General features: G+C 45.4%; 1 protein-coding gene across 3 annotated transcripts; it reads right to left on the reverse strand.

Annotated features, from left to right (window-relative positions):
• Positions 1-45,124: 45,124 nt before the first annotated feature.
• ntn2 (netrin 2) lies at positions 45,125-107,883 on the reverse strand. 3 transcript variants are annotated; one of them, XM_055923792.1, is made up of 7 exons: positions 106,766-107,883; positions 85,934-87,106; positions 64,573-64,761; positions 58,505-58,654; positions 53,919-53,975; positions 49,793-49,870; positions 45,125-49,533 (listed from the first exon to the last, which is right to left on the reverse strand). In XM_055923792.1, exons 2-7 carry the CDS (start codon positions 87,000-87,002, stop codon positions 49,151-49,153), a joined length of 1,926 nt encoding a protein of 641 aa, XP_055779767.1. In that variant the 5' UTR covers positions 87,003-87,106; positions 106,766-107,883; the 3' UTR covers positions 45,125-49,150. The 3 variants fall into 3 exon arrangements, with proteins under 3 accessions (XP_055779767.1, XP_055779776.1, XP_055779757.1); XM_055923801.1 differs by lacking the exon at positions 106,766-107,883 and adding an exon at positions 97,693-98,530 and having other exon boundaries at positions 49,793-49,867; XM_055923782.1 differs by lacking the exon at positions 106,766-107,883 and adding an exon at positions 97,693-98,528.
• Between the last annotated feature and the right edge of the window lie 36,296 nt (positions 107,884-144,179).

A 144,179-nucleotide genomic window follows, 5' to 3' on the forward strand; every position in this document is an offset into this window, starting at 1 on the left:
CGTTCAAGCGTGTTAACCCTCGCAGGGCTGCCGGCCCAGTAGGTATCCCTAGCCGCGCCCTCAGAGCATGTATAGACCAGCTAGCTGTTCTGTTTTCTGACAGCTCAGGCTGTGATCCCCACCCATTTCAAGATGTCCACTATCATACACATGCCCCAGAAAAGGACAGTAACTGAACAAAATGACTACTGATCAGTAGCTCTCACTTTCGTCATCATGAAGGGAATTGAGTGGCTAGTCAAAGACCACATCACCTCCTCCCTCCCGACACACCCAACACTCTCCAATTCGCCTACCACCCTGACAGATCCACGGACGATGCAATCGCCATTCCAATGCACTCTGCCCTCACCCATCTGTACAAAAGGAATGCATATGTCAGGATGCTGTTCATTGACTACAGCTCGGCCTTCAATACCATAGTGCCCTCTAAGCTCATCACAAAGCTCATGACCCTGGGACTGAACGTCTATCTATGCAACTTGGCCCTGGACTTCCTGACGGGCCGTGTCCATGTGGTGAAGGTAGGCAACATTACCTCCTCCACACTGACCCTCAACACGGGGGCCCATAAGGGTGTGTCATCAAATCCCTCCTGTACTCCCTGTATACCCACGACTGCGTGGCCTCACACAGTTTCAACTCCATCATCAAGTTTGCTGACAATACGACAGTCATAGGCCTGATTACCAACAACAACGAGACGGCCTACAGAGATGAGGTAGGCACTCCAACCTCTCCCTCAATGTCAGCAAAACAAAGGAGCTGATTGTGGACTTCAGGAAGAACCAGTTTGGGCACGCCCCCATCCTCATCAACGGGGCCAACGGTCAAAACCTTCAAGTTCCTTGGTGGACACATCTCAGATGAGCTGAAATGGTCAAACCACACAGACACCGTGGCAAAGAAGGCACTGCAGCGATTCTTCAATTTCAGGAGCCCGGAAGAAATTTGGCCTGTTCCTGAGAGCCCTCACAGTGTTCTACAGAAGCAACACGAGAACATACAGTCGGGCATTATGGCATTATGGCCTGGTACTGCAACTCCACCGCCGCTGACCGCAAGGCTATACAGAGTGCGATACGCTCAACCCAACGCATCATTGGGTGTACACTGCCTACCCTCCAGGACACCTACAACACCAGGTGTCGCAGGAAGGCCAAGAAGATCATCAAAGACCTCAGCTCCCCAAGCCACAGCCTGTTCTCTCTGCTACCATCACTCAGACACGGGCGGTATAGGAGCATCATGGCAAAAACTGTACGACTGGCCAATAGTTTCGACCCCCAGACCATCAGGCTGCTGCATAGCCGCTAGTCAGTCCCCCTGTCCCCCTTCTGCCCCTCTGACTTCCCCCCCCCTTGCTGCTACCCTATGGATATTCTACACCCCAACGAACATTACCCTGCCCCCACCCCCCAAATGGACATTTATCATTGTTACAACTGTAAATATGTATTATTATTTTTTATTAGTGTTTCATTACCTTCTCACTTCCCCCCCTGCTGCTCCTCCTATGGACATTCACTCATATTTATGCAATAATTCTAAAATCTGCATAAAACAATATGCCATTTACCCCACCAGAGATGTGTTTACATTAAACAGACTTTTTGCGGAATAAAGGCTGTGTGTGATGACGTCGTCCACATAAAAATACATTTTCCGGTTAAATTCCCATGTACTATATGAAAAATACAAGTTAAATGGTGTTTCCATTGCATTTTCAACGCTACTGATGGTTTTGCCACTGAAACCGTTGAGTTATATAGCAAATGTGCCCACTCCGGTCTTGGTACATGCGCTCTAACCAACAGCTTGCAGATACAGTGCAGCTAGTTATCTACATTATGAGATTACTATGGATAAGAACGATATCATTTGCATTTGTCAAACGGCAGCCAATCACCAATCATCATGTCGACTTGCATCACTCTATGGTATGTACGACTTGCATCACTCTATGGTATGTACGACTTGCATCACTCTATGGTATGTACGACTTGCATCACGCTATGGTATGTACGACTTGCATCACTCTATGGTATGTACGACTTGCATCACTCTATGGTATGTACGACTTGCATCACTCTATGGTATGTACGACTTGCATCACTCTATGGTATGTACGACTTGCATCACTCTATGGTATGTACGACTTGCACTCTCTGGGGGACGTGAAATCAATTGGGAAAGCTGAGAGGGAACAGTGTGATGACCGTATTATAGTTGAAGAGATAATTTGTTCTATTGAACACCTTAAAATAATAAGTGTCCTGGGACGGATGGTATATCTGCTGAGTTTTACAAAACTTTTTCTCAACAGTTATCCCCATTTCTGTTGGAGTTCTTTTCTGAAAGCATTACAAATAATGCTTTCTCTCCCAGTTTGACTCAAGGTCTGATTACATTAATACCTAAGACCAAGAAAGACTTGCTTCTCCTCGATAATTGGCATCCAATCTGTTTGTTCAATAACGACTACAAAATACTAGCCTCTATATTTGCAAAAAGAATGAAGGCAGTATTGGACTAAATTATAGAAGAGACCCAATCTGGTCTCATGAGGAGTAGACATACAATATATCTAATAATATCTGACTGGTGTTAGACCTTATTGACGATTCTGATCTAATCTTCGAAGATAGTTTTATTGTCTTCTTAGACTTTTATAAAGCCTTCGATACAGTGGAACATGAATTTCTATTTCTCTCCCTTGAGAGATTTGGTTTTGGGGAATTCTTTTGTAGTACTATTAAAACTCTTTATATGAATGGGAACAGTTCCATTAAGTTAAAGCATGGCACTTGATTTGAAAAGAGGAATTAGGCAAGGTTGCCCAATTTCACCTTATCTCTTCCTGCTTGCAACCCAGCTTCTTACAAGTTTTGTTAAATCCAGCAATATAAAAGGGATCTCTATTGCTGACAGAGATATTATCATAAGTCAGCTTGCAGATGACATCACCCTCTTTTTTGAAAGATGCTGACCAGATTCCTAGAGCAGTCGATGTGATAAATATTTTTTCCAAAGCATCTGGTCTTTGCCTAAACCTTAATAAGTGTGAATTGTTTACTGTTAAAGACTGTGTGATACCCTCTATCTGCAATATTCCAGTCAATGAAAAAGTAACATTCCTTGGGATTACCATATCTAAGGATCAACAGGAAAGATGCTCATTACATTTCATACCTATTATTGAAAAAATCAAAAAGAAGTTGAACCATTGGTTGCAGAGGGATTTAACCTTGAAAGATAGAATATTGTTTTCTAAAGCTGAAGGTTTCTCCAGACTTACTTATGCAGCCAAGTCCCTACATCTTGACAACAAAACAGGTAAAGCGGTTGACCAGATGCTTTTCAACTTCATCTGGAAAAATCGTACACGTTATATTAGGAAATCTGTCGTTATGCACACATACGAATATGGTGGTCTCAATCTTTGAATAATACTTTTAAGATAAATTGGGCTAAACATTTCTTAAAGAATCCAACTTCAATTTGGAATTTCATCCCTCATTAGATCTTCTCCCGTTTTGGTGGCTTCAATTTTATGTTACTTTGTAACTATAACATTGATAAGATTCCTACAAAATTATCTGCTTTTCATAGACAAGTATTCTTAGTGTGATGTGAAAAAAAAAACGTAAACAGGTCAACATTCACAAAGACGCTGGGCCAGACGGACTACCAGGACGTGTACTCAAAGCGTGCTGGCAAGTGTCAACTGGCAAGTGTCTTCAATGACATTTTCAACCTCTCCCTGACCGAGTCTGTAATACCTACATATTTCAAGCAGACTACCATAGTCTCTGTGCACAAGGGAGCAAAGGTAACCTACATAAATGATTACGGCCCCGTGGCACTCACGTCGGAGTGCTTTGAAAGGCTGGTCATGGCTGGTCACATCAACAGCATCCTCACGGACACCCTAGACCCACTCCAATTCGTATACCACCCCAACAGATCCACAGATGATGCAATCTCAATCGCACTCCACACTGTCCTTTCTCACCTGGACAAAAGGAACACCTATGTGAGAATGTTGTTCATTGACTACAGCTCAGCATTCAACACCACAGTGCCCACGAATCTCATCACTAAGCTAAGGACTCTGGGACTAAACACCTCCCTCTGCAACTGGATCCTGGACTTTCTGATGGGCCGCCCCCAGGTGGTAAGAGTAGGCAACAACACGTCTGCCACACTGATTCTCAACACTGGGGCCCCTCAGGGGTGTGTATTTAGTCCCCTCTTGTATTCCCTGTTCACCTATGACTGCGTGGCCAAACACGACTCCAACACCATCATTAAGTTTGGTAGGCCTGATCACCGAAAACAATGAGACGGCCTATAGGGAGGAGGTCAGAGAACTGGCAGTGTGGTGCCAGGACAACAACCTCTCCCTTAATGTGAGCAAGACAAAGGAGCTGATGGTGGACTACAGGAAAAGGCGGGCCAAACAGGTCCCATTAACGTTGACGGGGCTGTAGTGGAGCGGGTAGAGAGTTTCAAGTGCCTTGGTGTCCACATCTCCAACAAACTATCATGGTCCAAACATACCAAAAATGTTGTGAAGAGGGCATGACAAAACCCTTTCCCCCTCAGGAGACTGAAAAGATTTGCATGGGTCCTCAGATCCTCAAAAGGTTCTACAGCTGTACCATCGAGAGCATCCTGACCTTATGCATCACCGCCTGGTATGGCAACTGCTCGGCATCTGACTCTAAAGCACTACAGAGGATAGTGCGAACGGCTCAGTACATCACTGGGGCCAAGCTTCCTGCTACCCAGGACCTATATAATAGACGGTGTCAGAGGAAAGCCCATAAAATTGTCAGAGACTCCAGTCACCCAAGTTATAGACTGTTTTCTCTGCTACCACACGGCAAGCAGTACTGGAGCACCAGGTCTAGGACCAAAGGCTCCTCAACAGCTTCTACCCCCAAGCCATAAGACTGCTGAACAATTAATAATATCGCCACCGGACAAATTACATTGACCACCCTCACTTTTGTACACTGCTGCTACTTGCTGTTTATTATCTATGAATAGTCACTTTTTATTTTTTTTATATATATACATTTTTTAAATTCACCTTTATTTAACCAGGTAGGCTAGTTGAGAACAAGTTCTCATTTGCAACTGTGACCTGGCCAAGATAAAGCATAGCAATTCGACACATACAACAACACAGAGTTACACATGGAATAAACAAAACATTCAGTCAATAATACAGTAGAAAAATAAGTCTATATACAATGTGAGCAAATGAGGTGAGATAGGGCAAAAAAGGCCATGGTGGCGAGGTAAATACAATATAGCAAGTAAAACACTGGAATTGTAGATTTGCAGTGGAAGAATGTGCAAAGTAGAAATAGAAATAATGGGGTGCAAAGGAGCAAAATAAACAAATAAATACAGTAGGGGAAGAGGTAGTTGTTTGGGCTAAATTATAGATGGGCTATGTACAGGTGCAGTAATCTATGAGCTGCTCTGACAGCTGGTGCTTAAAGCTAGTGAGGGAGATAAGTGTTTCCAGCTTCAGAGATTTTTGCAGTTCATTACAGTCATTGGCAGCAGAGAACTGGAAGGAAAGACGACCAAAGGAGGAATTGGCTTTGGGGGTGACCAGTGAGATATACCTGCTGGAGCGCGTGCTACGAGTGGGTGCTGCTTTGGTGACCAGTGAGCTGAGATAAGGCGGGGCTTTACCTAGCAGAGACTTGTAGATAACCTGTAGCCAGTGGGTTTGGCGACGAGTATGAAGCGAGGGCCAACCAACAAGAGCGTACAGGTCGCAATGGTGGGTAGTGTATGGGGCTTTGGTGACAAAACGGATGGCACTGTGATAGACTGCATCCAGTTTGTTGTGTAGAGTGTTGGAGGCTATTTTATAGATGACATCACCGATGTCGAGGATTGGTAGGATGGTCAGTTTTACGAGGGTATATTTGGCAGCATGAGTGAAGGATGCTTTGTTGCGAAATATGAAGCCGATTCTAGATTCAATTTTCAGTCATTAGATTCAGTCATTAGCCATCAGTCATCAGTCATTAGATTTAACTCCACCCCCACCTACATGTACAAATGACCTCAACTAACCTGTACCTCCGCACACTGACTCGGTACCGGTGCCCCCTGTGCATGGCCTCTTATTGTTATTGTGTTACTTTTTATTTTAGTCTACTTGGTAAATATTTTCTTAACTCTTGTTGATCTGCAATGCTGGTTAAGGGCTCGTAAGTAAGCATTTCACAGTAAAGTCTACACTTGTTGTATTCGGCGCATGTAACAAATAGTTTGATTTAAATTGATTTGTGTATATAAACATAATTTTTCCCTGCATAGGTATTTCATTTGGAACAATAAGGATATTTTGAAGAACTGGTTCAATAATCATATCCTGCTGGTGAGTCAACTTCTTAATGCAGAAGGATTGTTACTCAATTATGAGAAATTTTATCTTGGTACAATATCCCTGTTACACCTAGAAAGTTCGCCATAGTCTTTGATGCTATTCCATCTGGAACGCTCATGTTGTTTAGAGGTGTAACCAGACCTCACCTTCTTGACCTACCCTCGCTTAATCCAGTTGACTCACCAATAGGAAAAATTTGTTTCTCCTTGCTCCCTCAGAACAACAGATCTATACGTGCTGTATTTCAAAGGGATATTGTATCCGTTCCTTATGTCACAACTTACTGGAATACGTTTGTCAATAAAATCTGTTGGAAACAAGTCTGGTTATTACCACACAAATACCTGCTTGTTAACAAGGTCAAAGAGGTCTCTTTCAGAATGATCCATAAGTATTACCCTGCGAATCATTACCTGAAGAAACTCAACAAAGACATGAACATTAACTGTACTTTTTGTGTTGAGCATCCAGAAACAGTTTTGCATTTATTTTGGCATTGTCTACATGTAAAACCACTATGGAAAGATATTCATAGTTTTATAATTGTTCATTTTCTTGATGACTTTTGTTTTTTTATGGGAGAATGTGCTGCTCGGTTTCCTTAAAACAATTTTATCTCAGAAATCTAATTGTGCTAATGGCAAAATGTAATATTCATAAATGTAAATTCACAAATAAAAAAACACTCTTCTGTGTTTTCTATAAGGAATTCGAGCAGCACGTTAAGACCATTCAACATTATTCTAATAAGAAAGCTGTTAAAACAATCCGTGTGTGTGTTTCTTGTAAGGTCTTTGTATAATCTGTGATTTATTGTACCCCCTAGCATATGCTATCATTGTCTGTTTGTATACTTCTTGTATGTACACATACAGGTTTTCTGCAATAAAAAAATTATAAAATAACATTGGATGGTGGTAAAAATGCAATAAAGAAGAATCGTCTGTTCTCCTCGCGCCCAATGTTTATGTTTACAATGAAATGTATTACGTCAGAAAGCCCAATGTTAGAATGTTTCCCATCAAATGTATGAATTAAGTAAGACTGTTTTCTAATCAGTCTAATTTGCATAAACATTGTGATTGGACGATAGCTGTGAGGGTTATCGAATCAGGATCAAATCTTCTGATCTCCTCAGGCTCACTAATGATACTGTCACGCCAACTCAAAATCAAATCAAATGTTATTGGTCAAATACAGATGTTATTGCGGGTGTAGCGAAATGCTTGTGTTTCTAGCTCCAACAGTGCAGTAATATCTAACATGTAATATCTAACAATTTCACAACATATACCAAATACACACAAATCTGAGTAAAGGAATGAAATTAAGAATATATAAATATATGGACAAGCAATGCTCCCTCCCTCCAGCGCTCGACATCGCTGGTCTATTAACACAACCGTCATTTTGCAAACCTGGACTTCATCATCACCTTGATTACTCCCCCTTTATTTAGCCCTCAGTTGACATCAGTCATTAGGTCGTATTGTTTTATCTGCATTGATTCATTATTAAACTCATCTTCTGCACCTGCTTCCTGACTCCCGGCGTATTATCTTACAGAATACTACGTCAGGAAACAGCAGAGGATAACACCATCTCCAGATGTTCAAGGAACAGGGTCACCTACTCCACCAACACCACGACAAGCTGGCACAACTGAGTACGGCCATGGATGAGGTCCTTCGCGTTCTCCACCGCCTCAGCACCACCGGCGAGGCTCTCCATACCCCTAACAGAGGGCCTCCTTCCACAGGTCATCACAGTGAGCCAGTCTCCCAGCCGTCTGCCCGTGTCAGCGATGCCCGTCGGTCCCTTCCGGAGAAGTATGGCAGTACTCCATCGAAATGCCGTGGCTTCCTACTTCACTGCTACCTTTATTTTGCCTATCAGATGGGAGACTCCCAACACGGAGAAGTCCAAGGTTGCCACGGTCATTTCCCTGCTGGCCATGCAGGCGTTGGATTGGGCTACGGCCAGCTGGGAGAGAGGAGTGGAGGAGCTGGATTCCTATGAGAGCTTCATGGCTCTGTTCAGGGCGGTCTTCGACACCCCCTCCATCCCCCCCAGAGGGCAGAGAGGGAGGTGTGCAACTTTTCACCGCTGAGGAGTACGTCCTCACCTTTCGGACTGTGCCAGCCTCCAATGGATGGAATGAGCCGGGGCTTCGCACTCTATTTAAGAGAGGGCTACGTGAGGAGTGTCGGGGTGACAACCTATCCTTGGACGCACTCATCGCGATGGCCATCCGTTCGGATAACCTTCTTCAGGTTGTGCCGTGGCGGAGATCTTTGTGGGCTATACTCGGCCTCGTCTCAGGATGGTAAGTTGGTGGTTGAAGGTATCCCTCTAGTGGTGTGGGGGCTGTGCTTTGGCAAAGTGGGTGGGGTTATATCCTTCCTGTTTGGCCCTGTCCGGGGATATCATCGGATGGGGCCACAGTGTCTCCTGACCCCTCCTGTCTCAGCCTCCAGTATTTATGCTGCAGTAGTTTGTGTCGGGGGGCTAATATCTGGAGTACTTCTCCTATCTTATCCGGTGTCCTGTGTGAATTTAAGTATGCTCTCTCTAATTCTTTCCTTCTCTCTTTCTTTCTCTCTCTCGGAGGACCTGAGCCCTAGGACCATGCCTCAGGACTACCTGGCATGATGACTCCTTACTGTCCCCAGTCCACCTGGCCGTGCTGCTGCTCCAGTTTCAACTGTTCTGCCTGCGACTATGGAACCCTAACCTGTTCACCGGACGTGCTACCTGTCCCAGACCTGCTGTTTTCAACTCTCTAGAGACTGCAGGAGCGGTAGAGATACTCTTAATGATCGGCTATGAAAAGCCAACTGACATTTACTCCTGAGGTGGTGACTTGCTGCACCCTCGACAACTACTGTGATTATTATTATTTGACCATGCTGGTAATTTATGAACATTTGAACATCTTGGCCATGTTCTGTTATAATCTCCACCCGGCACAGACAGAAGAGGACTGGCCACCCCTCATAGCCTGGTTCCTCTCTAGGTTTCTTCCTAGGTTTTGGCCTTTCTAGGGAGTTTTTCCTAGCCACTTGCTTCTACTTCTGCATTGCTTGCTGTTTGGGGTTTTAGGCTGGGTTTCTGTACAGCACTTTGAGATATCAGCTGATGTAAGAAGGGCTATATAAATAAATTTGATTTGATTTGATTCAGGACCGCCGGTGCCCACCTCGACACTCGCCTCCCTCCTTTAGCTGTCCTGAGGCAGAGCATGAACCCATGGAGGTAGGGGCCACACACCTCTCCACGGCAGAGCGGCGTCGCCCTTCCTGGATCCCATTACACTGGCCGGCAGGCCTGCTCCCTCAGGTGTTTCCTCTACAGCTTTAGTGGACTCCGGTGCCGCAGGGAATTTCATCAATCAGGCCCTCGCCTCCTCCTTGAACATAGCTTCCTATCCGCTCTCCTCTCCTTTCCTGTCCAAGCCCTGGATTCGCGACCATTGGGATCTGGCACAATTACACACATCACAGTACCACTCACCCTCACCGTGGGACCCATGCACCAGGAAAGCCTTCCCTTCTCATCATCACCGTACACAAAGTCGTCCTCAGCCTCCCGTGGCTCCAACTTCATAACACCACCATCTCCTGGTCGAGGATGAGAATCACCGGATGCCGGGCTCACCGGATGCCGGGCTCACATCCGCCAGGCTCTGGAGAGGGAACCCTCTCCTGCTACCTTTCCCCCAGAGCGCATCTACGCCCCCACAGGGGTGAGAGATTGGCTGTTGACCTGGGCACACACATCCCTCGCCGCTGAACACCCAGGTATCATCCGCACCATCCAATCCCTCTCCGATAAGTACTGGTGGCCCACCTTTGCGCAGGACGTTGTCAACTCATGTTCCGTATGTACCCAATCCAAATCTCCACAGCACGTTCCAGCAGGGAAACTACTTCCCCTTCCCGTGCCTCAGCGGCCTTGGTCCATGGACTTTGTAACTGATCTCCCCCTTTCCGATGGTTTTACCACTATTATGGTTGTTTTGACAGATTCTCTAAATCCTGCCATTGTATCCCTCTCTCTGGTCTACCTACCGCTCTCCTGTTCACTAAGGCACTATTCCAGCAGGTCTTTCAGCGAACATCGTTTCCAACCGTGGTTCTCAATTCATGTTGCGGGTCTGGAAAGCCTTTATGGAGAAGCTGGGGGCCACGTTCAGCCTCACATCCGGGTACCAGCCTCAGTCCAACGGGCAGGTGGAGAGGACCAACCAGGAGCTGGGGAGGTTCCCAATGAGTCACTGCCAGGACCGGCAGGGGGAGTGGGCCCGGTTCCTTCCCTGGGTGGAATACGCCCAGAACTCACTTTGTCACTCCTCCACCGGGCTGACTCCCTTCCAGTGCGTCCTGGGATATCAGCCAGCCCTGGCTCTTTGGACTCTGAGCCAGAGTAAGGCTCTTGCAGTGAATGAGTGGTTCCGGTGAGCAGAGGAGGTGTGGAACGCCACCACAGTGAGGCTCTCGTGTTCCATCATGGTGATCGCATCTGGCTCTCTACCAGGAACCTCCCGCTCCACCTGCCCTGCCAGAAACTTAGCCCCCGGTTTGTGGGGCCCTTCAAGGTACTCCGGAGGGTCAATGAGGTAACCTATCGTCTAAAACTCCCCACCAACTACCAGATCTCACCCGCCTTTCATGTTTCCCTCCTCAAGCTGGTGGTTCCTGGTCCCCTGGATGATGCCGTCCTGCGCGACACCCCTCCGCCTCCCCTGGACATCGAAGAGACCCCCGCCTATGCTGTTAAGTTCCTCCTGGACTCCCGACGTCGTGGGGGTCGGTTCCAGTACCTGGTGGACTGGGAGGGGTACGGTCCTGAGGGACGCTATTGGGTCCCGGTGTCGGACATCCTTTATTTAGCCCTTAGTTGACATCAGTCATTAGGTAGTATTGTTTTCTCTCACGTTTCTGTACGCTTCTCATGTTTGTTCATCTGTATCGTTTCATTATTAAACTCACCTTCTGCACCTCCTTCCTGACTCCCGGCATATTAAGTTACAGATACAATGTTGATATTTGAAGATTGCCAAAAGGCCAGTCTCTTTGTCAAATGACAGGAGTGGAACGTAATAGCTGACCAGAGACGGCAACTAGAATCGCTCTGAAATGCTCTCTCTTTACAAGACCGCCATAAATGTGTGTGCTGTCACTATAGGACGTATTCAGTAACATGGTCCACCATCCCACCACTTTGAGAAACCTTTGCCAAAAACATATCTAATTCAGGAGTGACATTTTACATAATGATTCCTCAACCCTTTATGAGCACCTGCTGGGCACAGACATCAATTCAACATCTATTCCACGTTGGTTCAACGCTTTGTCATAAACAGAGCTGAATCCGGACCACGCATACATTCCAACTGCGTGGAATCGAATCCCATGTCCGTCACTTTTAAAGCTGTCTATTCAATCCTATAGACCTTTCACGCACATTTTCGACTGTCTAAATACATGTTGAATTACATAGTTAAATGTAAAAAATTCAAATTAAGCGTCTGGATCTTCAATTAGGATTTGGGCCAAACAGGGTACAATATCACATCCGCTGCCACACTCCCAGTCCTATTCCTTGTGAAGTGGAGCGGCGAGCGGAAGAGGAGCTTGTCAGGTTCTGGTTCCCAGCCGTAGTTCTGTGTCCCAGCTGTGAGGGGTTTGATGGTTGGCTTAGTTTGGTCCACAATAACAACCTCTCCCCTTCGCTGCTGGGCCAGAGGTACTATGTACTGGGGGTCAAAGGGGGAGCACAGCCAATGTGGAGAGAACAGGGGACTAGTGTGTATCCACCAATGTGAGATCTGAGATGTGGAGATGCTATGACAGTGGGACACTGGGGTGCGGAGGATTTCAATGTACACAGCCTACTTGTTATGATCTATTGAGGGAAACATGTTCCACTCCTCACATCCCCTTGATTGTTTTGTCAGCCTGCACCCTATGCCCTGCACCCTATGCCCTAATATAGTGTCCTATTGTTGATTTTCTGTCAGAGTCGAACCCAAACCAGGGGGAATGAAGATGGAAGTGTCCGTGTCTCAGCTGTACTGTATTTGCCTCCCTCTCCTCATTAATCCAAACCATTCTTCCAAACAAAGGGGTATTCTGCTGGATACCACATGCTGTGGCGCCCATGCCTAGCTTCAGCGGAGGTGGGTGGTTGAAATAAGTTTCTTAAGGCAGACGGGTGGAAGAAGACATCTCCCTCTCAGCGACGTGTTTTTACTCATGTTCAGTGTCTGTGCCAGAACACTCCTCTGTGTCTGGAGTGAGGACATGATGATTCACATAAATCCCCCACAAACCTACGCCAACACTCGGCTCATCTGCCCCACATCCGGAATCATTTTTTGCTTTTTTTTTAAGCGTGCGCATCTGAAGTTAAAGTCCAGCCCTTTGAAAGAAAGGTCATCAATGAGAAAATATATTGGTACATTTCGGTGATAGAACCAACGTGAAACACCATCAGAGTTCAGAGTGTCACAATTTTGTTACGTGCAGACAGTCAATAATTGTGAAAAACAAGAATACATTAAACGAGGAAATGATTTGGAATCATTGGGGAAACCACAAAACAAATCTTCACTCCAAGCTCTTCATCGGCGGCTTTGTTATTCATTTATTTATTTGGTTTCCAAAGGAGATACGCTGCCACTTTAAAAACCGTTGATTAGCGCTCCAAAGCGTGCGTGAAATCACAGTATATTTTGTGTTGCAGCCGTGCAGGCGAGAGCGCTGTCTCCCTGGCCTGTTACTGGGGGAGCAATAACAAGCCTAGAGGCTGCAGTTGTACCGAGACATCAGAGCCCTGCTGCCCCGACTACCCAGACCCCCCCTCTTTCTTCCTCTTCGTCCCACTGTTTATTTAAGCTCAGACATAAAGTGGAGAGAGAGAGAGAGAGCGCGAGAAAGAGGGAAAGGGAGAGAGAGTAGGGGATTTGACAGCAGTGGTTTTGATGGCCGGGGGCTGGAAACGATTTGGAACAACGAATTTAATACAAATTCCTCCCAGCACAGCCATCTGCCCCAACCGACCCTTTATACCTCCCCCCACGACCCTCCAACACCACCGCCCCTCCAATCCACACAGCACCACCCAGTCTCCCAGCATGCCCGGCTGTCCATCAGTGCTGTCCGTCAAAATCTTGTAGCAGTTGATGCCCAGGGTCTGTGTACATAAGAGATGTGGGTTTTGATTTTTTAGACATTCGAGGAGTCAATCAACCCACCACTGTGAATGACAGCAAATATCCCCGCCTCAAGAATCTTGTTCCACTGAATTGTAGTGTGGATGTGGCCTGTACCTCCCTGAAGCGCTCAAATACTGTATGAGTCTTGCCACAGCGCTATTCAACTCGATGTAATTAGATGTATTAGACGTAAGAGGATACATTGCATTTAAAATCATTGAGGATGACAAAAAAAGGTTTTGTAACTTCTTTATTTTGTGGTCCTCTCGTTTTGATTGTTCCTCATAAGTCCCACCGCTGCTATTCAACTGCCTCAAAGAGACTGTGCGGGATGTTTCGATGATCATTGATTTACCAGTTGAATCTTACCAGTTGAATTGGCTAGAAGTCCACACACCTGGTTACCTGATGAGCAACGGATTAAGAGGACCAGGATGAGAGGTAGCAGACCATAGAAATAGATTCAGATTATATTTCAGCAGACAAAGTGACCCTTAGAGAAAAGCTGCATATGTCCCCTGGCTTACTGCTTCAACCTGTCTGCCATTAGGCCATTACTCATGCTGATTTGATCAAATAAGTAATTTGTGGTTAGGATTAGGTTTAGATCATACTTAGCAGTCATTATATGAAAGCAGCGCAGAGTGCTTTAAGCCCGACATCGACTCTCCTTGGAAAGAGATACCCTATACTTTTCTGCACCATTGGCTTGCATGAATGGCCGCAGTTCGGACAATTACAGACAATTTTAATTACTTGAACAAATTGATTCGTTTTATATTAGCAGCTGTCCTCATTTTGATCTTATTGATCCTCATCAGACAAGATGCCACCGTCAGAGTACGGAGATATGTGTGTGGATGACGGGGTGAGGGTGGGGAAATGATGCTAGGGAGGGATATGTGTGTGTGTGTCATAGTATGTCAGAGTGTGTGTGCGTGTGTGTGCGGGTCATTGTATGTTAGAGAGAGAGAGAGAGAGAGAGTGTGTGTGTGTCTGTGTGTGTCTATGTGTGTCTGAGGGTGTTGAGTCACATCCAGCGTTCGTCCGTAATCACCGGTGCTGCAGGTGTCCTCGTTCCCCCTGTGATTCTGAGCCGCCTTTCTTTTCCCACGAAAATGCTTTCAACCGGCGTAGGGTTACTCCAAAGAAGCTCAGACATCTGAGAGATGCCAGGAATGTCTCTCTCCCATCAAAGCTCATGCAGCAATCAGCCACTTTTTTTAAAATCAGCAATTAAAACAGAACAATAAAGAAGAGGAAGAGCGAGAGAGAGAGAGAGAAAGAGAGAGAAAGAAAGAGAAAAGAAACAAAGGAGGTAAGAAGAAAATGAAAATGTTGAGAGAGAGAGAGAGAGAGAGAGAGAGAGAGAGAGAGAGAGAGAGAGAGTGAGAGAGAGAGAGAGATGGTGTCAGCACCTGCTAAGGGTCCGTTGGCTGCCAGTGAAACAGAAAGAAAGATGGAGTATGATTTGCTACCCCCCTACTCTTTTTAATAAAGCCTCTTTAATAAGAGACTGACCCCCTCTGAACCACTCCCTGCATCTGGATGTGGTTGTGGCGTGTAGCACCTTGCCAAGGCTGGAGGGAGAGACGTAAATGCATGCTGATCTCTCGCCATGCTTTCTCTCAGTGCTAACAGAAGCCCAGGCCATGATGGGAACAAGTGGACCAGTACCTCTTCACACCTTTTCGCCCTGCTTAATAGATACACACATGTACACTGAACGGAAATATAAACACAACATGTAAAGTGTTGGTTCCATGTTTCATGAGATGAAATAAAAGATTCCAGAAATGTTCCATACGCACAAAAAGCTTATTTCTCTCAAATTGTGTGCACACATTTGTTTACATCCCTGTTAGTGAGCATTTCACCTTAGCCAAGAAAATCAATCCAATTGATAGGCGTGGCATATCAAAAAGCTGATTAAACAGCATGATCATTACACCTTGTGCTGGGGACAATGGCCTCTCTAAAATGTGCAGTTTTGTCACACAACACAATACCACAGATGTCTCAAGTTTTGAAGGAGGGTGCAATTGGCATGCTGACTGCAGGAATGTCCACCAGAGCTGTTGCCAGAGAATTGAATGTTAATTTCTCTACCATAAGCCGCCTCCAACGTCGTTTTAGAGAATTTGGCAGGACGTCCAACCGGCCTCACAACCGCAGACCATGTGTAACCCCGCCAGCGCTGGGGAAGTGTGCTCTTCACGGATGAATCCCGATTTCAACTGTACCGGGCAGTGTGGCGTTTTGTGGGTGAGCGATTTGCTGATGTCAACGTTGTGAACAGAGTGCCCCCTGGTGGAGGTAGGGTTATGGTATGGGCAGGCATATGCTACAGACAACAAGCACAATAGCCTTTTATCGATGGCAATTTGAATGCCCAAAGATACTGTGACAAGATCCTGAGGCCCGTTGTCGTGCCATTCATCCACTGCCATGCACGACACCATGTCACAAGGATCTGTACACAATTGTCCTAGTTCTTTCATGTCCTTCACACTCACCAGACATGTCACCCGTTGAGCATGTTTGGGATGCTCTGAATCGACAATTACGATGGCGTGTTCCAGTTCCCGCCAATATCCAGCAACTTCAACACAGCCATTGAAGAGGAGTGGGACAACATTCCACAGGTCACAATCAACAGCCTGATCAACTCTATGTGAAGGAGATGTCATGCTGCATAAGGCAAATGGTGGTCACACCAGATACTGAATGGTTTTCTGATCCACGCCCCTACTTTTTTTTATTTTTATTATTTGTGACCAACAGATGCATATCTGTATTCCTAGTCATGTGAAATCCATAGAGGAGGGCCTAATGCATGTATTTCAATTGATAGATGTCCTTCTATGAAGTGTAACTCAGTAAAATCATTGAAATTGTTGCATGTTGCGTTTATATTTTTTCCCAGTGTATATTCACATCTATTTAGAAGAATACAAATGTAAAAATGTTTTGTGATGCACTAGATCCATGCAGGTGATGACATAATGGTGGTTATATGGGCCGGAAGAGATGGAAATTCAAATCCTGTTTGAAGTATATCTTATTTTTGTAGATGATGAAGAAGATTTAAAACAATCTGAGCTTAGTGTCAGTCAGATGCATTTTTGAGCTAAATTCAAACTCAATCACAAGTAATGGTAACCATTAAAGAACACAAGGACAATGAGACCAAAAAGAGCGTAGACATTTTTATTAAATCAATATAATAATATAGCCTACAAAAATGATAGTAACATATTTAGTAAATGGAGTTTCATGCAGTCAGAAAAATTATAATACATATATATTAATAAATAACAACGTGCAATGAAATGGTGCTCGCCCACCATGATTACAGTACATGAAACGTTATTTAAGATTGGTTGAGTCGAGTCGCTATCCTCAGCAGACGGACCTCCCTCTCTTCCCATTGGTTCCCTCAAAGTCTGAACTTCCTGGGCCAAGGGCTGATTCCCGTGTCCTCTTCTGGGTGACCCTTGTCACACTGTCACTGTCCGAATCTGACCTGATAATTAGAATACATGTAATTTTCAATGATTTTCAAGTCTTCCAAGGAAAACGTAAAAGCACAAAAGCAAAAAAACAAAAACAAGGCAAAAGACAGAATACCTCTTCCCTTTCAACCAGGATGTGCTGCTAGGGTCACACTCCTTATTTCTCTTGCAGGGGACCCATGGTGGCACCACAGGGCTAAGGAAACGGTTTGAGTTCTCTGATCCTCTCTTCCTCTTGGAGGGCTGACCCTCTGGCTGAAAGTCTCCTGGACAACTAGAAGAGACTGATTCTCTGTCCCTCTGGCTGAAAGTCTCCTGGACAACTAGAAGAGGCCGATTATCTGACCCTCTGGCTGAAAGTCTCCTGGACAACTAGAAGAGGCCGATTATCTGACCCTCTGGCTGAAAGTCTCCTGGACAACTAGAAGAGGCCGATTATCTGACCCTCTGGCTGAAAGTCTCCTGGACAACTAGAAGAGGCTGATTCTCTGGCCCTGTGGCTGAAAGTCTCCTGGACAACTAGAAGAGGCTGATTCTCTGACCTTGTGGCTGAAAGTCTCCTGGACAACTAGAAGAGACTGATTCTCTGACCCTGTGGCTGAAAGTCTCCTGGACAACTAGAAGAGGCTGATTCTCTGTCCCTCTGGCTGAAAGTCTCCTGGACAACTAGAAGAGGCCGATTATCTGACCCTCTGGCTGAAAGTCTCCTGGACAACTAGAAGAGGCTGATTCTCTGGCCCTGTGGCTGAAAGTCGCCTGGACAACTAGAAGAGGCTGATTCTCTGTCCCTCTGGCTGAAAGTCTCCTGGACAACTAGAAGAGGCTGATTCTCTGGCCCTGTGGCTGAAAGTCTCCTGGACAACTAGAAGAGGCCGATTCTCTGACCCTGTGGCTGAAAGTCTCCTGGACAACTAGAAGAGGCTGATTCTCTGGCCCTCAGGCTGAAAGTCTCCTGGACAACTAGACAAGGCTGATTCTCTGGCCCTCTCATGAGAGACTCTCCACACCATTGTGGCATCTTCAGCTGATCTCTCCTAGAAGGTTCGGTCCTCTGGCTGGAAACCGCAAGTCAATGCTTTGTATGCCTCCCTGCTTCTTATCCAGGCAACCCATGATGGCACCACCACAGGCCCTCTGGTGATCTCAAGGCTGGAGTTCTGGGGCTCCACATGGTGCTTGCCCACCATGACCCCCATGACCTTCAGGCCCACATGGGCCATAGTCTGGTCCACTGGCTGTTCCAGCTCAGCCCAGTTCAGGGCATCGTTCCTGGCCACTGGGGCTCCACGGCCCTGGGTCTTTGGCGAGAGGCACCAGCAGAGGATGGCTGGGAGGGCGTGGGTTCTATGATGAGGCTCACCTCTCTGGACTCCTCTGACTTGTCTTCTGACCCAACTTTACAGTCAGAGACGAAGCCACACTCGTAGTCCGAGTCAAAGTCAGAATCATTGTCTTCCTTTTCAGACTGATAGTTGGAGTCAGACTCCTTATCAAAGTCATTGTAGCTCACCTCCCCGGAAAACTTCTGACTGCTCATCTGACTCAGTCACCTTCAGACACATATCCATAGTTGACCAAGTCAGAGACGTAGTCAGACTCTTCCTTGTCAGACTGAGAGTCAGACTCGTAGCCAAAGTCATAGTGACGTGACATTTTAGCAATGCAAATTTATTCAGTGTTTCAAAACGACGTGTCTTCCCAGAAGGCGTGGTTGTTTATGAGGAGACTCTTGAATATGTCTGTAGAACGTCGGGATGTACAATGGCATAGATGGATTCCATGGCAAACCAAGCTGATTTCCTTGCGATGCACTAGATCCATGCTGGTGATGTCATAATGGTGGTTATGTGGCCAAGGAGAGATGGAGTTTCAAAACCCCCAAAAAACTTTACATTCCAAATCAAATGTGTTTTTTTTGTCCCGAGAGGTAACTTCTTGTGTGGAGTTGTTCATACAACAACAAAAACACCACAGGCAGTAAAGGACAGGATATATATTACAAAACAAAACTTCAAAAACGTAGAACTCACACCCGGTACATAGTAATACGGACTTTTTCAATCAACATCCCCCTCATTTTCAAGTGTGCATAGTGATATTCTACTCATACGAGTAAGATGTTTGATTCCCATCCCCCATCAACAGAACATTTCACATCTTTCAGTGCCATGCATGGTGATTTTGCACATTGTAACAAACATATGGAGCAAATAAATGGCATTTTACTGTGAAGCTCGAGGAGTATTATTGGCAGCCTGGAAGTTTTATTCTCCCAAAAGACAAATCCCAAGTAATGTCCATAAAACCCTTTAACCGTGTTAGATTTACAACCAGACGCTTCAAACTGATAACAACATTCATAAAGATTGATGTGTGTTTGAAGAGTGAAATGTTTGCTTGGCATATTGTTGTCAATGGGTCAGTTGTAATATTGATTCATAGTACACTCATGGACAAAAAATGTAGTCAAATGTTTTTTATTCACACTGATGAATGTATCTCAGACTGCTCCCAAAGACACACACACACACACACACACACACACACACACACACACACACACACACACACACACACACACACACACACACACACACACACACACACACACACACACACACACACACACACACACACACACACACACACACACACACACACACACCCATCACTCTGTAAAGGAGGCAGAAATAAAGAGGAAAGCCCAAATGGTTCTCACGAGGTATAGAGGAGAGACCACCACATGTTTCCAGGGGTCTCTTTTTGGAGAGAGCCTGGTCGAGAGCTCTTTGAGAACACTCGCTGCCCTCGTCATTATTTCTCAATCTGTGCCTATTTATAGTGTAAGAACGTGGTACTTTACACAAGCCAGGATGGGGTGTAGCGTACACCTTGGCGTTTTTGTGGCTTGTAAAAACGTGGTCCTCGGTACTGTGCCACCTGTGCACGCTGCTTTTTCCTCCAGTCTGACTTTGTTCAGTTTACCATTCAGCTGATGGTATTATTGTGGTGCCAAATGGATCGTTAAGTTTGAGCATGACGCGAATCACATCAACATCAGTGCTCATATTACATGTATTTATTTAGTGTCGAAGTATCTGCCAAATGACCGTGTTATTATTTCTAACTGACCAATGATGGCAATATAATTAGAGGTTAAATTAGGACTTCAACTTGGTCCTGATCTTGGTTCTTTGGTTTGTTTTCAATGCAAATCTATCATAGGACCATTGATGGCAGGTGTTGATCCTATGCTCCATTGGGTTGGGTGTGACCTTGCTTGACAGAGCCAGGAACTTTTATGTTGGGCTTTTCCCACTCACTACCACTCTCTTTCTATCCCTCATTCCCTTTCTCCCTCCCTCTGTTGGCCTCCTCTCTTTCTCTGTGACTTGGGGAGCTCCCGATCGAAACATTGCGTGCGACCATGGTGCTACAGGCTATGGTGAAGCAGTCCAATAGCAATTACACGGCTGGCTCAGTGTGTGTGTCATTGCATGTTAGAGTGTGTGTGTGCGCGTGCGTGTGTGCGTGTGTGTGGGTGTGTGTGTGAGAATGGGCATGCATGCGTGTGTGTGGGTGATTTTATGTTAGTGGTTGTGCGTTTGCGTGTGTGTGACTGATTGTGTGTCTACTTTAATGTGGCTTAAAGCACTTTACCATCTGGCAGTGCCACTTTACCCAGCAGCTTCAACGTTGCTGTTGGTGATATGGCTATCCCTCTCCAGCAGCAGCTTTGTCCTGACGGCCTATAAACAGAATTCCTGCCTGATTTTACAGTTCTTTCCTTCTCTCGACGTTCCTCAACAGAATTTGAATAAGGAGGGGCGGGAGGATATTTGGGATCTGGGCTGAAAAGTGGAATGCGCCCCTACTCCGTTATGACTGGCTGATACTGATCTCGACAGCACAACCACAACAAGAAGAACCCTGGCCCAACAGGACTTCCTAATATGGATGCCGCACACCAGTCATTCTATCAGAATCGGTCCATTTCTTTGAAGTACATTTAGCACAGGGACTAATGGAAATCCTGTAATACCCAATACTTAGCGTATATCATCGGAAACGGCATATAAACAGAAAGCCACCCAAACTTTAGGTAAACAGCAGATGGCAAGAGAGTGTGGATGTTTTAAAGAACAGAGGGGTATGGATCAGTCTGCCAATTCCCCTCTCATCCCTCACCAACCATTTCACTGTAACAATCATTAGGAATTCCCTGCTGGTACATCCATCTATTCATCTTCTAGATATAAAAGGACACCGCATACATATTGAATGGTGCTCCCAATTCCATATGGTCACATTGTTGGCCTTGGGATTCCGTGAGAGCAAGGGAATGGGTTTGATTGGCCGGTGCCCTGCTGCGATCCTGCAGAGATGGCTTTTTATTGGAGGGTTTTTGAGGGGAAGCAGGAAGTCCCTGTGGATGCTATAAAGGCTGCTCATATAAAAGGGTAATCCCTAGATAATTACAGGTGGGGTGCTGGGTACAGAGACTCAGACTGAGGGGGAGGACCCTAAACCCAGCCTCGCCCCTCCTCAAAGGACGCATGGTAAAATGCTAATTGGCGAGAGCAGTGATGTAGCTGTAAAAAAATAGGTGGGTAAACGCTGGCAGCCATTCATGCTGATTAAAGTAATGCTCCTTCTAATTTCAATGCATTTTCCCCCAATAGGTGGGTAAGTGCTTGCGCCCAAAAAAAGGTGCATAAAAGGCGTGCATTTACCCTCCCCGCTGGGCGAGAGATAAGCTAACGCGCTACGGTATGGCTAGCTGAATCAAGCTATGGCTGGCTAACACATATTATGTCTAGCTAATGCATGCTATAGCTAGCTAACACGCTAGCTAAGTAGAGACGGATCCCACATTCAGCTTAAAGTTAAAACGTTAAAATGCTCATGTTTGACTGATTTATCATCTAGTCTACCTCCTCAAAGGATAGATTTAGCCGTTTTAGTTGATGGTTTGGCTTTTTCGGTTGATGTTTTCAATCCCAGCGTAGCTGACATGAGTCGGTCATGGTCACGTGTTGAAGTAGCCCTGCCTGCAAACGTCAAAACCAGTGTCTAGCCATCTGCCCAATAGGGAATTTCCTAACGGCCTAAGACGTTAGTTGCTCCCGTGGGAGATCAGAGTTCGTATCCTGCGTGTTACGCCAGTCTATGATTTGATTTGATGCTAATGTCCCTCCAGTTGGTGGTTTCACTCATTTTGCCATTAATAGTGTTTCTCTCTGTACTTTTCAGACTAGACATGTTGATATGGTCAGGCCCACTCCTCCTTTGTGATCAACACGCCGTGCATTTCTCAGTTGTGGTGAGCAAGGGAAGTTCCCCACCATACCACACAGTAACATAATAGGAGAGGAAACACCCCCCATCTTCCACACACACACACACACACACACACACACACACACACACACACACACACACACACACACACACACACACACACACACACACACACACACACACACACACACACACACACACACACACACACACACACACACACACCACAGGAGGCTGGTGAGGGGAGGACTGCTTATAATAATGGCTGGAATGGAGGGAATGGAATGGAATCAAACATGTGATGTGTTTGAAACCATTCCATTTATACCGTTTCCATCCATTGCTATGAGCCCGTCCTCAATTAAGGTGCCACCAGCCTCCTGTGACACACACACACACACACACACACACACACACACACACACACACACACACACACACACACACACACACACACACACACACACACACACACACACACACACACACACACACACACACACACATCCCCCACTCCCTAGAAACTATAGAGGGTGAATTGTAATACCGTATGCACAGGTGCAGAGGAGGGGTATGGGACTGAGGGGGCTGGGACAATGGGGACAGGTATTGAGGTATGTAGCTATGGTACACAGGCTGGTGTGAGGGGTTTCCGGTGCACAAGCCATTTACAGGGGGGTTGGTGTGTGGGCACAGGGGTAAACGTCTGGGGCTGAAGAGGGGGTCGCGGTGTGTCACACATGGTAAGGGTCTGGGTTGGCTGTGACACTTGTGGCAGGTGTCAAGCAGGGGGGTATGAGTTGTGAGACTTTATGTAGGGCAGCTGTGTGTTTGCGTGTGTGTTTGCGTGTGTGCGTGTGTGCGTGTGTGTGTGTGTGTGTGTGTGTGTGTGTGTGTGTGTGTGTGTGTGTGTGTGTGTGTGTGTGTGTGTGTGTGTGTGTGTGTGTGTGTGTGTGTGTGTTTAACTATTCTTGTGGGGACCAGTAAACAAACAAAAAGTTGGTCCCCACAAGGTCAAATTCTATTTCTAGGGGGTTTAGGGTTAAGGTTAGAATTAGTTTTAGGGTTAGGGTTTGGAGATAGGGTTAGGTTTAGGGTTAAGGTCAGGTTTTTGGGTTAAGGTTAGGGTTAAGGTTAAGGTTAGGGTTAGGCTTAGGGGTTAGGAAAAATAGGATTTTGAATGGGACTGAATTGTTTGTGTCCACAAGGTTAGTTAAACAAGACTGTGTGTATGTGTGTGTATGTGTGTGAAAGAGAGATATATAGTGTGTGTGTGTCGTGTTGACAAGCTGGTGAATGTGCTCTCACACCAGACAGGCTCAGCCCTGTGTCTCAGAGATGATTTACTGAGGACAGTGGTGTACGATTGTCCCTGCGGTTGGAACAACTGGGATCATCCTTCATAAAACCACGATTCTAACGTAACACATGTTTTAGGTACTGGGATGTGGTTGGGTATGGTACTATATATACAGTATCTGTGGACATTTCTCTTTCCACCCAAAATCACAGTCATACCACACCCTTATTCACAGTGTCTGAGAGTAGGAGAGATCTAGGATGTTTGCCTTTTAAATGATAATGAATAAGAGGCGAGATCTGATTCTAGACCAGCACTCCTACTCTGGCTCCGCTTAGACAGGCAGCCCAATTCTGATATTTTTTACACTAATTGGTCTTTTGACCTGTCACATTTTCCAGAGCTGATCGGATTGGTCAAAAGACCATTTATTGAAAAAATATCTGAATTGGTCTGCCTGTCTAAACACAGCCTCTGAGACGCTTTATGAATACAGGCCTGGTATCTAATCTTAAGTGCTCTGACCATGTCATCTAAATTGCCCTGAGGGGACCAATAAAGTTGTATTTAATTGAGTTGAAAAGGATCTGAAAATATTGGGGAAATAACTGAATGCTAGACTGGTTCCATGTTGGGGGGAAAGTAGATTCCGATAGATAGGAGAGTACATTTTCTGTCCAAGTATTCCCAAAAAGTACTGGAGGCCAAGTGAAATCGACTCTAATTCCCTGGAATGCCGCTTCCGCCTGAATATGCTGAAAAAGAGAGCTTAATTGTGATAGTGGGAGATTGGCCTGGTGGTCTTAGGTAGGAATAATTAAAAGAAAACTGGGAGAGTTCCCAAAGGACAGGCTCGCCTCCCACCAACCACCCACAGTTCATTACCACTGACTGAAACAGTCTATGTCCCACATGGCACCCTAGTCCCTTTAAAGTGTACTACATTTGTCCAGGGCCCATAGGGCTAGTGCACTATACAAGCTTAAGGGTTAGATTTAGAGTTAGGGTTAGAATTAGGGTTCGTGGTTTGTGGTTACAGTTAGGGTAAAGGCTAGGTTAAGGGTTATGGTTATGGTTATGGTTAGGGGTAAGGGAAAATAGGATTTTGAATGGGAATAAATTGTTTGGTCCCCACAAGAATAGTAAAACAAACGTGTGTGTGTGTGTGTGTGTGTGTGTGTGTGTGTGTGTGTGTGTGTGTGTGTGTGTGTGTGTGTGTGTGTGTGTGTGTGTGTGTGTGTGTGTGTGTGTGTGTGTGTGTGTGTGATTGTGTATATACATCTAGGTGGGCAGAGAGGAATATTTAGACAGATACAAGTGGAAATGCAGGGGAAGGGGAAGGCGTAGATAATGAAGGGTTGGGAAGAGAGAAAGACAACGTGGTGTGTGTCTGGGTTGGGAAGGGGGCGGGTGACCTACAGACAACCAAAGTCAAAGGTCACGAAGGGGGGACACATAACGGAGTGGCGCGGCGGATAGTAGGATGTATGTACATGACGGACACAGGGTCATAGACACGGGATCATAGATATAGAGAGAGACAGTGAGAGAAACTGAGGTGGACTTGGGAAGATGGGGAGTGAGGTGGGGTCGGAGTGAGGTGGTGGTGGTGGTGGTGGGGGGGGGGTGATCGTAGAGGGGCAGGAGGGTAACTAGGAGAGGAAGGAGAAAAGCCAGCCTGTAATAAGGACTGAAGCGGCTGCAGACAGAAAGGCAGCTGCACGAGCCCTTTCCTACCGGGGTTTTTTACGAACCGGCTCAGGTGTGCCTCTCTTAAGGGTCTTTACAGGCCTGAAGATGCATTAAATGAGTCCGGCTGGGGCCCCCCCCACCCCTTCCTCCATTTGGGTTGAGGAGGCGGGGAGGTAGAGGTTCTGGGAGATAAAGAGAGCAGTATCATTGCAAGAAGGGCCAGAAATATCTAAAGATCAACAGGAAAGAAAACGACAGATGTTAAACTGTCTCCTTCACTAGATGTGGTCATAGCCTCTGTACTCAACAGAGCATAGCTCTACAAGTCATTGACTTACTACATGGATGAGAAATCTTCAGTCTTCCTGTTTTAATAAAGTCATGAATATAATGTTATCATGTTACTGTGGCCAATTTACCCAGGACTTTCATCTGAATATATACTTAGAGAAGATTGTCCACATGGAGATATCAATTTGATTCATATTCATCTGTTACTAGTGGGAAGCTTCGGGGTGAATGTGGAGGTTGTGTGAGCTCATGCATGCGTATAGATCTTCTGGGAATGTCATAGAGTATAGAGCAGTGGGTGAAGGACCCTGGGTGACTTTCACTGCCTCTCTGAGTTGCCACCTGGGCTGCAGCTGTCCGGGGGCTGGAGCAACGCTGTGGTAGCGTTGTGTTCGCGATCGCGTTCCTGCATTCGACGGGTGAGGAAAGGCAGGCAGGTGGTGGCGGCAACAGCAGCAGGAGAAGAAGGAATGTAGTCTCTATCTCTCCCTCTCTCTGTATTTGTGATCCCGGTGCTGGGTAGCCCACAGGTATGTGTGCGGCTGTGGGGCTGATATCTCCCTCCCACTGTCGTGGGAGAAAGGCTCTGAGACAGAGACAGCAGCAACCCTTGTGGTACATGATATTACAGACAAATAAACGTGGGCAAGACGGAACCCATCTAACAATTATAGGGAGAGGTAACATTTTTGTAACGTTACCCATAATGTTCCCCGGGTGTTTGAGCGTCCAGTTTTCTGTTAGTTAGGGAAACATTGTATGTACACTATATATACAAAAGTATGTGGACACCCGTTCAAATGAGTGGCTTCGGCTATTGCAGTCACACCTGTTGCTGACAGGTGTATAAAATTGAGCACGCAGCCATGCAATCTCCATAGACAAACATTGGCAGTAGAATGGCCTTACTGAAGAGCTCAGTGACTTTCAACATGGCACCGTCGTAGAATTTCCAACAAGTCAGTTTGCCAAATCTCTGCCCTGCTAGAGCTGCCCTGGTCCACTGGTGCTGTTATTGTGAAGTGGAAACGTCTAGAAGCAACAACGGCTCAGCCGCGAAGTTGTTTCATGAAATGAGTTTCCATGGCCAAGCAGCCATAGGAAGCCTAAGATCACCATACGCATTGCCAAGCGTCGGCTGGAGTGGTGTATAGCTTGCCACCATTGGACTCTGGAGCAGTGGAAACGCGTTCTCTGGAGTGATAAATCACGCCTCACCATCTGACAGTCCAACGGACTAATCTGGGTTTGACGGATGCCTGGAGAACGCTTCCTGCCCCAATGCATAGTGCCAACTGTAAAGTTTGGTGGAGGAGAAATAATGGTCTGTGGCTGTTTTTTATGGTTCGGGCTAGGCCCCTTAGTTCCAGTGAAGGGAAATCTTAACGCTACAGCATACAGTGACGTTCTAGACAATTCTGTGCTTCCAACTTTGTGGCAACAGTTTGGGGAAGGCCCTTTCATGTTTCAGCATGACAATGCCCCTGTGCACAAAGCGAGGTCCATACAGAAATGGTTTGTCGAGATCGGGGGGGAAGAACTTGAATGACCTGCACAGAGCCCTAACCTCAACCCAATCAAACAACTTTGGGATGTATTGGAACGCCGACTGCGAGCCAGGCCTAATCGCCCAACATCACTGCCCGACCTCACTAATGCTCTTGTGGCTGAATCAACCAAGTCCCCTCAGCAATGTTCCAACATCTAGTGGAAGATTGGAGGCAGTTATAGCAGCAAAGGGGGGACCAACTCCATATTAATTCCCATGATTTTGGAATGAGATGTTCGACGAGCAGGTGTCCACATACTTTTGATTGTGTAGTGTATGTTAGAATGTTTTGTTCCGTTAAAGGACAAATCCACCCAAAACCACTCATTCCTATAATTTACAGTGTTACATAACACTAGTATGTGAGAACAATATTTTGGGGGATTTTTTTCCCCATTTTGTCGTTATAATAAGGTTGGTAGCAAAATGTGAAAATGGTGGAAATCTCTTGCAGCTCAAGTTGACTACAAACCCCACAATGCAATGCTCCCTCTATGGGCTGGCTGCCTACCTCACAACTGTAGCTAGGTAGCTAGCTAGCAAACGTAGTTACACACAATAACACCAAAGTCAATGTCAGCACGTGAAGTAGCTAGTTAGCTGTACAATCGCCTAAACAAACTGCACAATCAATTTAGGAGTCTACAATCTCACCATGTTCAACCTGCAGATCAATGTGCCTCGTAGAGCGGAGTATGATATTCGCAATGGCACCATGCAATGCACCCTGGACTGAAGAGGCAGACAAATAGGAGAAATGTGTTAGACCCTATGTTAAATAAAAAACTTCTCGAGATAGGAATATCGCAAAAATATGATCAAAGACTCATTCGAGAGAAGACAACTTACTGCGTTTTGACATCAGCCAGTATTGAAATCTGACATATGTGATAAACATTTTCGCGATCTTAAAGAAGTATTCCTAGTAGCCTTTTCACATTAACATTCATATTTTATATTCTGAGAACAAGGCAACCATGTTCTGTGTATGTTTGGCGTGACGTTGATGGCAAAATTCTCCTAACCCTCAGAAAACTGGACACATGGACGTTCTTGCAACGTCCCATGAAATGTGTCTATAAAGTTAATATCTTTCTGTATATGTTTAGAACATGGCAATCATGTTCTTTGTATGTTTGGTGTGAGTCGGTGATGTCGATGGAATATATTCCTAACCCTCAGAAAAATGGACACCAGAATATTCTTGCAACGTTCCAATGAAACGTGCCTAGAACATTAATATTGAATATTTTGAGAACGTGTTAACCACGTTCTGGGTACGTTTGTTCGACATTAAGGGAATGGTCTCTTGGAAACAGTCCTTCCACATCACTAGAACGTTCCTATGAAGACATTAGGCAATGACCTAATGAGACTTCACGGAGCATTGTCTAAAGTTGTGGGAATGTTTGTTGTTAGCTGGGAAGGGACTGTACAAAGGGTGAGGTGAGAATGTTGTTGAGCTAGGTACTGAGGATTTATAATGGTGTTGTTCGGTGTCCAACTCAAACGTCAATTGATTGAACATATCGCAGACCAATAATAATGTAATCAATGGTAATATTACATTTGAGGTGATGCTACATTTTTTTTTACGAAACTGTTTCCGTTGCATGAGACAGCAAGAAGTATGTTCCTGTGCTGAACATATAACCTTTTTTAGTACTCAAATTCATCGTCTCTGTCATCTAAAGTTTCGTAATGGTGTCTAACCGTTCCAAGTCAAACAAAATCACTCCAAGCAAATCACTTTCCATCTCTCTCTCTCTCTCTATTTTTCTCCCACTCTTTCTCTCCACCTCTCTCTCGCTCTCTGTCTCTCTCTCTCCTTCCCTTCAAGTCTCTCTCGCTCTCTCTCTCTCTGGAGGCCCAGGCTCCATCAAATGTCTGTCCTCCTTAGGGAGAGGTTACCTCTCAGGTATAAAACCGTGGGTGTGCACGCTCTTGTAACTTTCCATCTTTTTGGGTCCGTCGGCGGAGAACCAGATGGCTCCGTAATTGAAAGCATGTGTCGGCAGTTAAAGACGATGAGAAAAATGAGAGAACGCATGCATTACGCCGAGAAGAAATGTAAAAATAGTCTGCCGACAAAGGCATGTGATTATACTTGGCTAATCTCTTGTTTTCGGGACATTAGCAATACACATCCATAATGGCAAGAGTATACACTCACAGGAACAGTTGATGGGGAAATGGTCGGAATCCACGTTTTTTTGGGCCCCTGAGATGTCACACTGATTTGTGTTATTGGCAACGGGATGTAATGTAGTAAAATAATAACGGGTCATTAAAAGACAGGAATAAGGGTGGAGGAACGGGATTTTTTCTTGATTTGCAATAAATGCACACTCATTGCTAGTAGATAAGGTAAGAGATAAATGACTGCTTACTAATAATGTAGCCAAAGGGCCTAATCTGAATGATAAATGCCTGCATGTAATAGTCGTACCATTCATTCTTTGAGAACTGCTAATTTACAATACAAGAAAGCAGCAGAATTTGAGATAAAAACACAATTTTTGAATGTGAAATACAAGGCTGCTATGTGATCATAGCAGTTGAAACATTTCAAATGCTATTCAAATGCTGTTGCTAAATAATTATTGAATTAAATCCCATGTACCTCCGCCTCCCATCCGACACGCTGTAGGTTTTCCTAGCAACTGATGAAAGGTGCTAACCACCGGGGTTATTGAAGCCCTGGCGTTAGCTATGTTGTAGCTCAACACCTTCCCCTTGCCATCGGCTTGTTCTACCCCACCCTCAATGTAATACTACAGTATACTCCTGTGTCCGCACCACAAACGAATAGGTCTTTGGGGAAGTCTGAAATGTGTCCTTTCGCTGATTTTAGTTAGGCAGACTCACCTGACCCCAGTGCAAGACAGATAAGGAGGGTAGAAGAGGTCCTAGTTTAGATGAAAAGACAGACTACCAGGCCAGAGAAACTACAGTCTGTTCACAGAGGCAGAGGACTCTAACAGATCTGATAGGCTAAGAGCGAAGTTGAGCACGGCCCTCGGTTCAGTAGATCTGTTTTTGCGTGCAACGATCATTCTCAAGAGGTGAAGTACAGTTGTGACCTTTAAAGAAAGCGAGTAAACAATCATGAATTTCTTTCTCCTCTTTCTCTCTCTTTTCCATCTTTCTAATCTCTTGTTTTTAAGAATCGGTCACATTCCACGGGGCTTACGAAGCTCTTCTCACCTGGTTGTTATTACGCACACACACACGCACACACACACACACACACACACACACACACACACACACACACACACACACACACACACACACACACACACACACACACACACACACACACACACACACACACACACACACACACACACACACACACACATCTCCCCTCTCTTCACCTCTCCCCTGAAACAATAAACATAACTTATTCACGGCACCATGGCACACATTCCTAATGCCTGAGCCAGGCCAGGAGGGCTGGGGGTGATTGGGAGATTGACCTCCTAAGGTAACCATCATTTGTAGAGGTATTTTGGCAAAATGGCGGCTGGATAGTTGTTGAATGGCTAAGTTAAGTGTTTCGTCATGTTGGTATAGTATACCGGTGAAAGTTGGAGTCATTTTGATTACCTATAAGACTGCCTCATCTCTTTGACAAGTGACTTTCTTGCGTCAATGGGATATGTAAACATCTGAGACGGGGTGTGAGTATGTTACCATGAAGTAGGTGTCCTAACCTCAAGGCAAGTGTCCCGGAGAACCTTAAGGTACCAGCCCTTAACACTGCTGGCATTCTGAAGTAGCACATGTAAACACTCCCAAGCCATCAAATTCTCCTTATTCTGAAGAATAATCTATGGTTCTTTCTTTCTTTCTATCTTTCTTTCTTTCTGTCCTTCTTTCTTTCTTTCTGTCCTTCTTTCCTTCTATCTTTCTTTCTTTCTCACTCTCTATCTTTCTCTCTTTCTGTCCTTCTTTCTTTCTGTTCTTCTTTCTTTCTTTTTTTCTGTCCTCTCTCTCTTTCTCCCTCTTTGATGATACAAAGACTTCTCCTCACACCCTCTCTCTCAGCCACCTGGGCGAGAGAAGCCCCCCCCCCCCCCCCCCCCATCCCTGAGTCTGGTATAGCCGGTACAGGTGTGCTGTGCTCTGCTGGGGCAGCCATTCACAGATTCACTTGATTGCTTCTTACTGACAGTCCCATGGCTCAGATAGGAATATTATTTGTGTTGTATTGTGAGGATTTTTTCTTTTTGTGCCTGCATTTTTATCATTTCTGCTTTTTTTCCTCCAATGTGTGAAGTCCACGGGTCATCTGGCCAGACACATCAAAGCAAATAGTTTAGGCTGAAGAATCCATTGCGGTCGTAAGTGACTCGGGGGAACTGCCCTCTTGTTCACAGGCCCAGCAGACTCCAACAGAACCCAAGCCGAATGAAAGCACCCCAAACTAGCTAATCGCTTGGTGTAATGAGAATAATTAGCAATGGTTAGTGAAGCTAGTGTCATCGATTCCCAGTACGCCGTAACAAAACTCACAACAAAAACCCACAACCCTCATTCATTACCTAAGTCGGGCTTCGCTTCCGACGTGCAAAAGAAACCTGAGCAGATTCATTAAGTTACTATGGAAACAATGTCCTGGTGTGGAATAAAGTAGGATCAAACTTCCCGAGCACTGGGCCCAAACCTCAGCATTAAAAAGAGGAAAAGCTTTAAAAGTCTGGTTACGAGTGCTGGCCGCGCCGAGGTCTCTGGGTATTGATCGTTCAACCAGTCGCGCGTGTTTTCACAATGAGGTACCTGTTTCCCTGTCGCTTTAGGTCCTCAAAAGTAACGATTTACCGGCACAGCGCACCGGTCCAAAACTCATCAACCTTTTAGCCTGCAGGAATTTCTCATTATGGCCACTCAATGGGAGAGAGGGAAAAGGGCACGGGCCGCGCCAAGGACGTTCAGGCTGCCAGTCTGGCTCGGTCTCTGGTTTCGAGCAGCTGGCGGTCGCAGCTGCCACAGCTGGCGATGTCTTGGTGTGGCGGTCGGAGGCTTGGGGTGCCAAGCTAAACCTGAGGCCTTCCTTCCTCTGTGCTCTGGGCCTAGGGGTTGTAGAATCTAAAGCCGCGCCCCTTAATGTGGCCTGGCCTGAGGGAGACACAAGCCAAACAGGGAGGAAAAGAGGAAAAGGGAAGGGGAGGAGGAGGAAACGGGCTTTCCGCTATTCCACTGCAGCGTGTCGAACAGTGTGTCCACCATGCTCCAGCTGCTGGAAATTACACACTGTACACAAGTTACAACAGTCTGCAAACCACCCTTAAACAAGTGAGCTATTATGTCATGAAGTCAATGTTAGCTCAAATCAATGCTATCATTCACACTAAGTTGGGGTTGAATGACGAATGACTGAACGGTCACGTTAGCGGTGTGTGAAGAGCTTTGTTAATGGTGACACGTGAATCAGCTAAGCTACAACTAGCATTAGCCTAAATGTAGCATCTGTGTGTGGAGAGACGGAATGCTCGGACGCTACGGTGTGAAAAAAATAAAAATAGCATTAGAGTCGCTAGCACTCGCCACCTCCCATCCTGCCAGCGCTGTATATCCTGGTTTATTGGCCTCGGGCGCGACCAGCGAGTGGCATCTGTCATCAAAGTGCCCCCCCACGCTCTGCGCCAAGGTGGGTTTATTTGGTTTGATACGTTGGTGCGCCGTCTGTATTTTCACAGGTGCCCATGTTGTTGAGCCTAGAGCCTGACTCCTGCTTTCCCTGGCACACACAAGGCCCACAGTTGTCCAGGACTTCCTCTGTTGAAAGGGGGCATGCTTCTGGTCCCCCATGGGAAACATTCCCTTTAAAAATGTTCCTCTCTCACTCTCATCAGGCCTGCATCTGGTCCACCGTTGATTGTTTGGATTAATTATTGCGTTTATAAATCCAGGACTGAACGTGTTTGTTGTCACTGTCGGTGCGAGATGTATTTGATGTCGATTTTGACTTCCTCTTCCCCAGTACTTCTGTTTTGACTCACTTTCGGTTGACTTACAGTACTCTCACAGTGTCAGTCAGGGTTTGAACGATTAAGTCCATCACGTGCCATAAAAGAAAAAAAGAAAAACGCTCCCACTACCTGGACATGCGAACTGGCTTTTTTAAACATTACATCGGCATATTTGTGTACCACAGTCCCATGTCCGATCTTGGCTCGGTGGAAGAGTAATGGGGTGGCAGCTCTCATTAGTAATGATGGGACCCTGGGTATACTGTAGTGGTATAGGGCTGGATAAACTGACAGGCCTGGAGCAACAGGCCCCAAGCCAAGCCATGTCTGCTGTTCAGGCCCAAGCGGTTTGGGTTGGCGTGGGTTAGCCGAGAAGAGTCTTACTGCTTGACGTGGAGCTCTGACTAAATGCAGTGGTCTTCCTATGGTGGTGAAGGGACGAGAGAGGAAGCTGCCCTGAGCCACTGATCTCAGGACAGTTTAGCCATTTTCTAACCCTAATGGTTTAGGTTAGGATTTAGGGAGGGTAAGCTGATCCTAGGTCTGTGCTTAAGGGTATCTTCCGCATCTTCCTGGTTTTTCGGGGCGAGTCTGTACAGTGTTTCACAGGAAGAGAGGCTTTACTGAGTAGAGTGCAGCACACACCATAGGATTCCTCCACAAAGAAGGAACTACCCCCCCCTGAGCTTCTTTATCCACGCGGGCCTCCGTCCGTATGAGCGCCACCCCATTCCCCGTCTCGCCCGCATGTCGCATGGACCAAGCTCATCATCCGGATCCTCCCCTGTGGTGCGCACTGTATGGGAGAGTCTCCTGGTCTTTGACTCGTTAAAGGATAGAGGGACGGGGAATCTGGGGATTTGGGTATCTCAGAGGCTTGAAGTCAGAGATAGTGTATTGTTCCCATCTGTGTGGTCGTCCATGATCCCAGCCTGCTTCTAGACTCCCAGACAGACAGACACGTGACTGAGATGGTCTCAGAGGAGCGCCAGATGAGATATCAGTCTGCTCTCATCTCTCTGTCTCAGCTATAGCTGGGAGATTAAGCTCAGTCCCTTAACAAGGAACCTGAAACGGCACAGGGCATGTTCTACTCTCTTTTATGAGTCTCTGTCTCTCTCTCGGCCTCTATCTCTTTCTCCTTTTTCTTTCATGTCATCTGTCTTTTTTCTTATTCTCTCCACCTTTCTTTCTAGCCCTCTTTCACTCTACAGATATGTAGGCATCCCTCACCTTTCACAGGACATCACATGGTAGCAATCAGAGTGGGCTTTGGCAGACAAATTAGCCTGGTTAATGTGGACCGGAGATCAGTTCGGGGGCGGGAGAGCTGCCGGTAAACGCCAACAGATGGGCCTGATGCATGGACCAGCATAGCAAAGCAAAGCATAGCATAGCATAGCATAGCATAGCATAGCATAGCATAGCATAGCATAGCGTAGTGTAGTGTAGTGTAGCAGATGGAGATCTGTGAAAGATGCTTCAGCAGCTGCGATCACGTGTGTTTGTGAGGCAGAGGTCGTGGGTTTGAACCTCTGTATGAGCTGAATTAGGAGGAAGTGGTGTGATGTCCTTATCAATGGTGCCCTGACCCAGATCTGGGGGGGGGGGGGGGGGGGGGGGGGGTGAATGTAGCAGATGGAAATCTGGGACACTCACTCCTCAGCGTGAAGTGTTCCTGGGTTCGAGCCTCGATATGAACTGAAGCAGGAGAAAGTGGTACTCGCTAAGCAAGCAACGTGATGTTCTTTACAATAGCATAGAACAGTCAAGGAGGGATAAAAACAGAGGAAGCACTTAAGTCAATGTTTTTATTATAAGTAGGGGGGTGAATAGTTTAAGAGAGAGCAAGAGAGAGAGAGGGAGGGAAAGAGAGAAAGAAAGACAGCCAGACAGAGAGAGAGAGAGATGGAAAGAGAGAGAGAGAGAAAGAAAGACAGACAGAGACACAGTGAGAGAGAGAGAGAGAGAGAGAGAGAGAGAGAGAGAGAGAGAGAGAGAGAGAGAGAGAGAGAGAGAGAGAGAGAGAGAGAGAGAGAGAGAGAGAGAGAGAGAGAGAGAGAGAGATGGAAAGTGAGTTGCTTAGAGTGATTTTGTTTGACTTGGAACTGAAAGAGTCAAAGAGTCAAGTCAGACACGACGAATTGATTAGAAACTTTAGATGACAGAGATATAGTGCATTTGAGCACTGAAGGAGATGTTTGGCAGAATTTTGGGAATTGGACAGAAATGTTTTTAGCCTAACTCAACTGCATGGTTCTGATCTAAGATGAGATGAGGCACCACTTTAGAGTTGGATTCCTTTCCCGTGCAGTCATCATGCAAAAGAGGTATTGTCAACACAATTCATCTCTGGCTCTTCCTTACGGAACACCACGCTGTCCTTGAGAGCAGAGAAACACGCACGCACTTGAACATCGCTCTAGATGTTGCCAAGATGTTCGTCGGATAGACGACGTCCTGCAGATGAGAGAATAAAGTGTTCGCTCCTACTATCAGTTCTACAGTGAGTCAGATTTAGTTAAAAATGGCCTGTCAGATGACCACGTCTAGTTATTCACTGTTAAATTACACATATGTATCTAAAAGTCCTGGCTCCCAATGGAAATGAACCTCCTCCAAATTATATCATTTATTCTTGTAGTCCACCATTTTGTCTTTCGTGGTATTTCAAGTATTTGAATAAAACATGGATTCCGGAGTTGAAGCTAACATATTATCTAAAGCTGTTACGTGACGGTTTTTCCATCCTTTCTTTTTGGGTTTCCTCCGTATTTCATATTTTTTTTAAAGTTCCAAGTCACTTTTAACCCTTGGCACCTGATCTGATGGTCAGCTTCGCAGCGGAAAAAGTCACAGATCGATTATTTCTCTTTTTCTCTCTCCTTCTCTCTTCTGGTCCAAACCACCTTATGTTTTAGAGAGTGTGAGTGAGTGCAGTCTGTTTGGCTTTGTTTGTGTCTCTCTCTATCCAGAGGCTGGTAGAAACGAAGCCAGGTCCACTCTCTGATCCGGACCCAAATCTTTACCCAAAACAAGATGGCTCTCAACCCTGGATGACCGCTCTCTGCCAAAGCAAACACCCAAAAGTGTTAGAGGGATTAATATCAGGAGAGGTAGAAGTGTGCCCTCATGTACCAAACATGGAAGACCAGTAATTGCACATTTTCTCCAAGCCAAGTTGAGAATTCTCTAACTAGAGCAATTTGTGGATCACAGTTCCGAATAGGCTGTGATAGGTCAAGTAATAGAAATATGACCAGCACAAGTCAACCAGTCTGAAAAACCACAGGCATGCACACACACACACACACACACACACACACACACACACACACACACACACACACACACACACACACACACACACACACACACACACACACACACACACACACACACACACACACACACACACACACACACACACACACACACACACACACACACACACACACACACACACACACAAACCTCTAATGTTACAGGCTTTGAAGAGGCAGACTCATCCCCATTTTCAACAGTACCCAATCAAACACAAAGCTGAGGACAGGATTAGGACAGAGCTAGCCTCTGGTATACAATGCGCTTATCGAAACCCTCATAGGACCACACCGGTTTTAAATTACTCACATTTCTCCTCACTTTCACTCACTCAATAGCTCAATAACATTTGTTTCTCTATTAAAAGAGGCCCAACAAAGGAACACAGAATCGAGTTATGTACCCAGAGTCACCTTAATGCCACAGACATTGTTCGGTTGTGTAGGGAAAGCTGTCGAAGAGCGATGCCATTATTAGCGTGGCTCGCAGGCCCGTGAGGATTGCGTTGGTTTCGCTGGGTGGAATGACAGGGTTTGTAGGGGTGCCTCTGAGAGAGAGAGAGAGAGAAAAAATGCACAGAACATTTTTCAAGGTTTCTGAAATGGAAAGACGGAAAATTGAAGGAGGACAGATGTGTGAACAGAGGCGTGGTCATCGCCGCGCATCTTGTCAGCTGCAGAGAGAACAAGGGCGTCTTGAGTGGACAGCAGCTGCTTCTACTCAGGGAAGAACGGAAGAGACGTGGACCATGAGAGAGAACGAGAGAGTGATAGAGACACTGCATATTTATGACTTGGGTGTCCGTACGGACTTCTCACCGCATTTCTGCGGCTTCCAGGGGTCTATAATATTCCGTGACCCACAAATACACTTGAATACATACATGCATGTATGTATGCTGCTAACGCACACGAAGACACGAGTGCAAGGACGCACGCACACTTTGGACACACACACAGCCCAAGGACACTGAGAGGGAGACAAAATAGAAGGAAGATAGGGAGAAGAGAAAAGGTGAGGGGGTAGAGGGAAAGGGGAAGAGAAAGTGGGAGACTGAAAAACAGAGTGAAAAAGAGGTATAAGGTATAAGCGAAACACACACAGGCACCATGCTGAAAAAGACCATTGTTTGGCTTTGAAGCCGAGTGGTAATGAGGTCCCATTTAAGCCCAATGAAGCTGGTTTGGCAGGTTATGAAAGCGTGATAGGTTAACCCCCCCCTCTATGGCCCCCAAGCAGTTTGTGTGTGTGTGTGTGTGTGTGTGTGTGTGTGTGTGTGTGTGTGTGTGTGTGTGTGTGTGTGTGTGTGTGTGTGTGTGTGTGTGTGTGTGTGTGTGTGTGTGTGTGTGTGTGTGTGTGTGTGTGTGTGTGTGTGTGTGTGTGTGTGTGAGTGAGCAGGGCGAGATTTGGCATGAATCCGCCTAGCACCGTTCCCCCCTCTAAGAAGCAGCAACCCTCTCCTGCACCAGAGTGTCTGGCCTTACCATGCAGTCACCCACTTAACGTGGGTTTTTCCCATGAGACCCCTCTCTCCTCCAGCCTACCTCCTAACCTGGCGAACAGTAAGGTGGTCTTCCAACATGGAACACCAAGGTGGTCTTCCAACATGGCGTAAGAGTGTGTTCACTGTTTCTCACTTAAAGGGGGACTGCCTTTAAAACGCATGAATCCCTTTGAAGACTGTCTATGTGGCATTGATATAAGTCAGAAACAGTTATTCTAGTGTCAAAATTGACTACAAAGTGTAAATAGAACAATTTTGTCTCATCTAAAATGGAGTTTGGCACATCTGTGCGTCACACCGGGTAAATGAAGGTTGCGGTTTTGATTTGACAACGTCCATTTGCCCACTAACATGGGGTGAACATTTGGGGTGATTGCTCTCTATCCAATAGCAGAGACAGTGGACAGCAGCTCAAATCAAATCAAAGTTTATTTGTCACGTGCGCCGACTACAACAGTATTATAGACCTTACAGTGAAATGCTTACTTACAGGCTCTAACCAATAGTGCAAAAAAAAGGTATGTGTGTGTGTGTGTGTGTGTGTGTGTGTGTGTGTGTGTGTGTGTGTGTGTGTGTGTGTGTGTGTGTGTGTGTGTGTGTGTGTGTGTGTGTGTGTGTGTGTGTGTGTGTGTGTGTGTGTGTGTGTGTGTGTGTGCAAGTAAAGAAATAAAACAACAGTAAAAAGACATTTGAAAATAACAGTAGCAAGGCTATATACAGACACCGGTTAGTCAGGCTTATTGAGGTAGTATGTACATGTAGGTATGGCTAAAGTGACTATGCATATGATGAACAGAGAGTAGCAGTAGCGTAAAAAGAGGGGTTGGCGGGTGGTGGGACACAATGCAGATAGCCCAGTTAGCCAATGTGCGGGAGCACGGGTTGGTCGGGCCAATTGAGGTAGTATGTACATGAATGTATAGTTAAAGTGACTAAGCATATATGATAAACAGAGAGTAGTAGCAGCGTAAAAGAGGGGTTGGGGGGGGGGGGGGGGTACACAATGCAAATAGTCCGGGTAGCCATTTGGTTACCTGTACAGGAGTCTTATGGCTTGGGGGTAAAAACTGTTGAGAAGCCCTTTTGTCCTAGACTTGGCACTCCGGTACCGCTTGCCATGCGATAGTAGAGAGAACAGTCTATGACTGGGGTGGCTGGGGTCTTTGACAATTTTTAGGGCCTTCCTCTGACACCGCCTGATGTACTGGGCCGTACGCACTACCCTCTGTAGTGCCTTGTGGTCGGAGGCCGAGCAATTGCCGTACCAGGCAGTGATGCAACAAGTCAGGATGCTCTCGATGTTGCAGCTGTAGAACCTTTTGAGGATCTCAGGACCCATGCCAAATCTTTGTAGATTCCTGAGGGGGAATAGGCTTTGTCGTGCCCTCTTCACGACTGTCTTGGTGTGTTTGGACCATTCTAGTTTGTTGTTGATGTGGACACCAAGGAACTTGAAGCTCTCAACCTGCTCCACTACAGCCCCGTCAATGAGAATGGGGGCGTGCTCGGTGCTCCTTTTCCTGTAGTCCACAATCATCTCCTTAGTCTTGGTTACGTTGAGGGATAGGTTGTTATTCTGGAACCACCCGGCCAGGTCTCTGACCTCCTCCCTATAGGCTGTCTCGTCGTTGTTGGTGATCAGGCCTACCACTGTTGTGTCGTCTGCAAACTTAATGATGGTGTTGGAGTCGTGCCTGGCCATGCAGTCGTCGGTGAACATGGAGTACTGGAGCGGACTGAGCATGCACCGCTGGGGAGCTCCAGTGTTGAGGATCAGCGTGGCAGATGTGTTGCTACCTACCCTCACCACCTGGGGGCGGCCCGTCAGGAAGTCCAGGATCCAGTTGCAGAGGGAGGTGTTTAGTCCCAGGGCCCTTAGCTTAGTGATGAGCTTCGAGGGTACTATGGTGTTGAACGCTGAGCTGTAGTCGATGAATAGCATTCTCACATAGGTGTTCCTTTTGTCCAGGTAGGAAAGAGCAGTGTGGAGTGCAATAGAGGGTGCATCATCTGTGGATCTGTTTGGGCTGTATGCAAATTGGAGTGGGTCTAGGCTTTCTGGGATAATGGTGTTGATGTGAGCCATTACCAGCCTTTCAAAGCACTTCATGGCTACGGACGTGAGTGCTACAGGTCTGTAGTCATTTAGGCAGGTTGCCTTTGTGTTCTTGGGCACAGGGACTATGGTGGTCTGCTTGAAACATGTTGGTATTACAGACTCAATCAGGGACATGTTGAAAATGTCAGTGAAGACACCTGCCAGTTGGTCAGCACAGCACATGCCCGGAGCACACGTCCTGGTAATCTGTCTGGCCCCGCAGCCTTGTGTATGTTGACCTGTTTAAAGGTCTTACTCACATCGGCTACGGAGAGCGTGATCACAGTCGTCCTGAACATCTGATGCTCTCGTTCATGCCTCAGTGTTGCTTGCCTCGAAGCGAGCATAGAAGTGATTTAGCTCGTCTGGTAGGCTCGTGTCACTGGGCAGCTCACGGCTGTGCTTCCCTTTGCAGTCTGTAATAGTTTGCAAGCCCAACGAGTGTCGGAGCCGGTGTAGTATGATTCAATCTTAGCCCTGTATTGACGCTTTGCCTGTTTGATGGTTCGTCGCAGGGCATAGCGGGATTTCTTGTAACCTTCCGGGTTAGAGTCCCGCAGCTCTACCTTTTAGCTCAGTGCGAATGTTTCCTGTAATCCATTGCTTCTGGTTGGGGTATGTACGTACAGTCACTGTGGGGACGACGTCCTCGATGCACTTATTGATAAAGCCAGTGACTGATGTGGTGTATTCCTCAATGTCATCGGAAGAATCCCGGAACATGTTCCTGTCTGTGATAGCAAAACAGTCCTGTAGTTTAGCATCTGCTTCATCTGACCACTTTTTTATAGACCGAGTCACTGGTGCTTCCTGCTTTAATTTTTTCTTGTAAGCAGGAATCAGGAGGATAGAATTGTGGTCGGATTTACCAAATGGAGGGCGAGGGAGAGCTTTGTACGCGTCTCTGTGTATGGAGTACGGGTGATCTAGAATTTTTTCCCCTCTGGTTGCATGTTGATAGAGATTTGGTAGAACTGATTTAAGTTTCCCTGCATTAAAGTCTCTGGCCACTAGGAGCGCCGCCTCTGGGTGAGTGGTTTCCTGTTTGCTTATTTCCTTATACAGCTGACTGAGTGCGGTCTTAGTGCCAGCATCTGTTTGTGGTGGTAAATAAACAGCCACGAAAAGTATAGCTGAGAACTCTCTAGGCAAGTAGTGTGGCCTGCAATTTATCACAATATACTCTACTTCAGGCGAGCAAAATCTAGAGACTTCCTTAGATTTCATGCACCAGCTGTTGCTTACAAATATGCACAGACCGCCCCCCCTGGTCTTACCGGAGTATGCTGTTCTATCCTGCCGGTGCAGCGTATATCTCGCTAGCTGAATATCCATGTCGTCATTCAGCCACGATTCCGTGAAATATAGGATATTACAGTTTTTGACTGTTTACATAAGACAACACTGTTTTTTTTTTTAAATACTTGAGAAATACTGCACCAAACACCTTAGTTAGATGTATAATTGCACAACTAAAACTAAAACATCCTCGGCCAAAACGTCAACATTTATTACAGATTTCTTAGATTCATTCTGGGGATTTTGAGGAAGTGAAATAGGCGTCTACAGTGCCTCATGGGGGACAAACAGTAACCAAATGCGAAGCAACAGAAAAACACACGTGCCAATGTTCGGTGTCTCTTTAAATGCTTTACTGCCCAAGATCGCCAAAGATACATTTTAAGAAGAATCAAGCGAAGGTTCTACCTGTCAATGAAGTCGTCATAGCCAAAGTGTTAGTGTCAGGTTGTCAGTGAAAACAAAACAAACATTTCCTGGGTCGTGTTCATAATGTCACACTGTTTCAAAATGCTTTGCAATGGAAAACTAAAACAAACTTTTATTATTGGACAGGTTCAGATAGTACATCCCAATTTCACTCGCTTTTGGACTGCTTTCTTATTTTTCGTGCCTACTGAATATGACCCTGGGTTCAATCTCTGAACAGAATCAAACAGCCAAGGTAAACCTGGGAAATGTTCGAACGCACATACATCCTCCCAACCAACATGACATCATTAACGGAAAGGAAAATAAAAAAATCCCATGTTTTTCTAGCACCTCCATAACTCTCCATTTAACCAACCCCCACACAGGGTTGAGCTCCCCAAATCATAATGACTCCCCTATTCGTAACATTATTAAATTGAGGGGAAAAGAGTAACAGCCCTATTTTTAATCATGTTGCGGGAGCGTTTGCCAAAGTAAGCCAGGTGAACGGCCCTGATGGGGGTCTTGTCAACACTGCTGCTGTCGAGGGCAGCGGTTTGGACTCCGGGAGCTATTGGGGCTTTTAGCCCTCGACCAATCATGGGCTGCGATTAAGTATCCCAAAGGTCCGGCCTCAAGAAGTCATGTCAGAGCTGAGAGATGATATAGGATTGAAATGGCTGGAGTCTGTAATGATATTAGTGATGGATATAGGATAACCTGTTATTCAACGCTTATTCACTAGTACTTACCAGTTAATAAGCCATAGACTAAGCATATATTACAATTTCTATTAATAAGGGTTGCTTCTGGTGAATGTCTAAATAGAAAACAGTTTCTGGAAGAAAAAGAAAAAATCAATCAATACACTGAACAAAAATATAAACGCAACATGCAGCAATTTCAAAGATTTAACTGAGTTACACTTCATAGAAGGAAGTCAACTGAAAAAAATTCCTTGGATCCTAATCTATAGATTTCACATGACTGGGCAGTGGCGCATCCATAGGTGGGCCTGGGAGGGCATACAGTAGGCCCACCTACTTGGGAGCCAGGCCCACCCACTGGGGAGCCAGGCCCAGCAAAATCATGAGTTTTTCCCCACAAAAGGGATTTTTACAGACCTAAATACTCCTCAGAGCCTCCCCTCCCCCTCCTTAGACGATCCCGCAGGTGAAGAAGCCGAATGTGGAGGTCCTGGGCTGGTGTGGTTACACTTGGTCTGTGGTTGTCAGTCTCTAAAACGACGTTGGAGGCAGCTTATGGTAGAGAAATTAACATTAAATTATCTGGCAAAAGCTCTGGTGGACATTCCTGCAGTCAGCATGCCAATTGCACCCTCCATCAAAACTTGAGCCATCTGTGGCATTGTGTTGTGTGACAAAACTGCACATTTTAGAGTGGTCTTTTATTGTCCCCAGCACAAGGTGCACCTGTGTAATGATTATGCTGTTTAAATCAGCTCATTGATATGCCAAACCTGTCCAGGTGGATGGATTATCTTGGAAAGGAGAAACTCACTAACAGGGCTGTAAACAAATTTGTGCAAAACATTTGAGAGAAATAAGCTTTTTGTGCGTATGAAACATTTCTGGGATCTTTTATTTCAGCTCATGAAAAATGGGACCAACACTTTACATGTTGAGTTTGTATTTTTGTTCAGTATATTTGGGGTACTGTACTTTATGAGGATGTTTTGATGGACCCCCAGTCTCCCTGTGAGAGTGAGAGCAGTGCTCCCTGGGCCCACGCCTTCAGCCCGGCCTCTGGCTCTGTTTTCAGTCAGGGGATTGGCCGGCTGGCCCGCCGGTAGCCAGAGAGGCCAACCAGGGCCCACTGGCGCGTGTCTGAGATGTCATGTCAGGCAAGTACTTCCTGTATGGCTGAGCGAGGTTTCAGCACATCATTTGTCACCCCTATGGAGGTGGAGAAAGACTGCGCATGAGTCCAAGTCTAGCCAGTCTACCAGCCCTTGGGAAAGCAGCAACAGAGGGGAGTGGGGTTCCTATACCCTTGAAGAGAAGGAGTTCCAGGTAACTCCTTTTTGGAAAACCACAAGTCCAACTTCTCTTGGAGTGGGAAAGCACAGGGGAGGTGAGTTGAAAAGAGAGGGGAGAGCAGGGGAGGAAAGGAGAAGATAGACAAGAAGACAGGAGAGGAGAGCAGCCCAAATACACCTCCAAGTAATACCTCCTGCATTCCCTACTTCCTTCTTCACCTCTTGAAGGACTGTCTGATCTCAGCCCTATCCCAGAGGGCCGTGCCTTCTGCGAGTAACAGGAGCTGGAGACTGATGGGGCGGCCGCAGGGTAAGGTGGGATGGACATCTGTCACAAATGGAGACGTGCCGCAGTGTGGCTGGACCTAGAACCACTCTTTCCACGCTACAATACAGCTATGACTGGAAGTCACTTTTCCGTAGCAGGCTAGAACTTACGCAGCAGGTTAGGAGTATTAACGTAACAAGTTAAAAGAATTTGGGTTAAGTTTAGGAAAATGGTTTCCTAACCTCCTGAGAAAATCACTTCCAGTCCTAGCTGTATCGAAGTGGCGTGAAAATGAGTCTGTCCCGTCCGGACCGTCACAGCGTCAGTCTGTCTTCATCTCAGCTCTGGCCCTATTTCTGGTCCAGTGAGAGAGAGTAATGATAAATTACTGCTTTCCTGTAATTAACTAAAAGGATGGCTGTGGCCTGTTTGGTTAGAGGGTGGAGAGAGGAGAGGAGGCTGGGGGAAGAGGAGAGAGGAGGGGGGGGGGGGAGGAGTTTCCTGCAATGTCCCAGGCAATGGTGTTGGGTTTCCTCTGAGGTGTGGTGGAGGTGGGGGGACTGAGATGGAGGTGAGGGTTGGCGGGGAGCGGGTGCTGCCCCACTGTTTATTTTCAGAGCTTCAGCTCCTGCTCTGCCCTGGGTGGGGAACCACCCAGCCTCCCTCCTAGTCTCCCCACCTACTGTAGTCGAACCCGTCTTCAGTTGGACTAAAAACCCCAGAGCAGTGTCAGACTCTCACACTCACGGCCAGCCCAGTGCAGCACCCAAAATCAGAAAGGTTACAATACAGGCCACTTGACTAGCCACGTAGTCATCAGTATAAGAGCACATGCACCAAACACATGGAAACGCACACACACGGACAGTTGGGTCTGGGCCCCGATGGCAGCATAGCAGCCGTTGATCTAGATCTAGGATCTGCATGATCCTCAAAATGACAAACGATACACATATTTCATTAACTAATAATTTATTTGTCATTTACGATTAAAAAGTCAGTGGTCATTGCATCAGAGGAAAATGTACAAGGAAGACTTCATAATAACACGAGTGATGAAGGAAGGGGGGGGGGGGGTGCGTGGGGCGGAAGGCAACACCCAATCGGCCCTCAGAAGGCAGGTGGACATCGTCTGTGTGAGTGGTGCTCTATAGTGTAACTCTGTGACCAGAATGTCATGAGGACAGGAGAGGGGGCTTCTGGCAAATGGGGAGACATGTCATAGAATTTTGCCCTTTCAATGCTTTCTTGAGCAAGATTTCACATATTTCATAACACCTGGCAGCAGTAGGTCTACAGTCATTGTTACAATCATTTTGGGCTTTGATATATATTTCAAATGTTCTACATATAATAATTTAGCTTGTCTCTCTGGCTTGTTACTTACTGGCTTTACGAAGACAATGACAGAAAAAGTTTTGGCACTTCAGTCCATATTATACCCAATGGGCAGACTCTCTCCTTCAACTCCCTTAACCTTAACTCACTTTTCCTCACCGTCCATTTGTGTATATCTCATTATGTTTTTACTTTATAAGGTACTTTAATGATCTCTCTCTCTCTCTCTCTCACTCACCTGTGGACGTTATAAATACTGCGGGAGGGGAACAAAGAGAGCAAGTTACGACCCTGGTTCCACTGCCAAGCTGTGGGGCTTGTTAAGTAAAACAACAGGGTGGCTCGCCCTAGGAAGACTACAAAATGCTTTCGAGGGGTACGTTTCAATTTCTAAATAACATCTGCAGGGTTTAGTAAAGCTTGTTATCTGTAGTCCAATATTCAGGGTGGCACAGATAAAAGAGGAAGAAAATAGAGACTGAGGTAAAGGGAGAAAAAGTATAGTGATTTTTGTCTTGCTGGATATTATTCATAGCCTGGTCCCAGATCGGTTTGTGCTGTCTGGCCAACTCCTCTGGAAAATTACCATAGGAGTTGTAGGAGTTGCCAAGACAGCACAAACAGATCTGGGACCAGGCTATACAGTATTATGAAGTGTTGAGGTTCACACTTGAGCTACTAGGCACTGTAGACAGTGCAGTATAACCCTGTGAGGAAGCGGGTCGGTTCTGGGTTGAGTCTGAGAAAGGGGTTCTGGACACGTAACTTCGACATCCATCAAACCTGCCCATGCTTTCCCCACATACCAGGCCAAGAAATGGTGGCTACTGTAAGACCACCTGTTTGACAGCTTGTCATGGACGGAAATACATAAATAATCAGACGATTTGGTTCTGCATTTTTGTGAAATTCCATCTCTGGGAATTCCTCTAAGGAAACGCTACTTTTACTCGGAAATGTTAGTGGTTCCGTCTGACCTCTTTGCTGTTCTAAGAAATAACATTATATATTACACCAAAATGTATGGAAAACAACCTAGTTCACTTTGGTCATGGATTGGTTTTGGATTGGTTTTCAGAGCACTGTGCTACGCGACATGTTGAATGAATACTGTATGATGCAAACATTGACGCATATGAGGGAGGACCCACAACTGTTACACATAAAACCTACAATCTAACCAGACAGACCTTCATGTGAACAACTTCTAAATCCATTCAGCGTTTTTTTTTTTTTAGAATGACAACGCTCGGTCTACATTCTCAGCTTTAACGACATAATCTCATAAGAAAGTACAATCATACCATGTGTCTTTAAGCGGTTTTTACATTTGACATTTTCTCATTTATATACATTCTTTCAGCAAATGAAAACAAGACCTACACCACTGAAGGACTTTGGTTGGCTGCCTTTGTCCCACTACTGTCACGTACACTACATATACAAAAGTATGTGGACGCCCCTTCAAATTAGTGTCCACATACTTTTGGACATACAGTGTATCTAAGACACAGAAACGCACATGTTGCAGAACAGAAAGGAACTGGGGCCTGACAAGAGAGGGAGAGACACTCTTCTGAGGGGCTTGGAAATGTGACAAACCAAACATAGCACTGCAGCCAACCAACCGCTAGCATGACATTATTGTCAGCATGCTAACAGCTAGCTAGCATGACCCCTTCACAATGTGTTTACGTTTTCTATTTTTGAAATCAATCGTAATACGCTTATAAAATGACCTAAGGACAAAGACAAAACAGCAACTTTGAGAGCAAACATACGTTCCCTTGTGGTTTCGTTTTTGTCCTGATTTTCTCATTTTCTTGATTCAATTTAGAAACAGGCTGATGCATTATTGGCCAACGAAGAGAGGGAAATGTCGGCAAGGCCAATGAGGGGAGATGACTAAGGAGGTTTCCTCTGGATTTGTGATGTTAACATTTGTTAATTCCATGCTCTGCTTACTGTAAATTTTTCGCTTCGCATCGGACGGACCAGCCAAACCACAAACATGCAAACATACAAAGACATGAGGATTGAAATAGACTATCGCATCATAATACAATCAGGCAGTGTGTACGTAGCCTAGAACGTTCCGGACTCTTTCAGTTTGTCAATAAGCTACAGTTGAAAAGGTAGAGCTTAATCCAACCTTTGTCTGTTCTTCGTGAAATGGCACTCTTTATTTTGAGCTCTTCTTTCGGCAAGCGATCACTAGCCCGTCATTGGACACTTCGTCGAAAGTGGCAAACATTTAAAAGACAAGAGAAATAATAGAATTGAACCAACAAACGATATCGGTCACACAATGACACCCGCAGGACCTTCTATCAACAAACAGTGGAAGACATGACACAAAATATCCCCCCAAAAGTTTCCCTAGTATCAAGGGCATTGTTCTGTTCTGAAGCTGGCTACTTTCCACTCTGCTGGAGTCCCGCTCAAGATTATTTTTCTTCACATGAGTCAGATAGTAATGCATGATTCCATTTCCTGCTCGTGGTGAGAAGGCTTGTGTGGGGGGGGGGGTCTTCACTTAGATAGTGAGACAGTGGGGTCTGTAGAAGTATAGGAATCTGAGAGCAGAAGTACATGAATATAGAATAAAAGAGAAACATTATTAGGGTTTAGTGTTTGCCAGTGTCCAAACAGTGCCACTGTCTGTCTATGACTGGAGCAGTAGAACCAGTGAGTGAGCGGTGGGGTCACTGTCAACAGCTGTATAGTCTAGACTAGAGTAGCAGATGCCTCAGTCTGAAGTTGTATATATATTGTAATGGCAGTGGTGGTAGAAGTGACGTTTTGCATTGGAGAAGGCCCCTGTGGGGACAGCCTTTGTTGTGGTTAGAAGGATCCTCTGAGGACGAAGATGCAGCCGTTGTAGGTTCTGGTCAAGAGATACTACTGCAGAGAGTTCATGTCTACATATCTTACATACGGAATAGGAGTACAAGACAAAATGGCCGCTCTAGGCCAGTAATCTCAGTTGCGTAGAGAAAGGTGGGGGTTTAGAGACAGTGAAACAGTGGGTGGAGGAGGCAGACGAACTGAGGTTGTGCAGTTTGTCTTCTCCCCTGCGTGGGGCACTTTGCTACAACACTAAAAAATCAGTTTCTCTCTCTGATTATCTGAGCTCCATGGATACTCCTGGTAATAGAATGGGAAATGTGAGCTTCGATAGTTTCAAAACACTAAAACATGGTGGCAGGAGGGGGGACTGAAGCAGTCTGAATGGGGAAGGGGAATGGGAGAGGGCAGGGGTGTGGGGGAGTGTGGACATTTTCGCTGTCGTTGTCGAGAAAGGGAATGGTATCCACTCGTCTACACTTCGTACCCTTTTTAATGGTCCCTTTTTAAGGCAGACCAACAGAAAAAAGACAGTCACAGTCCCATGATTAAAACAGAAAATAAAAAGGAAATAATTATACAATATACACAAAGTGGTCCTTAAACAGGCAATATACATGCAGTCTCTGTAATGTGCAGTGTACCCCGTTTTGGGGGGGGGGTCAGGGTTTTTATGGGGTTAGGGGGGTCGTGTTCTATCCTGCGAACTAGCCGAGAGCTAGGAAGGGGTCGTGGGGAGGTAGGAGTAGGGGTGGGGTCATGGAGGGGTTGGCTGAGGATGCGCTGCTCTCCCCCATCATGCTTTGCTGCACTTGCCCTTCTTCTCTTTGCGCTGGAACTTCCGGAGGCGCCGCGTCCATACGTCTCTCCACTGGATGACCAGGCTGTTCTTATCGGCCAGGAGCCCTACGCGCTCTGCTCCTGCAGCAGCCCCAGGTCCAGCCCCGGGCCCCCCGGCCCCAGGGCCCCCCGGCCCGGTCTCGCTGGTGCCCATCACCAGGAAGCGCTTGCTCATCTGGATTTTGGGACACTTGCAGGCCAGGTCCTTCATATGGATCCATAGCACGTTGTCGCCCCGTTTGAGCGGCTCGCCACGGCTCTTGTAGACCGAGACCACGTTGACCGAGAACTTGGCCCAGTCGCCCACCGTCTCCATGTCCAGCACGTTGACTTGCACCGCTGATAAGGCACACAGACAAACCAACCATTACAACTGATGCAGGTACAGTCCTAACACAACTGTAAACTAACTGAAAATACTATTTAGCAAAAAAAGCCTGGAACATATAGTATAATAACATATAATACCATATAGCTACTAACAATCACGTTTCGGACTGATGGGCTGGCAATTTACTGTTATAATTCACTGTTCTAGTACGGGTACTACTTATTCATGCTTTATAAATAAATTGGATGCATTCAGTTGTTCGCTCACCATAGTCTTTCTTGCAGTATTTCTTCATGTTGATCTTCAGATTCCCTTTCACTGGTTTGCAATAGGATTCACAATCTGCTGAAAAAAGAAGAACACATTTTAAACACCGGATACATTTTTAGTCTATGCACCACAATTACATGTGTGCGGGCTTTTCCCTTTTTCAAAAGATCGGCTACCTGCACATAAGGCAGTCTTACATTTGGAGTCCAACTTGCTGGGAATTACACACTTGGGACAATTACACACATAACAGAACAGATCCACACTTAGGAGAATTACACACATAACCGCACACAGCAGTTACACATTTGAGATGATAAAGTGAACATGATGACATGGTTACATTCTTAGAACAATGACATACTTGAGACGTTTACACACTGTGTTACACACACACACACACACACACACACACACACACACACACACACACACACACACACACACACACACACACACACACACACACACACACACACACACAAATAGACACAAACATGCATGCACGCATACACACACGCATGCACGCACACACCTATATGCAAACACACAGGCATGCACACACACATACATATATATATATATATATACACACACACAGCACGAGTGCCAGGACTCTGAGACAGGCGGCTGGATAGAGGAAATGTTAGGTTTGGTCGGGTTTGCTGGAGTAATATACGACCTTAAACAAATCACACGTAAGCCCCTGCAATAACCGCTGGGGGAGTCGCGGGCGGGTGGAATATTACAGAGGGGGGAAAGTGTTCCATTTGACATGTCTGCCTGCCTTTTGGGGGACCCTGAGAAAAGACAGAGCGCGGTGGAAGTGGTCATGGCTGGATGGCTGTGAGTAGCCCACAGCAGCCTCACGGCTGCGAGACTACGGCCAGAGAGAGACCACACAGCTGACCCGCTGTACGTATGGAGGAGGATGAAGCTGCCCTGTGGTCGATGCGCTTTTCTCTGGGACTTGACTGGTGGGTGTTGGGTCATAGGTGTGTGAACTAGAGCGGTTGACAAAAAACATTTGCAGTAAACGACCGACTGTACAGGTTTGATTGAATTGATCCCTTACAGATCCATATAGGACATGAGAAAACACACATGAATGGACACAAAGGAGTGAATAATGTGGGCCAGCCAAACCACAACGTAACACCCAGTGGTGCTGTGGGACAACCCAATGTAAGCTTCTGTGGTAGAACCTCTCCCTAAGCTATGACGGGGCACTCACTATTAAAATGGCCGATTGGCTTTAATGTCACTGCAGTGGGAGTTGTGAGGAAGGGACAAAGGGTCAAACATGTTCATTAAACCACCTCTTTACTGTACTTGTTTTGTGTTTATAAAACCTTTTTGTGTTGGATACTTTAATATGGCGCTGGTTTAAAAGGTCACTGAGGGACAGAGTTGCTGACCAGCCTTGCGCAAAGGTCCTGTAGACACCAGGTTTCGTTTGCCGCTAGCGTGAAATCACAAAGACGTGATTCCTGGTATATGCGGTCTCCCTGGTCTCCCTCTCTAGTTGCCTTCAAAGTAAAATCAGTCAGAAGTTGTGCAGGGAAGCAGTCTCCTCCTCCAAAACAAACAAAATAAAAAAAGTGATCGCTCGCAGGAATATGGCGACCAGAAAAAAAGGTTTCAGGGTCGGTCGCATGCGAGGAGGGAGCCGTGTTGCTCGTTCTGCTGAGGGTTTGGAGAGAGCCGGAGCAGGCGAGGGCAGGAAGAGGAGAAAGAGAGAGAGGGGGCCGAGGAACCAGTAAAAATGTCAGGGAGGCTTGGCCCGTATATTAGAGTGATGGAGCTTTTATTAGCGACAAGCGGAGAGAGAGGCCAGAGCAGCTGCCTAGTTCCTTTACCTCTCACTCACAGCGGCTTTCAATAAACCTCAGTAAAACATACCTGGGTTAACGTGTGTGTTTGTGCATGTTTCTCTGTGGTGTGAGAGAGAGAGAGAGAGGGGGGGGGGGGGATTTGGTGTACGTGCGTGGGTGTGTGAATGTGTGTGGTTAGGGAGAGGGCGCAATGAATGAATTGATGAAGTAGGCCACACTGAATCAGTCATGGGGAGAGCTGAATAAATCTGTTGAATGTCCATCTACAGGAGTGAAGAGAAAACCGACTGAGTGATATGCTAGAGCAGTTCAACCGGCCAGTCAAGTAGAAAAGGACAGTTAATCCTGCTCCCTAGCTTTTACCCATAGGATCTTGGGCTCCAAAGTGTTTTTTTTTTGTGTACATATACATGTGTTTGTGTGTGTGTGTGTGTGTGTGTGTGTGTGTGTGTGTGTGTGTGTGTGTGTGTGTGTGTGTGTGTGTGTGTGTGTGTGTGTGTGTGTGTATGTGTGTGTATGTTTATATATTTGTAAATTAGTATGTGTGTGTCTATATACAGTATTTGTGTGTATGTATATGTGTCTGTGTGTGTGTGTTGTGTGTATGTGTGCCCGCATGGTACCCTGGTACAGTGGCAAGCCGTGCAGCCCTCGGTATCAGTGGTGTGTGTTTTCCCATGAAGAGTCACTTACTGATGGGCATTCACCTGGAAAAGACCCCATGAATCGCCCATTGACCCAGAAGAGCCATGGCTGAAAACACACACAATCGACTCGGCGGCTCCGGTTACCCTTGTTCCCCCGTCCCTTTTCACAGTGCCGTGACAATGACAAATTGCGTCCACCGCCCCCCGCACACACACACACACACACACACACACACACACACACACACACACACACACACACACACACACACACACACACACACACACACACACACACACACACACACACACACACACACACACACACACACACACACACACACACACACACTTTACGTTTTTGGGTACCTGAGTGCCCTAAGGAGGAGGAGAGGTTGGTTGGTATATGGGGTGTGGGTTAAAGGAGAGATGGAAGAGAAAATGATCCTGTATGTTGTACACTTGTGTGGGGATGAATTAACGATAAAGAACTGCTCTTATTTGTTTTTCACGGTGGAAAAGCCCTTTCCCAGGGATGCAGAAACACACAAAGGAGTGCACTGTGTGTGTGAGGGTTACAAGCCCAAGCAGAGACTAAGTTGGTGTAAGCAATGTGGGGAAAATTCCACCTAGCCTATCAGAGGGCACAACTTTCACATCCGAGCTAGACATATTGCAATTCCTTCAAGTTGAGACCCAGTCGGTCTTTGGCTAGCTATCAAAGGTCACCAGTCTAAATCCCTTCCTCCCACAAACTCTCCTTCTGCGGTAGGTACATGTTACTCCTTAGTACTGATACAGGATTTAAAAAAAGAATCCATCCGCCTAATGGTTAAGGTTAGGATTGGGGATAAGATCTTTAGATATATAGCAAATTCTACATTAAGTATTCTCGCTCAACTCATTGTCCCCCCTTTGGCTAGTTTGCATGCATCCCCTGCAGTGTGAGAAGTCCCAGGCCTTACAGAACATCTCTTCTGGCCTGGGCCTTCTAGAGAGGGCCGTGTCTCAGCCGAATCAACTGTGAAAGCTGAGGAGGGGGTCCTGACGTTGTGGGAGGTACGTCTGTGGTCGCCACGGCGTTGAGTTAAAGCCTGTGATGAATCACCGTTTCCAAATCAACACTGGGCCACAATTCCGCCCGGAGAGGCGAAGGCGTTAAAAAAACGGGAGGGGAATAATTGACTGGAGAGAGCCTGGATGGAGTGAGGACTGCCAGGAGTCAGAGGCGGAAAACGCTCTCCCCCAAAACGACGGTCGCCAACACTCTTTTCACGCCTCGAAAGTTCCCCGCCGAAGTTTCCCCGGACTAGCAAACTGCAACTAATCACTTCTGTTGCAGCCTTTCCGTTGGCTTTGTGTTCGGCTGGAGTCGGGCTTCAAGCACAGCGGAGCAAAGCTAACTCGCTAAAGGCTAGCAGGCAGACGTCGTGCCAAGAATGCAGGTTTTAAGACAATGGAAAATCTCACTTGGATCCAGAGCAGTCGTTTCTTCACGGAACATCAAAAGAGAGGCCCACCCCCTCCATGAATATTTATTAACCCAGTTTAGAAATGGAGGCCAGAAATATTAAAAAGGTTGTGTTTTTTTAACGTTACACAGGTGTCAGGTGTGGGATGTAGGGTGGGGGAGTGACTAACCTGCCGGTTCCTCTGTGCTGCTGCTGACCATGGCTGTAGGGTTCACCACTGGGATCTCTGAAACACACACACACACACACACACACACACACACACACACACACACACACACACACACACACACACACACAGAACAACAGAGTTTTAACTAGAGTTTTATGGAAACAATTTATACATTTTATGTAGACATGGTGTAACTGCTGGCCATATGCCTACTCTTTGCATGTGTGGTCAAGCCAATAAAGTATGCCTGAATTCAATCACAGTTATTTGACGTGGGAAGAATGAGAGGGAGGGTGTAGGGTGGAAATATCAACCTAAACACAGTGATAAAGATACTGATATTGGCACGCACGCACGCACGCACACACACACACACACACACACACACACACACACACACACACACACACACACACACACACACACACACACACACACACACACACACACACACACACACACACACACACACACACACACACACACACACACACACACACACACACAGTAGAAGCATACTTTGTCTGAGCCGAACTCTCTTCCTCTGAAAAACAGTAGCACCGTGGTGCAAGAGATCAATGCATTCAAACAGGGACATGGGGAGAGCCACCTTCAGACAGATGCAAACTCCCTCAATACGCCTGGTTAGCTCAACCAGAACCCCTCGCCAGTCTCCACCAAAGCCAAAATAATTCAATTCTTAAAGAATTCCCCCCACAACGAAGGCACCCTTTTCAATACAAATGCTAATGCAAAGCGATGAAATGTGAATGCTAACAACAAATCCACTGCCTCAATGATAACAACAACAGGATGATTGGGACGCTGGCTTAGCATCGTTAGCGTGCACCCAGAGGGATTTGCCTTTCGACTGGGGAGTTAGAGGGAGGAGGACCGGGTTGGAGTCAAACAAACAGACAAGGAGCTTCCTGGAAAGAGCGTTTTTGAGAGGCAAGTGACAGTTGGCTTGCTTCGAAATTATGGACACCCCTACCAAGAACAACAAATAGGGCATTGAGCTTTGGACTGCTTGGTAAAGGCCGAGAGGAAAGGAGAGCAGCTGGTGAAAGGCACGCCAAGCTGTGGGCTCCTCCTCTGAAGGTGGAGGGTTGAGTGGATATTGAGATGATAAAGGGATATTCAGATGAGGGGCAGTGTTATCATACTAATTGGCTGTTAGCACGCCTGGTCTTTGTGTCGTACTGTGTTAGAGGGCAGAAGGGCTTGACCGGGGAGGAATGATAGTACCAATCAAATGGAGGGCGTTTTGGGAAGAGATGCCCTCTGGCTCACAGGGGAAACCTCAGATGGCATGCACATGCATACACACACGCACACACGCGCTGACACACAAACACACTGAGGCCAAGAAAAACTCTTTCTCTTCACTGGGTGTCTTTCAGAAAGTGTCTGATTGGTTTTGTCGGCCGCGACCGCTATTGTTTTCTCCTTTTTGCCCTCCGCCATCTGCTCTGTAACACCAATGTGAGACCAACAACATGGCACCATGTGGCACGACGTGGCATAGCGGGGTAGGGTACGGCATAGCTTGGCGTGGTACACCATAGTTTGGTGTGGTTGGTTCAGGGTTACACAAGCCTGGTGTGTGTGTGAGAGAGTTGTGCCAAACCACATGGCACAGCACGATGGCAAGCTGCCCTCTATTCCTCCTGCCCGCAGGCGGTGGACTAGTGATCTAATTCATACACACACACACACACACACACACACACACGCACGCACGCACACGCACACGCACACGCACACACACTCACAGAGCACGAACACACACACACACACACACTGTACTGGCATGTGACGGTGCTAAAGCCTGAACGGTAATCAGGTACTGGGGTCTCAGGGTGGCACTGATCTACCCCAGATCAGACCACCATGACCTGCCTTCATCTGCGGGACTGGTGCCAGCTAGGAACTTCTGTCCCTACCTTTGTTTTACCAGGGCAGTTTAACTGAGAACATATTCTCTTTTACAACCTGCCCAAATAGTGAGCAAATGTTCCTGGGGTTATTGTCTAATTCTTTATTTTTTTTAACATGGCAGCTGAAGGCATTGAAAACTCAGACTTTCTAATCGAACACAGGCAATGGTGGATTTATGGATGGGCTGGCTTACCTCATGCTAACCGAGTGCAGCAGTGTGTACCTGAGCTATCTATCATAATTAGCTTTTAAACTAATGTAAACCCACTAATGGGATAGCTAGCTTGTGACATCCTAGGGAACATGACTCTCCACCATGCTGTTACCTGGCTATAGAAATGAGACCGGGAATGAAGCAGCTGTACCTGCCATGTTTACATGTGTGGTTGTAAACCCCTCGTTGGAGCTGGTACATGGTTCATGGTTTCTCTCGAATGCAGTGGTTCCCAAACTGTGGGGGCTAGGGGTCGGCAGCGGGGGAACTCAGTCCGGCAATCAACTTACTCTTGAAAGTTGTAATAGTATAATGCACAAGGTGTTATTTTGAAATTGGGTAATGCATCATCAGTTTTACTCTTGTCAAACCAGTCATTGCATATGTAACGGATGTGAAATGGCTAGCTAGTCAGCAATGGTGTGCGCTAATAGCCTTTCAATCGGTGACGTCACTTGCTCTGAGACCTTGAAGTAGTGGTTCCCCTTGCTCTGCAAGGGCCACGGCCTTTGAGGAGCGATGGGTAACGATGCTTCGTGGGTGACTGTTGTTGATGTGTGCAGAGGGTCCCTGGTTCGCGCCCGTGTCGGGGCGAGAGGACGCCATAAAGTTAAACTGTTACACATACCTTAGAGAGCTATAATGTGTCAGAAATGTCCAGATCAACTAGCCCATGTCAGCTAGGTTTTTTAGACCATACATTCTGTTGTAATGTTTGATTCAGTCAAATATCACATGAATGCACATTAGACATGGCAAAATGTATAGAATTGCACAGAAAGAAGCTTTAAAACTGTAAAATGTTCTCTGCACCCCATGACTAAATGTGTAGAATTGCAGGAAATAAGCTCTAAAATTGCAAAATTGTATCTCCGCCAACAAGAGGGGTGTGAACAGTTTCTGTTATGAACAGTGCATGTTATGAACAGTGCTTATGTCCATAGAACTAGACGTTGGGCTCAGGATGTTCCCCGATGCTGGTAGACCTGAGTCTGGGAACCCCTGCAGTATGGTACGGTTTCCCCATTATGTATTCCAGTATTTAACATGGTAATGGTATTCCATTATGTAACATGGTATTCCATTATGTAACATGGTAATGGTATTCCATTATGTAACATGGTAATGGTATTCCATTATATAACATGGTAATGGTATTCCATTATATAACAGGTTAATGGTATTCCATTATGTAACATGGTATTCCATTATGTAACATGGTAATGGTATTCCATTATGTAACATGGTACTGGTATTCCATTATATAACATGGTAATGGTATTCCATTATGTAACATGGTAATGATATTCCAGTATGTTACATGGTATTCCATTATGTAACATGGTATTCCATTATATAACATGGTAATGGTATTCCATTATGTAACATGGTATTCCATTATGTAACATGGTAATGGTATTCCATTATGTAACATGGTAATGGTATTCCATTATGTAACATGGTATTCCATTATGTAACATGGTAATGGTATTCCATTATGTAACATGGTAATGGTATTCCAGTATGTAACATGGTAATGGTATTCCAGTATGTAACATGGTAATGGTATTCCAGTATGTAACATGGTAATGGTATTCCAGTATGTAACATGGTAATGGTATTCCAGTATGTAACATGGTAATGGTATTCCAGTATGTAACATGGTAATGGTATTCCAGTATGTAACATGGTAATGGTATTCCAGTATGTAACATGGAAATGGTATTCCAGTATGTAACATGGGTATGTTATGGTTTCCCTGTGTGGTTGGTTTAGTGTAAAGCCTTTAGTAGATGTGGTGGCAGAGACTGGCGTGGGCATCTGGTAAAACCCTGATGGGGGGGGGGGTTGAAACCAACCCCTTGTCCTTGGAGTGGGTATGACAACACAGATACAAACAGAGCCCGGGGTTGAGGTGGACAGGGAGGTTGAGTCTGTGTGTGTGTCTGTGTGTGTGTGTGTGTGTGTCTGTGTGTGTGTGTGTGTGTGTGTGTGTGCCACCACTGGGGAGGCCTTGCCTTGGTCACGCTCTGGTGCACCCACACACGTCAGCGCTGGTGGATAGATTACTGGCCAGGACCACAGCAACACACAGTGTGTGTGTGTGCGTGTGCGAGTGTGTGTGCATATGTATGTGTGTGTGCAGGCTCGATTCCCACAGGCTCGATGTGGCTACTGATAGCAAAAACAGCACACTGCCTTCCCCTGGTGACAAGTAAATATGTGCTTCTGTTAAATGCATGTCAATGTCTGTGTGTGTGTGTGTGTGTGTGTGTGTGTGTGTGTGTGTGTGTGTGTGTGTGTGTGTGTGTGTGTGTGTGTGTGTGTGTGTGTGTGTGTGTGTGTGTGTGTGTGTGTGTGGGATATTCTCACTGATGCAAGGGTCCACGGTTGAGCGGCCCTGTGTGTGTATCTGTGATCTACTCACTGATGCAGGGGGCCACAGGTGAGCGGCTCTGTTGGTAGCCCTTTGCACAGCGGTTGCAGGTGATGCCCGTCACGCCGTCCTTACAGGGGCACTGGCCCGTCGTCTGGTTACACGTCTTACCTGCCGCACCCACCGGGTGGCAGTCACAGGCTGGAGAGAAGGGGGGAGGGAGAGGGGGAGGAGGTGAGAGAGGGAGAGGGACAGAGAGACAGAGAGAGACAGAGAGAGAGCGAGGGACAGACAGACAGAGAGAAACAGACAAAGACAGACAAAGACAGAGAGAGAGACAGGCAGAGAGAGAGAGAGCGCGAGAGAGAGTGAGCGGGAGACAGAGAGAAAGAGAGAGAGTTCCAGAGAAAGACAGAGAGAGAGCGAGAGAAAGCGAGACAGAGGAGATGGTTAGATGTGGCCAGTTGAGAAACATTTAAGTCGCCTAAGGTTCGTCACACATATTCAATGTCACTTTCAAGGTTTATTTGTGACTCGGATCAAATCAGATGGCATTTTGAACCCTCGTATGAATAGGCTCTGTAGCACAACACACACCTAGTTAATCATCATCTGCCATTGAAGTATCCAACTGTATTCCAGATGCAACAGGACTGAGTGTTCCTTTAGTTTATTTCCTCTATCATTCACACTCCAGGTCTGGGATTCCTTCTGCTCAATTGGGCTACCCTGCTACTGTCGCCTCCAGGTTTACGGACCTGGCACTACCTGGCAAAGATGTGTGTGTGTGCATACGAGTATGTGTGTGTGTGTGTGTGTGTGTGCGTGTGTGTGTGTGTTGACAGGGAAGAAACGCCTCCATTTGCCCGGTCTCTTAGGTGCTACGCTGGTGCCTGTTTGTGTGTGACACCCACTCTGCCGTTTCATCACTTCCCAAAAATCTGCCTGGCGCCCGCTGCGTGCCGACGGCAACACGCCACCCAGAGAGAGTCCCCGTCCCCCCGGTCTTTTATGTGCTGTTATGGTATGCGCCGTCCGTCCGAACGCACCTTGAGCAATACGGGTCTTCTTCTGTTTAAAGAGCTGCTGGGATACAAGACCCGGCCTGTTGGTCAGCTCCTCTCTTACAAGAGGTCTTTACAAGGTGACAGAGAGGAGAGGAGAGAGAGAAGAAGATGAAGAAGAAGAGGAAGAAGAGAGAAAGACATGCAGAGGGGAAGAACGGTGAAAGGGAGAGAGAGAGAGGGCTAACATGTTCCAAACTTTGCCTCTGGTGTGCTCATCAGCATAAACAAGACTAAATCTCCCTCACCTCACCTTGGCTCAACCCGGCTCAACAAGGAAAACAGACATGTCTTCCTTAGGAAAGCCGCACACAGACACACACACTTATCAAAGGTAGAAGATAAACCTCTCCAACCGCACGCTATCAAGTATCACTATTACACGTTACACTGATCAATCTGAGACTATCTTGACACACAAAACCGCACAACTTTACTATCCCCGTAACATTTTACTTTAAAGGGTGCGATTGAACCCTTTGACTTGGCTTGGAACTGCAGCTCCTCTGTCCAGAGACAATAAAAGACAATGCTTTTGGAAAAATTCAACAACAAAAAAACCTCTGCCCCCTCGATTCAATGCTAACATTTGGCATTTTATCTTGTCAATCTGTTCTGGCATAAATAATTGCTTTTGGCCAAAAACAACTGGCCCCCAAAAAACTGCCGACGGGGAGGACGGCTCTTTCCCTCTACTTTGGGCTAAATTAGGTAGAAAACAAGCTCACCAAGTTGCAAAATTGCAAAAGCAAACTGCATTACTTAAGTGTAATGTGATAGCTGGTAATTGTCCTCCTGCTTTTATAAAAACAACAAGAAAGGGCGAAACGAGCCTTTGGGGAAAACCCAGTAACCCAACAGTCTCTGATAGGGCTTGCCAAGGAATGGCAGCTGCTAACATGAGGAGTTTTCTTCAGGGCCTTGCTGTGTTGTTCCCTCAGTGTGTGTGAACATGTTTATTTGTGCTGATCATTTTGCCATCACAACTGAGGAGTAAGGACTCTACCACCTGTTGATTTGGGAGGGGTGTGGTGAGGTGGAGGGAGTCTGGACCATGAGAATTAGGAGTGAGGGGGGGCGGGTTGTGGGGTGGAGGGTTAGTGCTTTGATCTTCAGATGCACATGTGGCTGTTCCGTCCGGGTGTCCGGCTGGGGTGTCAAAGTGTGTACGCTCGTTTGAAGCTTGCGCTCGCTTCGTAAATCTGATGGCTCGCGTTGCATGTAAAATCCCCACCACCTGACCCAGCTTCAAACTCACAGAAGGCTTTGATTGGCCGTTGGTTGGCAGTGTTGGTAATATATTAGTAATATACGTTTGTATTGAGTGGGTTGGCGCACAGGGAGGTTGAAAGTCAAATGTGTGTCCGGTCTTCTGGTATGACTTAGTTCCTGTTTCGCTCCATGTCTACCATGTGACTTCTCTCCTGCCAAAATGTCCTTCTCTCCTGCTCTTGTTCCTGTGCCCAGGTGCAGCACGGACGGGGCCGCAGATCCATTTCGAATTTCTGGCATTCCTGGGATTGGCGCCCCTTTATACAGTATGTGTTAATAAAACACAGCTGATGAGTCCACTAAAAACCCACAGTTGGAGTCCAGAGACACAGGTTGTTGAACAACACAAACGTCTCTGATTTCATAACACAGCACTACTCTATGCACAATAGCGATATAGAAATCAATGCTCTACACTCCAAACAGAGAGACTAGAATCATCTGGTAGTTTATAAAAAGAAATATAGCAAATCATGTACAAACTGGTTTGCTGTACTAAATGCGGGGGACAGAAGTGTAAACTTCCCGTCATTTGATCTGTCTGGTAAAGTCTGTGCCAGTCTGGATGATACCTGCATGCCTAGACTTGTGGGACGGCAACAGACAATCATTTCGGAACCAATCCATTGTTTCGCTGATTGTCTAATTACAAAGGCAACTGGTACCAAACGTTGTGTTACTAACACAGAAACAAATGAAGGAGATGTCAGAATATGGCCATCTTATATTAGTACAATCAAAACATATTTATCTGCATGTTTATGAGTTGAACATAATACCTCATTAAAAGTCAAATATGTTGTTATACTGCAAATACATGTTCATTCAATCCATGTAACTGCTTTAAAATGGGATTAAAGTACTCTGTAAATCGACTGTTATTTATTGTGTTCAAAGTCTGTTAAGCTCAGAAAAACAACAGATGAGTGCCAGGATGGTGTTCGGGGAGGGGCACCCCCCTCCAGCCACTCACCTCCGTCCTCACACCGTCTTTCTGAAGTTTTACGCGCAGGGGCTTGGGCCAGTTAAAAAGCTGTAAAAACGTCCTCAGATGTTGATGACTATTTAAGCCTGTGTGACTGAAGGTGTGACAGACAGACACCACCTTGGGACTTGTAGTCTTTGGACAGCAGGCGTTTGCTCACTCTTGAACTCTGAATAGATCAATGGCGCTCAGTGTGTGTGTGTGTGTGTGTGTGTGTGTGTGTGTGTGTGTGTGTGCGCGTGGGTGCAAACAGTATGTGTGTGTGTGTGTGTGTGTGTGTGTGTGTGTGTGTGTGTGTGTGTGTGTGTGTGTGTGTGTGTGTGTGTGTGTGTGTGTGTGTGTGTGTGTGTGTGTGCGTGTGTGTGTGTCTGTTTTAACAAACCATGTGAGTGCGTGTGAGTAACTGAGTAAACAGTCCTTTCAAAAGGGGTCCAAGTATTTCACCTTTTCTAATTGGGCGGTTTGCTCTGCAGACATCTGGCCGATACTGGCATGAGCGTTTCGGTTTTGGAATGATTTATCTTGGATTTCCTAATTCCCTTGTTTCTACAAAGTTATTCTATAAGAAATTATTCGCATATGGTCCACTTCAGAAGCTACTTGGAGGACAAATCTTGATACATTCAGTATAAAGTATATTTGAAGCTTTTTGTTGGCAAGGACTGCTGACATATTCTACGGCCTAAATTTAAATTCCTTTCTTTGACATTAATTCTAGTCGATATAGATGCCAAGACTAGGACATGTTTGGAGACACATAAAGCTCTGACATTGAAGACCTCGTAGGCAAGACTGGTTACACCCGCGCTGGTTATGGTAAGCATGTTTCTTTAATTTGCCGGCTGTTTTTATGCACGTAGCAGCGTAAATCCGTGGATGGAGAGTGGCAGCGGCCGCTGTCCAGGCCTGCAGGAGCTTGGGACACCCCATAGAGAGGCACTTGGGACTGGGGCAGAAGGCCGAGGGCACTGGGGGTGGAGGGGGGTTGGGACCTGTGTGTGTGTTACCTAAGTACAAGGGTGTAACTGGGAACAGATGGGAGTGACGCTGCCACTTGACCCATCCATCAGAGTCTGGCCTGTCCATTAAACTGGCAAACCTTGTAGACTGTGTGTTGGACACGCACTCATGCACGCGTACACACACACCCACACACACACACACACACACGTGCGCACACACACAGCAGGTCCGACATGGACACTCGTCCACAGAGGAGGTCTGATTGGAAGCAGACATTCCACCCCCCCAACCCTCCAGACCTAACCGCCCATTCCTTAGTCCCATTCAAAAAACACCTGTATTTTATTGCCGTTACTCCATTTCAGACGTGACACCGACCATTTTTGACCCTTGACCCTTCTCCTGGCCCTGCCACAAGAGGAAAAATATATAAAACAGTGCGGCAGAAATAAAAGGTAGAACGAATTGGAGGATTAGAGAGAAGAAGAGAAGAGATGAGAAGAGAAGAGAGCATACTCCTCGGACAGAGAGGGAGAGAAAGTGAGAGAGGAGGAGAGAAAGGGAAAGAGACAGGTTCTAAAAGGGGCTAGGATTGCTCTGATCAATCATGGTGCCAGCCGCCCAGGTTGAGGGCCGTTTCCACGGGAACGTTCATTTCCGTCACATCTTGCTATCCGAGAGGAAGGCGATAAAAGTTTTTACCGCCGCGCGGGTCTGACCTCGAACTGCTCCGCTTTGATAAAAACAGATTGCACAGCCTCCAGGGCCCAAGCACTGCCGCACTCGCAGGCACGGGTTGAGTGTGTGTGTGTATGTGTGTATGACGGGTCTTGCAATAGCACCGGGGACATACATTTCGATACAGCTGCTGCCAATATCAACACACACAACAACATATCAACATCTGTGGGAGTCTTATCTATACGTGTGTTACTTGTCATTTGTTAAGGGCAAAAGACTTCTGCTAAAGTCAATTACTGTGTCACATTTCAGGTTGTGCCATGGTCAATTGCTCTGTGAGTGGAATAATAGAATAATAATAGAATGGGTACTGTTGTACTGTACTACAGTACATTGTGATGAAAAATTATTTAACATGGACAATAGTAGCGTGCTGTCTCATACTTGACACCTTTTGGTTTAAAAGCTGCTTGGGTTAGCCCCGGAGTGGAAAACTGACCAGGAGTCAAATACAGGAGATTCTCACCATGAAATCTCCAACAAAAGCCCTTCCCGGCTATGAGTGTTGGCAGTTCTCACCGTCCATGTTGTTTTGAGTTCTCTATAAGCGATCCCTTAACATCTCACACTAACCTACAGCACTGAGAAAGAATGCAGTCTCCCTCTGCTATTGATTTGCATATTTCCCCAAGCAACAAGCGCAGGAAAATTGGGTTGTTCTCCAATACGAAAAGCTCTCGGCGTAAGAACGAGCCAGAAAAATATTCACTGCAAATTCAAAACATTCCACAATTCAAACACCACTTTTTCCACGAGAAATAACTCAATCAGATACTAATTTCATGTGGCTTGTGGTCCAGGGGAATATTTTTTTCTGTGGATTTTTGCGAGAACAGCTTCTGTGACAAATGATTTACTTACAGAGGCATGGTATCAGTTTGGAAGTGAGGATGCCAGCCTAATTCTTAGAACAGCGTTACCATTTCAGTCAATGCTATAGGGTTATATACAGTACAGTATATATTGCACTTTTTGAAAATAAATAGCTTTTAATTTTTATTAATCTACTGAATCGACTGAATTGAAAAGGACTATTGACACTACAAACACTACTGTGAAAGGTACGCCTATAGTATAAAACCTATTCTCCATACCTTTGCAGGCACGGCGGTGTGTGATGGGCCTGGCCATATCCCGGTAGAAGCCCTCCTTGCAGTAGTGGCAGTGGCGTCCGGCCGTGTTGTGACGACAGTTCATACACACGCCTCCGCTCTTCCTCCCTGACAACTTGTACAGCTCCATGTTGAAGCGGCAGCGCCGGGCGTGCAGGTTGCAGTTGCACGCTACGAGAGGGAGGGATCAGGGAAGGGGAAAAGAGAGGGGGGGAAGAAAGAAAGGTAAGACGTCTTGAGCGTTCAGTGAGAATAGGTGCACTTCTTCATAATCAAAACACGTCCGAGGCACTTTCAAACAGGAAAAGTTGGAAAAACCTTTGGTAAATTGGCATCTCCACAGTTTGAAAACAAGGCACAACACTATATGTATAGTGTGGGTATACTTCATACATCAAAATAATTTGATGTATGAAAAAGCACATTTTGCACATAAAGCACATTTTGAAAACACTCATTCAGACATATGAGCAGTAGATGAAGCATTTACTGTAAGTCCTACAGTGTACTTTACCAGTACAAAGTGTAGGATGTAGCTTAGTGTCAATACCTTTATGATTCAATCAGAGTAGAGGGTGTGTGCTTTGTGGCTGTTACAGAAGTCATCAATCATGAGGCATATATTTTCAGAGCTCATTTTCCCCATTCCATAATTAATGACTGGACCCGCTCTTGGCACGCTAGTTATTAACAGACCCTTTTATTATCATGAATCACTGATGAGCAGAACTAACCTCTCCCATCTAGTCTAAGACCTCTGTAGTCCGATAGAGGAGTAGGAAGGGTCCATGTACTGTAAAGTCTTGAGCCATGTGTCTTATAGCACCACAAGGTTTGATCACTGTGGAAATTGTCTGTATGACAATCAATCACAATATATATTTACATTTAGTCACATGTATTTCATGTATCGGGCGGCAGGCAGCCTAGCGGTTAGAGTGGCAAGCCAGCAACCGGATGGTTGCCAGTTCGAAACCCGGGTACGACTAGAACATCTGGTGGGAAGTGAGCTGGCAACCAGAGGGTTGCTGGTATCAAATCCTAGATACCATTGCCTGCCGTGCCCTCGAGCAAGGCACTTAACCCCCCACAAAAACAGCTCCACGGGCGCCCAGTGTGGCAGCCCCCCACACCTCTCCAGAACCTGTGTATGTATGTGCGTCTTTCGGAGGGGTTCAAATCAAATCAAATTTTATTTGTCACGTGCCCCGAATACAACCTTATAGTGAAATGCTTACTTACAGGCTCTAACCAACAGTGCAATTTGTAAGTTAAAAATATATATATAATAATAAATAAAGGTATTAGGTGAACAATAGGTAGGTAAAGAAATAAAAACAACAGGAAAAAGACAGTGAAAAATAACAGTATTGAGGATATATATAGTAGCGAGTCTATAACAGTAGCGAGGTTATATACAGACACCGGTTAGTCAGGCTGATTGAGGTAGTATGTACATGTAGATATGGTTAAAGTGACTGCATATATGATAAACAGAGAGTAGCAGTAGGGTAAAAGAGGGGTTGGCGGGTGGTGGGTGGCGGGACACAATGCAGATAGCCCGGGTAGCCAATGTGCGGGGGCACCGGTTGGTTGGGCCAATTGAGGTGGTATGTACATGAATGTATAGTTAAAGTGACTAGGCATATATGATAAACAGAGAGTAGCAGCAGCGTAAAGGAGGGGTTGGGGGGGGGGGGGGGGGGGCAGACAATGCAAATAGTTCAGGTAGCCATTTGATTACCTGTTCAGGAGTCTTATGGCTTGGGGGTAAAAACTGTTGAGTAGCCTTTTTGTCCTAGACTTGGCACTCCGGTACCGCTTGCCATGCGGTAGTAGAGAGAACAGTCTATGACTGGGGTGGCTGGGTTCTTTTACAGCTTTTAGGGCCTTTCTCTGACACCGCCTGGTGTAGAGGTCCAGGATGGCAGGCAGCTTAGCCCCAGTGATGTACTGGGCCGTACGCACTACCCTCTGTAGTGCCTTGTGGTCGGAGGCCGAACAGTTGCTATACCAGGCAGTGATGCAACCGGTCAGGATGCTCTCGATGTTACAGCTGTAGAACCTTTTGGGGATCTGATGACCCATGCCAAATCTTTTTAGTTTCCTGAGGGGGAGTAGGCTTTGTTGTGCCCTCTTCACGACTGTCTTGGTGTGTTTGGACCATTCTAGTTTGTTGTTGATGTGTACACAGAGGAACTTGAGGCGCTCAACCTGCTCCACTACAGCCCCGTCGATGAGAATGGGGGCGTGCTCGGTCCTCCTTTTCCTGTAGTCCACAATCATCTCCTTAGTCTTGGTTACGTTGAGGGATAGGTTGTTATTCTGGCACCACCCGGCCAGTTCTCTGACCTCCTCCCTATAGGTTGGGTTAAAAGCCGTGTGGAATTGACCAACAAAGTGATCTTAATCTTACTCACAAATGCATTTGTCAAAAAGTGCTTGCAGCAACTCAAGGCTAAACATCAAGGGCAAGCAGAGGTGGCAGTGGCATGAAAAAACACTCAATAACCCTTCAGCCCCACTATAAAAGTTGCTTTGCCATCAGCATCATGTCAAAGTGAAGTTCTACCTGCTACACAGAGCATGTTGTTGAGATTGGAGAGGAGAGCAGGGAAGAGCATCCTTATTCTATTTTCTCTTACTGTAGTATACCGTATTCATCGATTGCTTCTTTTTTTTTTTTACATTGTGAACTGAGCTAGTCAATGTAGCTAGCTAGCTAGTAGTAGTAGGTTTTGGACTTTATAAATCTTAGTAAAATAGCCAGTGGTGTATAGGTGAAGCTATATGCAACCAAAATCAACTTTATTTCTCATTACTTCAATTCACAAGATAAAATTAACCCGCACGTCAGCCATCAGGAATTGAACCTCTGCGATTCTTGAGCTTGGACGCTGCCATTGTACGTGACGCAACGAGAGTGCAACATGGGCAGTGAAGCAGCTTTCATTGATTTCAAAGGAAGGGAAGCATATCCTCAACTGTAACGGCGATCCTCCTCCTCTTCAACCGAAAAGGAGGAGTAGTGAGGGAACCAAAATGCAGCGGAGTTTGAAGACATCATTTATTAAAGAATAACACGAAAACACGAACTTGACTAATAAACTAACAAAACAACAAACGGTGTAGACAGACCTGGACGACGGACTCACATAACACGAATAACGCACAAACAGGGAAAATAGCCTAGACATAAATTAACGATGAACAAACAAACCGAAACAGTCCCGTATGGTGCGACAAACACAGACACAGGAGACAACCACCCACAACGAACACTGTGAGACAACCTACCTAAATATGACTCTTAATTAGAGGAACGCCAAACACCTGCCTCTAATTAAGAGCCATACCAGGCAACCCATAAACCAACATAGAAACAGAAAACATAGAATGCCCACCCAAACTCACGTCCTGACCAACTAACACATACAACAAACTAACAGAAATAGGTCAGGAACGTGACATCAACGGCTGACAGCAATGACGAACGCCGGATGGCTATAGCGTAGCAGGGCCGTTAGGAAGAAACATTGAGAGGAACCAAGATGCTCTCTGCCAGTCATTTGGATATGAACACTCTTTGATCTCCAGGGCTGTGTTTGAAATTCCCTATTTACAGTAGTGCACTACTTCAAGAGTGCCATTTCGTTCACAGGCCATGTAGGGTGTGGGAGATCTGCCCCTGAGATGGGAGAGACCTGGCCCAAATCCTTAACCCCAGTCAGGTTCAATTCAAACCTGAACTCAGATTCCTCCAACACTTGGCCAAGTGTTCAAAGAACATTGCCAGAGCGTTTGGTGCCAGTTCAAAGTGATCCGCGGAGAAACGGTTTGCAAGAGGCAAACAACAACAAAGAACTTGGATCGCAAAAAGTATCAGCAGAGGACACTTCTCTGGGGGGGAACAAAATAAATGTAATCAGATGTAATCAGATGTGAGTGTATTGACTGCAGTGAGTCAAAACAGGGTTCTATATCAATGACTGTTTCGTAAGGCGTAGACCACAACAGTCTGCACTGAATAAAAGCATGGAGCCATGAAGTGTTGCCAGTCACAGTGTGTGAGAGAGAGAGTCTGACTGTGTCTGACTTCTCTAAGGTCAGTGTTGTAACAACATCCAGCACAGGGATTGCCACCGCGTCAAGCATTCGTTTTTTAAGGAGGGATTTTCATTTGAAAACAAAATGACCTTTGATGGGACCATGAGACACTTGAATGAAAAATGTAAGGCCATATCAATAATAACTGGAATTTCAAATCAAATTGTACTGGTCACATACACATGGCTGGCAGATGTTATTGCGAGTGTAGCGAAACGCTTATGCTTCTAGATCTGACAGTGCAGCAGTATCTAACAGGTAATATCGAACAAATTCCACAACAAAACCTAATATCTAACAAATTCCACAACAAAACCTAATACACACAATCTAGTAAAGGAATGGGATGAGAATATATAAGTATAAAATATATGGATGAGCAGTAACAGAGCGGCTAAGATGCAATAGATAGTAAAGGATAGATGGTGAAGGATACAGTATACAGTATATACATATGAGATGAATAATGCGGGATATGTAAACATTATTCAAGTGTCTAGTGTTCCATTTATTAAAGTGGCCAATGATATCAAGTCTGTAGGTAGGCAGCCGCCTCTCTGTGCTAGTGGTGGCTGTTTAACAATCTGATGGCCTTGAGATAGAAGCTGTTTTTCAATCTCTCTGTCCCAGCATTGATGCACCTGTACTGACCTCGCGTTCTGGATGGAAGCGGGGTGAACAGGTAGTGGCTCGGGTGGTTGTTGTCCTTGATGATCTTTTTTGTCTTCCTGTGACATCGGGTGTTGTAGGTTTCCTGGAGGGCAGGTAGTTTGCCTCCGGATGATACGTTGTACACACTGCACCACCCTCTGTCGTTCCCTGGGGTTGTGGGCGGTGCAGTTACCGTACCAGGCGGTGGTACAGCCCGACAAGATGCTCTCAATTGTGCACCTGTATAAGTTAGTGAGGGTTTTCGGGTAACAAGCCACATTTTTTCAGCCTCCTGAGGTTGAAGAGGCGCTGTTGCGCCTTCTTCACCACACTGTCTGTGTGCGTGGACCATTTCAGTTTGCCGGTGATATGTAACTTTCCACCTTCTCCACTGCTGTCCTGTCGATGTGGATAGGGGGGTGCTCCCTTTGCTGTTTCCTGAAGTCCACGAACATCTCTTTTGTTTAGCTGACATTGAGTGAGAGGTTATTTTCCTGACACCACACTCAGAGGGCCCTCACCTCCTCCCTGTAAGCTCGTCATTGTTGGTAATCAAGCCTACTACTGTTGTGTCGTCTGCAAACTTGATGATTGAGTTGGAGGTGTGCACCTGGGGGCGGCCCGTCAGGAAGTCCAGGACCCAGTCGCACAGGGCGGGGTCGAGACTCAGGGTCCCAAGCTTAATGATGAGTTTGGAGGGTACTATGGTGTTGAATGCTGAGCTGTAGTCAATGAATAGCATTTTTACATAGGTAATCCTCTTGTACAGATGGGATAGGGCAGTGTGCAGTGTGATGGCGATTGCATCGTCTATGGACCTATTGGGCGGTAAGCATATTGGAGTGGGTCTAGGGTAACAGGTAGGGTGGAGGTGATATGATCCTTGACTAGTCTCTCAAAGCACTTCATGATGACAGAAGTGAGTGCTACGGGGCGATAGTCATTTAGTTCAGTTACCTTAGCTTTCTTGGGAAAAGGAACAATGGTGGCCATCTTGAAGCATGCCTTATTGCCTTATAGAGGGAATAACTACACTGTTTGTATTCGGTCATGTTTCCAGTCGCCTTGCCATGATTAAACACGGTGGTACGTGCTTTCAGTTTTGAGCAAATGCTGCCATCAATCCACGGTTTCTGGTTAGGGAAGGTTTTAATAGTCACAGTGGGTACAACATCTCCTATAGACTTCCTTATAAACTCATTCACCGAGTCAGTGTATACGTCAATATTATTCTCTGAGGCTACCTGGAACATATCCCAGTCCACGCGATCAAAGCAATCTTGAAGCGTGGAATCTAATTGGTCCGACCAGCGTTGGATAGACCTAAGCATGGGCACTTCCTGTTTTAGTTTCTGCCTATAGTAGGGGAGCAACAAGATGGAGTCATGGTCAGATTTTCCAAAAGGAGGGTGGGGAAGGTCCTTGTATGCATCGCGGAAGTTAGAGTAGCAGTGGTCGAGTGTGTTACTCGCTCGTGCACTGCAATTGATATGCTGATAGAATTTAGGTAGCCTTGTTCTCAGATTAGCTTTCTTGAAATCCCCAGCTACAATAAATGCAGCCTCAGGATATATGGTTTCCAGTTTGCATAAAGTCCAGTGACGTTCCTTGATGGCCGTCTTGGTATCCGCTTGCGGGGGGATTTACATGGCTGAAACAATCCGGCAGAACTTGAAACAAGCCGGCACTGGAATTCGGTTTCTCAACTGCTACTCAGCAAAGGGATTTCTGGCACAGAGAGATGGGAACAGAGCCCTTTCTCGCTGCAGTTTTACAGGGTCCCAGGCTCCAGGAAAAGAGCACATTCACAGACTCCTTCTCTTGGCTATTACGCAGACAATTTGTATGGAATTCTGCAGTTAATTAAATACTAGTTAGGTTTGAATCCCTCTCGGACTTGTTCTTTTGCTGTAGATATGCCGCTGCTGGCTCTTCGTGGTGTGTTTTAGGAGGCTGGTGGCACGGGGTCTTGGTTTGACCCTTGACCTCAAGCCATTTTAAGGGTTTGGGGAAGGGTTCACTGCCGCTACCACGCTTTCCAACCATGGTGAAGTGTCTGGACCATAGACATGACATTATTGGTCTGGACACTTGGATGGATGTATACAGTAAGAAGAACTGGGATGGGTGAAACCCACAGTAGACTAAATCCTAAAAAATTTAAAAATAAACAGTATATTAAAATACAGGTATTAAGGTGTGTGTTAGTCTGTGTCTGTGTGTGTGTGTGTGTGTGTGTGTGTGTGTGTGTGTGTGTGTGTGTGTGTGTGTGTGTGTGTGTGTGTGTGTGTGTGTGTGTATGTATGTGCACACGTACATGTGTATGTGAGAGTACTATGTGCGTGTGTCAGTGTGTAAAAACAGCATGTCCAATTTCTACTTAAGAGGATGTGACAAAGAACACACCCGCTGGAACAAGGGCAGGAGGGTGGTATAGAGGTTGGAAAAAGGGGAGGAAGGGGTGGAGATTGTGATCAAACGCCTCAAACACACACACACACACACACACACACACACACACACACACACACACACACACACACACACACACACACACACACACACACACACACACACACACACACACACACACACACACACACACACACACACACACACACACACACACACACACACAGCTGTGAGCAATTGTGTCCATTAACACCTTGTAGTGGGACATGAAAGCAGGGGGATCACTGGCACCCTTTTCTCCAGCCTTAATCCTTTACTGCCACACGGCCCACCTTCATAGCGGATATAAGTGGAGGAATTTAAAGTTCAATTCAATATTAGGACTTTTCTACACAAAGCTGGATCAACAGATGGTCTAAACTGACATTTTGAATATGAATGAATTCAACAATTGAAAAAAAAGGTCCAAGCGTTCTAGAGTTGCTATCCAACATAAGAGGAGAGATCAGATGTCGGATTAGACCTGTTGAGAAAGAGAGAGTGTGTTTGTGTGTTGTGAATCAGTTGCTTGCACTACCGACTGGACCTGATGCTTCAAACAGGACTTGTGCTCATTATTCCGCCCTCTCTTTAAAAAGAGCTTGGGAAGTGGGGAAGAAAGAGAAATGAGAGAGAGGAGGGGAGAAAGAGAGAGGAGTGGAGGAGAGGAGAAAGATAGAGAGGAGTGGAGGATAGGAGAAAGATAGATAGAGATAGGAGTGGAGGAGAGGAGAAAGATACAGAGCGGTGTGGAGGAGAGGAGAAAGATAGAGAGAGGTTGGGGGCTGTTAACTTCACCTCAGTGCCTGCTCCAGGATTTGCTGCGGCACTTGGAATGTTTATGGGTTTGTTTTGAAGTGCTGTGCACACAACCACTAACACACACACACACACACACACACCCACCCACACCCACACACACCCACACCCACACCCACACCCACACCCACACCCACACCCACACCCACACCCACACACACACACTCACACAGGTACACAAAACACACACGCACGCGCACACAGCAGACAAACTCCCTCTAATTAGGCTCAGCAGGGATAACTGAAAACCGGCGAGGGCCATTTTTCAATTCATTAACACATCAAAGCTCCACTGGAGCTCTCCAAAAACACTCGCTAATTGTTATCTGTTGGAGGAAAAACCGGAGGGGGTTCGAAAGAAGGCTTATGGGGGAAACAGCAGAGGACCCTGGGAGGCAAGGGCCCAAGCGAGCGTTTTTTTATAGGTCAGAGTCGAACGCTCCGAACTAAGTCCCTGTTGGTGCTGCTGCTGTGTGAAATTCCACAGACAAACGAAGACAAAGCCTCGGCAAATAGACAGCTGCTGAGACAAAGGATACGGGAGAGGTGTAGGGAGAGAAGAATCCAACAACACAGCAGGAGAGGGAGAGAGAGTTGTCTCATTGCGCCCCTCTGCACTGAAACATTTGGGGCGGATCTCCACTTTCTCACTGTTAGTGGTGTCTAGTTCTTCTACTCAGGTCCATTCTGGGATTGGAATCTTACTGTAATATGAAATGATGAAGTCCTGGGTCATTGTCATTAGGCACCAAACAGAAGAAAACAAACTGAAACAGGGAGAGACAACCTGGAGTTATCCAATAAGGAACACTTGTTTTCGGGAGGACCCTACGTTGTGTCATAATGAATACAACCCTGTTGTGTTGGAACACACCTGCCATTGAATAACCTGTAAACCGAAAATATGCATGTGCCTACCCTGTGCTAGATGCTTTCTCCATTATGCTTTCAAGTCCATTACAGAACACAAAGGAACATGAGCAGACGCACGCACACACAGTGCTTGTTCTGAAATACTGCAAAGTAGCGTGCATTTGTACTCCCCAGGCCTGCTAGTAGTGCTCTGGTGTCCAGTAAATCGGATAATACGTCTGCTGGAGAATGGAGAACTGAGAGACAGAGACAGAGACAGATATGGGGCGGGAAAGAGAGTGAGAGAGAGAGAGAGAGAGAGAGACAGATATGGGAGAACAGCTCCCACCATCGTTTTCTCACAGCGGGTCCTAATTGGTTCCACTCATTCCAAACGTGTTATTTCAGTCCGGCATCAGTCTGATTACCATATCAAACCCTACATATCACAATATTTACTCCACCAACACTTCATTAGTAGCCTTGTTAGTTTGGTCTGTTTATGTGCAAAGTACACATAAAGTACATCAACTACAGTTCTGTGTGTCTTAGAGAAGAACCTTCGATGTAGGTAAAACAAATAGGAAAGACGAGGAAGTTTGCCTTGTTTTCTTAATGGCAGGTTCATTGACAAAGGGTCCGCTTGCTCCCTGAAGCCGAACTAGATGGTGTCTACACACAAACCGGTTCAGCCTATGAACAAGTTTATTAAACGTCCCGTGGCAAATTGGCTCCGAAAAAAGTGCTATCCTAATAAAACTCAATTGCATTGAGTGTGCAATGTCTCAACTCCAGCTCCATATGTTAGGGATCTAACCTAATGTTTTGGCCCAAGCCAAGCCAGTGCGCCCAGCCAATTGAGTTTGGATGCCTGGACGAACCCAAATCCCATGGCTAAAATTGGTCCTTGAAAATCGGTGGTCCCCCCCCCCCCCCCCCCACCTTTCCCCAGGCCCCCGTCCAAACCTGGAGCCCCCCTGGGGTGCCCTGGGCCTGGCTACCACCGCCCGCTATGTGGGCCCCTGCCATCCACAGTGAGTCTGCCTGTATGTTTACGTGTGTGTGTGCTTGTGCGCACGTCGGTGTGTGTGTGTGTGTGTGTGTGTGTGTGTGTGTGTGTGTGTGTGTGTGTGTGTGTGTGTGCCAGGCTGCAGGCAGGTCCATGATTCCCTGGCCGGGGTATGACCACAGGCACGCGCCTGCCTGTGGATGGGCTCCGTGCCGCTTGGCCTGGTCCAACCACCTGCTCCAGAGCACCGGGGGAGCACCGGTTCATTATCTCCTCATTAGAGCCAGGTCCAGAGTACACACACCCACACACACACAGATACTCACTCACACACACACACACACAAACAAACACAAAACATAGAGACACACACGGGGACACACATATGCACGCACACTCAGACCAGGAACCAATGACCACACACTGAAGACAAGGGACCGGGGACCAAACACAACTTAACACCAGAAAGCAGAGGGACATGAGACTATATCAGACGATCACAGCGAACCACAATGACCAGAGACTAGAGATGAGGGAAGACTAGATACTGTGAGTGTAGACTAAGGCTACAGACCAGACACTACAAGGGTCTAAAGCCCTGGGGAAACAACAGCCCCGTGTCTATCATTTATCTAAGAGAGACACTTCTGGCCCAGTAGCACGAGGAGGGGTTGTGGGCACACAAACATGCCTGACGTTTCTCAGTTTCTCCCTCCCTTCCCCTTGACCCTCTCTACCCTCATTTTGTGGTTAGCCACACGCCGTCGGCTTAAGAGCCAGCTCTCGGGAGCCCTTTTGAACTGAGAGTCCCTTAATGCTCCCCCTCTCTCTCTCCCACTCTCTCTCTCCCTATTTCAACACACACCTCTTTTCTTTCTTCCACTTTTTCTCTCTCCCAATTCTCTCCCTCTTCCTCTCTCTCTCTCTCTCTCTCTCTCTCTCTCTCTCTCTCTCTCTCTCTCTCGCTCCCCCCCCATCTCTCTCTCTCTCTCTCTCCCTCCATCTCTCTCTCTCTCTCTGTATGGCATCAACAGGGGGAAGAGTTTAACAAGATTAGGCTGGAGGGATGCCAGATTGGGGCCTGTTGTCAGTTGGAGTCTGCCTAAGCTCTGGTCTTTCTAGTCCACTTCACCTCGCCACGTATAAACATTGTTATCTCTGTCCCCTCTCTCTCTCGCTTTCTTTCTTTCTTTCCACTGGAAAGACCCAGTGGTCCAGGCATGGAACCTATTACACAATCATGTTAGCTCCATGTAGGACTGATACAATGAGATAAGGAAGATGCACGTTTTGGAATACTGTCTCTGCATGTAAGCCACTGTATTTGGCAAAACTGAATTCTAAGGCTTAGGGTGGTCTGCAGTTGCTGTACATGGTTTCGGAGAGATGGATCATATTGAGAGAGATGAACTGTAGGCTGTGGGTTAGGTGAAGAAGTGAAGGGTAAACTGATGGTTAAAGAGTTGAGGCAAAAGGTAATACTGACATTAGGGGTTAAGTGTTGAGGTGAACCGGAGGTGGAGTGGGTAATAACTATAAACAACTGAGATATTTCACTCTAATGAGGAGAGAGAGAGAAAGTGGGAGAAAGAAAAGAGGTGTGGCTTACATGCAGAGGTGTTGAAATTGAGAGAGCGAGAGAGAGAGAGAGAGAGAGAGAGAGAGAGAGAGAGAGAGAGAGAGAAAGCGAGAGAGAGAGAGGGGAAAGAGAGAAAGAGAGAATGGTACGTTGAAATTGAAAGAGAAAGTAGAAGAAAGAGAGAGAGCGGGAGACAAACACAGAGAGCCACATGTGTCATTGCGGATGGTCAGACCACCATGACCTCCAACAAGCAGATCGCCTGGCCAGATGGCACAAGGAAGAAATGGGGTACGGGGCTGAAAAACAGAGACAGAGGGAAATGAGAGACAGATAGAGCATCAGATATGTACTTGTCAGATATTCTGCATTAGCATACAGCCCTTAAAAAGAGGTTCATCCAAAACATTTTTGTGAAATAACAACAAAATATATATATTTAACCTGTCAATTAAAAAAGACTAGAAACAGAGAAGGGATTTAAAATACACGAGAGCTGTCTCTGCAGCGTTACCCATCTGCCTCCCCATCTCCCCCCAAAACAGAGAGACACATACTAACCCAAAATGGCAGAGGATACGATATTATGATGATACTTTGGTGGCGATACGATATGTATCGCGATTCTCACAATTCTATGTTTTGCGATTCAATACTGGGATTTTATTGCGGTTCGACGTTCCATACACATTGCTCACCATACGTCTGCTGCAGCAGGACAAGAGAGAGCCACGAGAAAACACGTTTTGATCAGTCATGGAAATAAAAGTGCCAAAAAGAAATTGGCTCTCTTTTTAAAAAGAAGATGGAGAAAAAGCTGTGAAGGAAAAATACTGGATTTTTTGGGGCATGTACAGTCAACTAAAATAATAATATTGTGATATTGTCAAAACGATACGATATATCTTCCAAAATAATATCCCGACTTAAATAACTATCAATTCCCCCCCCCCCCCCCATCACTACTGGAAAACAAAAAAAATACAATTCTCAAATGGGTTCAGGTTGAATCTCATCTGTTTTAAAACCCTTACTCCCTTATTCTGCCTACTGAACTTGACTCTGGTTTGATCTTTCCACAGCCAGTCTGCATCAATCCCTCCTCTCACCTCAACGGCTAAAGATAGACATACCCCCCCCCCCCACTCCCCCCACTCCCTTTGTAACATTCAGAGCCTTCAATAAACCAGTCTCTGCCCGTTCCCTTTTCATAGAGACATAGAAAGAGACATAGAAAGCCCTGTAGTAGAGAAAAGAGTAGTCTGGCGGAGGTTTGAGCAGCAGTCAGAGAGAGAGAGAGTGAAGAAGCAGAACTGGGTTGGAGTGTCCCAGTGGAGCTGTTCCATAAGGAGGGGAAAAGAGAAGGAAAGGGATGAGTCTTCAGCCTGAAACCTCCAGTGCTCCACATTTAAAAAACCACTCCGCAAATATCTGTAACTGTCCAGTCAGACATGACAGACATGACAGACGCACGCACGCACGCACACACGCACACACGCACACACGCACACACACACACACACACACACACACACACACACACACACACACACACACACACACACACACACACACACACACACACACACACACACACACACACACACACACACACACACACACACACACACACACACACACACACACACACAGTTATAAATATAAATCAAGTATTCTAGAGTTTACTATAGACACCCATACACATAGACCAGATGTGTATACTACAAAGCGTGATCGATAAGTTAGCCATAGCCAGCTAACCTTGAAAAACACACAGCTAAACATACATATGTTTATTGTTGTTGTCGAGTCGATTAGATGATTTTATGCCCATTTCAAGCTCGTCTTTCTAGAAAATGTTGGCCAGTTAGCTGCCCGACTCAGGTATAGCCCTCAAAATTCAGTTGGTGGTACAGTAACCGAAAAAGGTTGGAAATAACTGGGATAGGCTATGGAGACACTGCCATCCAAAACACGGAAGAAACGGGCTCGACAGCAAAGGCAGATAGATCTACGTTTTTCAGACCGATAGACAGATATGCTCTGCTCTCCACATACCCACAGATTCTCCTGCCACAATGAACAATGGCTAGGAGCCCAAACCCATATATTTTTACAGGAACACTTTAAAAGGAAGACTCCGCAGAAACCTCAAACAGAAAAAAATGGCCCAAACTGAAACTGTTATTAGAAATAATGGTACATTTTATGACATTAGGATGAAAAAAAGTTTTAAACCCCAACCTCAGCATAAAATAGTACCCCATGCTTAAAGAACATAACTCCCAGATAGTCAATTCTACGCTGGGGGAGGTCACAGACTTTGACAAGATTCAATTATGGCTCAGAACACCCCAATGGTGGGCACCTCTGGTTGTGATTGCTAACATATGTGGGATGGAGTGAATGGGGGCATGGGAGTGAGGGCGGGTGGGCACGCTACCTAACTGGAGCCCCAGCCCAGCAGTTTGCCTTGGCACAGTGATGAAACGCCACATCTCAGATCACACACCCAGATTATGCGTGGCTCACACACACACACACACACACACACACACACACACACACACACACACACACACACACACACACACACACACACACACACACACACACACACACACACACACACACAAATACCATTCCAGTGTTTCCCCTAGGATTTTTTTCAGCAGCGGTGGCAAAGTTAGCGTGGAGGGGCAGGAGACTGGGCGTGGTAGTGGGCGTGGCCAATGGCGCCGTCTCCTGCCCCTCCACGCTAACTTTGCCACCTCTGCTGAAAATAATTCTGCCGTAAATGTTAGAGGCCCTTCTCAAAATGTTGCAGTTTTAAAGCTAATTTCCTGCAATTCTACACATTTTGCCATGGCTTGTGCCATGTTCTTATCCTATCGGAGTGGCTCAAACATTATAACAAAATAATTGGGGACCCACGCCATGACATTTTTTATATTTCTAATTCTCCCTGACAGTAGTTTTTATTCTGGTGGTGGTTAGTTCTCTTATTTAAAACTATATTACTCCATTATCTTCTCTACATACCTGGTTTTAGTTGTTTAAGTTCACACTGAAAACGTTTTATCATCCTGAAAAATGTATTTTGGGGAGTGGCGGCCCACCGCTGCTAAATGAATATAGGGGAAACGCTGCATTACGACGGAGGCATTTACAGAAGGTTCCCAGGATTCCAACATTACTCTGCTAATGTTGTGGATATTTTGGTCTTAAAACAATGTTTTTCTGTGTTTTAGTGTCTTTTCGTGCTGCCAGACAACCCAAATGGGTGGCTAAATAGAAAAAGAAACACTAAGCAAACTGAAATGAATCAGACACAGCCAATCAACAATGGAAACCAATCCTATTGGCTTAGCCAAAGCTGCAAAAACAAGACGAAAACTACTAAACAAACCAAGAAACTGCGATATTGACATACGTCTCCAAAAAATGTATCACTAACGATAAGGAAAACCAAGCCCTTGCATGATGGCCCAATCATGATGCACATGCGTACACACAAGCCTTAGCCCTGATCCTGGCTCACGCTAACCACCCTAAAGGCACCATTTCATAGGGCTGTTGATTTTAGAACAACATTCCTCGCCCGTGTAATTTATTTGAAAGCACAGGAGGTTTCGTTTTCGACCCCCCCCCCCCCTCCCCCGGCCCAACTCATTTGGGTGTCACGCTGTAAGTAATTGAAGTGTCGGGTCCCGGCGAGCCCTGGGCGACAGCAGAGGAGGGGTATGCAGTCAATTAGTGAAAGCAGGAACATGGCAACATACATGTAACAACACAGGTCGAGGCACTCAAGGAAAGCCAACAGTGTCTGTGCTTCTGACACACACACACATAAGTTATTCAATTTAATGCGTTATGTTATTCAAATTCTATATGACCTTGCAACCCGAACCGATGTGTGCGTGTGTGAGAATGAAGTCATTTTATGATCTGGTTCCTAAATGTGGTGTGATGAATATATTGTGGAGAAGGAGAGGAGAGGTGACCTCTCACTGCCCTTGCTAGAAGCTGTAGAATGATGGGGGGGGGGGGGGGGGGGGGCATGGCTGTGAAAAGATGTTGCTTTGAAATTATAATCAGCATCGCGTAACCATCTGCCCCATGTCAGACAGAGAGAGAGAGAGAGAGAGAGAGAGAGAGAGAGAGATGGGTGGGAGAGAGAGAGAGAAAGATGGGTGAGAGAGAGAGAGAGAGAGAGAAAGATGGGTGAGAGAGAGAGATGGGTGAGAGAGAGAGAGAGAGATGGGTGAGAGAGAGAGAGAGATGGGTGAGAGAGAGAGAGAGAGAGAGAGAGAGATAGAGGGAGTGAGATGGGTGAGAGAGAGAGAATGAGAAACAGAGATAGAGGGAGTGAGATGGGTGAGAGAGAGAGAATGAGAAATAGAGATAGAGAGAGAGAGAGAAAAAAAAGGAAAAGAGAGTTGGATTTTTTTTGGCATTTGGGGCTACTGTGTCCTTCAGTGTTTCTAGAGTTCCACACAGATCTGTGTGCTTAGGTCTTACAGCTCTGTCCCAGACGATGTGATGTGTGCGCGCTGGGTCTGGGTCTGCCAGAGGTAGAGCCCAACCAAACACTCACACACACACACCCTCCTGGACCGCCCTGCTTTCTCCAGCAACCCATCTGTCAACGCCCCCCTAATTCTTGCTAATAGTTTCCAAAAAAACAGAGGTCTACTAAAAATACTGAGCCCCCTCAAAGGCAGAAGGAGTCTGGCAATGGAACTTCAAAAAAGTCTCTCCTCCATCTCTCCCTTCTCTCCCTATAGAATTCCTATTTCCAAATCAAGCTTGCCTCATTAGCATGGCAGACGTGATCTAATATTGATCTAGAATAGATCATTGTATATGTTTGATATAAGACGTTCAATAATTCAGAGAGGAATTGTTCTGGACAGACTACATGGATTTAGTCTGTCCAGAACAATGGATGTATCAGTGGAGGCTGCTGAGGGGAGAATGGCTCATAATAAGGGCCCGGAAAGGAGCAAATGGAATGGCATCAAACACCTAGAAACCATGTGTTTGATCCGTGCTGCATCACATCCGGCCGTGATTGCGAGTCACATAGGGCGGCGCACAATTGGCCCAGCGTTGTCTGGGTTTGGCCGGGGTAGGCCGTCATTGCAAATAAGAATTTGTTCTTAACTGACTTGCCTAGTTAAATAAAGGCCAAATTTTATTTAAAAAAAAAATAAAAAAAAATGTATTGGATACCATTCCATTGATTCCGCTCCAGTCATTACCACAAGCCCGTCCTCCCCAATTAAGGTGCCACCAACCTCCTGTGATGCATACTGTACGTACTGTTCAAATATGTGATGCACTCTCATTATCTCAGCTGCTTTCAGACAAATGCTAGGCACATTGTTGAAGTCATGTGCTTTATGCTCAGTTCATGTGCTTCATGCTCTAAGTATCCAGTCATGGCCTGTCGGGTCCATTAGCGCTGGTGGGGTCTGGCCTGTACTGTGATTCCCAGTGTGGACTTCTGGATTACAGAGGGCTGAGCCTAGCAGAATCCGGCATGGTCTGTAGACTCTAGTCTACACTAATGAGAAGGAATAGCATGAGAGAACAGGCTGGCTGGCCAAAGAGCAGACCTGGGCAGGGTAGGGCCGAGCAGGGCTGACACTGGCAGAGCCAGGACTGTATGGCCACACAGTAATAAAATATATAGTTATGTAGTCTGACAGTCAAAAGCCATCACCGTACTTGTTAACTGTTCTGTCCGACAAAAACATTGTGATCAAAGTCAAATTAAACAGTCAACTTCGTTACAAGCCGTTGCGTCACACCATAACGTGCCAGTCAGGCTCTCATACCACCATATCATCTCAGTAATGATCTAGCTCTGTAACTCTGTACTACCAGCATGCCATAACCATAACACCATCACCACCGTCACACCAACGCACCATCCTATCGCAGTAAGTAATCTAACACTTGTTATTCACCTGTTCCCGACCGCATTTTATCTTTTGGCTCTGAATGAGACCAAGCAGACTATTTTTCCATGACATCTCCTTCAGAAAACAGGCCATCTCAAACTCTCCTATTTTGGCTTCGATTGCAAACTGCTATGGCTCTGGGTTTGTAAACTCGTGTCTGTGGGCAGGACTCATGGAGGGGCGGCGGGGCGGGCGGGGAGCGTGTGTGTGCTGGTTTGTGTCTGCAGACGGTTCCTGGGCCTGCCAAAAACCCAGACAGTAATCTCGGCGAAGCGCATGTCAAACATTAGCGAGACCCATGAACAATCAAACAGGACTAGAGACAGCTCGGCTTGGCTCACACCACCATACAAGCTCTCGACTCAGTTCAGAACTGGGAAGGGGATTCAAAGTATCTTTTAATAATCTCAATGAATGATAATGATTAAGTCAAGAAGGTAAAAACGCTAAATGGGGCACGATGCACATGTTACAAAAACATGTGGACTAAGTCGTGTTTTCTCTTCAGCAACACAGCTGTGCTGGTTTCAAATGGAATGAATGGAAGATATTTTTTGTTGTTGAATATAATATACAATATAGTATACACTGAGTACACAAAACATTAAGAACAGTCTCTTTCCATGACAGACTGACCAGGTGAATCCAGGTGAAAGCTATGATCCCTTATCGTTGTCACTTGTTGGCTGCAACTCAATATTAGGAAGGTGTTCTTAATGTTTGGTATACTCAGTGCAGATTTTTGTTAGAATATAATAAAACATATATTTATTTAATGGTAGTCAACCCCCCCAGGGGAATCTCCCCGTCAGCTTAACCTTGTCATCACCCCACAGGGGATCATGACCTCAGCCCCCCCAAAAACACTCCCGGAGCCCAATAGCCCTGCGACCCAGAGAAGGGCTCCGGTGACACACCTGGGGACCCCGGCCTCTCCAAAGCGTGCCAATCTCACACCCTCTCCCAGACTGAATACACACACCTCGGCCCGGCGCCACAGACGGCTGCTGCTGCTGACGCGGTGGTGTCCTACAGGGCTCGTTTGTGCGGCCCGCTGCTTTCTGCAGCGCCAGAAAGAAAAAGCCAGCCGAGGCCTAACAAAGGGAGGGGACACTCTTAAGAATGAGCTTCAGTGTGCCGTGGGGACGTTTAAAAAAAAAAACGTAGTTCAGCACACTTTTGAGGACATTTTGGAACCAGTACTCATTCTAGAATGAGCCCTAAAGGGCCTTTTGGAACGTTGTAATTAGGGACATGTTGGAAGGGACCGTGGGTTTGGCGTCCCCTCTGATCTGTGATCAGGTATAGCGTGCGACATGCGTTTAGGTTTTTACTGCCCTGTATCAGCGCTGGGATTAGGTCATCAGTGTTGGCCGCGGCGCACATGGCATTTAGTCCAAGAGTAATGGACGGAGGTGACATATCAATCCCACTGAGGGATCTACGGGAAGTAGGTGGAACGTTTCCCAAACAGCCACGGGACACATAACAGGAGAGGGGTGGGGAGAGGGGAAGAGCGAGGGAGTTACGGGATAGAGTCGGGTGTGGGGGCGGTGGTAAAGGTTGAGAGTAAGTCAAGCGAGTAAGAGTGTAGGAGAAGGAGCTGGACAACGGGGCGCAGAGAAAGCGAGACAGTGAGAGCGTGAGGGGTGGAGATTTGGGGGAAGTTAGAGAACATAATCAAGGGTAGGAATGGAGGGTGCTGGGGTATGAGGCGGGTGTGACTATAAGGGCACAGGGTTGAGGGTTTGGGGGAGGTTGTCAGGGGACAGAGTGAGGGGGGAAATAGAAACAGACCCGCTCCTTGGACCAGCACTGCAATGGCCCCAGCTATGTTCCTCTGGCCCTGTCACTCTCTTTTAAGCAGATCTGGCACAGCTCAACGCTAAATATGATTTCAGGCCAGCAGCGCTGGCAATTACAACATGTTAGAAAAATATACACTGTTTTTCAATGTTTTACTCCTGTTTTTTTCTTTACTCGCCTGTAATTTTATTTAGTTACAGGGAAGATTAAAAGTGGTACAGTGGCTTCTAATACGGTGTTATTTTCCAATGGCTACACATTTGTATGACAAGCAGAATTAACCTGAATTGGGTTCCACCTCTGCCCGTTTTTTAAAGTATCACTTCTGACACGCAGTAACCAAATTTGACATATAAAAAAAATCTCTGTTCACTTTATCATACAACGCAGTAATCCCATAAAAAGGTAATCTGTTAAAATTACTGCAATTTCACTTGCCAAGCTTTCAGAGTGTGTCTGGATGGTTCTTTTTTGAATACATGTCTTGAAGTAATGTCAATCACTGCCAAATTACATTCTTGGATGACTTAGCTGCCGTGGTGTGCCAACAACTCGAGCTGTTGTCATTCGCTGTTTAGACTTGTTCGTGAGGGGGCGTGTTTACTTCAGAGGGGAGCCCAGAAAACATCAAGTTGGGTTGAGTGTTCAGGAGTCCTATATATAGAGCTAATAAAACAGAAATCACAAATACTGCTGCTGCGTTTCGGTGTACTAAATCTGTTGGGCAATGTAGGGTTGAGGATGGGTTGCATTTGGCATTGGCCACCGGAACATTCCACCCTCATCTTCAACTGTGTCAACAGCAAGTCATCCTGTGTATTCAGGCAGCACACAAGATCTAGCCTTACTATAGTCAAAATCTTATTTTAACTTTACCTGCAATGCTGAGACCATTACAGCAACCTCAGATTGAGCATTAATCAAACTCTTTAATATAGCTTCAGGGAAAGAGCTGTTGAAATTAGAGAGAAAATGGGGGATTATAATTAATAATACCGAAAATTACTAATTTGGTTTTAAGCTGAATCCACCCAGAAACACCACCATGTGCAGTTTTCAAATATAAGTTAACGTTACCCATGTTTTGTCTATATTTAAAGGGGGGAAAATGGTATGCTACTTGTCGCATAAAGGAACTGCCACCTGTAATTCAACAATTTGCTCATTATTCACAGGCGTTTGGGAGGATAATGTGGAGAAGGAGTGAGAGAGAGAGAGACACAGAATCCCAGACAGACGTATGTTTGTGTTGAGCACGTCTCGCCTCACAAGCCCACTGATGGGTGGGTGTGCAACAGGGCTCAATCCCCATCCCGCACATTCCCTCATTAGGAATTCTGAGACGCATTCAGGAGCTTGTCACTGGAAGAGAATACCTCCTTCACTCAAGGGTAGGGCGGGGAGAGAGGGAGAGAGGGAGAGAGAGGGAGAGAGGGAGAGAGGGAGAGAGGGAGAGAGAGGGAGAGAGGGAGAGAGGGAGAGAGGGAGAGAGAGGGAGAGAGGGAGAGAGAGAGAGAGAGAGAGAGAGAGAGAGAGAGAGAGAGAGAGAGCTAGAGAGAGAGAGAGAGAGAGCTAGAGAGAGCTAGAGAGAGAGAGAGAGCGAAAGAGTTGGAGAGATAGAGAGGGTGCCTGGATATAGAAAGATAAGTAACGGAGTAGACCCTGTTCAAAAAATGTCATGGTCCTTTCAACATGGTGGCCATTGAATTGATGAGGATTCTCACGGACCAGATATTTCTATAATGAGTGATTTGTACTGTTCAAAAAAACAAAGTTGCAGGACACAAATACAGGGTAAATCCACTACACAGATCATCAAGCACCTTCCTGTGTTCAAAAACTGCATGAGTACTGAAGAATTCCAATCCATGCTGACACAAACATTTCAAGAATCTGTGTGTGTGTGTGTGTGTGTGCATGAATTGTCTAACATTGCCATATTAAATCATCCATTTCTAGTTATGAGGTGTGATTGAAATAATGAATCTACACATTCAACAATGCAAATGCAAAGAGAGTAAAAAAAAAGAAGGAAATTCGCAAAATTGAAAAGAACAGAATCAAAACTGATAGAAAATGCTGATTAGAGCTGTGACTCACGTAGACACTCGTTGGCCTCGCGGGCGCTGGCCCTTTGCCATGGCCGGTCGTAGTGGAAGGGCTTGCAGCGGTCGCACTCGGGCCCCTCCGTGTTGTGCTTGCAATCGCACACCAGCTTGCCCTCCTTGTCTTTTAGGCAGCGTGAGGCGTGCCCGTTGCACTTACACCTCCCGCCCACCTGGAAGTCCCCCACCGCGTAGAAGTATGCCGGCAGAGACGTGGACGGTACCATTGGGTCTTCGTCAATCCGGCCACCCCCGCCTATCCCCACTCCTCCTGCCCCTAGCTCACGTGGCAGCTGGGGCCGGCTGAAAACTACGCGGATGTCAGTGACTGTCACCCAGTCCTGGAGCACAGGGCTGTTGTCAAAGTCCTTCCCGGAGGGCCGCCCGTCCAGAGTGCTGAAGGCAATGAGCCCCCCGGATAGGGGGTAGAGGTCGGTGTGGCCATCGGTGCACAGGCCCTCCTGCTCGTTCTGCTTGGTGATGGCCGCCTTGTTGGGCCGGTTGTACATGCGCCGACACTGGGACGAGTAGTACTGGTAAGGCGTCCAGCTCTTGCCATAGTCCATGCTCTTGTAGATGGCCAGTGACTCAGGGCGGGGCGAGCAGAACTGCAGGCTGACGTAGGTAATCTCAAACTTCTTGCCCAGCGACAGGGTTAGGGTGACGTTGTGCGGCGAGGTGTGTAGGTTCTCCGATTGCCAGCAGGTGAGGTTGTGGGCCGAGTTGAGGTCAGTGAGGTAGGAGGGCGGATGGGCACGCCGCGGGTCTGCCGCATCGCAGATCTGGCAGGTGCGCACTGAGGGCCGCTCATCACCGCGCTCCACCACACTACAAGAGCGGGACGGCGTCGGCCGGCCGCACACGCTGGACACGGCCACCTCCTTGCCAAAGGCGGCGTTGATGAACTCGGGAATACAGCGGCGGGCAGCGCCCGCGTCATCATAGCATGGGTCTGGGGGTGTCTGCTGCCCAGCGAAGGGATTGGCAGCACCGTTAGGGGAGGCGGGAGAGGCGGAGCATGCCAGGAGGCAAAGCCCCAGCAGGCACCTCCAGGCTTCCCTCATCCTGCGTGTGTGTGTGTGCCTGAGGGAGTGTGTGTGTGTAGGTGTGAGAGGGGGAGTGGAAAGAGACCCTTCCTTTAGGGTGACCGTGACCACCGCAGCCTGTCCTGTGAAACAGAAACAAGAGAAAGAAAAGAGAGAGAGAGAGATAAATGCCAGAGCTTGTCATAAAAGGATTCAAAGCAACAAACAACTTTTTTGACCTCTGCTTACTGATGAAAATATTCACAGTTCAGTCATGTAGATATTCTCATGCTATTGTGGACACGTCCAATCGTCCAAAACACTTCCAGTCATCTTACTGTCGTCAATTCAACCCTACTATACCCGTAAGCTTGCTCATATGAGCTAAATATCATGTTTGTGACATTTCAAAACACCTCAGGGCCTTATAATGAGTAATGGAGTGTTTTCATTAACTAAAAGCCTGTAAAAGAGGTAGGTAGTGGGAGAGATGGGGGGGGGGGGGGGGGGGGGGGCGAGTGAGTAAGAGAGAGAAAGAGAGTGACCATATAAAGAGAGATCTTAGATGTTTGGGGCCGGGGCCGCAGCGACCGAGTCCTGAATTTCAATGGCGCCACTCTTCAGCACCTCCATTCAGGTCGTGGCGAGGCATTCTGGTCGTGCTTCGGCAGCGCGCGCGGCAGAAGTCACCCCATAATCCCCCGTTCAAAATATACGGGCAGAGCCGTCAGCCGCACGTGACCTTAGCCAACTCCCCAATTCAACGGTAAAAGAACACTGACCTAAAGAGGAACTAAAGACAAATAACTAGCTGTACACAGTGTTGAACACAATATAGTATTTATTTCCCCACTAGGCAAGTGCAACACTATATGCCATTTGAACATAAAACATTGGACATGTACCGAGGTACTGTAGCTATATGTGGGCTACGATGGCAACAATGTGTTCTTTACAGAGGCAGATTCCTGGAAGGCTCCATTGGCAGAGCTGGCTGTAACAAAGCCATTGGTTTGGGCTGAAAGGTCTCTATAAATCTCAGACTGTCAGTGTACCTGGATGAGATCATTCAAATGGGCTCCACACCAGACAGGGGCCTCTCGTTTCCAAAGAGGAAAAGAGGGAGAGAAGGAGCGAGAGAGAGAGGGAATGAGAGAAAGATGTAGGGTAGAGCGAGAAAGGGAGGGAGAAAAAAGATGTATACAGCCCGGGGCTTTTCCTCCCTAATCCCCCCCTTATTTGCCGGGGTGTCAAGCCTGGAAGGACCCCATTTGAGACAGACAGCCGAGAGGTTGAGAAGGCGCCCCGATCGTCTTTGCAAGGAATTTATTAAGCTACAATGAAACCGTTGCCCCTCCTTTCTCCCCCCCTTCTCCTCCTCTCACTCCTCTTATTCGGCATCCCTCCCCTCCTTGGCTAAACAAAAGCCTGCATCTGCCTTGCACTTCAGTCGAGGAGGAAGGCAGACGGAGCGAGTTAAAATGAGTCAAAAAACAAAAGTTCTGTTCTTTTCTTTTTTAGGGGTTCCAAAGCTAGCAACTCTCAGAACACTGGAGAAAGAGCCCAGTCGTCCGGTAAAAAGGGGCGCTCTTTTCTACTCAACTGCTTAAGCCTCTACCATTTGGCCTCTCCTCTGGCTGGAGGTGTGTGTGTGCGTGTGTGTGGTAAGAACGGAAAGAGGATCATCAAAATGTAAAGAGATAGAGATAGCGAGATAGAAAACCATTGACATTTCTGTTCCAACTTCTTTATCTATTTATTTTAACTTGGCCGCAAAACATGCATTCTTGTGCATTTCTGGGAGAGTGGTTACATATATCTCCCTAACAATGTTCTATGGGAACAAAGTAAACTATGATTTGACTTTCTCGCGAACAGTCTTCGGACCTAGAAAGGCGACACACAAATAAACAAACCAACTATTTCGCTTCCCAAACATTAAACAGTACTTAAGGCCAAATTGAAGTACGGAATGGAATGCTCTCACAGCCATCCGAGCTCCTAAAAAAAACCTGTCCACCTCACATCAAATAAAATTCCATGTAATGAAAAATGGAGAGTAGGAATGGAACGATGCTGGTTCATAAATGATTTGGCAAGGAGTGCCGGGCGGAAGACTATGATCAATGGGACATGTCTGAGGGGAAAGGCTAAAGTGGGTGAGCAGGCGGGAGTACATCATTGGAGGCACTCCATCATCAAAGCCTGGCAGCCAGACCAGGCAGCCAGGTCAGGCCCACAGGAGGAGACCGCTGATGGAATTAGCAACTCATTAGCATCGCCGTCCAGCTTCCGTCAGCGCCGCGCCCGTCGGAGAGAGGGAGAGGTGAGAGATGGAGGGACAGAGAGAGAGAGAGGGAGGGGGGCTGCAGTGACTATTACAGAGACGGACAGTGAGAGAGAGGGAGCATGGTTGGAAAGGCAGAGAGGTACAAAGTGGGGTGAAAAGTGTTTGAGAGTGATAGAGCAAAACAAATAACCAAAAGAGGCAGAGAGAAGGAGGAGGGGGGGAGAGAGAGATGGAAAGAGAACGAGTGACAGTGATAAGGCAGAGATGTCTAAAAGGGAGAGCGAGTGAGGACAGAGATGGAGAGAAGGAAAGCGAGGGAGAGGGGGAAGTGACAGAGATGGAAAGAGGGAGTAGAGGGAGGGAGATTAAAAAAAAGGAGGGAGAGACAGGGGGAGACAGATTAAGGTGGAGGACGACATTGTTGGTCTGTGGCGGCCTGTGGATGACTAAATATGGTGTGGTCCACACACAGCTCTGCTCGGCCTGCCGGGAGATTCTTCCAGCGGTCTGGTGCTGTCAAGCACGTCTGGCAGATGAGACGCATAGGTTAAACAGAGGAGGAACAGTGCCATTGCCGCTCTAATTCCACCTCAACAGTTCCCCCTGAAAAGAACACTCACTAGCTAGCTAGGCTCTATCACAACCGGCCGTGATTGGGAGTCCCATAGGGCGGCGCACAATTGGCCCAGCTTCGTCCGGGTTTGGCTGTGGTAGGCCGTCATTGTAAATAAGAATTTCTTCTTAACTGACTTGCCTAGTTAAATAAAGGTTAAATAAAAATAAATAAATAAACATACCGAGCAACTCTGTGTTAGCTTTTCAAAACATAAGCTAACAGTAAAAGCATACACTATAGCTAACAACTCAAGCTAACCGCTACATAGCCACTCTAGTCTAGCTTTGAACAAGACTATGTCCTTGGTATGGAAACATCACTGACCGACATTGTTCAACTTGCTTGTTCTGTGTAGAATTTTGACAAGTGTGTGTGCCAATTCCGCAAACTTCTCAGCCGAGACGTCAGCGGAGAGACATAGGCTGACTTCCCCGAAACACTCGGGTAAGTTTGAGCTTCAGCAAGAAATGATCTGCTGCTCTCAGCATTGACAGAGTTTTTCACAAGCCACAAGTTCTTCTCGAGAGGGGCAAACACTGTATCTAATTAAATGTGGTTGAAGTAGCAACAGCAGTGTGAATGTCTGTGAGGAGTAGGGAATACAACACAGAAACGCTTTGCTATTTGGCTCTAACTACGACTAACTACCAAAAAGAGGCTAGTTCTTACAAGTGGAGCGCGTCGCATGTCATGTGCTAGGCCTACAGATTCAATTGAAATCTAATCGCCTAAACACACAAACCTGCTTTTTTTTAAATTACTGTATTTCCACCCACTTGGCTAAAGTGCCTAGTCATTCAGGAAGGACTGAAATGGCCAGTGCTTGCAATCTAACACTGCACGTGACAAGATGCTTTACTGCTTCTGAGTCCCGAGAGGTTAACCAATTTATTTCCCCAGGTTGATATATGGCTTTATGTGCATGGAACACATGACAAGTTATCAGCCGCTTGCCGATTCTGGTTCTGCAAGGTCCTGCAATGTCACAAGGAATATCAGGGTGTTTATGTGATTGGAACTGATCCAATAGGTTTTGCCTAAGAGGTTCAATCAACAATAAGGGGGGGGGGGGGGGGGGGGGGCGATAGGAGAGAGAGGAATAGGGTGGTCCTGGCTGCGAAATTCCGGAGAGCGTTTTTTCAGCTTTCCCGTCACCAGGAGATCATCCCATGTTGAGTTGTGTCTCTTTCAAGCGCGGCTCCTCTGTCAGAGTTCACGGATTAGGAAAACAGGAGGTGCTGAGAGGCTTTATTTGGCTTGGGCGTGGGGGACCGGGGGGAGGGAGAACTAGAGGGGTGCAGGGGGAGAGGGACAGCTGATCCACCTCGTAGCCCAGTCAGGGACTCCCATGCTGGGGCAGTGTGCTGGGGAGGTGGCCCTCTCACCACGAGGCTGAATGGATCTCCTTGGGGCTCCTCCACTCAGATGACCCTGGGAGGAGTCTAGGCCCGGTGCCCCAATGGCTCTCTGTCACTGGGCCCAGTGTACAGTAATCCCTGATTGGCCTGTTAGCAGCTGTGGCAACTGTGGAGGACTTTTTAAATGTGAACAAGAGGGCACTACTGTACACTGTCTATCAGAGTCCAGTCATAATTATGGGAGATGCAGCGTATGCATTTAAATGGGTGGGGTTGATTGACTGAGCAAATCCCCTACACACACACACACACACACACACACCACACACACACGCACAGGGTAAATACACGTGATTGACAGTCCACAGGCAATAGGGTATTAGTGGCACAAACCAAATCCGATGAAGGAACAAGTGAACAAGAGAGCAGGAGAGGAACAGGGGCAAGAGGGGGTCAACTTTCACAGCTGAGGGTGTCATTAGCAGGGGGGGGGGGGGGGGTCACTGACAAATTTGGAAAAGTCTCACGCCTGCTCTGAAGCAGAAGAGAAAGAGAGAGAGAGAGAGAAAACGAACACATTTGAAAATGTATGCACTAACTACTGTAAGTCGCTCTGGATAAGAGCATCTGCTAAATGACAAAACTGTAAAGGGAGGGAACCTCCCCCATAGAGTCCAGCGCTGGGGGACTATCTCAGACACAAAGAGACACACAGTGTGCCACAGAAGGTGGCTTTCAGGGGCAGAGAGCAGTTTCTCTCTTTCGCTCTCCATTCTAAGAGAGCGAGAACGCCCAGGAGAGGAATGCAGCCGCTGCGGCCCAGCCTACTCTCCAGTAGTTATTAAAACAGAACCTGATCCAGAACTACGAAGAGTAGAGGAGAGGAGGCAGGTCAGGCTACTTCACATAGATCCAGACAGGAAGCTGTACTAAGCTTGGGGTTCTCTGTGTTACACTCCACTACAAAGGGAGGCAAAAAATGCTGATATCACAAGTTAGGGGTATTTTCTGTTCATTCTGTGAATTTGGTGTTTTTGGTCTGTGAGTAAGAGTCCGTGGTGTGGAAAGGGAGGGATGTGAGACTGCGAACATGGCGCAAGGTCGACTCATGGGTGAAACAGTGTCAGAAAAAGGTTAATTTGTTCACATCAAGACGGACAGACAGGCAAAGTACTGTACTAACACTTGCTTAGGGACAACGAACTCCAACAAACACACTAGCAATCATCAGGTAAATAGAAACAACATACACAAACACCCAGCCAAACGAGAGGAAGCCATAAGATGCCCAGATGCAAAGATCTAGGATCCGCATTCCCTTTCCAATCCTAACCTTCACCATTAGGGGGAACAAGGCATCACTGACCTTAAATCAACCTGACGTGGGGATGCGGTTGACCCTGGATGCTGATCTACCTAATTTACTCTGAAGTCATGTGTGGGAGCCTATAGAGTGGCCTAACTGACTCCGTGATGTCGTGGTTCAGTACCATGGAGAGATCCCGAGAGGAAGTTTTAGGCCTCGAGTCTCTGACCTCATACATGACTCACTGCTCCGGGTACAAGTACATTATCACTGATCTAGGATCAGTTTACAGCCACCCAATCATAACCCATACCATAAAGGGGGGGGGGGGGGGGTTAGACTTAGAGGACACAAACCTGACCTTTCATCCTGCTCCTAACAGACTCACACACACTAGGTTTAAAGTGGCTTCCTCCTTTGAGCTTATTGAGATTGGAGAAGAGATAGTGTGTGTGTGGGAGGGGGGGGGGGGGGGGGGGGTCGGAGAACAAGAAAATAATAGAACAACTGTAACCAGAGAGAGAGAGAGAGAAACCGAGAGAGACCGAGAAAGAGAGCGATACAATTTAATACTGCCTTTCCAAACTATAAATTGTTGCCATCCTAAAATAGGCCTACAAATCCCCCCACCCCCAACCCATCTTGGTTTGAGGACATGGAGATTTTAACTGTGGAGTCTGGGAAAGAATAAGGGCTTGAGCTCATCCCTGAGTTTCATAGAACACATACCTTTCATATGAAACATGTTTTATACGGGAATCAGGGAGAAATATACCTTGGCTAATGAGGAGATAGAGGCTTGTTCATTTCATAATGTGCTGGCGGTTTGGCCTTCGCCAAAAGCATTTATAGCCTGTGTCAAGCTGTGATCCGCTTTTAAAAAAAGAAATATATTTCCCCCTACATGTGTTCTCAAGATGGGACGGATGACACCCACTGCTGTGTGAGACGTCAGAGAGAAGACAGGAGACTTCCCGTCCGGATCTTCTAAATGAAGATCTCACAATATGGAGACATCAGTGACAACTCCATGTGTAAGGCCTATTCCAACATACTGGGTCCGGATGACAGGCTTTAAGTGAGGATTGAGGAACCACCTTGGTTGTCTTTCATACATGGCTTTTCATTGACGCTACGAGGAGTTTTCGATTTCCCATGTGGGGGGGCGTAACCATGGTTCTGTCAGACGTGGTGGTCAGAAGTGCCAGGTGAGCTGTTCCTGGATCAGAGGGAGTGGGAAGTGGTTTGTAGAGGGGGGGGGGGTTGATGTGTGTGCTTCAAAGCCCTTTGATGGTTGGCTCTGCGGTAGGCAGGCTTGCGGTTTCTCCCCGAGCCCTCCAACAGGAAAAAAGCTTTTTCCATTGTACAAGAGACTTCCCCACAGCCAGAGCTAGCTGGGCCACTTTGAACTGACGGGGGATGCCACAAATAATTTTATTAAGTGTTCAAAATGCTCTTAGCGCTCACATACATACACACTCACACACAAACGCTCTCATTCACACATAGGCACGGACATGCACACCACACACACTCAGACAAACACATGCGGTCTCATTCACACACACGGAGACCCATACATTATCAGGGGTGCCAGGGTTTTTGAAGGCAGGGGCTGAATCATCAGACAACCCACCCTTCCCCTTATCCCTCGCTCTCCACCTCTCTCCTTCTACTCCTCCCATTCTCTCCCTCCCTTTCCACACAGAGCTCGATGGTGATGTCCATTTTCCAGGCTGGAGCAGGGTAATGGTACACTGCACAGCGGTGAGTTATGGCCGGGAGGGGAGGGAAAACAGAGAGAGAGAGGGAGAGAGGCCCTCCCGGTCCACCGAGCTGGTCTGCTCCTTCATGTTGCCATGGCAGCCCCCCGGGGGCCAGAGGAAAAGAGAAGATAGCCAGGCTCTGTTTATGACAGTCACCTGCTATTTTACTGGCCCTGTTTCCCTGTGTCCCCCTAACCCCCTCTGCCCACATGCTGACTGGCTGTCATTGAGATGAGTTGGAGCTGGGGCTATGGGGCGAACACATGTGGTTGTCATACCTTTGGGAAGGCCAGACATGCGGTGCCTGTCGACAGCGAGTGAGTCGACAACAACTCACCCCAGACCAAAGGAAGTATTGGATTCCTTCAGATAGAACTAAAACACCTGCATGCGTACACTAATGGCATTTTCTTTATTGATAATTGAGATAAAACAAGAGTTCAACCTTAAAATGGTTTAGATAGCAGGGTGGTCAAAACAACCTGAGCACAAACGCACACGCACAGACCTCACACACCCTTCTGCATCTGGAGGAAATGTGTGCTGCTGACACATGCGGACTTGGCAGGGAGTGGGGAGTGGTGGGATGGAGCTTCGGAATCTCGGCCCGGGATCATCCCACGGGAAGGGGCGCGCGAGGCGTCACACTGACGAATGACGAGCAGCAGTTAAACAGGGGCGTCCGGCTTGCACCGACACCAACACACACTTATAAAAGACAGAAGAGACAGTGTTTTGTCTTCCCTCCCACCTCCAATGTAAAAAGGTGAAAGGGAGATGTGGTGTGGTTGGGTGCTAAGGATGGTCACTCATCACACTGCCACCAGTCCATCTATCTATCTATCTATCTATCTATCTATCTATCTATCTATCTATCCCCACACTCCATCTCCCTAGTAAAGAGTTACATTTCTGTGTGCAGAGTGCCAACAGTTAGAACTGAGGAAGAGCAGAGGTAGGCCCATTCTGATTCCTTGTGAAAAGCCACTTTTGAAGGCCTATGCCAAACCATTAGACACAGCATAAAAATAATGCAGTAGATTTGGGGGAAAGAGAACTACATGGGCATTCCCCTTTTGGTGCTAAAGCCAAAGATGATGAATAGGTTCAGATATGAATCAGATGAATCTGCGATAGTCGGGCTCACTGGCTGTTCTTCCATAAAGGGTCAAAGTTGAGTCAAATGTGTGGACTTAGCTTAACACTCCAATCAGCTTGTTTCATTTGTTAAGGATGACAAATGTTGATCTCTGCAAACCAACAGCTGTCTCAGGCCCACCGAAAGAAGAAAAAACAAGCGGGGGGAAAAGAACCAGCGGCATTCCATCCCCCCTTCAAGCTGTTCAAACCAGAGAAGAAAAATATATTGGATGTGTTGACTTTACTCGTTCAGGTGGACGGAGCCAAGAGTCCCAAGGAATCCTGCCTTGAAAAGCACAGAGAAAATGATCTGCTTACGTTACAACAACACACACACACACACACACACACACACACACACACACACACACACACACACACACACACACACACACACACACACACACACACACACACACACACACACACACACACACACACACCACCAGAAGGAGTTTAGAAACCTGCTGGAGTGAGTTCCTGTGGATTAGCTTACACACCCGTGTGCCTGAGCCCTGGTGACTCCTGGCTCAACCTTTGACTGTGTGTTATTGATGGATCATAACATGATGCAATTAAATGACTATGATTAATTCGCAAAAACAAGCACAGACATTCCTATATGAACAACCGTGCAGTTGTTGCATTTGACCAGACAATCCTGCTCATAAGGTTTGCCACATTCCACAGTTAAAACCATATCAACGTTTTCTTTATCTGAGTGAACAACTTAAGGGTGTATCAACAACACCATCTTTCTGGATGGCTTCCAGCAATTTGCCAGGAGAATGAGAATAAGTGGGTCAAGTGGCTGACACCCTTTAATCTCTAATAGGGGCATACCTTAGCTCAATCGAAGCATTTAAGATAAGGAATCTATTGCAGTTGTGGTGTAACTCTTTCTTCCTGCAGCTTGTTTGCTTTTTACTGCTAGTCTGTAATATGTAGCCTATAGGCTATAGGATGTGAGTGTTGAGAAAAAGACGGGCCTCCTAATTATAATTGCGAGGTGAATAGTTTCATAGGATTCATGCTCAGTGCCATATCAGCCAAATCAGGCTTGCCAAGACAAGAAAACTTGCCAATTATTTTTGTCAAGAATTTTTTTGCAAACTTGGATTCATATAATCACATAGAAAATATTTAGTTCTGACTTGTATCTCTCAACAATGTTATCCTTCAATTAATTTCATTACTGGTGGGGTTTAAACTTGTTGGTATCAGCATTGGTTAAGCGGAATCCTTGGGATGTCCCTACCCTAAACCCTAACCCTAACCTTAATTTACCCTTACCCTAACTTTAACCATAATCCGTACCTAACCTTAACAATTTCAAATGTCAACTACAATGGGGTATGGACGTCCCAAGGATCCCAAGTAGCATGTTCCTATAAGCTTAAAGACAGAAAAATATAACTTCCTAATCTTCCATTCTCGTGTTTTTCTATACGAATGCGGTGGCGTCAAAGTAAAGGGAAAATATTAGAATTGACAAAAGCATTGGGAGACTTGGCATACGGTGTAGGCTACATTCGAATGCGGGATACGAGGAGTGCTGCTTGGTTTGGCATCTCTATTTAGCCTAGATTGGACTGATATTAAAACACATGGACTCTACCTACTTCTTGCAACCTATATTAAATTCTCCGTTTAGGCTGTTTTTCTCGTTCTTTCCCTCGACCCACGGGGCAGCTGTAAACTAAGGAGAGTTCACACCGCGCGCTAGATCTCGCTCACCGCGCTCTTTGATCGCCCACCTGTCCGCCTTGCCTCTCCATTTCAGTGCGCCCAGAGGTTTCCTACAAAAACGACTAACCGTAATATCACTACACTATACTTGTATTACCATAAACAATACTAATAAGCATTCATCTGAACAAATTATAGGGTGGATATTTTACCCATCATTTCAAGCGTGACATAATAACGTCTACCTTAACTTTTTTCCTACAAAACAATAACTATAAACCGTATTGCAATAATTAAATAATGTGAATTGAATTCATAAGGAGCAAATAAAGATATTAATTAGACAACTGCGTAATTAACAGTGCTTTACGCATAGTGGATCAGCCTTATAATATATAAGAAGAAATAAAAAAAATCCCACAGTGAAATACATTTGATAAAACTTCATGAATGTGAGCTAAATAATGGAGCATATGAAGACAGACAAACATAGGCTACTGGAAATGACTGAAATTGACTTCGTAAACTCACGTGTTAAATGCGTAAAATGGACATCAAACTTACCCAAGAGCGGTGTATTGGCGATTCTTAAAACGACAACACAGTCCAACGTTTCAGGTCCAAAACAATCAAAAATAAATGTGCATCTGTCAGAAGAAAATCTTCTTCCCAAACGAAATGGACAAGTCCCGTCTGCTCAGTCTCGAGCGTTTTGAGGACGGTACATTATACAAAGCTGTTTAGAAACAGAGGCACGTTCAGTATTCTCCAAAAGCGACAGATATCATGAGCAAGGCAAGGGGGCCACAGTACAGAGATGAGACACTGCACTCGCCCGCTCCGTTCAGACCAAGTGAAAAGAGACCAATACATCCATAGGTTGAAAAGCAAGCGAGGGATAGGCTACTCCCCATTAAAATCAATTCCAGATTTTCTTAACCTTGCGCGCAAGAGCGTCTTGGATCACAGTCGCGACCGCAGAGAGAGAGAGAGAGAGAGAGAGTCATATTTGAATTAATAAGGCGATGTGCATCTTTGCCTCACAATAATGTGGAGTAAATAACTTAAGTATAAAAAATACACTAACCATATCAACCTTTGTAAGTGTTGTCAAACGAAGAGCTAGCTATAACTAAACAAACCAACGCGTATCATTTTACAACCATTATAGGTCTATATACCTCAGTTGCTATAATGCTTGTGTTACTGTGAGCGTGATAAAATGAATGCCCGATGCTTGGTGTTTTCGCTGGCAACCATATGGCGGTCGTAATGAGAACACAAAACATTGAACTTGTTGAAACTCAGTTGAGGGGGCTCGAGGGCTCGCAGAAACTAGAGGCAGATGCGATTGTTATAACGTATTAATTATAATAATAGCCAGAACCAGCTTGGTCATATTAGTGGACGCCAACGCTCCAAAACAGCCACATATAGGACATGCGTATTATGACAGACAAGGGGGCACCTAATTAAATAAACGGGTATTATATTTTGCTTGCAGCGCCGGTCTTTGGTTGAGGATCCAAGAACAGGCCTATTGTGAGGACGTTTAGAGATTGGAGGCATTTTCTGCAGGTCTATGCGTTCTCATTTTCAGAGAGGTCCCTTCGGGCCCACAGTGTCCCTCATGCGCCACTATGGCGAGGGGTAAGTATAACAGCATTGCATCAATAAAGACCCCCCTCATTCATAATTCCTCGTGGTTAATTTGTTAATAGGCCATAGATTATGTGGCATATGCGTTGTCAGCGTGAGTAGGCTAAACGTTCATAATGTCACTGTGCGTTTGTGCATAAAAACAGAGTTGGTAAACGGAGAATATTTGCGCCATTAATTTAACAACTCTCGACGGGACTATCATGTTTGGTTTATATTCTAAACCTTTCATTTACAGTGCACGCATATTCGGTCCGGTGTGTTATTGCAGGTGTAGCAATGAATAATTACACACACCGTTATTTCGTGCCCCTGCACCCCATGCGGTTCTTTCAAATCCTTAGTGCCTCCTGACTCCATTGTAAGCTGATCAACATTCTTAGTGTATTTACTGCACCATCCACTGGGGGTAACAGTACCAGGCTATACAACAACTGGTTCATTTGTTCTTTTAGAATTTTTTTTACCAAAACAATGGATCTTTTAATATTCTCTAATATGGTTCTTAGCCCTGAAAAATCTTACATTATAAAGTTTGAGCATGATTTAAAGAGAGAGCGCAGTGTGTGTGTGTGTGTGTGTGTGTGTGTGTGTGTGTGTGTGTGTGTGTGTGTGTGTGTGTGTGTGTGTGTGTGTGTGTGTGTGTGTGTGTGTGTGTGTGTGTGTGCTCACATCTGTCTGTTTGTCTTAGGTCTACTCTTGGACAGCTTCTCACACGATAAAGGAGATAGGCAACAGAAAATACGGACATTTAAAGTAGAGTACAGAGAGAATTATTTTCACACTATTGACCTGAATGACAGAAAGAAATAGTCAACAGATAATAATGGAATAGTGTGCAGTGGACAGGTTTAGGGGGGTGGAGGAGAAGTAAATAACAAATACAGAGGGCAGCAAAAGTGTCTCTTCGTTCCTATTTTTCCAGGCTCTGTGCCTGAGTTTATCCCAGTCTCATCTTCCTCTCCTCCCCTACTTTCCTGAGTCCTATCTCCTCTTCTCGGTGTGAGAGGCTAATACACTCTATATACAAAACTATGTGGACACCCCTTCAAATTAGTGGATTTGGCTATTTCAGCCACCCCCATTGCTGACGTGTATAAAATCGAACACACAGCCATGCAATCTCCATAGAGAAACATTGGCAGTAGAATGGCCTTACTGAAGACCTCTGTGCCTTTCAACGTGGCACCGTCATAGGATGACACCTTTCCAACAAGTCAGTTGGTCAAATTTCTGCCCTGCTAGAGCTGCCCCGGTCAACTGTAAGTGCTGTTATTGAAGTAGAAACATCTAGGAGCAACAACGGCTTAGCCGCGAAGTGGTAGGCCACACAAGCTCACAGAAAGGGACCGCCAAGTGCTGAAGCGCATAAAAAATGGTCTGCCCTAGGTTGCAACACTCACTACCGAGTTCCAAACTGCCTCTGGAGGCAACGTCAGTACAAGAACTGTTCGTCAGGAGCTTCATGAAATGGGTTTCCATGGCCGAGCAGCCGCACACAAGCCTAAGATCACCATGCGCAATGCCAAGCGTCGGCTGGAGTGGTGTAAAGCTCGCTGCCATTGGACTCTGGAGCAGTGGAAACGCGTTCTCTGGAGCGATGAATCACGCTTCACCATCTGGCAGTCCGACGGACGAATCTGGGTTTGGCGGATGCCAGGAGAATGCTATGTCCCCGAATGCATAGTGCCAACTGTAAAGTTTGATGGATGAGGAATAATGGTATGGGCCTGTTTTTCATGGTTTGGGCTAGGCCCCTTAGTTCCAGTGAAGGGAAATCTTAACGCTACAGCATACAATGACATTCTACACAATTTTGTGCTTCCAACTTTGAGGCCTTGAGGCCTTTTCCTGTTTCAGCATTACAGTGCTCCCGTGCACAAAGCGAGGGCCATACAGAAATGGTTTGTCGAGATGGTGTGGAAGAACTTGACTGGCCTGCACAGAGCCCTGACCTCAACCCCAACAAATACCTTTGGGTTGAAAAGGAACGCTAACTTCGAGACAGGCCTAATCGCCCAACATAAGTGCCTGACCTCACTAATGCTCTTGTGACTGAATGGAAGCATGTCCCTCAACATCTAGTGGAAAGCCTTGGCAGAGGAGGCTGTTATAGGAGCAAAGGGGAGACCAACTCCATATTATTGCCTATGATTTTTGGAATGAGATGTTCGACGAGCAGGTGTCCACATACTTTTGGTCATGTAGTGTTGTTAACAATAGGTGAACACATTAATAAACTCCCCTCTATTGTCTTATAACCAATTGCCATATAACCTGATCACAGGTGGCTTAGCAGTTCAGACGTATTTTTCCGTGTTGTCGTGTCGTGTCCTGTATATATATATATTTACACCTTTTCTTCACATATCTTTTATTTATTTTATTATCCAAGAACTCAACTACAAAAGCTTTCCTGCAAAAGCTTTCCTGCAACCCGCTTCACCAATTACAATAAGTACTATTTACCTCAATCTGAAAATCCATCGTGGAAGATAGCCAGGGGCTAATTCAGAAGCTAGCCTGAAAGCTAATCCAGAAGCTACTCCGATAGCTAGCCAGAAGCTAATCTGTAGCTGCCCCGAAATTAGCCGGTTTGCTGGCTAGCGTTGGTGTTTCAGCTGCCCACGTTTTTGCGGTCATCAGCTATTCCTCTAGCTCGATAATCTACCGGCACTTTTGTGCAACGCGACTCGGACCGGAGCATTCCGGGACTTTTTTTCTCTCAGTTTCCCCGGATTCCAACCGCAGCCTCTGGACACGTGCACCTTGATTTCGCAGCTAGCTAGCTGCATACCGTGTGACTATTGGCTTACGTCGACCCCGGAGCTAACTCAAATCATGCTGGAGCTAGCCAGCTGAGGAGTTCCATCACCATCCGGACCCGCTTCTTTGTTGCTGCTGCAGATACGGAACCCCACCGGGCCTTCACGACTGACTGCCGACGTTATCTGCCCGAGGGATTTATCCAACCGGCACCTCCGTCCCGGCGTTACCTGAACGCTCATCTGAGGCCCGCTAATCGTTAGCTGTCTTATCGGCTGCTATCTGAACAAAACCCCACTACACGGAACCTACCGACGGAAACGCACGAGGTATCTACAAACAGACCTCCATCCTATGCTGCTACCGATAGCCATATACCCGGCCAGCTGTCTGGATCGCCACGACCCCAACCAACCTCTACTCACTGGACCCTTATTTATCACTTGATTAAGCTTGCCTCTCCTTAATGTAAATATGCATTGTCCATTGCTGTTCTGGTTAGTGTTTATTGGCTTATTTCACTGTAGAGATTCTAGCCCTGCTCTCTATACCATATCCAACCCTGCAGTTCCACCACCCACATATGCGATGACATCACCTGGTTTCAATGATGTTTCTAGAGACAAGATCTCTCTCATCATCACTCAATACCTAGGTTTACCTCCACTGTATTCACATCCTACCATACCTTTGTCTGTACATTATTCCTTTAAACTATTTTATCGCCCCCAGAAACTTCCTTTTACTCTCTGCTCTGGTAGCTCTAGGCGACCAATTCTCATAGCTTTTAGCCGTACCATTATCCTACTTCTCCTCTGTTCCTCTGGTGATGTAGAGGTGAATCCAGGCCCTGCAGTACCTGGCTCCACTCCTATTCCCCAGGCGCTCTCTTTTGATGACTTCTGTAACCGTAATAGCCTTGGCTTCATGCATGTTAACATTAGGAGCCTCCTCCCTAAGTTTGTTCTGTTCACTGCTTTAGCACACTCTACCAACCCGGATGTTTTAGCCGTGTCTGAATCCTGGCTTAGAAAGACCACCAAAAATTCAGACATTTTTATCCCCAATTACAATATTTTCAGACAAGATAGAACGGCCAAAGGGGGCGGTGTTGCAATCTACTGCAAAGACTGCCTGCAGAGTTCTGTTATACTATCCAGGTCTGTTCCCAAACAATTTGAACTTCTACTTTTAAAAATCCACCTCTCTAAAAACAAGTCTCTCACCGTTGCCGCCTGCTATAGACCACCCTCTGCCCCCAGCTGTGCTCTGGACACTATATGTGAACTGATTGCCCCCCATCTATCTTCAGAGCTCGTGCTGCTAGGTGACCTAAATTTGAACATGCTCAACACCCCAGCCACCCTACAATCTAAGCTTGATGCCCTCAATCTCACACAAATTATTAATGAACCTACCAGGTACCACCCTAATTCCGTAAACACGGGTACCCTCATAGATATCATCCTAACAAACTTGCCCTCCAAATACACCTCTGCTGTTTTTAACCAAGATCTCAGCGATCACTGCCTCATTGCCTGCATCCGTAATGGGTCAGCGGTCAAACGACCTCCACTCATCACTGTCAAACGCTCCCTGAAACACTTCAGCGAGCAGGCCTTCCTAATTGACCTGGCCGGGGTATCCTGGAAGGATATTGATCTCATCCCGTCAGTAGAGGATGCCTGGTCATTTTTTAAAAATGCCTTCCTCACCATCTTGAATAAGCATGCCCCATTCAAGAAATTTAGAACCAGGAACAGATATAGCCCTTGGTTCTCTCCTGACCTGACTGCCCTTAACCAACAGAAAAACATCCTATGGCGTTCTGCATTAGCATCGAACAGCCCCCGTGATATGCAACTTTTCAGGGAAGCCAGAAACCAATATACACAGGCAGTTAGAACAGCCAAGGCTAGCTTTTTCAAGCAGAAATTTGCTTCCTGCAACACAAATTCAAAAAAGTTCTGGGACACCGTAAAGTCCATGGAGAATAAGAACACCTCCTCCCAGCTTCCAACCGCCCTGAAGATAGGAAACACTGTCACCACCGACAAATCCACTATAATTGAGAATTTCAATAAGCATTTTTCTACGGCTGGCCATGCTTTCCACCTGGCTACCCCTACCCGGGACAACAGCACTGCCCTCCCCTCTGCTACTCGCCCAAGCCTTCCCCATTTCTCTTTCTCCCAAATACAGTCAGCTGATGTTCTTAATGAGCTGCAAAATCTGGACCCTTACAAATCAGCCGGGCTAGATAATCTGGACCCTTTCTTTCTAAAACTATCTGCTGAAATTGTTGCCACCCCTATTACTAGCCTCTTCAACCTCTCTTTCGTGTCGTCTGAGATACCCAAAGATTGGAAAGCAGCTGCGGTTATCCCCCTCTTCAAAGGGGGGGACACCCTTGACCCTAACTGCTACAGACCTATATCTATCCTACCCTGCCTTTCTAAGGTCTTCGAAAGCCAAGTCAACAAACAGATTACCGACCATTTCGAATCACACCACACCTTCTCCGCTATGCAATCTGGTTTCAGAGCTGGTCATGGGTGCACCTCAGCCACGCTCAAGGTCATAAACGATATCGTAACCGCCATCGATAGGAAACAATACTGTGCAGCCGTATTCATTGACCTGGCCAAGGCTTTTGACTCTGTCAATCACCACATCCTCATTGGCAGACTCGACAGCCTTGGTTTCTCTAATGATTGCCTCGCCTGGTTCACCAACTACTTCTCTGATAGAGTTCAGTGTGTCAAATCGGAGGGTCTGTTGTCCGGGCCTCTGGCAGTCTCTATGGGGGTGCCACAGGGTTCAATTCTTGGACCGACTCTCTTCTCTGTTTACATCAATGATGTCGCTCTTGCTGCTGGTGATTCTCTGATCCACCTCTACGCAGACGACACTATTCTGTATACTTCTGGCCCTTCTTTTGACACTGTGTTAACAACCCTCCAGGCGAGCTTCAATGCCATACAACTCTCCTTCCGTGGCCTCCAACTGCTCTTAAATACAAGTAAAACCAAATGCATGCTCTTCAACCGATCGCTGCCTGCTCCGGCCCGCCTGTCCAACATCACTACTTTGGACGGCTCTGACTTAGAATATGTGGACAACTACAAATACCTAGGTGTCTGGTTAGACTGTAAACTCTCCTTCCAGACCCACATCAAACATCTCCAATCCAAAGTCAAATCTAGAATTGGCTTCCTATTCCGCAACAAAGCATCCTTTACTCATGCTGCCAAACATACCCTTGTAAAACTGACCATCCTACCAATCCTCGACTTCGGTGATGTCATTTACAAAATAGCCTCCAAAACCCTACTCAATAAATTGGATGCAGTCTATCACAGTGCCATCCGTTTTGTCACCAAAGCCCCATATACTACCCACCACTGCGACCTGTACACTCTCGTTGGCTGGCCCTCGCTTCATACTCGTCGCCAAACCCATTGGTTCCAGGTCATCTACAAGACCCTGCTAGGTAAAGTCCCCCCTTATCTCAGCTCGCTGGTCACCATAGCAGCACCTACCCGTAGCACGCGCTCCAGCAGGTATATCTCTCTAGTCACCCCCAAAACCAATTCTTCCTTTGGACGCCTCTCCTTCCAGTTCTCTGCTGCCAATGACTGGAACGAACTACAAAAATCTCTGAAACTGGAAACACCTATCTCCCTCACTAGCTTTAAGCACCAGCTGTCAGAGCAGCTCATAGATTACTGCACCTGTACATAACCCATCTACAATTTAGCCCAAACAACTACCTCTTTACCTACTGTATTTATTTATTAATTTATTTTGCTCCTTTGCACCCCATTATTTCTGTCTCTACTTTGCACTTTCTTCCAATGCAAACCAACCATTCCAGTGTTTTTTTTAGTTTTTATTTTACTTGCTGTGTTGTACTCACTTCGCCTCCATGGCCTTTTTTATTTTTATTTATTTATACATATATCTGTTTGCCTTCACCCCCCTTATCTCACCTCACTTGCTCACATTGTATATACTGTAGACTTATTTTTTTCACTGTATTATTGACTATATGTTTGTTTTTACTCCATGTGTAACTATGTGTTGTTGTATGTGTCGAACTGCTTTGCTTTATCTTGGCCAGGTCGCAATTGTAAATGAGAACGTGTTCTCAATTTGCCTACCTGGTTAAATAAAGGTTAAATAAATAAATAAAAAAATTTAAAATGGTATTTTCCTTTCCTCCCTTGTCTTCAACCTTTTCTCATTCCTCTTCCTCTCCAGTATTGCTATTCATCTCCTCTGTTCAGTCCTCCCTCTCCCTTCTTCTCCTTTTACTTTCTTTGCTTCCCTCTACCCTTCCTTCACATTATCCTCTCTTCTATGGCGTCTCTCCCCTCAACCTTTTTGGCAGTTATATAATCGGAATATTTTCCCTATCATCAACATGGAACACGGTTAATACAGTTATGAATACATTTTCAACTTAAAGCTGTATATTTGTTATATAGGACCCTTCATCTCTTTGTGTTATAAATCCTTTGTTTTAAATACACACATTGCAAAACCTTGATCAATAAATAGGCCCTTCTACTTTTTCCACTCACTAAGTTGACTTCATCTCTGTCATAATAATATTATACATTGCTGCGTATGTGTGAAGGAATAGGTTGCTTAGAAAGATTTACAATCTTATTGGATGGTGTTATTGTCAAAATGATGTCGTTTTAAATCTGCTTAGTTTGTTAATGATATCAGTAGAGGCCAGTAATCATTTGAAAGCATTTAACCCTGGCCCATCAATCTGTAAACCTCAATCATTACCTTATGATGGAACAGCAATTGGATTACATGGGTGATCATGCTAATGTTTTTTTTTTTAAACCAAGCAGTCATACATTGAATATGAAATTGGCTACTAAACAGTGCTCCATGGTGTAGTTTAGCCTACATGCATATAGTTTAGCCTGGTCTCCATGCAGTAACCATTTAACAAGCAGTAACATTTGAATACTGTAAAATAGGCCTATGAACCAAAGCATGCACACAGCATGAAACATGGACCACTCAAACATCTCCATCCCACTGTAACTGTCCCATTTGTCCTGGACAAAGGAACTAAACTAGGCAGGCACTAATCTAGGTAGATTATCACTCTAATTACAAGTGGTGACAGATTAGGCTACATCAAAGGAAGAATGAAAGCAAGAGTAAGAGCAGGCAACACACTCACTTGCTGTCACAGTGAATCCAAGCGGGGAGCGCTCTGCAGTCCTTTGTGTTGCTGCACTTGGATTACTGATTTTGTCTCAAAAACAAGCTCCAGGGATTTTTCCAAAGCTCCGTTCTACAGCGTTGGGTTCCCTGCGGCGGACACCTTTAAGAAAATGTCAGCCTCCGGCTTTTGCCTAGCTTCATTTTTGGCATCTCCGCGGCTGAGCGCAAGAGCCGAAGGTACCTTCCTCTGAGGGAATTTCCACACCTACATGTAACTGGGTAGAGTGCGCCCTCTTCTGACCGCGCGTCGCACATGCAACTGTAGGCCATTCAAAACGCAACCGCTAATAGTCCCCTAAATGCAACTAAACTCGAAACCAAACTCAAAAGTAAACAAAATATGCTACCAACAACGCAAAATACACAGACAAATTGGAGACCTTATACCCACCTAACTCACTCTTGACAATAAATACTGAAAGAATAGCAACATTTGTCCTGCATCTTGTCTAATTAGTGAATCGATGTCAGGTGTGGACACAACTGACGATATGGAGCGTGCTCATAAAAGAGCGAGAAGATCATTTTCCCGCTCGTCAATCTGTATTGACACTAACACAAAACAGGATTGGAAACATATTATGGACAGTTGATAACGTTAAACCTGTTATAGATTTAAGCCTACATTTGGAGGTGAGAGAGAAATGCCAAACTCCCTCTAAAATATTTAGGTAGCACTAGGGAAAAGGACTGCCTTAAATTAGTATTACATATAATTCAACTTTCCCGTCAAATATGCCAAGACCCCTTGAAATGAATTAAGTCGTCCTTAAACAATTTTAAATTTCCCTCAGTGCCCTTTATTTTTCGATTTATGGGCATATCAAGGATATCAGGAAATGTATCCTTAATAATGCCTTACTACAAAATGTTTGATCGCTCCCTTGCTTTTGGGGTTTAAGGTTAGTTTAAGAGATATATGGAGCATGCCCTTAACTATACATTAATTTAGATTGTTTTTGTTTATCCTTTTCAGATTAAGTGCCGATTAAAGAACACATTGCGCTTCTTAAAAATACAATCCTTTCGACTAATTATTGCATCGCACATTCAGTGGCGATTTTAGCATGTTAATCTTGGTAGGCAAAAAAATATATATATATTTTAGATGCATGCCAGCAAAGCTACTACACAACACTAAACAATACATTCATTGCACTATAACGGTGACAAACGGTGCCCACTACATAAAGCTGCCCCAACAGCAGAGTCCCAAAAGCAGTCCCAACACCTTACCAATGCTACACCTGTCTATCAGCGAAGCCTTGTTGGGCAGCGAAACAGTTCATTCAGCCTAATTTACAGCCTTTAAAAAACATAGCTGATATGGCGGACTTGCTCTACTGACAATTGAGATCTACAAACGAGCGAATAAGAGGACATTTCTATTAAGACATTATTGAGCGAGCTAGGACAGACGTAGTCAATATAACTATTTGTTCAGCACTTTTGAAATGTCATCAAAATCTGTCATTCTCTGGATTTGTGGCGCTTTCAAGACAACTTGAAACTCTGGAAAAAAACAAGTTAAAATCATGATGACATCAGTGATCTTCAGGTCAGAGCTCTAGAAAGTGGCCTAAATCTAATTTTATTGGTCACATACAAATGTTTTTCAGATGTTATTGTGGGTGTAGCGAAATGCTTGTGTTTCTAGCTCCAACAATGCAGTAATATCTAACAATTTCACAACAATACACACAATACACACAAATCTAAGTAAAGGAATGGAATTAAGAATATATAAATATATGGACGAGCAATGTCAGAGCGGCATAGACTAAGATACAGTAGAATAGAATACAGTATATACACAAATGAAATGAGTATTGCAAAATATGTGAACATTATTAAAGTGACTAGTGTTCCATTTATTAAAGTGGCCAGTGATTTCAAGTCTATGTATATAGGCAGCAGTCTCTAATGTGCTAGTGATGACTATTTAACAGTCTGATGGCCTTGAGATAGAAGCTGTTTTTCAGTCTCTCAGTCCCAGCTTTGATGCACCTTTACTGACCTTGCCTTCTGGATGATAATGGGGTGAACAGGCAGTGGCTTGGGTGGTTGTTTTCCTTGATGATCTTTTTGGCCTTCCTATGACATCGGGTGCTGTAGGTGTCCTGGAGGACAGGTAGTTTGCCCCCGGTGATGTGTTGGGCACCACTCTCTGGAAAGCTCTGCGGTTGCGGGCGGTGCAGTTGCAGTACCAGTCGGTGATACAGCCCGATAGGATGCTCTCAATTGTGCATCTGTAAAAGTTTGTGAGCATTTTAGGTGCCAAGCGAAACTTCTTCAGCCTCCTGAGGTTGAAGAGGCGCTTTTGCGCCTTCTTCACCACACTGTCTGTGTGGGTGGACCATTTCAGTTTTTCAGTGATGTGTACGCGGAGGAACTTGAAGCTCGTCCCATCGCGCACTAGCGACTCCTGTGGCGTGCCAGGCGCAGTGCATGCTGACACTGTCGCCAGGGGCACGGTGTTTCCCCTGACATATTGGTGCGGCTGGGTTAAGTGGGCATTGTGTCAAGAAGCAGTGCGGCTTGGTTGGTTGTGTTTCGGAGGACGCACGGCTCTCGACCTTCGCCTCTCCCGAGTTCGTACGGGAGTTGCAGCGATGAGACAAGACTGTAACTACCAAATGGATACCACAAAATTGGGGAGAAAACGGGGTAATTTTTTCTAAAATAAAAAAATAGTAATTGGTTATTCATGATATAGCATACCCTCTTTATGGTAATAAAGAGTTATTGCTTTGTTAAACAATGTGTTAGTGTTTTAATCAATTTCCACTTAAATTGTTCTGAAATGTATGTTAATCTTAACAGAACTGCCGGAATCTTGAAAACATGTGGGAGAATTATGGGATGGGGCATCATCACTAAAAGTAAGTGGTCTTTTTCACATTTAGTTTCTTCTGCTTAGATGAACAAACATCTACTGCGCAGGTCTACTCAGTGTTTCCTCCAGGATTTCTTTGTTGCAGTGGAGGCAGTTTTCATAAACAAATGTGAGAGAGAAAAAACCCCAATGCATTCAAGAGTAGAGAAAAGCAGGCGTTCTCTCATTGAACCGCATATCTGCCAATGAACATGAGCAACGCTTTTCTCTGCGCACAGTGCACAGACCTTGGTGACTTTAACAGGTCGTATTTCATTCATTGTTGGAAGTTGAAAGAAAACTGAGACGCTTCTGGAAAGCTTACAATCTCTTCGTTTTAATAATACATATGAGCCTTTCTCTTAGAAATGAACGACAGGAAAATAATGGAACAAATCTAATTTCAAGATGTAGCCTATAAAATATTTTTTATGCTGTGGCGGCGCATATATAGCATTGGCGGACCGCCGCTACCGAATATGTTTGGAATAAACACTGGGTCTACTTTAAGCAACCTGTTAAAATCATTTCCAGTACATTTTCCTTTTGTTTCATACACAGCTCAAGACAACACCAGAAAGCTGAGGCTAATTAATGTCACCCCAGGTTTCAGGAGTAAATATGAAGCAAGTTTGGTACCCAGACCTTTACCTACCCTTATCTTATACAATATACAGTATCGACTGCCATTTGTCAAGACCAAGTCAGCACTTTTTGGGGGTTATTAAAATAATTACATTTCATTATACATCTAACAGTTGTAAAGCAATGTGAACAAGACTACATATTTTAATGCAACCGCTTCATCTGTGTTATGTGTCAGTTTTAAAGGAGGGCCAGTATCTGTGGTGGAAAAGCACTTGTGTGCGCCCTGAAAGAAGAGGATAGGGAGTGGAAGAGAGAAGGAGGAGAGGGAGAGAGAGTAGGGGGAGGGAGGGAGGGAAAGACGAGAGTAGAGAGAGAGAGAGAATGGAAGATGAGAGTGAGGGGATAGAGAGAGGGGGAAGAGAGTAGTGCAGAGATAGAGGTGAAAACTGAGAGAGAGAGAGAGAGAGAGGGGGGGGGGTGGGGTCAGAGAGAGAATTTAAGCCCATTTCAGGGAAGCGGCAAAATAAAAAATAATTAATAAGGCTAAATAAATTCTGATGAATTCAATTTGAGACTGTCTTTCATTTTCTTAGAATCTAAATGATAGAGTATGACTGTTTTTTAACTTCTTTAAAGTGAATTGAGTTTGGTGTTTCTCCAGGGTCATTCCATGTATTTGAATTCAGAGCACCTTACAGTACTTGGGAAACTTACGCATGTGTACATACCCATATTGCATTTTAAAATAGCCTTGATTTTTTCCTCTTTAATGGTTTCAATTAAGGAAATTAAGGTGAAATATGCATGATTTGTAAGGGGTTAAACCCCTGAAAACCCTGTACAACAGCGCTTAATCAAATTGATTTCAAATTAAATGTATTTATATAGCCCTTCGTACATCAGCTGATATCTCAAAGTGCTGTACAGAAACCCAGCCTAAAACCCCAAACAACAAGCAATGCAGGTGTAGAAGCACGGTGGCTAGGAAAAACTCCCTAGAAAGGCCAAAACCTAGGAAGAAACCCAGAGAGGAACCAGGCTATGAGGGGTGGCCAGTCCTCTTCTGGCTGTGCCGGGTGGAGATTATAACAGAACATGGCCAAGAAGTTCAAATGTTCATAAATGACCAGCATTGTCAAATAATAATAATCACAGTAGTTGTCGAGGGTGCAGCACCTCAGGAGTAAATGTCAGTTGGCTTTTCATAGCCGATCATTAAGAGTATCTCTACTGCTCCTGCGGTCTCTAGAGAGTTGAGAACAGCAGGTCTGGGACAGGTAGCACATCCAGTGAACAGGTCAGGGTTCCATAGCCGCAGGCAGAACAGTTGAAACTGGAGCAGCAGCACGGCCAGGTGGACTGGGGACAGCAAGGAGTCATCATGCCAGGTCGTCCTGAGGCATGGTCCTAGGGCTCAGGTCCTCCGAGAGAGAGAAAGAAAGAGAGAAAGAGAGAATTAGAGAGAGCATATTTAAATTCACACAGGACACCGGATAAGACAGAAGTACTCCAGATATAACAAACTGACCATAGCCCCCCGACACAAACTAATGCAGCATAAATACTGGAGGCTGAGACAGGAGGGGTCAGGAGACACTGTGGCCCCATTTGATGATACCCCCGGACAGGGCCAAACAGGAAGGATATAACCCCACCCACTTTGCCAAGGCACAGCCCCCACACCACTAGAGGGATATCTTCAACCACCAACTTACCATCCTGAGACAAGGCCGAGTATAGCCCACAAAGATCTCCGCCACGGCACAACCCAAGGGGGGCCGCCAACCCAGACAGGAAGATCACGTCAGTGACTCAACCCACTCAAGTGACGCACCCCTCCTAGGGACGGCATGAAAGAGCACCAGTAAGCCAGTGACTCAGCCCCTGTAATAGGGTTAGAGGCAGAGAATCCCAGTGGAGAGAGGGGAACCGGCCAGGCAGAGACAGCAAGGGCGGTTCGTTGCTCCAGAGCCTTTCCGTTCACCTTCACACTCCTGGGCCAGACTACACTCAATCATAGGACCTACTGAAGAGATGAGTCTTCAATAAAGACTTAAAGGTTGAGACCGAGTCTGCGTCTCTCACATGGGTAGGCAGACCATTCCATAAAAATGGAGATCAGGGTTTACAGAGTCTAAGGAGCAAAACATACATTAATACCTATGGTTTCCGTGGCATTTTAACCCTTAAATACCCTGTAAACCCTGTTTAAGGGATGTTGTAAGGTGCGATCGTTTAAAAAAAAATGATTTTGCACATTTGATCAATTAAGGACAAGTTAAGGCACAAATTCAGGGGTATTGAAATGGTATTAAGGGGGTTACCCCTTAAAAACAGCTTCTAGCATGCACATTCCACCTTAATTTCCCTTAATTCCAAAATGCAACCATTTAGGGGAAAATCAAGAATATTTTAAAGTGCAAAATTAAGGGATTATGTTTCCCAGTGTGGTGTGAATAATCTGTGTGACTAAGAGACTAATCCATTTCTAAAGGAACTATCCTCTGGAAATCATTATGCAGCATTAGAAATGTCATCCATCAGCCCTGTGCAGGAAGAGTCAGCCCCAGAGAGTGATCCCACTTTAATTGTGTTGCTCATGTTTGTTTGGCCCAAAGTGCAAGAGCATCATCAGATCTGGAGTTTATCAGCTCAGACAATTCCCAACCCACTAGATTGGTAAATTAGTCTAGCCTGTTATCTAAACTTGTAGTAATCAGGGCTGAATACCGCCCTTGCCCGGGGGCCCTGACCTCGAGGGGGGCCCCCATTGATTTTGTTAGTCACTGTAACTCAGATATCAGGTAACTACACTGAACAAAAATATAAACGCAACATGTAAAGTGTTGGTCCCATCCACCTGACGGGTGTGGCATATCAAGAAGCTGACTTAAACAGCATGATTATTTCACAGGGCCACCTTGTGCTGGGGACAGTAAAAGGCCACTTTAAAATATGCTGTTTTGTCACACAACACAATGTCACATATGTCTCAAGTTTTGGGGGAGTGTGGAAGTGGCATGCTGACTGCAGTAATGTCCACCAGAGCTGTTGCCAGAGAATTGAATGTTCATTTCTCTACCATAAGCTGCCTCCAATGTCGTTTTAGATCATTTGGCAGTATGTCCAACCGGCTTCACAACCGCAGACCACGTGTAACCACGCCAGCCGAGGACCTCCGCATCAGGCATATTTTTGTTGAGAGTGTATATATAACAGTCTTATGGCTTGGAGGTAGAAGCTGTTCAAGGTCCTGTTGGTTCCAGACATGGTGCATCAGTACCACTTGCCGTGCGGTAGCAGAGAGAACAGCCTATGAATTGGGTGGCTGGGTGAGTACCCTTGGTGAGTACCCATTACTCACTGGGTGTGTATGAACAGCAGGTTAATGGCATTTCAATACCGTTAACCTACTTACACTTACTTACTTGCTTCTCTTTGCTCCCTGTGGATCATAAGATCGTAACAAGCTCACGTCATGCCAGCTGGCACTTTGCAAAGTAGGCCTACTTCGTCGCGTTAATAAAAAACAGTGACACCAGTAACTGGTTAGGATTCACAAAGCCATGCGAATATTTCTGCACTAGTGCTATTCCATTTCAAATGTTAAAAGTTATGCAGTCTTGAAGGTAAGCTTATGGGTTTAGGCTAAGCATGCAATTTCCATACGCTCTCCACATATGCATTCTAAGGAGAAAGGAGGGTGAAATTAAAGGTAGGCTCGGTGGTATGATGTAGATGCATAAAGTAAACCGCATGGTGGGTCAATTTACACAACAACTAAGAATATATATATATTCTCCCCCCCCACATTTATTTATCCAGGTAGGCCAGTTGAGAACAAGTTCTCATTTACAACTGCGACCTGGCCAAGATAAAGCAAAGCAGTGCGACACAAACAACAACACAGAGTTACACATGGAATAAACAAATGTAGTCAATAACACAATAGAAAATAAATAAATAAGTCTATATACAGTGTGTGCAAATGGCGTGAGGAGGTAAGGCAATAAATAGGCCATAGTAGCGAAGTAATTACAATTTTAGAAAATTAACGCTAGAGTGATAGATGAGCAGATGATGATGTGAAAGTAGAAATACTGGTGTGCAAAAGAGCAGAAAAGTAAATAAAAACAATATGGGGATGAGGTAGGTAGATTGGATGGGCTATTTACAGATGGGCTATGTACAGCTGCAGCGATCGTTTAGCTGCTCAGATAGCTGATGCTTAAAGTTAGTGAGGGAGATATAAGTCTCCAACTTCAGCGATTTTTGCAATTCGTTCTAGTCATTGGCAGCAGAGAACTGGAAGGAAAAGCGGCCAAAGCAGGTTTTGGCTTTGGGGATGACCAGTGAGATATACCTGCTGGAGCGCGTGCTACGGGTGAGTGTTGTTATCGTGACCAGTGAGCTGAGATAAGGCGGAGCTTCACCTAGCAAAGACTTATAGATTTATTTTATTTATTTATTTTTTTATTTAACCTTTATTTAACCAGGTAGGCAAATTGAGAACACGTTCTCATTTACAATTGCGACCTGGCCAAGATAAAGCAAAGCAGTTCGACACATACAACAACACATAGTTACACATGGAGTAAAAACAAACATATAGTCAATAATACAGTGAAAAAGATAAAAAAATAAGTCTATATACAATGTGAGCAAGTGAGGTGAGATAAGGGAGGTGAAGGCAAACAGATATATGTATAAATAAATAAAAATATAAAAAGGCCATGGAGGCGAAGTGAGTACAACACAGCAAGTAAAAAAAAAACTAAAAAAAAAAAAAAAACACTGGAATGGTTGGTTTGCATTGGAAGAAAGTGCAAAGTAGAGACAGAAATAATGGGGTGCAAAGGAGCAAAATAAATTGATAAATAAATACAGTAGGTAAAGAGGTAGTTGTTTGGGCTAAATTGTAGATGGGTTATGTACAGGTGCAGTAATCTATGAGCTGCTCTGACAGCTGGTGCTTAAAGCTAGTGAGGGAGATAGGTGTTTCCAGTTTCAGAGATTTTTGTAGTTCGTTCCAGTCATTGGCAGCAGAGAACTGGAAGGAGAGGCGTCCAAAGGAAGAATTGGTTTTGGGGGTGACTAGAGAGATATACCTGCTGGAGCGCGTGCTACGGGTAGGTGCTGCTATGGTGACCAGCGAGCTGAGATAAGGGGGGACTTTACCTAGCAGGGTCTTGTAGATGACCTGGAACCAATGGGTTTGGCGACGAGTATGAAGCGAGGGCCAGCCAACGAGAGTGTACAGGTCGCAGTGGTGGGTAGTATATGGGGCTTTGGTGACAAAACGGATGGCACTGTGATAGACTGCATCCAATTTATTGAGTAGGGTTTTGGAGGCTATTTTGTAAATGACATCACCGAAGTCGAGGATTGGTAGGATGGTCAGTTTTACAAGGGTATGTTTGGCAGCATGAGTAAAGGATGCTTTGTTGCGGAATAGGAAGCCAATTCTAGATTTGACTTTGGATTGGAGATGTTTGATGTGGGTCTGGAAGGAGAGTTTACAGTCTAACCAGACACCTAGGTATTTGTAGTTGTCCACATATTCTAAGTCAGAGCCGTCCAAAGTAGTGATGTTGGACAGGCGGGCAGGAGCAGGCAGCGATCGGTTGAAGAGCATGCATTTGGTTTTACTTGTATTTAAGAGCAGTTGGAGGCCACGGAAGGAGAGTTGTATGGCATTGAAGCTCGCCTGGAGGGTTGTTAACACAGTGTCAAAAGAAGGGCCAGAAGTATACAGAATAGTGTCGTCTGCGTAGAGGTGGATCAGAGAATCACCAGCAGCAAGAGCGACATCATTGATGTAAACAGAGAAGAGAGTCGGTCCAAGAATTGAACCCTGTGGCACCCCCATAGAGACTGCCAGAGGCCCGGACAACAGACCCTCCGATTTGACACACTGAACTCTATCAGAGAAGTAGTTGGTGAACCAGGCGAGGCAATCATTAGAGAAACCAAGGCTGTCGAGTCTGCCAATGAGGATGTGGTGATTGACAGAGTCAAAAGCCTTGGCCAGGTCAATGAATACGGCTGCACAGTATTGTTTCCTATCGATGGCGGTTACGATATCGTTTATGACCTTGAGCGTGGCTGAGGTGCACCCATGACCAGCTCTGAAACCAGATTGCATAGCGGAGAAGGTGTGGTGTGATTCGAAATGGTCGGTAATCTGTTTGTTGACTTGGCTTTCGAAGACCTTAGAAAGGCAGGGTAGGATAGATATAGGTCTGTAGCAGTTAGGGTCAAGGGTGTCCCCCCCTTTGAAGAGGGGGATAACCGCAGCTGCTTTCCAATCTTTGGGGATCTCAGACGACACGAAAGAGAGGTTGAAGAGGCTAGTAATAGGGGTGGCAACAATTTCAGCAGATAGTTTTAGAAAGAAAGGGTCCAGATTATCTAGCCCGGCTGATTTGTAAGGGTCCAGATTTTGCAGCTCATTAAGAACATCAGCTGACTGTATTTGGGAGAAAGAGAAATGGGGAAGGCTTGGGCGAGTAGCAGAGGGGAGGGCAGTGCTGTTGTCCCGGGTAGGGGTAGCCAGGTGGAAAGCATGGCCAGCCGTAGAAAAATGCTTATTGAAATTCTCAATTATAGTGGATTTGTCGGTGGTGACAGTGTTTCCTATCTTCAGGGCGGTTGGAAGCTGGGAGGAGGTGTTCTTATTCTCCATGGACTTTACGGTGTCCCAGAACTTTTTTGAATTTGTGTTGCAGGAAGCAAATTTCTGCTTGAAAAAGCTAGCCTTGGCTGTTCTAACTGCCTGTGTATATTGGTTTCTGGCTTCCCTGAAAAGTTGCATATCACGGGGGCTGTTCGATGCTAATGCAGAACGCCATAGGATGTTTTTCTGTTGGTTAAGGGCAGTCAGGTCAGGAGAGAACCAAGGGCTATATCTGTTCCTGGTTCTAAATTTCTTGAATGGGGCATGCTTATTCAAGATGGTGAGGAAGGCATTTTAAAAAAATGACCAGGCATCCTCTACTGACGGGATGAGATCAATATCCTTCCAGGATACCCCGGCCAGGTCAATTAGGAAGGCCTGCTCGCTGAAGTGTTTCAGGGAGCGTTTGACAGTGATGAGTGGAGGTCGTTTGACCGCTGACCCATTACGGATGCAGGCAATGAGGCAGTGATCGCTGAGATCTTGGTTAAAAACAGCAGAGGTGTATTTGGAGGGCAAGTTTGTTAGGATGATATCTATGAGGGTACCCGTGTTTACGGAATTGGGGTGGTACCTGGTAGGTTCATTAATAATTTGTGTGAGATTGAGGGCATCAAGCTTAGATTGTAGGGTGGCTGGGGTGTTGAGCATGTTCAAATTTAGGTCGCCTAGCAGCACGAGCTCTGAAGATAGATGGGGGGCAATCAGTTCACATATAGTGTCCAGAGCACAGCTGGGGGCAGAGGGTGGTCTATAGCAGGCGGCAACGGTGAGAGACTTGTTTTTAGAGAGGTGGATTTTTAAAAGTAGAAGTTCAAATTGTTTGGGAACAGACCTGGATAGTATAACAGAACTCTGCAGGCAGTCTTTGCAGTAGATTGCAACACCGCCCCCTTTGGCCGTTCTATCTTGTCTGAAAATATTGTAATTGGGGATAAAAATGTCTGAATTTTTGGTGGTCTTTCTAAGCCAGGATTCAGACACGGCTAATACATCCGGGTTGGTAGAGTGTGCTAAAGCAGTGAACAAAACAAACTTAGGGAGGAGGCTCCTAATGTTAACATGCATGAAGCCAAGGCTATTACGGTTACAGAAGTCATCAAAAGAGAGCGCCTGGGGAATAGGAGTGGAGCCAGGTACTGCAGGGCCTGGATTCACCTCTACATCACCAGAGGAACAGAGGAGAAGTAGGATAATAGTACGGCTAAAAGCTATGAGAATTGGTCGCCTAGAGCTACCAGAGCAGAGAGTAAAAGGAAGTTTCTGGGGGCGATAAAATAGTTTAAAGGAATAATGTACAGACAAAGGTATGGTAGGATGTGAATACAGTGGAGGTAAACCTAGGTATTGAGTGATGATGAGAGAGATCTTGTCTCTAGAAACATCATTGAAACCAGGTGATGTCATCGCATATGTGGGTGGTGGAACTGCAGGGTTGGATATGGTATAGAGAGCAGGGCTAGAATCTCTACAGTGAAATAAGCCAATAAACACTAACCAGAACAGCAATGGACAAGGCATATTTACATTAAGGAGAGGCAAGCTTAATCGAGTGATAAATAAGGGTCCAGTGAGTAGAGGTTGGTTGGGGTCGTGGCGATCCAGACAGCTGGCCGGGTATATGGCTATCGGTAGCAGCATAGGATGGAGGTCTGTTTGTAGATACCTCGTGCGTTTCCGTCGGTAGGTTCCGTGTAGTGGGGTTTTGTTCAGATAGCAGCCGATAAGACAGCTAACGATTAGCGGGCCTCAGATGAGCGTTCAGGTAACGCCGGGACGGAGGTGCCGGTTGGATAAATCCCTCGGGCAGATAACGTCGGCAGTCAGTCGTGAAGGCCCGGTGGGGTTCCGTATCTGCAGCAGCAACAAAGAAGCGGGTCCGGATGGTGATGGAACTCCTCAGCTGGCTAGCTCCAGCATGATTTGAGTTAGCTCCGGGGTCGACGTAAGCCAATAGTCACACGGTATGCAGCTAGCTAGCTGCGAAATCAAGGTGCAAAATAGAGGCTGAGGCTGCGGTTGGAATCCGGGGAAACTGAGAGAAAAAAAAAGTCCCGGAATGCTCCGGTCCGAGTCGCGTTGCACTAAAGTGCCGGTAGATTATCGAGCTAGAGGAATAGCTGATGACCGCAAAACGTGGGCAGCTGAAACACCAACGCTAGCCAGCAAACCGGCTAATTTCGGGGCAGCTACAGATTAGCTTCTGGCTAGCTATCGGAGTAGCTTCTGGATTAGCTTTCAGGCTAGCTTCTGAATTAGCCCCTGGCTATCTTCCACGATGGATTTTCAGATTGAGGTGAATAGTACTTATTGTAATTGGTGAAGCGGGTTGCAGGAAAGCTTTTGCAGGAAAGCTTTTGTAGTTGAGTTCTTGGATAATAAAATAAATAAAAGATATGTGAAGAAAAGGTGTAAATATATATATATACAGGACACGACACGACAACACGGAAAAATACGTCTGAACTGCTAAGCTACCTTAGATGACCTGGAGCCAGTGGGTCTGGCGACGAATATGTAGCGAGGGCCAGCCTACGAGAGCATACAGATCGCAGTGGTGGGTGGTATATGGGGCTTTGGTGACAAAATGGATGGCACTGTGATAAACTGCATCCAGTTTGCTGAGTAGGGTGTTGGAGGCCAAAGTCGAATATCGGTAGGATAGTCAGTTTTACGAGTCAGTTTTACGAGGGTATGTTTGGTGGCGTGAGTGAAGGAGGCTTTGTTGCGAAATAGGAAGCCGATTCTAGATTTCATTTTGGATTGGAGATGTTTAATATGAGTCTGGAAGGAGAGTTCACAGTCTAGCCAGACACCTAGGTATTTGTAGTTGTCCACATATTCTAAGTCAGAACCGTCCAGAGTAGTGATGCTAGTCGGGCAGGTGCGGGCAGCGATCGCTTGAAAAGCATGCATTTAGTTTTACTAGCGTTTAAGAGCAGTTGGGGGCCACGGAAGGAGTGTTGTATGGCATTGAAGCTCATTTGGAGGTTTGTTAACACAGTGTCCAAAGAAGGGCCAGATGTATACAGAATGGTGTCGTCTGCCTAGAGGGGGATCAGCAAGAGCGACATCGTTGATATATACAGAGAAAAGAGAATTGAACCCTGATAATTGAACCCTGTGGTACCCCATAGCGACTGCCAGAGGTCCGGACAACAGGTCTTCCGATTTGACACTGAACTCTATCTGAGAAGTAGTTGGTGAACCAGGCAAGGCAGTCATTTGAGAAACCAAGGCTGTTGAGTCTGCCGATAAGAATACGGTGATTGACCGAGTCGAAAGCCTTGGCCAGGTCGATGAAGACGGCTGCACAGTACTGTCTTTTATCGATGGCGGTTATGATATCGTTTAGTACCTTGAGCATGGCTGAGGTGCACCCGCCTTACCTCGGAAACCAGATTGCACAGCGGAGAAGGTACGGTGGGATTTGAAATGGTTAATGATCTGTTTATTAACTTAGTTTTCGAAGACTTTAGTGGTGGTGGTCTTATTCTCTATGGACTTTACAGTGTCCCAAAACTTTTTGGAGTTAGAGCTACAGGATGCAAATTTCTGTTTGAAAAAGCTAGCCTTTGCTATCCTAACTGACTGCGTGTATTGGTTCCTGACTTCCCTGAAAAGTTGCATATCGCGGGGACTATTCGATGCTAGTGCAGTCCGCCACAGGATGTTTTTGTGCTGGTCGAGGGCAGTCAGGTCTGGAGTGAACCAAGGGCTATATCTGCTCTTAGTTCTACATTTTTTGAATGGGGCATGCTTATTTAAGATGGTGAGGAAAGCACTTTTAAAGAACAACCAGGCATCCTCTACTGGGGACGAGGTCAATATCCTTCCAGGATACCTGGGCCAGGTCGATTAGAAAGGCTTGTTCGCAGAAGTGTTTTAGGGAGCGTTTGACAGTGATGAGGGGTGGTCGTTTGACCACGGACCCATAGCGGATGCAGGTAATGAGGCAGTGATCGCTGAGATCCTGATTGAAAACAGCAGATGTGTATTTGGAGGGCAACGTGGTCAGGATAATATCTATGAGGGTGCCCATGTTTCTGGATTTAGGGTTGTACCTGGTGGGTTCCTTGATCATTTGTCTGAGATTGAGTGCATCTAGCTTAGATTATAGGACTGCCGGGGTGTTAAGCATATCCCAGTTTAGGTCACCTAACAGAACGAACTCTGAAGATAGATGGGGGGCAATCAATTCACATATGGTGTCCAGGGCACAGCTGGGAGCTGAGGGGGGTCTATAACAGGAGGCAACAGTGAGAGACTTATTTCTGGAGAGATTAATTACTAAAATTGGAAGTTCGAACTGTTTGGGCATAGACCTGGAAAGTATGACAGAACTTTGCAGGCTATCTCTGCAGTAGATTGCAACTCCTCCCCCTTTGGCAGTTCTATCTAGATGGAAAATGTTGTAGTTGGGGATGGAAATCTCAGAATTTTTGGTGGCCTTCCTAAACCAGGATTCAGACACGGCAATGACATCAGGGCTGGCAGAGTGTGCTAAAGCAGTGAGTAAAACAAACTTAGGGAGGAGGCTTCTGATGTTAACATGCATGAAACCAAGGCTTTTACGGTTACAGAAGTCAACAAATGAGCGCCTGGAGACACGCAGGGCCTGGGTTAACCTCCACATCACCCGAGGAACAGAGAAGAGTAGGATGAAGGTACGGCTAAAGGCTATCAAAACTGGTAAGCTAGTGCGTTGGTGACAGAGAATAAAAGCAGCAGATTTCTGGGCATGGTAGGATAGATTCAGGGCATAATGTTGTTGTTAAAGTGTGAGGCTCAACTTCTCCGCTGTTTTAGTCCCGTGGCTACTGTACCATGCTGTAACAGTGTGAAGCGAACCAGTGCACGTGGGCAGATACTGTGTGAGAGCGAAGTCTTGCGTCTCGTTCGTCTCAATATCTGCGGCGCTGCTTGTTACAGCGTCATTTTGCTGAGTCTGCCTTTTATAAAGCGAGGAGATAAAATAAATTCCAACACGGTGATAACTGGGGGCTGTTGGCAACAACGATCAACCAATCGTGCGCACATGAAGGCACTTCAAACAGGATGGAGATCCATTATGAAATAAACTCTCTTCTAAACACACCTACTGTTTATACCCGAGCCTCTCTGGGAGCCGACCCTGTTTACCTGCTCCGCTTGACTCATTTTTATGTCAAGGCATCACACTGGCATTTTTGTATACATCCTCTCACACACACTCACTCACTCACAGGCAAAAGAGGGCCAGTTCAAAGGCTTGCTGACGTGTTAAGAGCGGGAAAGCGATGAGTCATGATAGTGGTGATAAGGTGCACGTACACCCACGTACGCACACACACCGTACACCACTTTAACATGCACCTTAGTGACGACACGCGTGCCTTTTAGCCACCGTGGACAGAGAGAGGGATTGGGTGGAAAACACAATCAGTGCCGCAATAATTCACTATCAAGCATGCTCTTACACGTGTTATTGTCTCTCTAGTGATGTTTCCAGACACCTCAAGCGGAACTGTTCATCCGGATGCTTTCACAAGCCTGAGGGAGAGAGGTTTAGAGTCAGGCTACCTGCTACCCACTGGGCACATACTGGTTGAATCAACGTCGTTTTCCACGTCATTTCAAGGAAATGATGTTGAACCAACATGGAGTAGACGTTGAATTGACGTCTGTGCCCAGTGGCTAGTGCTGGTGTAGACCAAAGGGAGGTTAAGACTAAAGCTAAAGGCTCTTGTAGGTTAGAGGTTAAATCCCGAGGGCCATTTGCAGAGAGGAGTCTTCTTTCTTTCTTCCTGGAGATCACTGATCTAAAATATAATTGTCTTGTCGGCGAGGGCCAGGCTTTCACCCTGTTGCCTTCACCCATCAAACCTGGGCATATTAGTGACTACTAAGGAAGGAGAGAAGAGAGGATGCACTGTAAAAAGATTGGAGCGGTGTCTATTTGCAAGGCTAAAGCTAAAGCAAATGGTCTTGCAGGGGAGGCTACAGTGAGGCCAAAACTAGGGCCTTTTTTTCAGGAGCTCACAGACCAATATTTAGCTGTGTGTGTAAAGGGGAGGAAACAGGTTAAAGATGGATTTTGAAGCCTTGAGACAATTGAGACATGGATTGTGTGTGTGTGCCATTGAGGGTGAACGGGCAAGACAACATATTTAAGTGCCCTTGAACAGAGTATGATAGTAGGGGCCAATAACAGCAATGTTACTGGGTTTTGTGTGTGTGTGTGTGTGGCACACACAGTGGAGGGAGCAGCCTGCAAGCTCACTCAGGTACCACTCTGGTGGTATTTAGCCCCTTCATTTGTGTGGAATCCAGCATCATTATCCCAAAGTGTTTCCATCTGGAAGTGCTTGGGAGTTCCCATTTGAACTCAATGTGTGTTCTGAAGGCACCGAGAGAGTGCTAGAAAAACGAATGATCACGTTCTGTTAATTCCACTTTGATATTCATTGGCTCAGGATTTGGCACAATCGTGTGGTTAGTTGGCTGATGTATGGCAAGAAAAATGCCACCCAAGGCTTACAATCGGAACGGATTCCTTTGGAATACAGTGAGTTAGAAATGCCGCTCACTGATGTTGGAATGCCTTGTATGTTTGTGTCTGCTTCGGTTGGATGTAATCGGTCTGTGGCAGTGTATATACTATGAACAAGATCTGGTTTGAAGTGGATGATGAGTGGTCCTTTGTAATGCTGCTACCACAGCATTCATCATGACGGAAAATACCATGCACATTGTCACCTGAAATGCATACTGTGTTACCAGGAGTTTGTTGAGGATGGGGCAACGTTACAGAATGTTTGGATAATCTGTATAGAACATATATGATTCTACTCTAAACTGTAGCGAATTGAGGGGGTACAATACATGGCACCTTACTGAACAAGCCCCTGGATTTATGCTAATGCTGCAATGGGTGTCAATTAAAAGTAGAGTGAAGTGGAGTTCAACCATTTCTGGACATAGATGCATAATGCCAGTAGATAATTTAGGGATGTTGAGCTGTCTGTTTGAATGATCAAAGGGGAACATTCCCCTTTCATGTATACGGAGCAGGACAAACTTAAATCTAGATACTGATCTAAGGTTAGTTTTGCAATATCCTCCCTATTGGTGAAGGTTAGACTATGGGGAGGGTAAGCTGATCCTGGATTTGCACTTGCAGAAAACTTCTACCCGGCGCACAGGGAACGATGGAAGGGGAAGTGTGTCGATGTTTACGCCAGGGGGCACTGTTGCTCCAGGCAATTCAGCCCTCATTGGTCTTTCTGTACAACAACAAACTGACTTGGTGGGAAAATTAGTCTCAAAGCACTGGTCTAAGATCAGTTGCCTCTCCAAATTCTAACCAAGGTTATGGGGTTGAAAGATTGAAGCACTGTACCTATGCCTGTGCTTATGGTACATTTTCTATCTCTGTCACCTGTTGCATTGCTCATTCTGTTGCTACAACTTCTACTGTCAATAAAAACATATAGTATCTCTTGTAAAATAGATGTTATCTCAATAAGAATAACCTGAAAAATACATGAAATAGACATGATTACTTATCCTGTTTTAGTAAAATGTTCAGTTTACTTTATTTGGTGGGAATTTGGAGTCTACAACCAAGTGGTCATAATGAAAGTCTCGAACACATCACTGAACCAGTTGTAAGCCTGTGTATTTTGACCCCTATTGATGTTTCCTAGTAACTACTATTGCTTTCTATTGACAGAAGGGGAGTTCAACCTTGCTACACAATGGGTGGTGGGTTAGACCCGGCGCCAGGACAAAGTAACTAAGGGGGGCAGTTAAAATCGTTGAGGGGGAAGCATTTTGGGGGGTTCTTGCATTGGAATTACATTGAATTCTGGTTATATCACGGTATACCACAATAAACATCAAGTTCAAATGCAGAGACTCCAAGACCATTGATTGTGCTTTTGAAGTGACAGGTTGGCGCGAAATTTCCGCTGCGCTCTTATCAGCACAATGGACAGCGACCTACACACCAAAGCAAGGCCGTTTTGGTAATGAATATAGGCTACAAGATAGATAGGGTTATTCACCTACGTGAATGCAGTGGTACACACAGCTGTTTTACCAAAATAGTATCCTAGTTATTCATGCATGCAACAAAAAATACTGAATATCAGTTTGGCTTAGAATACCGACATAATTGCGAGTGAATGTGAACAGAATAAAACAGCGATATCAGGTAGTAGGCTTAGTAAACAAAATGTCAGATAAATAAAGGCATGACACAATCTATATTAGGCTGAATAAATGAACAGTAAACAAACACAGTAAACTAAAGGCAAATGAAGATCCAAATAACCAAAACATAGCCTACTACAGTGAGATGCAGCCATGCGCAGCTGTCTTGACAAACAAATAGGCCCTTGGCCCTGCTTCAAACATGGAAAACCCTGCCTCCCATGAGTACAGCAACACGTTGTGATATCGCACAGTACACTTATATGTGGATCAAATTCAACCTACTGTAATGAAACAGGCAGGGAGCAGGTCTCGAACCCTCGACCTTCTAGCGCTATCGACCGTACCGCAAAAGCTTGCTCGTGCGGCAGAGTCGATTTCGGCGCTTATAAACCCAGGGTCGTTACACTACGTAATCAACTAAGCAATGCCTGCCTGCCATAAACACGTTTACAATACATACAGTTCCATTTACAACCACGAAAACCACGAAAACCAATTGGCTACCAAGAAAAACAAAATAAAATGTATTGATTTTTATGATGATATGTAGCTAATGTAAAGAATTAGCTACATATAACTGACATGTAGCTAATTTAAAGAACAAGTTGCTATTAAATGAACGTTTCTGGACAGAAAGCCCAAGGCTAAGGTAGGATTCTAGGCTAACCTGTGCTGGCCCCTCTGTTCCAAGATCATCAGGAACAGTCAGAGGTGGAGGGGGCTGCTGTGTAGACATTATCCTGGCGGTGCATGTGGAAGGGTGGGTAGGCTCTGCACGTGGAGCTAGCTGGAACTTGGCAGCATCTTCGCTGCCCGGCTTGACCGCGGCCTCTGTGGTTTGATGCTGCTGCTCATCGCTCTCCTTTTGGCTTTGTTCGGGTACATTGGCAAAGCCAATTTCTGATATCCATCGTGGCAGTGGCAGATTAGCTGGTTCGATCTAGCTAAATAGGCTGAGGCTAATAACACTAACGCTTTTTACAGCTAGCTAAGAAGCAAACTAAACTCTGTAGCGGTGGGGCGTGAGGCAGAGTTGCGTGAAGCAGCTTCAACCGTAAACTTCACCCTGCTCTTACAAATCAAAATAAAATATTACAGGCGGAGCCGTATCACACTATTCACTTAGCATATGAAAGATGGCTTTTTATGGAAAAACAAAGGAGTCAAACCTAACCACCCCAGTGGCTTCCCATAGCCCCCTTACACACACCGCGGCACGCTCTGTCCATTGTGCTGACACAGAGCAGCGGAGATACAGATTTTGCACCTACAGGTCTCTCAATAATTGGAATTTTTTGGCTATTTTTATATAGGGACCTAAAACAGCGGCCACAAGTTTCAACTGAGGGGCCTAAGCCCCCTTTTGTCCCTTCGTGGAGCCCGTGGTGGGTGTTAAGGGTGAGTGGAATTACAGTGGAATTCAATACCCTCTCTCCAAATAACAAATGGATGTTACTTCTGTTAAATTCAAGGATTAAACTTCGAGGTGATAGTGGGTGTTACAAGGCTTATATATCTGAGAAGTTTTCTTAGTCAACCTTGTGGCTTTTATCTGGCTTACCCTTCCAATCACACAAACACTGACCTTACGCATTGAACTCTGCGAAAGTGTATGGTCACTTATATCGTCATATAATTCATATCGTTTTCCTCTTTTGCTTGTTTACATTTGAGGACTTACAGTGCCTTCAGAAAGTATTCACACCCCTTGACTTTTTCCACATTTTGTTGTGTCAGAAGGTGGGATTACAATTGATTTATTTTTCATTTTTTTGTCAACAATCTACTCAGGAACATTCAACGTCGTCTTGGTAAGCAACTCCAGTGTATTTTGGCCTTGTGTTTTAGGTTATTGTCCTGCTGAAAGGTGAATTTGTCTCCCATTGTCTGTTGAAAAGCAGATTGAGCCAGGTTTTCCTCTAGGAATTTGCCTGTGCTTAGCTCTATGCCATTTATTTTAAAAAACGACTCCCTAGTCCTCGCCAATGACAAGCATACCCATAACATGATGCAGCCACCACCATGCTTCAAAATATGAAGAGTGATAATCTGTGATGTGTTGGATTTGCTCCAAACATTGTATTCAGGACTTAAAGTTAACTTCTTTGCCACATTTTTTGCAGTTTTACAGGATGCATGTTCTGGAATATTTGATTCTGTACAAGCTTCCTTCTCTGTCGTTTAGGTTAATACAGTTGAAGTCGGAAGTTTACACACTTAGGTTGGAGTCATTAAAACTCATTTTTCAACGACTCCGTAAATTTCTTGTTAACAAACTATGGTTTTGGAAAGTCGGATACTTTGTGAAGGACACAAGTCATTTTTCCAAAAATTGTTTACAGACAGATTATTTCACTTATAATTCACTGTATCACAATTCCAGTGGGTCAGAAGTTTACATACACTAAGTGGATTGTGCCTTTAGACAGCTTGGAAAACTCCAGAAAATTATGTCATGGCTTTAGAAGCTTCTGATAGGCTAAATTACATAATTTGAGTCAATTGGAGGTGTACCTGTGGATGTATTGTATTTCAAGGCCTACCTTCAAACTCAGTGCCTCTTTGCTTGACATCATGGGACAATCAAAAGAAATCAGCCAAGACCTCAGAAAAATAATTTTAGAACTCCACAAGTCTGGTTCATCCTTGGGAGCAATTTCCAAATGCCTGAAGGTACCACGTTCATCTGTACAAACAATAGTACGCAAGTATAAACACCATGGGACCACGCAGCCGTCATACCGCTTAGGAAGGAGATAAGTTCTGTCTCCTAGAGATGAACGTACTTTGGTGCGAAAAGTGCAAATCAATCCCAGAACAACAGCAAAGGACTTTGTGAAGATGCTGAAGGAAACAGGTACAAAAGTATCTATATCCACAGTAAAACAAGTTCTATATCGACATATACGGTTTGCAACTGCACATGGGGACAAATATCATACTTTTTGGAGAAATGTCCTCTGGTCTGATGAAACAAAAATAGAACTGTTTGGCCATAATGACCATCGTTATGTTTGGAGGAAAAAGGGGGAGGCTTGCAAGCCAAAGAGCACCATCCCAACCGTGACACATGGGGGTGGCAGCATCATGTTGTGGGGGTGCTTTGCTGCAGGAGGGACTGGTGCACTTCACAAAATAGATGGCATCATGAGGTAGGAAAAATGATGTGGATATATTCAAGCAACATCACAAGACATCAGTCAGGAAGTTAAAGCATGGTCGCAAATGGGTCTTCCAAATGGACAATGACACCAAGCATACTTCAAAAGTTGTGGCAAAATGGCTTAAGGACAACAAAGTCAAGGTATTGGAGTGGCCATCACAAAGCCCTGACCTCAATCCCATAGAAAATTTGTGGGCAGAACTGAAAAAGTGTGTGCGAGCAAGGAGGCCTACAAACCTGACTCAGTTAAACCAGCTCTGTCAGGAGGAATGGGCCAAAATTCACCCAACTTATTGTGGGAAGCTTGTGGAAGGCTACCCGAAACGTTTGACCCAAGTTAAACAATTTAAAAGCAATGCTACCAAATACTAATTGAGTAATATGTAAACTTCTCACCCACTGGGAATGTGATGAAAGAAATAAAAGCTGAAATAAATCATTCTCTCTACTATTATTCTGACATTTCACATTCTTAAAATAAAGTGGTGATACTAACTGACCTAAAACAGGGAATTTTTACTCTGATTAAATGTCAGGAATTGTGAAAAACTGAGTTTAAATGTATTTGGCTAAGGTGTATGTAAACCTCCGACTTCAACTGTATTGTGGGCGCAACTTGAATGTTTTTGATCCATCCTCAGTTTTCTCCTATCTCAACCATTAAAGGGATACTTCGGGATTTTGGCAATGAGGCCCTTTATCTACTTCCCCAGAGTCAGATAAACTCCTGGATACCATTTTCATGTCTCTGAGTCCAGTATGAAGGAAGTTAGAGGTAGTTTTGAAAGCCAATGGTAACTAATGCTAGCGCAATGACTGGAAGTCTATGGTTATCTGCTAACACGCATTGGTTCTGCACTGGACACAGTATGGAAACAATGGAAAGATGAGACTCTCACGAACATGATGTTCTCCGTTTTGCTCTACGACCCCCACTCGTCTGAAGTCTCTACAGCCGAGCTGCCAACTTCAGTCTGAACAGTTTGGTCTAAAGATTAATATGACCCCTCTGTGGAAATCTGAGATTCTCACGAACACGTACATGTCGGTTGTTTTGTTCCCACAGGCCTCACAAGACTCGTCTGAAGGCCCCCCGATATCAGTTGGAAACCGGAGGTACGGAATGGAGTTACTGTACATATGGAGACCATTTTGTGGCAAAAATAAGGGGTTAAATACATGTTTTAATATATATATATATATATTTCCTGATCTTTCTTACATCTCTCAGATATAAGACAGACACTTCAGAAAAAGCCTCCTTTTGTTTTTTGAGGGGGGACTATCTGTTCCATGTAGTGAATCTGTTATTCAATGCATTTGTATTGGCTAATAGCAGTAAGGCCAAAAAACATTTTTCATCAAATCATTAAAAAAATATATATACAGTACTAGTCAAAAGTTTGGACACACCTACTCATTGGGTTTCTCTTTATTTGTACTATTTTATACATTGTAGAATAATAGTGAAGACATCAAAACTATGAAATAACACATGGAATCCTGTAGTAACCAAAAAAGTGTAAAACAAATCAAAATATATTTGAGATTTGAGATTCTTCAAAGTAGCCACCCTTTGCCTTGATGACAGCTTTGCACACTCTTGGCATTCTCTCAACCAGCTTCACCTGGAATGCATTTCCAACCGTCTTGAAGGAGTTTCCACATATGTTGAGCACTTGTTGGCTGCTTTTCCTTCACTCTGTGGTCCAACTCATTCCAAACTATCTCAATTGGGTTGAGGTCGGGTGATTTTGGAGGCCAGGTCATCTGATGCAGCACACCATCCCTCTCCTTCTTGGTCAAATAGCCCTTACACACCCTGGATGTGTGTTGTGTCATTGTCCTGTTAAAAAAGAAATGATAGTCCCACTAATCTGTGTTTGAAATTCACTGCTCGACTGAGGGACCTTACAGATACTTGTATGTGTGAGGTACAGAGATGAGGTAGTCATATCAAAATCATGTTAAACACTATTATTGCACACAGATTGAGTCCATGCAACTTATGTGACTTCTTAAGCAAATTTTCACTCCTGAACTTATTTAGGCTTGCCATAACAAAGGGGTTGAATACTTATTGACTCAACACATTTCAGCTTTTCATTTTTTATTAATTTGTCAAAATGTATAGAAACATAATTCCACTTTGACATTATGGGGTATTGTGTGTAGGCCAGTGACACAAGATGTTGGGCTATAAAAGTCAAGGGGTGTGAATACTTTCTGAAGCACTGTAAATACCAGATTAATTGGACCACAATTAACAAGATGCATCTATAGCACAGTGTTTCGAAACTGATTAACTAGCTTGCTAAATTGGTGTGCTCGCTAAGTCTAGGGGTCCTAGGCCTAGATAACTGGTCTGCTGAAAAGGAACTGATGTGAAAAGATCTGATGTGATTGGTCAAAAGACCAATTAGTGGGAAATATATCAGAATTGTGCTGCCTGTGTAAATGCAGCCGATGAGTTGTAATGCTCACAGACACACAGGTTCATAGCAATGTTCCCATGGGGTCAAACTTGTGCACATTGAATTGAAAAGCCTCCCCTTCGGGTCTCCCTTGACACATTCATTCTATTCACACAAACACACACACACACGTCCTCCCCCTTCCTTCCACTCCAAACCCCTGTGGCCCTATATGTCCATCTCCTAATTGGTGCTTTCTTCCCAGGGAGAGAGGGACGTGTGTGTGTGTGTGTGTGTGTGTGTGTGTGTGTGTGTGTGTGTGTGTGTGTGTGTGTGTGTGTGTGTGTGTGTGTGTGTGTGTGTGTGTGTGTGTGTGTGTGTGTGTGTGTGGATGTCTCGATTCAGCTCTGTCAGGTGGGGTAAGGGGGGGACAAAAGGGGGCGCGGGGGCCCTTTCTCAGCGGGGCCGTTAACACCAATAAATCCCTGCCACTTCCTCTCCGGTGTGCCGGGGTTATGTCAGGAATGTCCTGGCCCTATTGTGTGCCGTCCCGCTCTGTTTTTGGTGACCCGTCACCAGGCATTCTCCAGCCCCTAGCCCCTGTGTTCAGCTCAGTCCCCCCCCCCCCCCCCCCCCCTTCTCCTCCCTTACACACACACTCACTCACACACCCCCCTGCAGTGTGTCCCCGCGTCCCCATGCTCTGAATAGACCACCTCTGTTGAATACGACAGACAGGCAGGCGTCAGAACGTCAGGTTCAGTGGCCCAAGTCATGCCTGGGCATAATAGAGCTAGTTATTTTCACCTGTTTGGTCCCCCCTCTCTTTTTGTCCAAGGAAGAAAATAAAACAATGGACTGAGTGTTTCTCCCCCGTCACACTCGTTCGCTTTCAGAGCTTTTCAGAGAGGAGGAGGACGAGGGGGATGAGGATGGGTCTATAGAGACATATAAGTGGGTATACACACATGCACGTGCACACACACACGCACGCACGCACGCACACACACACACACACACACACACACACTTTCTCATACACACACCCACACACTGGAATAAACACACACACTTCCTCATACACTTGCACATTTTGTAATAAACACATCCATCTATGTAAACACATCCATCTATGCAGATCCTGCATACTTACATAGGCATGTACCCATTCTTACACACATGACTTCTTCTAGAATGTTATTTACGATTTCATACAATCATAATTGAGTCATGATTCATCCTATCGGGAAATATGTGCTCTTTGCTGTAGCGTACACCCACGTGTGATTGCAAAACTCCACCATCGAGAGGTTTGATTTGTAGTTTGGGGGGTGTACACGTTTCAGAGTGAGGCGCCATCATGGCCTCCAACCTATTAGGTTCTGTAAATACACACTGTGGCGAAGTTAAACTTTCCCGGCACGCCAACAATGCGCACATAGGGGCACTGGGAGACGGCCGTGGGATGGAGGGTGGAGTAGGGAGGGGAGGACGAGACATCTTCACTACACTGCATTCGGGAGCCGAGAGATGGATATGGAAAATATAGAATCTAATGGGGGGAAGACTGAAGTGTGTATATCTATCTGCCCCCGGGGCTGGCGCAATCATGATGGACTTGAGTAGTCTGGGGAACAACTTTGACGTGCTTACCAAAGTACCTGGGTCATTCCACCAATTCGGGTGTCTTTTAAGAAGTAAAACTATGGATTTCATCTCATTTTCACATTCTGTCATAAAGAGCACACGTTCAACTTAGTAAAAAAACAGTTTTCACATCTCAAGAGGTTAAATAAAAGCAATACTATAGTAAGTGCATATTAAGTGCCAAATAAAGTGACAGGGTTGGCCGTTTCATCTTAAATCTGTCGTTCACCCCCTCATTACAGGGGGAATGGCAGTGTGTTGTGTGCAATTGAATGCAAGCTTCACAAAATATGTTTTATTGCTGAAACATTTCTGGCCCCTTAGTCGACTGACACGCCTGCGCATCATACGTGACCTAATTTTGAATATTCAATAGATCCCCCGTGTGTTTAAACTAGGGATTTACAGTTTCTTGCAGTGGTTGCAGCTCAATCCCCTTTTTCTACCAATATGAAGCTTGTGCCTAGTCCATAACACGGGGCATGTGAAAGATGGGTTTTCTACACGAGTGGATCCGTCTATCTATGGGTAAAAGGCTTGACGTGTTATACTCGGCCCGGGCACACTCAGTTTTCCACCACAAAACACCAAACAATTGTCAAAAAGAGTAGAACTCTTAGACTATTAGATGTTCAGTGTATCAATATATGCTTATGTATGTTTATATATCATGTTTCTATATTTATATATATCTATATATTAATTAGGAAAAGTTACAACATATTAAAATTGAGAGTACAGTTCACATAACAGGGTTGACCTTAAAATGGGGGACAGATGAAAATGAATCACTAATCACATGAAATAAATCATCTTCTTCAGAAATGACTTTGTCAAAGCAACAAAATAAATACTTTCTGAAGTCACTACGTGGGTTTTTCCACGACAAGTGTGCCCTTTTGATATTTTAAGCAGAAATTGTGCAGCAATATTGAAATTTTAAAAGCCTGTTATATTCACCCCGTACGGTCGATGTCCGAGCCCGCGTGGGAATCGAATTAGCATCACACAAAAAAAAATCCCATAAAATTATGTCAATTCAACCTACAGATATTTTTTGCATGGGATGCGTCCCAATCCACCGCATCGGCCTATGTCGCTCTTCTGCAACTACGGTGAAATGTGACAGAGCTAGATCTGTGTTTGTCAGACGTTGAGACATCCCGAAAATTGGTCTTCTCACAAAATAATCAGTAGAGTAAACGGTCTACATTTTGGGGGGTTTAAGTGGGTTGAAATCTTCCTAGAAGTGACACAGGGATGACGGAGGAGCATATCAAAATGCTGAATTTCGTCAGTTTAGCAGATTTACCTAATTCTCCATGTGGTCTATTAAATGACACTTCATTTAATAAAACAGGCTTCTAAAACTCAATATTGGTGCACAATTTCTACTTAAAATATCAAAGGGACGCAAAAGGCACTCTTTTCGTGGAACGACCCACCTACAGTGCCTTCAGAAAGTAGTTACACCCCAGGACTTTTTCCAAATGTTGTTGTGTTACATCCTGATTTTAAAATGGATTACATTTATATTTTGTGTCACTGGCTTACACACAATAACCCATAATGTCAAAGTGGAATTATGTTTTTAAAAATGTTGACAAATTAATTAAAAATTAAAATCTGAAATGTCTTGAGTCAATAAGTATTCAACCCCTTTGTTATGTTATGCCTACATAAGTTCAGGAGTAAAAATTTGCTAATGAAATCACATAATACATATATTATTATTATTTTATTTTTTGTGTGCAAATATTAGAATTTTTCTTACACTTTGACATTACAGACAATGTCAATTCAATCCATTTTAATCCCACCTTGTAACACAACAAAATATGGAGAAAGTCAAGGGGTGTAAATACTTTGAAGTATGTTTGTTGTTAGATTTAAGTTGGTTGTGATTAAATGGAATCCTGAGATAAACAGAAGGACACCTTGTGTGTTTGTGTGCTGGTGGTTAGTGTTGGTGTTGAAATGATGAGGTTATCTAACATCAGACATTGTGTGTGTGAGTGTGTGTGTGTGCATGTGTGTGACTTCGTGCTTGCCTGTTTGATAGGTCCTGCATCGTCTGTTGCTTCACAGTTCAAAAACGTGAGACTCCATTTTTAGACAGTGTCAATTTGTTTATGATTTGATGGGGAACCAAATGTCTATTTTTGGGTGTGTGTATGTTAGGCCTATAACACTGACACAAATACCACTAAAATACCAGACAGCCACTGGATTCACTAGACACCCAATGCGCCATTAACTTTTATACACATTTTAAGACATTATTGGACAAAACCACGATAAAGGCTACATTTTGACATTTTGTCGTGGCATGGATAGCAAAAAGAACAGTAATTGAAGCCAATCCTGGATATGGAAAAGAAAGGAGTAACCATGGTAACAGAGCGCGGTGTATGCCCTATTCCCAGGCGGAACGCCGTTTCGCACGGCTCAAGACTCGACGGCTATTTTTAGCCCTTTCCTTTTGGCTTACACTATCTGTTAGCCTACATCTAAACAAGAGTTTAAATAGAGAAGTCACAGAGCGTGACTGGGGAAATCTGACTCTGGCTCTAAGTATCTGATTAAAATGTATATAAGATCACAACGTAAAAAGCAGCTCACGTGTGATTTTTTTGATTCTTTTATGGGACTTCCTCTGCTAGGCCTCAATGGCTTGGTAATGTAAGAGAAGTTTGCAGTTTGAGGACATGAGAGTACAGGGTCTGTCCCAAATGACACCCTCTTCCCTTTATAGTGTACAACTTTCGACCAGGACCCATACAACTCTGTTCAAAAGTAGTGCACAATATAGGGAATAGGGTGCCATTTGGGACATAATGTAGATGGAAACATTATTGAGTCTTAATCAAGAGATGGCTATTTGCAAATTGTTAGTATTTGTTTTTGTATTTATTATGTATCCCCATTAGCTGCTGCCAAGGCAACATTAAGGCAGTTCTCAATTTTTTTAAACATTACAATACATTCACAACAGATTTAAAAACATATTAAGCATGTGCCCTCAGGCCCTTACTCTACTACCACATATCTACAACACAAATTCCATGTGTACGTGTGTGTATAGTGCGTATGTAATCGTGTGTGTGTATGCATGTGACTGTGCCTATGTTTGTGTTGCTTCACAGTCCCCGCTGTTCCATAAGGTGTATTTTTATCTGTTTTATAAATCAAATTGTACTGCTTGCTGGAGTTACTTGATGTGGAATAGAGTTCCATGTAGTCATGGCTCTATATAGTGTTGTGCGCCTCCCATAGTCTGTTCTGGATTTGGGGACTGTGAAGAAACCTCTGGTGGCATGTCTATGCATGGATGTCCGAGCTGTGTGCCAGTAGTTCAAACAGACCGCTCGGTGCATTCAACATGTCAATACCTCTCACAAATACAAGTAGTGATGAAGTCAATCTCTCCTCCACTTTGAGCCAGGAGAGATTGACATGCATATTATTGATATTAGCTCTCTGTGTACATCCAAGGGCCATCCGGGCTGCTCTGTTCTGAGCCTTGTTGTGGCACCTGACCACACGACTGAACAGGTTCTGAACACGTTCGACAAAACTAGGGCCTGTAGGACCTGCCTTGTTTAATAGTACTGTTAAGAATGCAGAGCAGTGCTTTATTATGGACAGACTTCTCCCCATCCTAGCTACTGTTGTATCAATATGTTTTGACCATGACCGTTTACAATCCAGGGTTACTCCAAGCAGTTTAGTCTTATCAACTTGCTCAATTACCATATTATTCATTACAATATTTTTTATTTTTTGAGATTTAGAGTTTAGTGAATGATTTGTCCCGAATACAATGCTTTGATGTTTTGGAGATTCTGAAACTAACTTAAGCTCTTTGTTAAGTGTTGCAGTCATTTATGTTGCAGTGGTAGGTTATGTGTATAGTGTTGAGTCATCCGCATACATAGACACACTGGCTTTACTCAAAGCCAGTGGCATGCCATTAGTAAAGATTGAAAAAAGTAAGGGGCCAGGTCAGTTGCCCTGGGGAATTCCTGATTCTATCTGGATTTTGTTGGAGAGGCTTCTATTGAAGAACACCCTCTGTGTTCTGTTAGACATAACTCTTTATCCACAATATAGCAGGGGGTGTAAAGCCATAACACACATTTTTCCAGCAACATACAATGATCAATAATGTCAAAAGCCGCACTGACGTCTAACAAAACAGCCCTCACAATCTTTTTATCATCAATTTCTCTCAGCCAATCATCAGCCATTTCTGTAAGTGTCGTGCTTGCTGAATATCCTTCCCTATAGGTGTGCTGAAAGTCTGTTGTCAATTTGTTTACTGTAAAATAGCATTGTAAAACACAATTTTAAACACAATTTTGGTTATTCTGGTTAAACACAATTTTTCCCAAAAGTTTACAAAGGGTTGGTAACAGGCTGATTAGTCAGCTATTTGAGCCAGTAATGGGAGCTTTACTATCCTTAGGTAGGGGAATAACTTTTGCTTCCCTCCAGCTCATCATGAGGTATTCTACCTCAGGCGAGCAATATCTCGAGACGTCTTTAATATTAGACATCGCTCATCCTAGTGGCCGGAGACTTTAATACAGGCAAACTTAAATCCATTTTACCTAACTTCCACCAGCATGTCACATGTGTAACCAGAGGAAAATAAACTCAAGACCACCTTTACTCCACACACAGAGACGCGTACAAAGTTCTCCCTCACCCTCCATTTGGCACATCTGACCATAATTCTATCCTCCTGATTCCTGATTACAAGCAAAAACTAAAGCAGGGAGTACCAGTGACTCATTCAATACAGAAGTGGTTAGATGACGTGGATGCTACACTACAGGACTGTTTTGCTAGCACAGACTGGAATATGTTCCGGGATTCATCCAATGGCATTGAGGAGTATATCACCACAGTCACCAGCTTCATCAATAAGTGCATCAACGACGTCGTCCCCACAGTGATCGTACGTACATTTCCCAACCAGAAGCCATGGATCACAGGCAACAACCGCACCGAGCTAAAGGCTAGAGCTTCCGCTTTCAAGGAGGGGGACACTAATCTGAACGCTTATAAGAAATCCCACTACGCCCTCAGACGAACAATAAAACAGGCAAAGCATGAGTACAGGACTAAGACTGAATCCTACTACACCGGCTCTGACGCTCGTCGGATATGCCAAGGCTTGAAAACAATTACGGACTACAAATGGAAACCCAGCCGCAAGCTGCCCAGTGACGTGAGCCTACCAGACAAGCCAAATGCTTTTTATGCTTGCTTTGAGGCAAGCAACACTGAAGCATGCATGAGAGCACCAGCTCTTCCTGGACGACTGTGTGATCCCGCTCTCCATAGCCAATGTAAACAGGTCAACATTCACAAAGTTGCGGGGCCAGACGGATTACCAGGACGTGTACTCAAAGCATGCGCTGACCAACTGGCAAGTGTCTTCACTGACATTTTCAACCTTTCCCTTGCCGAGTCTGTAATACCTACATGTTTCAAACAGACCACCATAGTCCCTGTGCCCAAGATAGCGAAGGTAACCTGCCCAAAGGATTACAGCCCCGTAGCATTCACGTCCGTAGCCATGAAGTGCTTTGAAAGGCTGATCACGGCTCACATCAACACCATCATGCCAGAAACCCTAGACCCACTCCAATTCGCATACCACCCCAACAGATCCACAGATGACAAAATCTCAATCGCACTACACACTGCCCTTTCCCACCTGGACAAAAGGAACACCTATGTGAGAATGCTGTTCATTGACTACAGCTCAGCGTTCAACGCCATAGTGCCCACAAAGCTCATCACTAAGCTAAGGACCCTGGGACTAAACACCTCCCTCTGCAACTGGATCCTGGACTTTCTGACGGGCCGCCCCCAGGTGGTAAGGGTAGGCAACAGCACATCTGCCAGGCTGATTCTCAACACTGGGGCCCCTCAGGGTTGCTTGGTTAGTCCCCTCCTGTACTCCCTGTTCACCCACAACTGCGTGGCCAAGCACAACTCCTACACCATCATTACGTTTTCTGACGACACAGCAGTTGTAGGCCTGATCACCAACAACATTGAGACAGCTTATAGGGAGGAGGTCAGAGGCCTGGCAGTGTGGTGCCAGGACAACAACCTCTCCCTCAACGTGAGCAAGACAAAGGAGCAGATCGTGGACTACAGGAAAAGGAGGGCCGAACACGCCCCCATTGACATCGACGGGGCTGTAGTGGAGCGTGTCAATGTTTTCAAGTTCCTTGGTGTCCACATCACCAACAAACTATCATGGTCTAAACACACCAAGACAGTTGTGAAGAGAGCCCGACAACACCTTTTCCCCATCAGGAGATTGAAAAGATTTGGCATGGGTCCCCAGATCCTCAAAAAGTTCTACAGCTCCATCCTGACCGGTTGCATCATCACCTGGTATGGCAACTGCTCGGCATCTGACCGCAAGGCGCTATAGAGGGTAGTGTGTACGGCCCGGTACATCACTAGGGTCAAGCTTCCTGCCATCCAGAACCTATATACTAGGCGGTGTCAGAGGAAGGCCCAAAAAATTGTAAAAGACTCCAGTCACCCAAGTCATATACTGCTCTCTCATGCTACTACACGGCAAGCGGTACCGGATTGTTTGGTCTAAAAGGCTCCTTAACAGCTTCTACCCCCAAGCATATCAAATTTGATTTGTATCATATCCATATAAATAGATGAAAGAGTGTCCTACTGACTGAGCTATGTTGTTGATATAAATTGAGAAGAGTGGGGTGCCTAGGATTAAGCCTTGGGGTACTCCCTTCGTGACAGGCAGTGGCTGAGACAGCGGATGTTCTGACTTTACACACTGCACTCTTTGAGAGAGGTAGTTAGCAAACCAGGCTATCAGAGAGGTAGTTTGCAAACCAGGTCTTATGTAGGCTCGTCTACATGACGAGGTTATGAAACCAAGAATTTTTTATTTATCAAACGGAAGTCAAGCATCGATCATCATGTCACCAGAATCAGACCCTCGATATTTATTGGTATTTACTTTCACCACCCTGTGAAGCTTCATCATAAGTTATTTCATCTGTAGCCTAATAAACTGCATGGTTTCCAGAGTCATAGTGGGAGGACCACACACCATATCTTCGCATGACTCCAAGTTTCCTTCGATATGATGGTTATTATATCAATATTTGCGCATAAAGTCGTTTCCACCACCATTTCTCGCATAATACATTTTACCAACACAAAAAGATCCCACCATGAACGAATGACCAAATTATCTGTCTGCATTTATAAAATTGTACCAAAACCTCTTGTTTACATCACAGCTGTTGTGAGTTTTTTTATATGGTATGACTTTAACTGTGGATGGAAACATGGTTAGTGACCCCATTTTGAGAATCATCCATAGACTACCCGGAAGTCAGTAAAATATCTGTAAAACCCATACAACCAGGAATACACACAAACACAGACACACACACACACACACACACACACCCACACACACTGTGATACCACACACACTTCCCAACACACACAATTAAAGCCCACACATACACTGTACCTATACCCCGATCTCACCCCATGCACACACACATTCCACACGCACACATCGTAAACTTAAACACACACATACATTACACTAACTAAAACACACATATTACACACATACCCCTGCCAGACAAAACACCACAGCCTGTGAGTCGCAGTCAGGGAGGAATTCCACTCGAACCCGCGGACGGCGGCGGCGGTGTGTTTGGTATCAGCTCTTGTGACAGCATCTCCTCCCCCCTTCCCATTATTTCCCCTCCATATTTCCTTCCCTCTTCTCTCCATCTAATACCCTGTCATCAGCAACAACCTCAGGACTGCTGACTCACAAGCATCTACACCCATGGGTTTGGGGGCTGCAGACCCTGTCTCTGTCTCGCTCCCTGTCTCCAGCCACAGCCACACTAGAGACCAGGGAGAGTGTGTCCCCATCACTGCGGACTGCAGCTATAACTCATCATGTTAATTGAGCTCATCCGATGATGAGCCTCATCATTTAGCTGTTCTTATCGTTATCATAGTTGTCCACTTAACGATCCCTGGACCAAAATGATTAAATTGCCTGTATATGAATTCTAAGAGAGAGTGAGAGACTGGGAAATGTTTTTCAGTCACATTATTTTCAGTCATAAGATTCTGGGCCCGTTTCACAAAGTGTCTCAGAGTAGCGCTGATGCACGATCAGTTTTGCCATTTCGATCATAATGAATTTAGTTGTATGGATAGGAGTGACCTGATCCTAGATCGGCACTCTTACTCTGAGACGCTTTATGAATACGGGCACTGAATGTTTCCTGGACTAAAAACCTAGCCGGTTTCCTACTGTTGGACTAAAAAGCATGCTCAATGGCGATACTTCATTGATAGTGTTTTATAGTCCATGGGAACTAGACACCAACATCTCAGGCAGAATCCAATATAATGGACAACTGTACCATTGCCCCTACTGATCAATAGTGGTAAAAGGTTAATACTTACCAAGGAACGTGTTTCATTCATGAACTTCTGTGGTGACTCAATCAGCCAGACGAGCACTAAAGATAACCTCTAACTACCTACAGTGTAATCACACCCTTTGACTTATTCCACATTTGTGATAAAAAGTGGGATTATGATGTATTTTATTGTAATTTTTTGTCAACGATTTAGACTAAATACTCTTTAATGTCAAAATGGAAGAAAAATTCTAACATTTTGAGATTTGGGGGGGGAAGAATTAAACACTCATATACACAGAGTGTGCATAACATTTTAAACACCTGCTCTTTCCATGACATAGACTGACCAGGTGAATCCAGGTGAAGGCTATGATCCATAATTGATGTCACTTGTTAAATCCACTTCAATTAGTGTAGATGAAGGGGCGGAGACAGGTTAAAGAAGGATTTTTAAGCCTTGAGACAATTGAGACATGGATTGTGCATGTATGCCATTCAGAGGGTGAATGGGCAAGACAAAAGATTTAAGTGCCTTTGAACATGGTATGGTAGTAGGTGCCAGGCACACCGGTTTGTGTCAAGAGCAGCAATGCTGCTGGGTTTTTCCACGTTCAACAGTTTCCTGTGTGAATCAAGAATGGCCCACTACCCAAAGGACATCCAGCCAACTTGACACAACTGTGGAAAGCATTGGAGTCAACATGGGCCAGCACACCTTGTGTGTGTGTGTGTGTGTGTGTGTGTGTGTGTGTGTGTGTGTGTGTGTGTGTGTGTGTGTGTGTGTGTGTGTGTGTGTGTGTGTGTGTGTGTGTGTGTGTGTGTGTGTGCGTGGGGGGGGGGGGGGGGGGGGGTACAAATCAATGTTAGGAATGTGTTCTTAATGTTTTGTACACTCAGTTTATCTTGATTAGATAGGTATTCAAACCCCCTCAATACAATGTTAGAATCACCTTTGGCAGCGATTACAACGGTGAATCTTTCTGGGTAAGTCTAAGAGCTTTCCACACATGGATTGTGCAACATTTGCCCATGATTTTTTTCGAAATTCTTCAAGCTCTGTCAGTTTGGTTGTTGATCATTACTAGACAACCATTTTCAGGTCTTTACATAGATTTTCAAGGAGATTTAAGTCAAAACTGCAACTCTGCCACTCATTCACTGTCTTCTTGGTAGGCAACTCCAGTGTAGATTTGGTCTTGTGTTTTAGGTTATTGTCCTGCTGAAAGGTGAATTAATATCCCAGTGTCTAGTGGAAAGCAGACTGAACCAGGTTTTCCTCTACGATTTTGCCTGTGCTTAACTCTATTACATTTATTTTTATCCTGAAAACTCCCCAGTCCTTAACGATTACAAGCATACCCATAACATGATGCAGCCTCCACTATGCTGGAAAATATGAAAAGTGGTAGTCTGTAATGTGTTGTATTGGATTTGCCCCAAACATAACACTTTGTATTCAGGACAATTTTTTTTTTCAGTATTACTTTAGTGCCTTGTTGTAAACAGGATGCAGGTTTTGGAATATTATTATTCTGTACAAGCTTTCTTCTTTTCACTCTGTCAATTAGGTTAATACTGTGGAGTAACTACAATGTTGTTGATCCATCGTCAGTTTTCTCCCATCACAGCCATTAAACTCCGTAACTGTTTTATAGTCACCAATAGCCTCATGGTGAAATCTTTGAGCAGTTTCCTTCCTCTCCAGCAACTAAGTTAGGAAGGACGCTTGCATCTTTGTAGTGACTGGGTGTATTGATACACCATCCAAAGTCTAATTAATAACTTCACCACGCTTAAAGGTATATTTAATATCTGCTTCTTTTTTACCCATCTACCAATAGGTGCCCTTCTTTGCAAGGCATTGGAAAACCTCCCTGGTCTTTGTGGTTGAATCTGTGTTTGAAATTCACATGAGGTAGTCATTCAAAAATCATATGTTAAGCACATTTTTACTCCTGAACTTATTTAGGCTGGCCATATCAAAGTGGTTGAATACTTATTGACTCAAGACATTTCAGCTTTTATTTTGTATTAATTTGTATCAATTTCGAAAAACATATTTCCACTTTGACATTAAGGGGTAATCCATTTGGAATTAGTAAAGGGGTGTGAATACTTTCTGAAGCCACTGTATGCCTAAATGGTATCAAAACACTGGCCTAGCTACAGTATGCTTCTAAGACAGGTGTAACATGTTCATTAATAAGCAGTTTGCAGTTGCAAAAATAGGGAATGACTCAAACGACCCCTTCAGCCCATCAATAGCCCACGGCCCTACTCCATTGACATGTCACAGTGCACATGATAAGGCATACTTGTGATGTTGTTCGGGACCCCTTTCACTTTCATGCATCATCACTCTAATGTGTCAATCACGTCTTGGACGTCTGGTTCCTCCTGTCAGCCATTAGGATTTCAACGGAACTTTAGCTAAGGTATTTAGGTCTATTTATAGAGTGTTATGTTCAATAACATACTTCATGGGTAGCCTTCAGTTCATTTAGATACAGTATGTGGTTGTTGAACCTAGACTAGGCCGATACAACCGCTCTATATACAGCAAGATGCATTGTGAACTCATATGCTAAGTGCATTACCTGTTTTGGTGATGTAGTTTAGGCTAGACCCAATGTAAGGTGCCCATATATAACCCCTTTGTTGTTCGTGGTTGGCTACCACGTTTGTTCCACAAACACGAAACGTGCCTTCTAGGGAAACATGGAGAGACAATGTGCTGTATCCCTTGGTTAAAGCTTTAATATGACACTCAGATCCAACTGTTCATGACTGTTGGAATTATAATGACTGAATAGCAAGATTTCAGACATCAAATGGTTAACACAAAATCCGTGCGTAATATGTGTTTTAAAATGAACTATAACATACGTGCGTAATTTGTGTTTTTCATATCACCTCCAAGTTTATTATATATAATTTGTCTTCGGGGGCTTACTTTTCTATAAGATTCACACCTTACAATTGTGGAGGAATATACATTCTAGAGATCAATTATATGAAATAGCAAGGAAACTATATGGCACAGAGAAATCCAAACCAACAACGCCAGATTGCCTGACAGGGCTGTTCTAAAAGGTGTGCACCTAGCTCGTGGGAGCCATGGTGGCGTATAGCCTTTCACACGCTTCTAAAATACACTCTGGGCAGAGCCTGAAAGGGTTACTGTTTCCCAAAGTGCTTCATTCTGCGCAGTCGAGAGGGGGCGGCTGAGTGGCGCCGCCGAGTCAGAGACGCAGTTTCTAAAACCCTGAGACATCAAGAAAGAAGCTGACAGTAAGGAAAGCAGCCCCCCTCCTCCGCTGGCATATTGCCGCTC

This window comes from Salvelinus fontinalis, chromosome 1, assembly GCF_029448725.1.
Source record: "Salvelinus fontinalis isolate EN_2023a chromosome 1, ASM2944872v1, whole genome shotgun sequence".
NCBI classification, from domain to species: domain Eukaryota; kingdom Metazoa; phylum Chordata; class Actinopteri; order Salmoniformes; family Salmonidae; genus Salvelinus; species Salvelinus fontinalis.

What these genes read in the sequence shown, in the direction of transcription:
- ntn2 (XM_055923792.1), bottom strand. Translation starts at nt 87,002, where the DNA reads ATGAGGGAAGCCTGGAGGTGCCTGCTGGGGCTTTGCCTCCTGGCATGC. An exon ending in CGAGGCCAACGAGTGTCTAC is followed by an intron (nt 64,762 to 85,933) that starts GTGAGTCACAGC and finishes TCCCTCTCGTAG; the next exon opens with CGTGCAACTGCAACCTGCAC. An exon ending in CAGCACAGAGGAACCGGCAG is followed by an intron (nt 49,871 to 53,918) that starts GTTAGTCACTCC and finishes TTCTTTTTTCAG; the next exon opens with CAGATTGTGAATCCTATTGC.